The sequence below is a fragment of the Halichoeres trimaculatus genome, unplaced genomic scaffold (assembly GCF_033239565.1).
Source record: "Halichoeres trimaculatus isolate MK-OKI-2021-1 unplaced genomic scaffold, fHalTri1.1 fHalTri1_scaffold_6, whole genome shotgun sequence".
Taxonomy (NCBI): Eukaryota; Metazoa; Chordata; class Actinopteri; order Labriformes; family Labridae; genus Halichoeres; species Halichoeres trimaculatus.
In genome coordinates, this window is record NW_027437184.1 from 39,307,181 (window position 1) to 39,437,248 (window position 130,068).

General features: G+C 42.9%; 5 protein-coding genes and 1 long non-coding RNA gene across 6 annotated transcripts in view; 1 reads left to right on the plus strand and 5 right to left on the minus strand.

Annotated features, from left to right (window-relative positions):
• The window catches only part of esama (endothelial cell adhesion molecule a), a 119,281-nt gene extending 65,120 nt beyond the window's left edge, over positions 1–54,161 (plus strand). Inside the window, exons 2-7 of the mRNA XM_074672738.1 lie at positions 43,309–43,460; positions 44,189–44,402; positions 44,491–44,646; positions 44,860–44,982; positions 46,128–46,260; positions 48,079–54,161. Of these exons, the coding sequence (XP_074528839.1) occupies positions 43,309–43,460; positions 44,189–44,402; positions 44,491–44,646; positions 44,860–44,982; positions 46,128–46,260; positions 48,079–48,616 (1,316 nt within the window). The 3' untranslated portion in view covers positions 48,617–54,161. The remainder of the gene's footprint in view (positions 1–43,308; positions 43,461–44,188; positions 44,403–44,490; positions 44,647–44,859; positions 44,983–46,127; positions 46,261–48,078) is intronic.
• A 4,397-nt stretch (positions 54,162–58,558) lies between these two features.
• On the minus strand, positions 58,559–121,590 carry fez1 (fasciculation and elongation protein zeta 1 (zygin I)). Its single transcript, XM_074671647.1, has 10 exons — positions 121,330–121,590; positions 111,870–112,236; positions 105,731–105,818; positions 98,878–98,964; positions 76,261–76,426; positions 72,886–73,184; positions 70,924–71,004; positions 63,731–63,806; positions 63,583–63,648; positions 58,559–59,557 (listed from the first exon to the last, which is right to left on the minus strand). Exons 2-10 carry the CDS (start codon positions 112,205–112,207, stop codon positions 59,541–59,543), a joined length of 1,218 nt encoding a protein of 405 aa, XP_074527748.1. The 5' UTR covers positions 112,208–112,236; positions 121,330–121,590; the 3' UTR covers positions 58,559–59,540.
• On the minus strand, positions 77,738–82,882 carry LOC141791314 (uncharacterized). Its single transcript, XM_074671646.1, has 3 exons — positions 81,058–82,882; positions 80,542–80,697; positions 77,738–78,179 (listed from the first exon to the last, which is right to left on the minus strand). The coding sequence occupies exons 1-3, from the start codon at positions 82,814–82,816 to the stop codon at positions 77,935–77,937; spliced, it is 2,160 nt and encodes a 719-aa protein (XP_074527747.1). The 5' UTR covers positions 82,817–82,882; the 3' UTR covers positions 77,738–77,934.
• Positions 82,878–91,754, minus strand: LOC141791697 (uncharacterized). Its single transcript, XM_074672333.1, has 13 exons — positions 91,635–91,754; positions 91,152–91,208; positions 90,517–90,573; positions 89,882–89,938; positions 89,246–89,302; positions 88,610–88,666; positions 86,058–86,153; positions 85,798–85,950; positions 84,565–84,621; positions 84,314–84,403; positions 83,849–83,956; positions 82,937–83,092; positions 82,878–82,889 (listed from the first exon to the last, which is right to left on the minus strand). The coding sequence occupies exons 1-13, from the start codon at positions 91,752–91,754 to the stop codon at positions 82,878–82,880; spliced, it is 1,077 nt and encodes a 358-aa protein (XP_074528434.1).
• On the minus strand, positions 91,776–94,350 carry LOC141791316 (uncharacterized). Its single transcript, XR_012598314.1, has 4 exons — positions 94,314–94,350; positions 93,433–93,576; positions 92,705–92,864; positions 91,776–91,827 (listed from the first exon to the last, which is right to left on the minus strand). It is a non-coding gene; the product is annotated as an uncharacterized LOC141791316 (long non-coding RNA).
• On the minus strand, positions 100,881–102,508 carry LOC141791698 (uncharacterized). The gene has a single exon (XM_074672334.1). It carries the CDS (start codon positions 102,396–102,398, stop codon positions 100,881–100,883), a length of 1,518 nt encoding a protein of 505 aa, XP_074528435.1. The 5' UTR covers positions 102,399–102,508.
• Positions 121,591–130,068: the final 8,478 nt, after the last annotated feature.

The following is a 130,068-nucleotide window of genomic DNA, read 5'->3' on the forward strand; positions in this document are numbered from 1 at the left end:
GAGAATCTCCCGTTCCACTACGTCCCAAAGGTGCTCTATTGGACTGAGATCTGGGGACTGTGGAGGACATTTGAGTACAGGGAGCTCATTGTCATGTTGAAGAAAGCAGTCTGAGATGATTCCAGCTTTATGACATGGAGCGTTATCCTGCTGGAAGTATCCATCAGAAGATGGGTACACTGTGCTCATAAAGGGATGGTCATGGTCAGCAACAATACTCAGGTAGGCTGTGGACTTTAAACCATGCTCAGTTGGTACTAAGGGGCCCAAAGTGAGCCAAGAAAATATCCCCCACACCATTACACCAGCAGCAGCAGCAGCAGCAGCAGAAGCAGCAGAAGCAGCAGCAGCAGCAGCAGCAGAAGCAGCAGCAGCAGCAGCAGCAGCAGCAGCTGAAGCAGCAGCAGCAGCAGCAGATGAAGATTTGAGCTCCACCATCTGAATGTGGAGCAGAAATCCAGACTCATCAGACCAGGCAACGTTTCTCCAATCTTCTATTGTCCAGTTTTGGTGTTGCTGTGTGAATTGTAGCCTCAGTTTCCTGTTCTTAGCTGACAGGAGGGTCACCCGCTGTGGTCTTCTGCTGCTGTAGCCCATCTGCCTCCCACAGAACTGCTGCTCTCTGGATATTTCCTCTTTTTGGGACCATTCTCTATAAACCCTAGAGATGGGTGTGGGTTAGAATCCCAGTAGATCAGCATTTTGTCAAATATTCAGACCAACAGCCATGTCACGTTCAAAGTCACTGAAAGGACATCTGAACTTGACTCCTGAAATGGAGCAGAAGTCAAATGAGGAGCTTGTGATCTCACTTTCCACCAGGAGCTGCAGTGTACAGCTCCATCAGCGGCAGCAAGCCCCTCAGTCTGATATTGGTAAGACCTTGGGGATGATAATGCAGAATTTGTCCCATAGAGTGATTTATTCTGTTGTGAAGCTGCTGCTGATAAAGACACAGGAAAATAGAAAGAGACAGAGAGAGAATCGAAAAACAGGAAAGTGAGATAAAGAGAATGAACTGAAATCACCGCCACAGGATATAGAGGAGAGGTGTGTATCTGGTGTTGTGCTGGAGAGGTTTTGCATGTGTGTGTGTGTGTGTGTGTGTGTGTGTGTGTGTGTGTGTGTGTGTGTGTGTGTGTGTATAACTGTGTATAACTGTGTTTGAGCGTCACATCCAAGCTACTTCCTCTTTCCCCTCTTGACATTCCACTTCCCGTCACAGCAGCCTGGTGTTCCCAGATAAGACCTTCCAGCACATTCCTCCTTCCTGTGTTCGCTCTCCCCTCCACACTGCACCAGTTCCAGCACGCAGAGATCAGGTCCGCCGATAACAGCCAACGGCTAACAGCTAACGGCTAGCAGCTAGCAGCTAGCTAACAGAACAGACCAATGTTCCCTCTTTTTTACACATTCATATACAAAACCCACCCTGCTCACTAACAGCCTCCATTGGAGATAGACGGATGAAAAAAATCCACTTTCCTCTTGGACTTGGAGAGAAGTGAGGCGCTCAGCGCTGACTGTGGAGTCTGCTGCAGCTGCCACTGATCAATATTTGTAACCTTTGCTGTTGGAGGCTGGCTGTGTTATGGTGCAGGAAAGTGAATGAGTCCTCACTGAGCAGGGATTGTTAATCCAGCCTGTGTGACCACGCCCATTCTTCCTTCCCCCCAACAGAAGGGCTCTGTGTGTGTGTGTGTGTGTGTGTGTGTGTGTGTGTGTGTGTGTGTGTGTGTGTGTGTGTGTGTGTGTGTGTGTGTGTGTGTAAGAGAGAGTCTGTGTGTGTGTGTTTGTGTGTGTGTGTCTGTGTGTTTGTGTGTGTGTGTCTGTGTGTGTTTGTGTGTGTGTGAGAGTCTCTGTGTGTTTGTGTGTGTGTGTGTGTGTGTGAGAGTCTCTGTGTGTGTGTGTGTGTGAGTCTGTGTGTGTGTGTGTGTGTGTGTGTGTGTGTGTGTGTGTGTGTGTGTGTGTGTGTGTGTGTGTGTGTGTGTGTGTAAGAGAGAGTCTGTGTGTGTGTGTCTGTGTGTGTGAGCCTGTGTGTGTGTGTGTGTGTGTGTGTGTGTGTGTGTGTGTGAGAGTCTCTGTTGTGTTTGTGTGAGAGTCTGTGTGTGTGTGTGTGTGTGTGTGTGTGTGTGAGAGTCTCTGTGTGTGTGTGTGTGTGAGTCTGTGTGTGTGTGTGTGTGTGTGTGTGTGTGTGTGTGTGTGTGTGTGTGTGTGTGTGTGTGTGTGTGTCTGTGTCTGTGTGTGTGTGTGTCTGTGTGTGTGTGTGTCTGTGTGCGTGTGTGTGTCTGTTTGTGTGTGTGAGTCTCCTGTTTCTGCTCATGTGCAGCAGCATACAGGTGCCCTGTAACAGGAGTAGGACCACATTGTGTGCTGTTCAGAGGGATTGTGGGTCGTGGGTTTGTTGCACACAAAGGCTTGATTTATACAAAGCTGAGACGTGTTGAAGGTTTTCCTGTGCTCGGCCTCTGGATCAGGTGCTGGGTCTTTAAGGAGAGGTGTAGAGAGGGAGTGTAGCTGTGCTGGAGAAGAGAGGGGGTCAGTATCTGACAGAGCCGTGAAATGGATACAGAGGTGTTCATTACCTGTGTGTGTGTGTGTGTGTGTGTGTGTGTGTGTGTGTGTGTGTGTGTGTGTGTGTGTGTGTGTGTTTGTGTGTGTGTGTGTGTGTTTGTGTGTGGGGTGCTAATGTTGTTACATGTAGCTCCACAGTTAGCCTGTTAGCATGAAGGCTATCCACCCAGTGCCTGTTTTGATTGTCATTCATTTTGCTGTAAATGGATTTATTGATACTTGGAAGAAGTTGAGCGTGAGTGACAGAGCTGTGGCCCAGAGAGGCCGGTCCAAAAATATCACACACAGTATGTTTACATGCAGCTTCAGAAATTGGACTATGAGCTCAATCAGCATGGGATTGGACAGAGCATAGCTTGATCAATGCACGTGAATAATGCAATCACCAAAAGCAGGTCTCAGCATGGTCCCGGCATGTCTCAGCATTAAGCACATATTACCCAGAGGATGATCCACATGCTGCTTCGTTTATCAAAAAAAACACAGCTCCACCTGAAGAAGCAAAGTGAGGCGTTCTTGGCCAGATATCTGAATTGCTTTCCTGCATGTATACGCAGACAAGACCAGATCCCCTGCTGTGACTTCATGGTCATGCAAAGACCTCAGTTGGGGTGCTGCGTGCCTGTATAAGTACTGGGTGAAACACTAGACTGCTCTTTCTATCAAAGCATGACAACGGCAAATCGACCTGTATTTCAACTTTAAAATCAATCTTTCATAGACAACTTTCAGCAGGGTTCATCCTTCCTGAACAGCTACCTGAGGAAGTACAGAACCATGAAGAAACATTACTAGGAGTGGGATCTCCCACACAGACGAGTCACTTCACTGACTGTGACTGGTTCTGCATAAAATGACACAATTGTTAAAACTGAACTAGGATGCCTTATCCAAGTCTCTGAACAGCTGCTGTAACCTGGATCTCCACTGACACGTTGAGTTGAAGGTCTCCAGTTTACAGGGTCACTCTTTAAACTGGAACACCGGGAGCTGACAGAGACACATTCACACCAGATGTGTCTGCAGTCCCTCTCCACTCTGTCATAGCAACAGATCAGATAAGTTTCCACTCAAGTCTATCTGTGACTGCAGACGTATCTGGTGTATTTGAGGCTCAAAGAGGACTATTGTTTAGGAGTTATTAAACCAAGTCCATCACAGCTGGGGGTCATCTTAGTGTGGATGAAGGGAGGTGGCTGCTCCACCAAGGTAGGGCTTTTTTCAGCAGTGAATTTACCCCCCCACAACTACATTTCTACCCTTGTTCCAGTGGTTGAGGTCTGGATTTTTACATGTGTGAACCCTCAGTTTATACGTGGCGTTTCCATCTCCAGGTTAAGTACTTTGTGCATAATAAAGATGAATATGCTGCTGACAGGCTGACAGCTTCTTGATGATTGATAACACTTTAAAACTCAGAGAAACTTTAACTTAAACTTAACTTTTGGCTTTAAAGTGCAGCAGCAGCTGATAATATTCCTCTCTGTGAGTTTGATTTCCATCAGTGACATGCTTACTGTCACTTTTATTTACAGCAGGTACATGTTAGCGTGTTAGCAGGTGGATGTGGCTGCACAGCTCGATGTGTCTGTGTGTAATGCCGCGGCCACACCAAACGCGAACACGCGAATTTACTCGCGCGAATGGCCTGTCACGCGCCGCGTGAACGCCCGAGTCTCGCCGCTGGACTTTTTTGACAAGCTGAGGCGCGAACACGCGAATGCGCGGTACTGCGCATGCGGAGTAGAGAGCTCGTTCATTTAAAGACCGAAAGTCCAAAAGAGCATCTGAAAAACAATGAGCTGTGGTTTCATCATGACAGGAGAGTGTGTGAAAGCTTTGGAGATCACAATCAATGCCTGCTGCCTCTCCCTGGTAATCCACCAGCCCTGCTTGGCTGTTCCCTGCGATCTCATCCCCGATCCCCCGAACCTCCGACCCCCCGTACCCCCGACCACCCGAACCCCCGACCCATGTTCCCGGAGGTCTCCCTGGGGATAATGAAGGGGTGGAGGAAAGAGAGGAGCACAGAGAACTTCCATCTTTTCCCTCACTCTGCCCCTGCCCCGCACTTTTCTCCTCTCTATCAGGCTCAAAACTCCACTGAGGAAAACACAGTCGGACTCAGTGATAGCCCGTGCAGGCAGATCCAGCTGGGAACGAATGTTTTCAGAACTTACATTCAAAACCTGTCTCCTCAGAGACTTTCAACCAAGCCTGCTCCTGTTTTTCCGGTCTCTGTAGAGTACACACGTCGTATCGTATAACTCTGGATGATGACACACCACACAGATTGTTTTCTCCTCCATCCTCCGGCGGAGTTGGAGCCGGAGCAGGCGGCAGTTGCCCCCCAACGTTGTCAAAACAATGACGTCGTGGGGGAATATTTTGAACTCGAGCGAATTTGCGTCTACCGCCCAAACGCGTGAACGCTCCAAACGCGCGAATCGCGCCGCCCGAGGAGAATCGGCGGCTAAACGCGTCTTTGCATTGACTTTGTATGTAATCGCGCCGCAAATTCGCGTTTGGTGTGGCCGCACCATAAGAGCACCGCTCTGTCTGCCATCCACAGCCCCTGACCTCTGTCCACCAGCCACTCCAGCCTCCATCCTATATCATCCATCCTCTATCTACCAGCCTCCATCCTCTATCATCCATCCTCCATCCTCTATCCACCAGGCTCCATCCTCTATCATCCATCCTCCATCCTCTATCCACCAGCCTCCATCCTCTATCATCCATCCTCCATCCTCTATCCTCCATCCTCTATCCTCTATCCTCTATCATCCATCCTCTATCGTCCATCCACCATCCTCCATCCTCTATCATCCATCCACCAGCCTCTATCCTCTATCATCCATCTTCCATCCTGTATCCACCAGCCTCCATCCTCTATCATCCATCCTCCATCCTCTATCCTCTATCATCCATCCTCTATCGTCCATCCACCATCCTCCATCCTCTATCGTCCATCCACCAGCCTCGATCCTTTATCATCCATCCTCCAGCGTCTATCCTCCAGCCTCCATCCTCCATCCTCCATCCCTCAGTCTCCAGCAGATGTGCTTGTCTCTTTGGGGATTCTTACCTTTATTGCTGCCTTTGAACACTGATAGGATTAGCAGAGAGGAGGCTTAGCACACACTTCTCGCTGCTTCGCCATCCAACCCAATCAGCTGTGAGTGCAGCTGAGATGAGGGAGAGCTACCATGCCAACACCTCAGTCCACACGCTTTTAAGTTCCACACACACACACACGCACGCACGCACGCACGCACGCACACGCACACACAGTATGGCATGCTCTGCTCTGAACAGAGTCAGATGTCATGTTCCTGCTCCATCAGGCTGTGTTAATGACTGTTACAGTCAGTTGTTATTTGGATCCAGTTTGTCTGAGCGCGTAGAGTCCGTCCTGTGTCAGGTTCGCCTCCTCATCATTTTGCTGTTTGTGTTTCAGCGCCATCTTCTTTTAATCTTTGTTACCTGTCTGTCTTTACCCTTAGAGCTGCTGTGAAGGTTGACTTAAATTACACTAAGAACATCAAACACAGGTGCATGGAAAAAATGAGATTATGAGTTGATGAAAAGTTCACTTATTTCAGTAGTTCCACTCCAAAAATGAAACTCATGAATCACAGAGACCAAGCTGCTTGAACCCAGAGTAAAGTCCACAGTCAGTGAGGTCCTCTGCTGCTGCTGGTCCACTGTGTTTTCTGAAGCTTAGTCAACACAGGCTTAACCAGGACATTTCAGGGCTCTTCATCCTTCATTCCACTGACAAGCTTTATGGAGAGGCTGATTTAAGTTTCCAGAAGGACTTGGCTCCTGCCCACAGCGCCAAAAAACAAAACAAAAGCTGGTTAAAGACCATGCTGGATGCTGGGCTTGATTGGACAGCAAAGAGAGAATCAGTGTGGTCTTGTCCAGAGGAAGAGGACAGACACCAGACCCGGTAACACACCAGCTGAACAGTGTCGCCTCAAGAAGTTTTTCAAAGGGGTGGCCAGATGGGCCCACTGAATATCTTGGGGTGGCACACCAAAACCTAAAACTATAACTGAACTTCAGGAGTTCTGTTATGCAGTTTTGGTTTGTTGGCAGGTCTGGAACTGGGATATGAGAATCACCTGCCAATATACTCTGGTTTCTTATTTCACAGTGAATGTTTCTGAGTTTCTGATAAGCATGGGGGGCTCAGTTCAGGGCTAGGTGGCACTGTGACTTCATTTGACTCAACACAGGGAACCTCACCTGGTCCAGACATGGAAAGGATCGACAGTGGTATGCTTCTCCTCTGTCCTGGGTCACGGGTAACCTGAGAGAGGCAGGGTACACCTTGGACTGGTCACTACCATGGACTGTAGAAAATAATGGACGTGTTCTCCCTGACGTCACCCGTCTGTTCCTGAAATGGATTTTTGAAGCAAACCAACTATCACAGCCATATTGGAAGTGACGGGGCTCCACGGACAGCTGTATGGCGCCCCTCAGTCACATGAGCTGAGCTGTGCCTCTGATTGGGCAAGCACGTAACCTTAATATCCTCTAAACTGCCAAGTTAAAAAAAATTCAAGCCCGTACAGTGTGTGCCCATTGTGAAATCAGCCCCTCAGACAGAAGATGTTTTTTGAACCAGGCTGTTAATTTCTGATGTGAAAACTTCTTTTTTTTGGCTTGGTGTGTTTGTGTCTTTCTGTACTTTCAGAGAGTTCACTCAATTGTTTTTTGTTTTTTGTTTTTTTGGTTGTATTTTTAATTTAATGTGAAGTTTCCTTGAGTGTTTAGAAAGGTGCTTTTAAATAAGATTTTTTATTATTATTATTATTATTATTATTATTATTATTATTATTATTATTATTATTATTTAAGGGGACACTCAAAAAAAGCAGATTTGAGCTCTTCCACTTTGTCTCAGACTCTGAGACCGGAGGTTGCTGCTTGGTCACCAGTCGGCCACAGGGCTGACACATGGAGGCAACCCTTCACTCACTCACACCTACGGTAAATTTACAATCACCAATTAATCAGTTTACTTTAGCTCCATTTCCACTTGTAAAGTGGATGATGTGGTTCACTGAAGAATTATTTACAAACAATAAGTCAAAATTGCAAGAACAACAGATTGGGCAATCTGTGCAGTCACATCAGTGTTAAATCAATCTGCAGAAAGACGTTCAGTGTTCATTTTGTTGATGGAGATCCTGTTGATTCATGTGTGTTTACGCTCTTTTTGTCAGCAGAGAGTTTTCAACCTGCAGACAGTCACAGATGGTCACACTTTTCTCTAATGTAATTCCTGTGCATGGGATGCACTGTGCTGACGTGCTCAGCCGTGGAGGTAGAATCACCTTCAAGCCAGATGCTGTTTTGTAACATAAACTACATTTCCATCTTTGATATCATATGTATTGGTAAAATGGAGCCAAACGTGAGTCTGCTGTGGAAGATCTGCAGTCATCACAAGAAACAAACCCTGAACTCTTCTGGGTGTAGTTAAACTCCTGTTGGCTGAAAATTCTGTTTTATTTGGAGATTTGCCGAGCACCAGTGGTTTGAATGACGTGGCTCAGTGTGAGAGAATATGTAGTGTGTTTCTCAAAAATGTTTAAGTGGGTGCTCGGCAGAAAACGGTCTTGGTCTTTTTTTGTTCAGCTAAGCTGTGACATCAGCATCAGAGTTCCTGTGGCTCACAGACGATGTTGGTGAACAGAAACAAACCCGCTGTCGTCACGCTCATGAAACCATCCAGTACAGAGACAGTGGCGTGATGACTCACTGCTGTGTACGCTGCCATCAGTGTGTCCACGTCTGGCTTTCTGCCTGTAATAAGAGCTGTAGCAGAGTAATTGCAGCATCTCACAGAACAACAATGATTACAGCAGAGTATAGGTCCTCTCCTCGGGGGGTGACCCGTGACCCCACCCCCCCGCTGAGCCACACCAACAGCATACACCCTCCTCATTATGTGGCACAGCGTCTGTTATTATACCATAACACACAGACTGAATGAGACAGTGAGGAGGATGTATGGGCCACACTCTGCTCCTGAACCCTGTCCCTGGAAGAGATTCAGCGTTTGGCCCTTTGCTTCAAACACGTTACAGTGGAGCTTTATGTGTGCCACCAAAATTATTTGTGACAGCCACAAAACCCAGCGGACTGAGCGATAGCATCATTGAGCTGAGAGCTGAGCCCGAGAGCAGCAGAGCTCGGGTTCAGAGGCTGATTTATTGTTTCTGAAACACGCCGAGCAGATTGAAGAGGGGGCATCATGCCTCCTCAAATTGTTAACATGATATGAAATAAAGATGCTGCTTGTTCAGACTGAACGTGTGCAGGTTTTCAAACCTCTATTTCATATGTAATTCTTTTTAAACATTAGAGTAGGCTTTAACATAAAAACATAGACATGTTCATGCCACAATAGCTTTGTCTTTAACATATAAAGAAACAAATAAAGAAAAACAGCAATGAAGAAATGATGTTGTACTGCTTCTTACAGCCCAAATACACCAGATGGGTCTCATGTCCAGCTCCTCTCCATCACATCATCTGATTTGATTGGTTTTCTATTCAAGTCAATGTGTTAGCTTCCACAGGTCTCAGCATACAGCCACAGTCCTATTTTTGCTGAACGCTGAGCTGTGACGCATCAATTGACCAAAAAACTTGTGCAAGGAAACCCCATAGAAATACCCACTGACTTTCAAAATAAAACAAACCGTGTCCAAACTAAACCAGTTGGTATTTACCTTTCCTACAACAACAAACCCACATAATGAGAGGAGCCAGACCAGGGGGGTGTTCCACCAAGCTGGCTGAAATAGGCCAGGCTATCACTGGTAAGCGTGGCTTGAATAAGAAGCCACTTTAATCTTAGCTGTAACTCGTTCCACTAATGAGGCTCAGCTGATTTTCAGAGACGCTTATTCAAGCCAGGCTGATCTAAGCTGCGGCTAAGCGGGCGTCCTCGGTAGATAAAAAGCCCCGACGTGTCGATTGTCGAAATGACCAAATCATGTCAAAACCGAGAGCGGAGACGTTTCCCTCAGCGGAAAAAAAAAACTTCTCATGGAGTTGTATGATGACTTCTACACCTGGATACACTGGGATGATTTTACGTGTGAACACCCATCATTTTTAATGCTTCATCACATTAACTTCAGCTACAACATGCTCCCCTGCTGTCTAACACATCCTCACACTAAAAGGTGGCAATGTGAAGAGAGGATCAGTGATATTTACTTCACCTGTGGGCTCGATTGGAGCACACAGAGGATTGTCCATCAACTTACAAAAAGCTGTAAGGAAGATGTTGAATGTGAATACTCAGTCTGTGGGGGTTTGCAGCACCTTTCAGCGTTTGGTGGCATTTTCTGATTTCACAGAGCTGGTTTGACTGAGTGTGTTTTTGAAGTTGGTTTTGGTGCCCCTGTTTTTGGATGAAAGGCTCCTCCTCCAGCTCAGACCTGTCTCATCCAGAGCTGCTTTGACTCTAAAATGCATTTACAGCACTTCTATCCTGGTGTGGAGCCTTTTATGAGACTAGGAAAGGATGTGATTCAGAAAACAGAGAGCAGCATCATGTTCTGCTTAAACGACATCCACGACATTACAGCTGCCCTCCTTTGTTTCCTCGTCTCCCTGACGACCAAACAGATAAACCCACTTTAACTTGTTTTCAAGCTGCAGTACAAAGAGCAGGATCTGAACAGCTCTCTTAAAGTGAGATTTCCATAATAAAGACTTTGTGACGTTTCTATTTTTGGTTTAAGTCATCACTTCTGGTCCTCTACGGGTTTCTCCGTAAACAGTTCAGAGATTTGGTTTTATCGGAGACGGATGTCCCTCTGAATAATCCGTCCACCAGCAGCTCTTTGATATCTTGTCATGAACACTCAGGGGACTGTTCCTGCTGTTTCTTCGTCTCCTCTTCAGGCTAAGACTCTGCAAATACCCCGCCACACTGATTTAAACGCTGAATCTGAAGGTGATTTTTGTTCTTTCTAACTTTATCTGTGGACAGAAAAAGAGGACACTGTCCATGGCAGCCAGGCCGCGGAGGATATCAGAGAGCAAACAGCAAAACAAACACTTCCTCTGGGGATGATGAACTTTGCTGTCACTTCCCGCCTCAGAAAGCTCTTTTGTTTGTTTTTGATGCCCCCTCCCCCAGGCCCTCTGTGGGACTGTAAGCACATTAATTAGGGTGTGAAGCCTCTGCTGTGAGGGGGAAAGACGGGATGTTATCAGAGGACGCCCTAATACAGTATACATGATCCTATAGATGAAACAGCTGATTGGACGTCAGCCTGTTTGTTTGTTTGTCTGTCAGAGCTACACAGATCAAAGCCGGGCCCACGCTGACACGTCTTCACAGACGTTAAATAATGAAGCTGAGCCCTCACATGACGACACCTACTGATGGATTTACACTCTCCAAACGGGAAATCTAACAACAGCCTCACATTCAGAAGAGACTTTACAGGAAACTAACATGACGGACGGCGGGATGTCGCCAAGCTCAACATAGCTAGCTGGTGAGTGTGGCTGATTTTAAGTTTAAAAAGGCATTTTCTACTTAAAATAAGACAAAAAAACACCTAACAGATTTCAGTTTTTGCAGTGTGAAATCCCTCTGACTGTACCTCACAGCGCAGGTAAATCTGTCAACACCATCCTGAGACTTATCAAAGAGTCAGGACTGATTTCTGTCTTCAGAGGAGAATCTACCTCAGTCTGAGCTCTGACTGCTACTGAACCTTAAAGCAGTGCCCTGATTTTAGAGAGGGGTACTGTGCCTTTTTTATCGTCTTTAAGTCTATCTCTTTGATGTCTTTACATGAGTTAGTTCCCATACAAATCCTGTTTTCCCTCTCACCGGTGTTTTGGAAAACAGCTTTCAGCCTATGACTAAAGCTCTTTGTTTTGGCCACTGTCTCTTTAAGAGCGCAGTCGAACTGGCCATCCAAACCGTGCTGTGCTTAAGCAGGATTGCCCCCCCACAGCCGACTTTAGCAGGACTCTCAAACGCACATGGCCCGCCTACGTCATCATGAAGCGTCTGTTTACATGAAGCGTGATCTCATCAGAGTCAGCACAATGAGACACAGAGAGCACTGCTGCATCTTTAGGACTTATGGACTTATGGTGAGTCGTTAACGCCTGACACAGCCCTCTAACACCCCCAAATGATTGTCGGGACGTGCACTCGCGGCGCTCATACGTAATGGATCACACGCGCTGTCCGCGTGCTTGTGCTCGTGCATGAGTAAACCGCGCTGAAGCCCACCCCTCTGAAGCGTGCCAAAGCACGGAAGCGAATCGTGCTTGAGCACGCATGGTTGTGGTCACACTGGCCGTTCCAAACGTGCTTTAGGGCTGAAGCGTGCTTAGGCACGGCATGATTGGCCAGTGTGACCACGTCCTAAGGCTCCCCACTCCTCCAACCCCTTTGCCTCTGATTGGCCAGCCCTCTGGAAGCCTGTTTAGGGGCAGTGCTTTAGGGCAGACCTCGGTGATTGAGGCTGACATCATCTTTTCAGCAGGTCTAGTGAGGCTCTGGAGCTATTTTAAGATCGGAGTGTTTTGGTCAGTTCACATGTCAATGTGTAGACATTCAAATATCTGCACACATCCAAAACGCTTGAAAAGCTCTCTTTACTGTTTGGTCTGAATTAGCTTCAGTCTAAGTTCATAGTGTATACTTATATAAGAGTGACCTCCACCATAAACACTCCACAGTTCATCTGTAAAGACCCATCAGAAACCGCTGCAAGTCTCTCAGCAGAGGTCAAGAAAAGTGGTCAAGAAAAGGCTCCACCTCTCTGTAAAGGTCATGCTTTGTGTGTGTGTGTGTGTGTGTGTGTGTGTGTGTGTGTGTGTGTGTGTGTGTGTGTGTGTGTGTGTGTGTGTGTGTGTGTGTGTGTGTGTGTCATTTTGATTTCTAAGAATATGAGCACAGGGTTGTGATCTGTGGGGTCATGCAGGCCTGTCTAACTCTCTGTCATGGCGGTTTTATTTTCAACCACAGTCATTATTTTGGAATCATTATCGGTTTTTAAACTTGTGTATACATTTGGTTTGGCAGTGTTGGTGTCATCTATCACTTATACTCCACCCTGTGTTCCTGTACTCCGGCTCTTTTTTCTGTGGTTCAGGGTCATCTCCTGACACAGTCTGACCAACAGGGTCAGGGTCTGTGGATTTTATTTGGAGCCCTACAGTAAATATTCTCACTTCAGTCAAAGAAATGGGTCCCATGGTATACTCCTGTGGTTTTCGTATCTCAAAGCCAGCTCTCTAACTTCTTCTTGGAGGCCTTACCAGGGACAGGAGTAGCAAACAGCAGCTGCTTGTCCTGGTTTCTGAAGTAGTGTTTCATGGTTTTGTCCCTGAAAAATAAACCAGTAACACCTGTGATAAACTGCTCATCCTCACAGCAGAAATGAGCGCGCTCTGCAGGGTATGCAGCTCATGAGGTGGTTTCTAACAAGGCCCTGTCAAGATAATATGAAGGCTGAGAGATGAGAGAAGCCTGCTGGACTTCAGCTCTTCAAAGTCAAGTTGAGTCAGCATTTATAATACAGTATCGTCCCTCTGCAGGCTTCAGATCACCTCTTTGGATCAGTTTTAATTTAGTTAACAGAAATGATGACGATGGATGATCTGTAACCCCCTGTTTCCTCCAGGAATTAGCTGAGACCAGCTAATAAACTCAGAGTCTTACTGGTCAGACTATCAGTTTTTTTTTCTTTTTTTTTTTTTATCAGGATCAGATATTTTCTGGTGTCCTGTGTGGTGATACCTCATCTAAACTCAGAGACAAACAGGAATCTCTGATGGGACTGAGACTGTTGAAGACAGCTGAAATAAACCAGATGAGTCTGCAGTCCATCTCTGTCTCTGTCTCTGTCTCCGTCTCCGTCTCCGTCTCCGTCTCTGCTCCGCCACGGCCCCGGATCAGAAAGGTTCCCATTCAAGTCAAGCTGTCAACTTACACTGGGTCCTCCCCACTGTGGTCTGGCGAGGTGGCTGGTCCAGCAGGTCACAGGTGATACACTGACATCTTGTTTTTACTGGATGCCAGAGCTGTGACACATCAACTCACTTTAGGAAAGATGGAGCAGGACAGGAAGCAGTGCAGAGATATGACCTAAAAACACCCAGCAACTTTCAAAATAAAACAAACTGTCAAACCCGTTCGTATTAATATTGACTATGACAACAAACAGACATAGTGAGCTGAGCAGACCAGGAGTCAACAGGTTTGAGGATTTAAAGCACAACATGAATGAAGAGAGACTGATCAATGGAGGGAAGAGAGGAACTCCTCAGACTGTGACTCCAGCTGTCTGTCAGTCAGGAAGCTTGTTGGACTGAACACACAGCTGGTGTGAGTCGACAAACGCAGTCAAAACACAACGGAGTGGAGTCAGACTGCAGACGTATCTGGTGTAATTAAAGCTGTTGCTACAGTTGCAACTTTTCAGACCCCTTCATCGACTCTTTTTCAAAATAACAACTAGTGAGACCTCTAGAGACTTTTTCTGGAGTTTTGAAACTGACATGAAAGCATGTGTCAAATCCTTGTCTTCTCATTGACCAGCGGGTGCTGCCATGGGCCCCAACCCTATCCAAATCACTCAGAGGTGGACAAGTCGTCCTCGCTCGCAGCAGTCCCCCCAGCAGTCCCCCCAGCTGTCCCCCCAGCTGTCAGGTAAAAGAGGAGGGTGGATATTTTGACATACAAAAAGGGAAAAACAAGAATCAACATTTGAAAGTTCATTTGTAGTCCTAAACATTTTTACAGTGGTTCTCACCTAAGATGTTATTCCTCTGTCCTACAGCATCCCCGACAGTTACATGCAAGTGGACAGTTATGCAAATTCGGTGATGACATAATTTAGCAGCTTCAAGGACAGCCAATGACAGCCAAGGACAAGCAACTTTCTTTACTGAGGAGACAAAACGCTGACTGCTCTGAAAGGGTGACGTTTACCTTGGCACAGGCCTTTGGGAGACCAGGAGGACCAGATTTTCAGAACTCACTGTGCGTTACTTTTCTTTTCATTTTTCATCTCCGAACAGGACAAGCAGTTAAGAAATTGAATGAATGAATGAAACTGAGTGAGTGTGTATCCCTGGTGTGTTGGAAACAACATCCTGTTCAAATAATAGCTAGGCATTTCACTTCAGATGTTACAAACACAAAAAAGACGTGATTTGCTTGTAGTCAGCAAAAAAATCTTGAAAGCGTCACAAAAAAAGTGAATGTTCATAAAGCTGAGCTTGAATCAGAGCTCTGATGTCACCTTCAGGCCACGCTGATAAAGTTTCCACCATAGTCTGTCTTTAGTGGCACTTCAGGTCAAATTAGCATGTCAAGCTGTTCGACATCTTCAATTAGCATCGCTACACGGAAGATAACCTCACCCACGTCTCTCCCCCACTCCCACACATCCCTATACATTATCAGTCTGTGTGTCAAAACAAGACGAATGCCTCTCCTCCTCCTTATCTCTGGTTTCAGGCTCCGTCTGCTGCGCTCCGTCCTCTCTTTCAAGGTTGAGCCAGGCTGGGCTCTTAATTATGGAGAAACCCACTTTTAACAGCAAAGCGTTCAATCTCCACACATATGTAAGACCTGAGGAGGCACTAAAATGAGGCTGAAGCAGTAGATCATCGTGAAGAGGCTTAAAGAAGAGCTGGGTCCTTTGAATCCAGACGCTTAGACGCAGGTTTAATGAGGAGCGTCTCTTCACTGCACATCACACGTCTGTGCTCCAACAAGGCAGGAGGAGAGGTGTTACACACACACTGAGCTAACCATGCAAACATCAACATCTGCTCTTCTAGTTCAGAGAGAAAAAGGCGGGCCTGGATGCAGGGTGTGCATTGCACCATGGGAGGACCAAATGGCGTCATTACGGACCTTGCCCGCTCTGTCTGTGCTTCACAGACCGCTTTCATCTCCCCTAAAAAGACTCCTTTTCTCTGCTTTAAAGTGATGCTTCATGTCCCTGAGGGTCGCTCCAAATCCTGAGCTTCCTCAGCTTTCTGCAGCGCACGCCGTTTGTGTCAGAGAATTGGCCGAATGAGAATGAGACTTTCACCTCAGCAGATCAGTTTGTCCTCTCAGAGCACAGCCTCCAGCAGGACTGAGGGGGTCTGGATCATATGTGAGGCTGAAAAACTCCATAAACAAAGAGTCAGACAACATGTGCCCCGTGCAATGTTGGATTTATTAGGAGGATCGCTTTCCTCGCCGTCCTGACTGAGGCTGAGGACGCGTGCTGTAACACGCGCTGATCTCACTGCGCTCTGCAGAATCTCATCTCTGCTGGTTTTTACTTAAGCTCCTGTCAACTTCCAACCACGCCGCCACATCCCTGCAATGGCATCCACACACACACACACGCACACACAGCATGGGTCACTGGAGACCACACACCACCCTCCACCTTCCCCTGACACAACAGAGTCATAACATTATGTTTCCCATCCTTTGATTAAAGTGGAGAAATGATGCCCTGACTCCCAGATTGAAGGCTGCAGGGGTTCAGTGTGTGTGTGCGCGTGTGTCGTAAACACACACATCCATGTAAGGTCACACTCCTTCAGCAGGAGAAGAGGATTGTGTGTGAGTGTGTGTGAGTGTGTGTGAGTGTGTGTGAGTGTGTGTGAGTGTGTGTGAGTGTGTGTGATTGTGTGTGTGGAGTAACCCTGGGCTGGATTCACTGTGATCCTGTCCGTGTCACCTGTCACCGTCCACACCAGCAGATTGATCACCACAGCTGTCGTCAAATCAAGTCTCTGTACCTGTGTGTTTGTGTGTGTGTGTGTGTGTGTGTGTGTGTGTGTGTGTGTGTGTGTGTGTGTGTGTGTGTGTGTGTGTGTGTGCGCGTGTGTGCGTGTGTGTGTGTGTGTGTGTGTGTGTGTGTGTGTGTGTGTGTGTGTGTGTGTGAGCGTGCGTGCGTGCGTGCGTGCGTGCGTGTGTGTGTGTGTGTGTGACACAACACATCGGTTTGTTATTCCAGACTGGTTTCCAGTTTGGGTTCCTCAGAGTCCGGTCTGTGCTGTTTGACGTGGTTTTTGTTGGTGTCTTCAGACTGGGACCCCCATCAGGCATCGAGTGTGGACCCCCTCGAGGCCTGGGTGGGGAGTGAGTCTTTGCTCCTGGTTAGAAATGGAAATTGAGAACTGGTTCTTGTTGAGAGCTGTTTCCAAATGGTTCAAGCCATGGACATTGTTAACATTTTATTTTAACGGTTGCCTTTTGAAAAGGTCTCAGCCCAGAGCCAGCTTACGCAAAGGAGAGCAGAGACCGTAGGGGGTAAAAACCACAGTGGACGGTATGAGAAGCAGGCAGGAAGGATCCAAAGCCTGGCTGCATTTGTGTAAGAAAGAAGACAACAGCGCCACGTGCAACAGTGGAACAGTGAGGGTGAAATGGATGGAGAGGTGGATGGGTGCTGTGGGATCACACTGGACTGTCATGGAGCAGAGGGGGCGGAGCCTGAAGGCAAAGCTCTCTGTTTGTCAGACAGTGGATGTTCCAGTCCAGGAAGAGGTGCAGAGACTTAGTAAGACACCTCCCTTTGAAGTTAATGGGGACGTCGGTCCAGAGCTCATTAGTCATCCCACATGGTCCGTTAACGCATCAGGATCCCCAGGGAGGAGCTGGGAAGTGTTGCTGTGGACAGGGAAGTCTGGGTCCATTAGGTTGGACTGCTGCCTCCATGACCTGACCCCACACTGTAAAAAAAAATAAAATTAAAAAACTGTAAAAATTGTAAAAGCACTGGCAGCAAAGTTTCCAGACAGATACAGTAAAATTACCGTCAAACATGGTAACACACAAACTACATGAAGCAACTGTAAAAATACAGGACTGGATTTGACAATCAAAATGAATTAAAACACTGTGTTTCATAGTTTATCAATGCCAGTTATACTGTTAAATGAAATATAAATTCAGTCAAAACACATTCAAATCAGATTCCTTTCAGGTTAATCTCTGTAATTTCATGGTATTATTTATTTTAGGAAACAGTCGAATCAATCAACAGTCATTTTTTTCCTCTTAAAGTTCTGTTTTTTCCCACGTACAATAACAAAACTATGAAGTATAAAAACAAACTCGGTACATAAAACCAAGGATAAATGTCTGCAGATGTACAGTATGGATGTGTAATTTTAGAGAATAGCTGAAAGTTCTGGTTAAGAACACTGGCTTATTAGTGTGGACATAAACCCTTACAGAACAAGCTACAAATATAGCTACAGATATTTGTTGTCATTGTACATCAGTCTGACTATGATTAAGAGGGCAGAAAGATTAATTATTCCATCAGAAATGAAAATAAAGATTGTATGTCATAATTGGCATAAAACTTAAAAAAGAAAAAAAACAAAACATCCAGGATGGTATTACACAAGTCATCTCTGTAATTTTACAGTTTTGTGTTCTACTGTTGTAAAAACAGGAAGAACCCTCTGAAAATTCAGGGTTATTAATAAGGGATTCTTTCACAGTGTAAAAATCACTGATAATTTCTGTTAATCTACTGGAATTTGGTCATTTTAGAAGAAAACAGGAAAAATCTGTTGAAAATTACAAAACATTCCCAGCAAGATAAGATTTCTTTTTCAGTGCAGAGTAAGACAATAGAGGGATAGATGTGACCATTGTAGTTTTTCAGATGATATACAGTGTGACCCGTGTTTATTCAGTGATTTTCAGTTTGTAAGACTCTGTGATTTATGTAATAAGTCATTTTTAAAGTGGTGTGTAGTTTTTTGCAGCCGAGCCTCAAAGCAGCAGTTTAATAACACCTTCATTCCAGATAACGACCAGCTGGTTCACGGAAAGCACAAAGCACTGCTAATATTATTGTTTCCTGGCAGGTACCATACATTTTTTAAATAATTCTTGTGTTGAAAAAGGTCTTTTTGATGTATGTAAGCCACCGTTAAGCCCCTTACACAGAGTGTACATTCACAGCAGAGATCAGCAGTGTGTGTGTGTGTGTGTGTGTGTGTGTGTGTGTGTGTGTGTGTGTGTGTGTGTGTGTGTGTGTGTGTGTGTGTGTGTGTGTGTGTGTGACCTGCAGCTCAGATCTAAACAAAGCAGGAAACGTGGCCTCATGTTTCTGTGTTTAATCAGTCTCACTGATTGACCTCCAGAGGCTCCTCACTTACACGTCAAACCGCAGAGACCTGCTTGTCCCTGATTGGTCCAGATTGGTCCAGATGGGGCCTTTTTCACAGGGTGACATTGACCCCTGTGCTGCCCTGTGGACCATGAACTCTGTATGGATTTGTGAAAATCACTCACAGAGATGTGCTGCTGCTGTATTCACCTTCATGTTGAAGGGTTTTTATTTTTTTATGACGTCACTTTTTAAAATCACACGTAATGACTGGGGTAGAGAAGTATCCCAGTATGCATTTCATGCAGACAGGTGCTAATGGCATAAAAAAGGAAAACCTGATGTAGAGTTTGAGGACACCAATGATGCGCACCTCAGTCAGTCAACTGAAAGGTGTCTGAATTCTTCTAACGAGGCCACTTCTGATTTCGCTCAATGGCTGAGGCAACATATAGATGCTGTTTGTGAATTTTTCCTTTTAGTGATTGCTGTAGAAATCAGTCTCTCAGTGAGCTCAGACCTCCTTGTTCTAACATCACACACTGATGAAGCCAAAGCTCACCTGTCCCTGAGGTGTGTCTGATCCCAGATGATCAGTGGTCAGATTTCTGCAGTGTTACGTGCTGTGTGAACATCAGCAAACTCTGCTTCTGACCAAGGAGTGTGTTCTCCATTAGGGGGCGATGCAGGGGAAATATGTCAGGATGGTTTTATGACAGGATCGGGATCTGGATTTGATCAGGACTGTTTGTCATATTCAGATATTTTTGACCTGATAACAACATTTAAGACCCAAATATTTCTAATCAAGCATTCTGAAATACTTCTATGGACCTTTCTTTTGTCTTTTCTGCTCTTTTTCATCACTTTAATCTGGTCTTATGTTCTCTGATGTGTTTTTGAACCCTCACATTTTCACATCCTGATAAATCTGTTTATTCAAAGACACAAGCTGAAGAGTTGTTGAGTTTCTGCAGGATGAACAGAGCTTTAGCTTTAAACCAGCAGCCTATGGACAGTCCACATGGAGTTCAGTGAGACGTCAGAGACTGACTTTGGGTTGGTTTGTGGTCTTGGCAGAAAATGTTAATGTACACATGATTTAGAACAGGATTCATTACAGTGAAATAATTTTGAAAAAATAAAAATGTAAGATGAAAGCTGGGTGCTGTATGATAACTGAGCTCAGGCCATGATTGTCTTTGGACATGCCTGAGCTAAGGGTTCAGCGTCTTGTTCATGGGCACTTTTGTCATGTTCAGGAGGTACAATGCAGGTCAGTGGTCCTACCTGAAGTTCTGCTCTGCTTTAGAGTCCTTTTTAAAAAGTCCAAGAAGAAAAATGACACACTGTAATCATTTCACTGTCTTTAGGCATAAATGTTGTTATTTCAGTCATGCCTTTCACATAATATCATATAAATTAAATATTAGCATAAAAGTGGTCACATTTTGGGTGATACATTTTCCAGATTAGTTGAGGAGTAGGGCTCATTTTAAGACCCAAAGGACATTTTTGTGAGAAATATAATTCGCTGCATCGGCTAGTGTTGCTGCCTCAAAGCAAGAAGGTGTGAGCGTGTGTGTGAAAGGTTGTGTTGTTGGCCGGTCCATTTTTGGCCATGTCATGTAAGACAGCTGGGATAGGCTCCAGCCACCCACAGTCCCCGGTATAGAAGCTGAATGAATAACTTTTTTTTTTCTTTTTAGTGAAAGTAGTTTTTCATTCAGGGGCTCACATCATGACCCTTTGGTTCCTGACTCTCTGCAGACTGAGTTACTGTTGCTGCAGTAGCTCAGGAGGCTAAAGCCTGAAGCCTGCTGCCAGCTTCAGTGAATCAACCTAAAAATCAGAACAGCCTCATCTCCAAGTATTTAAACCCTTCCCTGCTGCATGCGTTATTTGACATTTAGCTTTTGTAGTGTGTGCACACAGAAAAATGGGCTCAGAGAACCGTCTGTCATTGCAGCTTGTTAGAAAGAGTTCAGCAGCTTGAAACACCAAATAACACAGCAGCAGATTTTTAACGAGCACGAGCCAACAAAACCCAGTCAGTGGAGAATGTAAAAGTGTGTATAGCCTGAGGACAGCGTATAGCCTGAGGACAGCGTGCAGGTTAGTTTGAATAAGCCGTTAACACCCTGCTGTTGCATGCTAGCGTCCAGTGAATGAACAATGACCCAGGTCTCAGTCTTTGTACCGTACGGCCCGGACTGAAGGTCAGAGAGTTTGGGCCTGAGAGTGGGTGTAGCTGTCCAGTTTTTACAGAATAAGAGTGGGTTGGTGTCTCGGTGGGGGCTACTTCCTGTCTGACCAGCCTCTGGACTTCATTTTAAGGCGACCTACAAACACAAACAGGCTAATCCTGGAATAGCGCTCCATCATAGCGCTATCAGGACGTCCAGCTTTTTCCTGCCTGTCGTCAAACGCACAATGCAGAGGAAGTTTGTGTGTGTGTGTGTGTGTGTGTGTGTGTCGGCTGTGTGAACTTTTCAAACTACTTTTTCAGCCTCGCCCACTCCTGTTCAAACTGCTGGGTTCAAAGTTTGGCTGAGAAGCTGATGAGCACAGCGCCTTTCTGGGTTTGAAGCTGGATGTGGAATGGAGGTGCCATTGTCTCTGTCAGCTGATAACACTGATCATGTTGGATGGAGGAGGTTGGCTAGTTATCAGCTCTGTGTTCAATAAAAGCCTCGAGCTCTGCCCGCTCACAGATACTCAGAGATTCCTCCTGAGCTGAAGTTCCCATGGCGTCTACATCAGATGGAATCCAGCTCCAATTAACCAAAGCTGAAGGCTTAGCATTTATCAGGAGCCCACATCACTCTGACGCATGAACACTGCTGCACAGGAGCAGAGAGCACAGACATCTGAATGAGAGGAGGCCGCGGATGTGCTGGGTCTCTTTTCTCTGTGGTTGAGGAGCTGAGGTGAGCTGAGGATGCAGGCAGAGCAGAGGTGTTGATGTGTGTTCTAAAAGTTTCCTGTGGAGGTTTGTGGCCAGCCTTTTGACAATGTGCACTCAAAACACGGACAGTTTGAAACACGCCTCACGAACCCTTTCAGGCTAGTGTGAGGTGAAGGTTTGGGGCCTCTTTACCAAGAGGCAACATCCGGTTTAGAAAAATGAAGCCAACATGGGAGTGCTAGAAATTTCTGTTCATCAAGAATCCACTTGAGGCTGACTGCATGACGACCAGAAAACACATACACACCATGCAAAAAAAACAAAACAAACAAACAAAGACTTTTTGGTTTTAAAAACACATCTACTGCCTGGTTCAAAAACAGCTGGGGTCTAAAACTCTGATTTTTATAAGCACACTTCTCGGAGGGCGAAGTGTTTTTCTAAGGCTGTAATCTTTTTACTTTGTCTGTAAATTTAAATTTTTCTGGCTTGGTGTGTAAGTGGTTTGTGGTGTTTCTACAGCCAGCCTCTAGTGGTAACTTGAAGAACTGCAGTTTTTAACACTTTCACTTTTCATCATCTGCTCCTATGGATCCATCCCGCCATGACATGTTGGTGTGTGTGTGTGTATTTGGACGCAGTCACACTGGCCAATCGTGCCATGCCTAAGCATGCTTCAGCCCTAAAGCACGTTTGGAATGGCCAGTGTGACCACAACTGTGCCGTGCTCAAGCACGATTCCCTTCCGTGCTTTGGCACGCTTCAGAGAGGTGGGCTTCAGCACGGTTTACTTCATGCACGAGCACAAGCACGCGTACAGCGCGTGTGATCCATTACGTATGAGCGCCGTGAGTGCATCTCTTGACAATCATTTTAAACAAGGCGGGGGTGTTAGAGGGCTGTTTCCGGCTAAAACGACTCACCATAAGTCCTAAAGATGTAGCAGTGCTCTCTGTGTCTCATTGTGCTGACTGATGAGATCACACTTCATGTAAACAGACGCTTCATGCTGACATAGGCCGGCCCTGCGCGTGTGTGATACCGGCTAAAGTCTGGTTCATATAGGGTTAGTGTGACCGCTGGCCATACTCTCCAGCTGGGGAACAGCGCTGCGGGGGGGGCAATTGTGCTTAGGCACGGCACGGTTTGGATGGCCAGTGTGACCGCGCTCTTCATCACAGTACGATCTGGCAGCACACAGCTGGAGTTTCACACACACTCTCACACACTCATGCACACATGCAGGCTCTCCTGGCTCACAGTGATCCTGCCTGGCTCTGCCTCCCCGACACAGCAGAGGTAGGGTTTAGTCCCACCAGCACAGCTCTGTGACGCTCAGAGGTCTGGATATCCCACAGTCGGCCTCCCCAACCCCACACATTATTTCTCTGCACCCCACGGGGACACATGAGCTCATGATATGAACAACCATGGAAACCTACCAGGTTACCAGATATATCAAGACTCAGTGAGTGTATTTTGATGGTTTGTTGGATCTGTATAGTAGGGTGTGAATTAAACAGTGGTAAAAGAATGAAGTGCCTGTAAATGTCATGCTGAAGTTGAGCTTTCTGTCATTGATTTTTAATTCATGGGGTCTACTTTATACCACCTCTATAAAAGCCATAATCCAAACCTTTGTTCACATACACTCAAAACTAGCTGTGGCCAAATTCAGGTCCTGATTAGTCGCCTCCTTTGATCGGGGGGCACGGCCTGATTCAGGACTTGTAACTAATATTTTGTCCAAATAATTCTTGAGTGTGTGGATTTAACAGGACTACTTTACAGCTCCTGACTGCATCGGAGCCCTCCTGATCTGGAGTCATGGTACATGTTTAATATTAATGATTGGTGGTCAGACTCCATCTGACTGAATGTCTGTGCTAACCAATGAGAAGAGCCGGCTGGGAGTTATCAGCAGGTTGTTACAGCTCATTTCTCTAAGGCAGAGAAAGGAGAAACTGAAGAAGGAGATGAAGGAGAGCAGCTTGTGGGGCTATTTACCCAGATTCTTTTCCTCCTTTTTGTTGTTTGTTGCTAAACAACAAGACAGGCGGATGATGTTGATTATACTGTATAAATCATATATATTCACAGAGTCAGGAGAAATGTTTGGGAGGAAAACTGAAGAGCTTTGTCTACAGACGCTTGGTGCTCTGGCTCCTTGTTCTTTGAGCTGAAATTCAAACTGATTTACAGTTTTCCCCTTTCAGTCACTGTAACAGTGAGAGATGTGCCAGGTACATGCTACAGAGACACACACACACACACACACACACACACACACACACACACACACACACCACTGACCTCGTGGCATTATCCTTTCTCTAGTCTCCCAAGTGAGCAGACACACCTCCTCCTCCTCTTCTCCTCCCCTCCTCCTCCTCTCCTCCTCTCCTCCTCCTCTCCTTCTCTCCTCCTCCTCCTCTCCTCCTATCCTCCTCTCCTCCTTCTCCTCCTTCTCCTCTCCTCCTCTCCTCCTCCTCTCTTAGTGTATCCAGCTGATGATGAGGGTCTGGTGGTTTTACACTCGAGGACAGAGACGACTCATTCTTCTCTTCCTTTAATTTTAGTGGAAGAACGATGAAGCGCTCAGTTATCAGATGATGAGCTCCGCCTGGCTCTGTCGCCTCGAGCCTCGATCTGAGAGAAACTGGGTGTCTAACTGCTCCATGTGTTTCTATCTTTGCGAGGACCACATTATGAGAACACTGAATGCTATAAAAACATGAAGTGAGCACTTTTTGAGCCGCTCTGTGCTTGAACTTCAGATGGGACTGATTCATGTGTTGTCACATGTGCAGGTCTAAGGTAAACTACTCAGAAAACAGAGGGGCTGGATCCTTCAGAGCCTGGTATGTTTATTCAACATAAATAAAACTAATGAATAGAACAGGAGCATGATAGTGTGCACCAGTTTGATCTGCGTCTTACTTTGCTGTTCTTAGCTTCTTGGACCATCATCCAGAAACCTGAGACCAGAATCCCAGTGGTCTAGCTAGTAATTAGTTTTCAAGGACATTGGCTAACATGCGCAGGCAAGGTAACCCATTGGTTAATCTTACTGAGCAAGTTATTAGCTTCAGAGGCGCTAACAAGCTAACAATCATGCTGATGCCAGACACTCACGGTTTTAAGAAACTGGCTTGGCTAACTAGCATACATACATAGGACAACAGCTAATTGGTTCTGGTACTGGTACAGGTAGGGGTTAGCTTTTGAGGGCTGAGTTGCCTGAATTTGTAACTGGACGGTCCAGACAGAACGCTCTGATACCTAGCATGCTAAGGGTACCAAGCAATTAGTCTGTCATAGGTTTAGCTAGCAATTCCCCCCTGGGGCTGTGACTAGCATGGCGAGGCTAACAACCAGCTAGATCACATTACATCAAGGCAGCTGATGATGGCTTTGCTATGTATTCTGAGCACATGACCTACTGTTAATGCATTAAGGTGCTTTTCCACCACAAGGACTAGGGTCAAAATTTTGTTCTGGGGTAACAAATTTACTCTACTTTTCAAAGGTCCGTGGGCTTTGGGGGGCCGTTTCTGATTGGTGGAGCAGCATCAGTGTTTTTATTTCCCCAGCTGTGATGGTCTTGGTTTAGTCCCTCCTGAACTATGGTCTTCTCTGAGCCTGATGGTGTGAATGTGTCTCTGTCAGCTCCCGGTGTTCCACTTTAAAGAGTGACCCTGTAAACTGGAGACCTTCAGCTCAAGGTGTCAGTGGAGATCCAGGTTACAGCAGCTATTCTAACACCGCTGTGACGTTTTCTAATTAAAGTTTTCATACATGTTAAAATGTTTTCATCAGATAAGAATTTAATGTGAAGCTGTTTGAGGAGGATCCATCATCGGTCAACTGGTTTGTTAAAACATTGGTCTGTCTCTGCTGTCTTCATGCTTTAGACGGTTGTCTGGTGTTTCAAACTTTTTGACCAGAGAAGGCTTTGCCATCAGAGCTCGTCTACTTTCAAGGGTCACCAACCCTGTCTTCTTCTTTGGTGTCATTTTTGCTGTGGACCTCCATCTTTGTCTTTATCTTACTGCCCTCTAACCGAGACAAATAATGGGATAAAGGAACTATTTAATTCCTGGGAATGTTTTACCAGGAACATTCTTCAGTAGTTCCTGATTTTTAACTTTGGAAAAAAATATATATATATGTTTTTGCAATACACTTATTATGTACAACAACGTCTGGGGACCCAAAAGTGAGACTTCAGTCAAGAGCAGTTGCTGCAACATTTCACTGGGACATTGTATGAAGTAAGTCAGTATTTTGGTGCAATAAACAAATAAGCTTGAACTCCTCTACCTAGCCTAATTCAACCTGATAGGTCAGTTTCCTGGTTAGTTTCATCATCTGTGAGTGACATGGTGCCAGAAAGGTCAAAATAAATATGACATCATTCAATTGTATCAAAATGTTAAGGTATGATATTCAATGTTTCAAAAAAACAGTCGGTGTTGTCGTTTGAATCTTCACTGTCTCATTTTACATTTTTGAACCCTTCTATCGACTGTACTTCAATATTCAGACACATAAAGTCAAACAGGGTGAAGACCTGTAAGAGTCAGAAAGAATCATGAAACTTTTCACACCATGGGATCAGAAAACATGGTCTCTGTGAAATAAAAACAGAACATGTCTACCATCCTGTGTTTTTATCCTGCATTGATCATACTGGATCAATTGAATTTGCTTCTACTGATGAACCCAGACGCCCAAAAACAGAAAAGCAACAGGTCTTTAATCATTTCAGCTTAAAGAAATGAACATTTACCGTTTAAGCTGAGAGTGTGCCCTTCCTGTTGGGTTAATCCAACCTTGTTTTGTGTTCCATCATGGTTTTGTCAGCAGTAGTCTTTCTAAAATAAATGAAACATTAAACAGAGAGTGTTACACTCGTCTGAACTTCAGGAAAACTCCTCTCTGACTGACTTTGAGGCCCAGGATTTAATGCTGTTTTAATCACATGTAGATTGTGGCGCTTCCTTTTGTCCTCCTGTCTCTTTCCTATTATCAATTATTCATGGTTTTATGCTTTTGTTCTGTCTGTGTGTAACTGTGCTGCTAATGTGGCTCATGACAGAAAAGAGCCTGAATCACAGCAGAACTCTTCTCCACTGCCGGCTGGAAATCTCACCTTTTCTCTCTCACTGATCGAGGATGATAATGACGCAGGTTAAAGTGAGAACTTTCAGGTTTACGTTGATGAAAAATTAAACATATTCAGACTGGTGCAAACCTGAGCAGCAACATTTGATCAGCAGTTTTTGAAGCCTCTCTGTTTGTGTGTTCAGTGAACCCTGGTCAGTGAACTTAATGTGTGCCGTTGAATACTTCAGCACAGTGAACCCATGTTTTCATGCAGTAGGTATAGGCCTGAAACTGGAATTACTTCCTGCTATTTTATGAAGACATTTTAAAATCATTCTCAAGCATTAAAACACAATTTTATATCCATATTGTTATCAATCTTAGGTATTTTCAGGGACACTTCTGATGTCAAGTATCAGGTTGGAGCTGATTTTGGCATTTTCTGATCAATGGTTGAACGGCCTCATAAATGTGATGGTAAAATGATGAAATAAAATGTCTTAGATTGATCTGGAACAGCAGCTACGCTCAGTTTGTCACATAAAACATGAGCAAAAACAGACTCATTGCAACAATAACATCTGCTTTACACCATCATATGGTAACTGTCCTGGGACATACCGTTCAAGATGATACAAATGTAGAAGCATGGGGCACTCTGTTAGCTCAGAATTAGCAACTCAATGCCTTCAACGTCATCAGTGAGGGATTACTGCTGGAACATGAAAACAGTTCAACAGCCTCATGTGAATATGTGCAGTCTGTTTCAAGGTTGGAATGCTAAAGGTGCATTCAGTGCTATCACTTTGATACAACTTTCAAAAGCCAACACTCAATGAAGACCCTCCACTTTCAAATTCAAAGGTCAAGACTCTGTTGACATTTTAGTCTGGTTTGTGGGAAAATGAAAAAGCAGTGTTGCCAACTCCTCAGTAAGAAAAGTAGCTATTGGCTGTACCGGAAGTCTCTAAATGGTGTCATCCCTTTGTTTGCACAGTTGACCTTTTGCCTGTAATTGGATTGAGCATTGTAGGAGAGAGGAATAACATCATATGGGAGACAACAAGTGAGTAAAATAGCAACATAATTATGCAAAGAACTACTCTTGGTTCATGTTTTTGTTTTTCGTTACCATTATTATTTTTCTTTATTTTTATTTATGCCAAAACATCAACTCCCGCTTTATCCGGGCTCGGTACCTGTAACAGTGACCGTAACAGAGACAGATGCACGAGCGATTCATTTGCATCATAGATTGTTTGATAATCGGAGGCAGTCTCTGTGATGTCACCCTTCTGTTTCTGAAACCACGGCTGTGTCCAAAATCACTCCCTATCCACATTCTGTAGTGCTGTCTGAAATCTGAGTGAGCATGGTCATTCACTATATAGTCCACTCAATGTATCCCACAATGCATTTTGAAAAGCAATGCTCACTACATGAGCAATATATACCATCATGCATTGCAGTTCAAACAGAAGGAATGGCTGATTACATGATTGCTAATTACTGATAAAATAAAACAAAATTAAAAACTGTCAGAGCATAACAGTAAGCTCTCTGTTTAGCTTTTGGACAACCGTGTCACACAACTTCGAGCAGAGAAACAAACAACACGGACGTTAACCACTAAACCATCAATTGTACCATCAACTCAAACACAGCATAACTTGCTGTGCAAATACATGGTTTATCTATTCAAAAAATAATGTGTAATAAATGATTCTGTTATATTTGGCTGTTGCAGAAAAGACGCTCAGTATGACATTAGTTATCACTGAAATAAAAACCGTTTTGCAGTGTTTGAGAAAACTGTAAATCCCCAGCCTCCAGCGACGGGAGAGTAATTACGTCACTGTCAGCGGCTGGCGAGAGTGAGTAGTGTCTGAAATGTTGTTTTAATTTAGCTGATTGAGTGGACCGTGTGGTCCACTACATCTAATTCACTATAGTGAGTAGTGAGCAGGGAATCAGTGGGTGATTTCAGACACAACCTGAGTTTTGAAGCAAATTCTCGACAAGGGCTATGTTGGGATTAAGGCGGGCTTTGAGCCTCCACACAAACAAACAGCTATAGGGTGCCCGCCTGTCAATCAGCTGAGCCCCACCTCTGATTGGCTGAACTCGATATCTTAGTATTGTCTAAAGTGCTAAGTTGGAAAAACATTGCTCACCCTGCACATTGTGCACTGTTAGACAAATAAGCATTTCAGATGGGGACAGTTTTTGTATCAGGATGTAAATATGTTTATTTATGCTGTGAAAAAAAAGGGGGGGGGGGGGGGTTGGTGTGTTTGTGGTTTCTATTACTTCTGGAGTCAGCCTCAAGCGGTTCGAGAGTCTCCAAAACTCCAGAAAAAACCCTGAAATGTATTGCTATTATCTTTTTTTTAAATCAAAATAAAACAGTCACTGAAACTTGCTCGATATGGCGTTAAGGTTGCTAAGCTAGCAACTCTTTGCAAGAGTTGCATTCAGAGCAGCCTCACATATTTGAGTGCTGTATTGCATGCGCATGAGTTTATGGGTCTCATTCAGGAGAGGATATGAAATTATTGATTTTCACAGCAAAAGTAGATAAACTAAGCTCAGGTAAATAATCTAGAGAAATTTACATTTGTTGTTTTTTCTTTGTAAGAAACAAAACTAAGAAGCATGCTGCTCAGCTCTCTGACCTCTTGTACAATTATTATTGAGGCAAAGCCAAGTATCAGATCGGGACTCAGTATCCGCACATATTCAATAAAACGGGATCTGGATCAGGGGCCAGCAATGCTGATTGGGAAATCCCTCCTTCTCAATATTCAAAGTATTTCCAGCCCCGGCCCCAGAGCCCCCACAGGTCCTGCTGACCATGTTCTTCTAACACTGGGTCCGTGTGTTCAATGGTTTTCCTCTGATTATCATTATAACCTGAAATTCAAAGCTGATCTGGACTCGTCAAGTGAATGTGGCCTACATGAAGTCTAGATTTTAAAAACAAGTCAGACACATGCTCCTGATAAGATTTGAGTTTGTGATGTGTAAATATGAAGACCTTCAGAAGACTTACATACTTTATCCCACGGACGATCCACCAATCAGAGGTGAGATCTGCTGAGGCCAGGATAAAGTGTCCCAGGAGTCCTACTCTACAGTATCATGTCCCCGCCCTGTCTCCAGAGAGAGGACTCAGAAAGGGACATCTTTGAAACCCTCCTCTCTGCTGACGGTCCAGATTAGATCATCGTTCCTCTCCCCTTCCCCTTTCATCACTCCGGCTCCCATCCTGTCGTCCCCCCGGCTCTTTACTCCCATTCTTTAATGGGACCGATGCAGAGCTAGATTTTCCTCCAGCCCCCTCCTTCACCATGAAAAGTGTTTGTGGAGCATTCACACTCGCCCCAGGAGTTTTCTTGAAGAATCTGAGATAGTAGGGAGGAAGTGGCCAACCCACTCCACCCATCTGTTCAGCATGAAAGATGTTTGTTCAGGTCACACCCTTCAAAGGTCGCTTGTCTTCTACTTCATCTGCAGAGAGCCCTGCAGAAGTAAACAGGCTGCATCTGAAGTGCTTCCTGTAATTAGGAGACAGACACACACACACACACACACACACACACACTACAAACTGTTTTCATCAAGGGGAAGAACTGTCTCTGTTGTGCCTCCATGGTGCTCAGACGAACGCCAACCAACTCATGTGTACTAAACACACTCTTGGCTCAGAGGTTCGATGCTCAGCCGAGGACTCACGTGTCACTTTCATCTGTGTTTTTTTTCAGCACTGATGTAATGGTTTCTGTCCCAGCCCAAAACTGGACTCTAATCCAACAGTACAGTTTCAATAAGCAGTGAGTTCTTGTTTTCCAAGCCACCAGGCTTCTTTGATGAAAGCAGACATTTAGCGTGCAGATCATCAGTCCTCTGCTGCTCCACTCAGTTGGAAGAGATTTCCGTATCTGGTGATAAAACTGAGTGAAAAATATCGATGCCTCTCTGTGACTGGAGAAAACATACAAGAGAGTCATCATGAAGACTTCCTCTGTGTCCAGGGGTGGGTGTCAGACTGAGGATTGAGCTTATTGCTGCTCCAAAGGATCCCTAATGACCCTCCGTTTGTCTGCTCGGAAAGAGCAGGACGAGAAACTGTACTATGGAATAAATCAGGGAGGTCAACAGGGGGCGCCACACCTGACGATAGCTAAGAGCTGACTTTATTCAAACAATAACTTGACTGCTACGTGATTACTGTGTTTTGGTCAGCTGAAGAATATTTGAACCCAGGATCTTTTTGAAAACGCCAGTCCTGTCCAGATCAACTGGTGATAGGTAGAGAAAGGTTTTCCCTTGTTCCAAACAACATTCCCATTACAGTTGGGCTGATCTCATCTTAGCAAGGCCTATATCCTCTGTTTGAACACCATAGCCTATAGTTGGACTTTCAGCAGCTTACACTGACTTTACAGAGAGGGGGTACTGTTTTTTTATAGCCTTCAATCTGTCCCTCTGGGGCCTCTGTGTGAAATACTTAGTTTAGCTGCTGTCTCTTTAAGACTTTATGTGCCGCAAACCCCCTTCTCTCTGATTGGCCAGCCTTCTGGAGGCCTGTCACAGCTTAGGACAGACCTTGGTGTTCTAGGTCCACCCCTCTATGGTGTCATGAACCAGTTAAGCTCGATTTCCATCAAGTGGTTCAGTTCTGTTCATGTCAGTACAGCTAACATTTTGTAGTGTTTCCTTTGGCTGTAACCAGGGCACATCCCCAAATCACCAACCTGTACTATCCCCACTTTTTGGTACCCTTCTGTTGGGGTGGGAGACAAACCAATCAGACCCCAGAGGGTGGAGCTACAACACTGCAGTCTGTTGGTTGGTGGAAAGATTTGTCACTTCCCATCCCACAGCAGCTGTTGTATTCCTTAACTGAAACAAAGCTTGATTGTTCTTTGTAACAAAGAGCCACATGCCAATCACCAAGAAGACAAATTGCTGGATGTCTTCATCGTTGCTTTTTGTTTACTGTGTTGCTTTTTTCTCCTGTGATGGATTTATTAGCAGAGTATGCTGTGTTGTGCTGCTATGGATCATGGTTAACTGATCCAACCCGTACCAGACCGTACGGATCCCTAACCCTAACCCATCCTAGAGGTGAGAAAAAATATCATTATGGCAACATATTGCGATACTGTGACCTGTGATGAAATATATATATATATATATATTTTAACTCTTAATCTCAATATTTTTGTTAAAATTAAAAGTTCATATTTTAGGTGATGGCGCTGAAGAGCTACTCTGCTGTATGTTGGCCATAAACTGTATAGTAAATATAATCTCAAAGTATATCCAAAATATTTTTTCCTAAACTTGATGATGTGGATTTTGATGCAGTAGACAGTAATGTTTTCTCTATTCTTGGGTCAGTCAGTTTAAAATCAAAAGAAGTTAATTTTACAGTGTAGTAGACTGATAAAATAATAATCATAGTCATGGTTTGTGCAATATTACATTTTTATGAATAGCATTGGTTACACCAAGTGATATTTATCAGTTTCACCAACTGACCAGAACTTTCACCCAATGTTTTTTTCTAACTTAAGTTTAATGTCACAGTAGTTTAAGTGACAAACTTGATGCTCTTTATGTTTTCAAGTGTTAGTATGAAACACTGGATCTGACTTTATTTCAAACTTAATAAAATAGAAAAGTTGTTCCTAATCAAATAGTTAACTTTATAAAATATCCCAACATATCACAATATTATGATATCATGGTATTTTCTTAACGTAACCCAAGTCATCATGGTGTCGTTAGGTTCTTGCTAATACTCAGCCCTAATCTATACCGGTCCACTTGGTGGAAACGGGGCTTAAGGAGACCTTTATGTGATGACCTCATCATTTCTGGTCTGAAGATCTCCTGCTATTTTTTTTTTACAACATATGAATATGAATGTGTAGAGGACTGAAAATCTGTACAGGTTTAGTATAAACATCAATCATTTTACTTTAAATCCATGTTTGAATATCAGAAAGCAGAAAGGCCGCTCTCTATTCTCTAAGCCCACTCTTTGAGTCCTTCACACAGACGATCACAGCGACATGTGCAGCCTTACACACAGACTGGGAGGAATGTGAATAAAAGGTCGTCCATGAAACACCTTGTTAAATCAGACTTAGTGAAATGGCTCCATTATCCCCAGTGGGAGCCATCCAGACCTCATTACTCTGTCGTTCCTCTGCACACTGAGCGCTCCTGCTGCATCTGCCCCTCCATCAGTCACCACCGAGTATTTAAAGACAATCTCCATGAAGCCCAGAGCTGATCTCAGACCTGCCACAGAGAGAAGATTAAGCACCCAGCGCCAAATTAAGAGTGAAGAGCCCGCGTGTCCTTACTCATTCCTCTATTCATCCCTCCATTTTCCATCTCTCTATTCATTCATTCATTCGTCCTTTCCCGGTGCTGTGCGTTGTCCTCTGAGTCAGGAGGATTTCTGTCAGGAAATCTTTTTGAGCAGCACTTGGCAACATTTTTGTGGAGCAGAAACGTGGCAGGCTGATCAGCCACACTAATGAGGGGATGAAGATTTGGCCCATTTTCCAAAATGTCTGTCTGGAGTCCTGTTTGCACATCACAGGACAAAAACTGCTGCTGAAGACAAAACACTGGATTTCCTGCAACGATACATGTGCACAGTTTTCCTGCAGAGCTCATAAGGACTGCTTTGTTTTTTGGGACCCCACATTTATTTCTAATTTAAAAACTGAGAGCTGTTTGACGTTTTCCAGAGCATTTCCTCCCAAGACTGAGATGGATCCACACAATCCATCCAGCAGTGTCTGACACAGCCCCATGACTGAGATCTGAACTTTCCCTTTGAGCAGCACAGTTTGATGGGTGTCATGTGACATGTCTTCTTTGAATTCAGTACATCAACCCATATATCCATCTATCCACCCAGTCATCTATCCATTCATCCATCCATTTGTTCATTAACCATCCATCCATCCATCCATCCATCCATCAATCCATCCATCCATCCATCCATCCATCTATTCATCTTTTCACCATCTATTCATCATTCCATCCATCCATCCATCCATCCATCAGTTCATCCATCCATCAGTTCATCCATCCATCCATCCATCCATCCATCCATCCATCCATCCATCAATCCATCCATCAGTTCATCCATCCATCCATCCATCCATCCATCCATCCATCTATTCACCATCCATCAATCTATTCATCATCCATCCATCCATCCATCCATCCATCCATCCATCCATCCATCTATTCATCAACCATCCATCCATGCATCATCCATCCATCCATACATACATCCATCCATCTATTCATCTTTTCACCATCAATCCATCCATCCATCCATCCATCCATCCATCCATCCATCCATCCATCCATCCATCCATCCATCTTTTCATCATTCATCCATCCATCCATCCATCTATTCACCATCCATCCATCCATCCATCCATCCATCCATCCATCCATCCATCTATTCACCATCCATCAATCTATTCATCATCCATCCATCCATCCATCCATCCATCCATCCATCCATCCATCCATCCATCTATTCATCATCCATCCATCCATCCATCCATCTATCCATCCATCCATCCATCCATCCGTCCATCCATCCATCCATCCATCCATCCATCCATCCATCCATCCATCCATTCATCCATCCATCCATCCATCCATCTATTCATCATCCATCAATCCATCCATCCATCCATCCATCCATCCATCCATCCATCCATCTATTCATTATCCATCCATCCATCCATCCATCCATCCATCCATCCATCCATCCATCCATCCATCCATTCATCCATCCATCCATCCATCCATCTATTCATCATCCATCCATCCATCCATCCATCCATCCATCCATCCATCCATCCATTCATCCATCCATCCATCTATTCATCATCCATCCATCCATCCATCCATCCATCCATCCATCCATCCATCCATCCATCTATTCATCATCCATCCATCCATCCATCCATCCAGAGAGCTGCTTCTCAGTGACTAATTAGCTTGATGCTTCTTTCACCTTCTCAGGGAAAACTGCTCCATAGATGGGAGGTCTTCTTATCACCGACACAGTATCTCGTCCTCTCACAGTTCCCTCTATGCCATCATTTATCCAGCAGTGTGAGTGGATTTAGACCCCTTTTCTGTCATAGTGTTACTGATCCTAAAGCTCTGGTTTTAAACTGTGAGCGGCATAAAGGTGTCTGCTTGTTCTTATGTAAAGATAATAGGGGTGTATCGGGGTGTATCTGTGCCGAACTGCTCCATAAGGCCGTTAGATTTGGTACAGTGCTTTATTCAAACGAGTACAGCAAGTTTACGTTAGCCGCTGCACATGGCTCTTTGATATTCATGATTGGCTGAGCAGCGAAGGCGTTTTAATATTCATGAGGAAAGTGGTCTGTGAATTGTGCTTTGCGATCATGTGCATATCATGTGGACGTGACGTCTCACGGTGAGCCAATCAGAAGATGAATATCAAAGAGCTTCTGTAGCCACAGGAGCTTTTGTCTGAATTGTGCATCATGGCTACTGCTAACGACCAACCGGAGCTTGAAGAGCCTCCCCCCTCGCTGTATAATGGCAAGTTTTTGGGTTAGTAAACATGCTAAACAAGCAAATGGTTTTACGTTGTTCCATACTGTTCTAAAAATTTGCCGAACTGTGACCCTAAAACCAAGGTACGTACCGAACTGTGATTTTTGTGTACTGTTACACCCCTCAAAGATAAATATTCTAAATCCAGTTTTTACTTTGATAAGTCGGTGAAAAAGTTGGTTTGGAGTTGGGGTTATGATCAAATGATCAAATGTAAGACTCAATGTGGAGAAGAAAATATCCAGTGAATTTTTAAATGATGATTAAAAGAAACAATTTCATTTTCTGTCAAACTACAGTTTATTATCCAGCTGTCAACAATGATTATAAATCCTAAAATATAAGATTATTATTATTATTATGAATTTCCTGAAATTTCCTCAACACAAGTGACTGTCAGTCCTCTAAATATCTGTTCAACCTCAAATCCCAAAGCACACAAACATGTCCTTGAAAGTTTTCTAATTTATTCTTTTCTCAAAGTCAAAGGAGCATTTCCTGGCTGAGCAAAAAGACTTTTATTTCTGGTTTATCCATGGGTAGAGTCGTGTGACGATCATTAAGAAGTTTAAGTGCGACACTTCTGATAAAAACTGAGGAGCAGTTCCCAGCAGCTCTGGGTTTCAGACGCTGAAACTTTCCCCCTAAGTGAGGGTGGCCGGTAGCTCTGTGTTTGTCAAAGACAAGCTTTTACTCTCAGTCTTATTTCCAGAGACAAAAGACGACTTTCCCCAGAGTGTAGAAGATCTCATTTTAACACCTGCAGAAAGCGCAGAGACACCTCTGTTTCTGTCAGCATGAGCAAAGGCCCAACCATCCTGTTGTGTTCAGTCCTGATTGTAAAGAAATAAATGTGTGATTGCTCTCCTTTCACAGTTTATTTAACGTTTTCCTGAGTCTCAGTCTCTACCTTGACATCTCCCCCAGTTCTGCATATTTATTTTGTAACTCATGCTCCCATTTATAGATGATAAAGCAGGGTGATTCATGAGAATGAGCTCTTTGCTCTGAACACAGTGATGTCTGACCCTATTTTTAAAACAAACACAGACAAAAACTCTAAACTTGGAGCTTAAAGTCGTCAGACCAGTCAGTGGAAGTCCTTCTGATGAGTCCACCTGCTGAAAGTGACGCGTTTATTCCTCTCCCATCACAAACGCCATTACTGTGTTGGTGGCGCAGTTGAAGAATGCGCTTGGTCGATGATTGGAAGGTTGCAGGTTCAAGCCCAGCTCTGGGTGACACATGGCGATGTGTCCTTGGGCAGGACACTTAACACCAAGTTGCTCCCACTGCTGTGTCAGTGGTGTGTGAATGGGTATGAAAGGGCATGAATGTGTTAGACATACTGATGGATAGCTAACATAGTAAAAATTGGATCCATCAGTGTGTGAATGTGAGAGCGAATGGGTGTGGATGGGTAAGTGTGACCTGTGGTGTAAAGCCGCTTTGAGTGGTCTATGACTAGAAAAGTGCTATATAAGCTCAAGTCCATTTACCATTACCATTTAAATGCTATGGAAGACTTCACAGATCAGTCCATGCAGGGTGCCATTTGTCAAATACAAACAGAGGGAGGGGAGTTTTTTCAGTTTTTTCCTTAAATCATGTCAAACGGGAAATCAGAAGGCCTCCTTCTTTTAAGTTAACAGAAGGCCTTATGAAATTACAAACACTGTAACATTCATCTTTAACACAAACTAAAAAGACATGAAACATTTCATTTTCGGCGATGCTGCATTCCAGGCGACCTGTAACTGACCTGAAACTAGTGACGGTGCACTGGGATGGCGGACAAACTCGTAACTTCCTGCCCATAAACTCGTACCAGATCAATGTACTCCAGGTGACGCCACATCACTGCCTGAACGATAGATTAGATTAGATTAGATTAGATAGGAACTTTATTAATCCTTTGGGAGGGTACCCTCAGGAAATTCAGATTCCAGCAGCAAGTAACACCGTAGTACAAAAAAGATGTGCAGAATAGATAAGAGTAGAAAGAAGATAAAGAAAAACACAGGTTCTATACAGCAATAATAATAATAAAAATAATGACAATAATAATACAAATAATAATAATAATAATAATAATAATAAAATTAATAATAATAGTAATAATAATACCAATAATAATAATAATAATAGTAATAATAATGATAATAATAATGATAATAATAATAAAATCAACAACAATAATAACAATTATAATAATAATAATAACAATAATAATAATAATAATAATAATAATAATAATAATAATAATAATAATAATAATAATAATATTGATAATAATAATGATAGCAATGGGGATTTCCAGTGTAAACCACAAGTAAAAGTTAAAATGTTTGTAAAAATATAAAAATGAGATAATTAACATAAGCACTAACCAGGTGGAATAATTGCTATAAATAAACTACTAAACACTCAACACTGAAGCATCAGTTAAAGTGACAACAGCAGTTAAAGTGACAACAGCAGATAAAGTGACAACAGCAGTTAAAGTGACGATAAGAAAGTAAAATACAGCAATAAACTCAGGGTTGTTATTGCAGTCAGTTGGGATTTGTTGTGGTCCATACAGATCTATTTCACTCCTCCCCTGTCCTCCCACCCCCCTCCTACACCCTCCAAGTGCAGAGTTGTACAGTTTGATGGCGCGAGGGACAAAGGAGTTTTTAAGACTGTTTGTGCTGCATCTAGGGAGCAGCAGCCTGGCACTGAACAGGCTTCTCTGTTTGCTGAGGACAGTGTGCAGAGGGTGGCTGATGTTGTCCAGAATGGCCAGCAGTTTGTCCATAGTCCTCCTCTCTGCCACCGTCACCAGGCTGTCCAGCTTCATACCGACCACAGAGCCGGCCCGTCTGATCAGCTTGTCCAGTCTGGAGGAGTCCCTCTTTGATGTGCTTCCACCACAGAGTAGAAAAGGACGATGGCGACCACAGACTGGTAGAACATCCACAGGAGTTTCCTGCAGATGTTAAAGGAACGCAGCCTCCTCAGAAAGTGCATCCTGCTTTGTCCTTTGTCCAGAGGGGGTGCTGGGCTGTCTGGAGGGGGACAGGTAGGAGGTGGGAGGTGGGAGATCAGCAGTGGTGAGGGGAAGGGAGGATGCCATGGTGCCCTGAGTGGGGGGGGGTCAAACCTGTTGAAGAAGGTGTTAAACTCATTTGCCTTTTCCACTGCCCCCCCCCCCCCCCCCCCCCCCCCCCCCCCCGTAGTCTTCCTGGCTTTGTGTCCGGTGATGGTTTTCACATGCCGCTGCACATGACACACAGCGAGAAATAGACAATAATGTGAAGTCATGTTCGCATGCTGCAGTCATAATGTTACACACACAACTCTGTACTAGTGTGAACTGCCGGTCCACTGTTCACTTACTGAACATCGGCAGACTGGATCTGACTCATGAGCCGGTGGCCTTCAGATGCCATACATGCCTCAGATGGCTGCTCTTGTCGCTCTAACGTTGGAAAAAGTTGATATTGCTCTAACGATGTTCATCTGCTAATGTGGAGACATCATGGGCAGCTGCTCTGCAGTTAGCTAGTTTTCAGTGCATTGACCAATACAAAATATGTTTCAATAAAACAACAATAAAATATAAAGTATGAACTTCTGTTACCTTAGGCGTCGTTTCCCCTCCTCTGTTTCACTCAAATGAGCAAGTTTCAGGCTGCTTTGGTGATTGAAATGGTTAAGAATTATGCTTCTAATGTCCGCCATGTTGGTTTGCTTTACATCCCATAATTCCTCACGCTTAAGCTGAAGTTGTAAATTGTCTGGAATGCTTTCAGTCAGAACTCAAAGATTTCAACTGGAACATTTCCGAGTTGTGGGTTGCCCGCATCACAGCAGGAGTTTTAGGACCATGGGTAAGGGTCGATCATGCCAATATGTCAGGGATTTAAGGTGAATGGACGACTCAATCAGCCTGAAACATGACAGAAAACCTCAACCATCGGGAATTCACTTCAGCTCAAAAATAACTCAGCTCAGTCAACATGTTGCTCTGGTGTCAGACTTCATGTGGCCTCTATGACTTTCCTGTTGGAGCATCATCTGCAGCGTTTCGTTTTTCTTTTTTTGACATCTCAGCCAACGTCTGAGCAGGGAACAAATGCACAACTGGCCCTTTAACAGCAATGGAGAGAAGACAGTTCAGACACATGCATTCTGTGGCGCTCAACAGTCAAGACGTGATCCATGACACTAAATCCACGTCTGCACTCTGTGCACAGGAACATTTGAGAAAATGAAGACGGCAAACCGTTCAGGCCTGGTGAAAGTTAGTGCCAGCAATGTGAGAAAACTCTGTTACAAGCTGACGGTTACTTCAAATCGTATTTGGTCATCAGTAGGATCTCCTAACATCAGACATTTTTCTGGACTTGGCAGGTGAATGTGGCTCACATTTAGTCGAAGAAGACCTTTTTACCGAAAACAAGACAAAAACACTGGATACGAGGTTTTTTTGCAGTGTATAAAATCAGATTATCTGTGCTCGCACTCTGCTGTTTCCTAATGAATCAGTTTCTACTGATGTTATCCTGGTTTAGTTATCTCAGGGATATTTGATAAAAAATGTAACAAAAATTCTAACACTTCCTGTTTGCATACTTTTAGATCAATTTTTACTTCTATTTGTGTTTCTATTTTTACAAAAATCAATAATCTTATCTTTTTGAAGGACATTAGCAACCCGCCTTTCGGTGTTTCACAGGTCTCCAGACAGACCCTCACTTTGGGAATCAGTGGTTGAGCTCAGTGTAGTGGGTAACATGCTTTCCTGATCTGTTTTTACCTGATCTGATCCTGTTAATCAGTTTGACCCTTAACCCTTTACAGGTGAGGTTTATAAAGTGACGTCCCTCTAAAACACATTTTCATTGCGAATTTAAAGCAGCATGTTTTACGAGATGCTGGCGCTGAAAGCCTGAGGCAGCTGTTTAAAGTCTGAGGACTTCAATACGCAAAAGTCACGCTCCGTGACATCAGAGGACCCAGTTTGTCCTTTGTAGTGAGGAGCTGGAGAGAAGTGAAGAGGTTTCACCGAATTAGACCGGACAGAAAACTCTGTCACACTTCCAGATTGGGCTGTGCACTTACATGTGATTGCATCACTTCCTGTGCACGAAGACTTTTCTTGTTGGTGACACTTGTGACACCAGAACAGCGCGACTAATTAGAGGAAACGTTTCATTTTCCCTGCTGCAGGAGAAGTCAGTGAATATAGCATGCTGGGTGCATTTGTGTGTGTGTGTGTGTGTGTGTGTGTGTGTGTGTGTGTGTGTGTGTGTGTGTGTGTGTGTGTGTGTGTGATATATGTGTGGCTGCAGAGCGATGAATCAGGAGTGTATTTGTGTGTGGACTCTCATCTTTTCACATTTACATTGCCACAAAGTTAGTTACACACACACACACACACACACACACACACACACACACACACACACACACACACACACACACACACACAGAAACCTTATTAAAGTTTTACTTTGTGCCACACACCTGCCACATTTCCACATGGCGTGCTATCTGACAAACACGAACACACACATCAACTAAGTGCTGGCAGCGCTGTGACACTGATTTAAATGGACCCAGCTGCACCTTCTCCAATCTTTGAGCTGCTGAAGGGAGAGAAATCCTGTCCACAGGAAGTTTGGAGAATTGAAAACGGAGGGGCATGAGGGAAGCCGAGTGGCATGAGAGTATGAATGCACAAAGAAAAAGGCCCAGTGTTTGATGAGATTCAGCAAAAACATCTGGAATCATACCGTGGTTGAAAATAACACGCTTTTTGACGCGTGACAGCTTTTATAATTCAGATACTTTTACAATTCAGAGGCTTTTATAATTCAGAGACTTTTTGCAGTAAGATCATCTGAATGAGCTGTCACCTGACAGACAGGAAGGAGGAAGCACCTCATGCCCGGACAATAAAACCCAAATTTGCTTCAAGCGTTACCGTATGGATCAGTACAGTTTGGCCCAGGTCAGTAAGGCCTTAACCTGTTTGTGTTTCCATCAGCTCACCTTACCTATTGATCAGTGGTCAGTTTTCTACACACTGCAAAAATTTATCCCAGCTGTCATTGGGCGAGAGGCAGGGTACACATTGGTCACCAGCCAATCACAGGGGTGACACAGAAACAGGCAACCATTCACACACACACACACACTCACACCTATGGGCAATTTAGAGTGACCAGTTAGCCTGGTGAGCATGTTTTAGGACTGTGGGAGGAAATAGGAGAACCCGGAGAGAACCCATGCATGCACGGGGAGAACATGCAAACTCCACACAGAAAGGCCCACCGGCCGAGCTGGGAATCAAACCAGTGACCTTCTTGCTGTGAGGCTGTAGCGCTAACTGTTAAGAATATGGTCTTTATACAAGAAACTTTTCTCTTGTTGCATTGGCAGAATTTTTTAACTTGTTACAGACAATTCAGAGCTCATTTTTGTCTTTGAATAAGATAAAATCGGACATTTTTTCTGGACTGGTCAGGTAAATGTGGCTCAGATTTTCTACTGAAAATGAGACAAAAGCACTCGATAAGGTTTCAGATTTCTGTAGTGTTTCTTGCTGTGTGAACATCAGCAAACTTGGCTTCTGAGTGAGGACTATGTTCTCCATTAGGGGGCGATACAGGGAAACATGCCAGGATGGGTTTATGACAGGATCAGGATCTGGATTTGATCAGGGGTCTTTTTCAAATTCAGACTGTTTTGATATGATAACATTTTTAGCCCCGAATATTTCTGATTCAGCATTCTGTATGAAATGTATGCCTTATTTTGTTTTGTCTTTTCTGCTCCTTTTCATCACTTTAATCTGGTCTTATGTTCACTGATGTGTTTTTGAACCCTCACATTTTCACATCCTGATAAATCTGTTTATTTAAAGACATAAGCTGAAGAGTTGTTGAGTTTCTGCAGGATGAACAGAGCTTTAGCTTTAAACCAGCAGCCTATGGACAGTCCACATGAGAAAACAAGAGAGCGCCACTCTGTTTATGGATCAAACCAGGTGCATGTTTTTCATGTCGTTCTTGTTGAGAGGAGTGTGTCCCAGAGAAGTCCTGTCTAGTAAGAGAGGCAAAGGTTAATGAAGAGATGAGAAGAGGAGAGTCTGTGAAAGAGGATAAGCAGATCACATATGAGACAGACAGTCATCGTGCTCCTCCTGTTTTCATCATGTCACTCCTTTCATTCCTCTCAGATCATGTGTTCAGTAGAGGACAGACATGTACAAACTCACTCATGACTCAACAGACAGTACTTTCCCACCAAATGACGGAGTCGACTTGTTGTTTACTGTAAACACCAGCAGCGTCACACACGCTGAGCACAAACACACACTGCTCTGTCACCTCACACAGCGCCGCTCTGACTGACTGCTGACACTTCACCTTATCCTGCAGGAAACACACAAAACACTTACTACACTGGAAAAAAACCCAGGCAGGATGAACCTCCTCTCTGCTACTGTGAGCTGCAGCTGTGCACCAGCTCTCTGCTGCCCCTCTCTGGTCAAACAGACACAGTACACTTAACTCTGACTGAGTTTGTTTAACTCCAGGAGTCCTGCCTCCTTGAAGACCTGGGGGTGACTTCTTTTTGCACACACTCTAATTGCATGTTTATGTAGTTTCTGGGCTGCTCAAACAAGTCCCACTGAACAACAAACATACCATTAACGAACTGGTCATGGTAAAGAAACCACAGGACACAGTGAGTGAAGGCAGCAGGCATCGAGAGGTGACAGCAGGCAGATGAAAGTCTACCAGGCAGAAGTGTTAACCAGGACCAGACTCCATCTGGGCAGCTGTCTGCTGCTGTGTCTCAGTATGGATGATCCCAGGGGGCTGATACCTGTCCTCTCTTCTGTCTTCCTCTGTGCAGGTGTATGGGCTCAGATCGAGCTGCCTGAAAAGATCAAGGACGTCATCAAAGGCGACAAGGTGGTGCTGAGAGCGACGTACACTCCCGCTCCAGGTGGAGACCTGGGCGCCAACACGATCCTCTGGAACTTTGTCTCTGACAATGCACAGCAGGTAAGAGACGGGAGCACAGCTCTCAGAGCGAAGAAGACACTCTGCTTCTAATCATGTTCAGCCAACAGTGTCTGCAGTTGAGCCATGGCCTCTGCACCGCGCCGTCTGTGGCTATAATATCAGGGATTACAAAACAACAAAGGGTGTTTGTTCTTAAACTGTTAATCTGACAAAGCTATACCTTTGTAAACCCTCCTAATATAATCCAAAGGGCTTAGAGCCTCTGTACAAGCTCAGCATTATTTCCTCTCGGTAACCACATGACTGCAGATCATCAACACAGTGATGGTTGGATGCTCAGTGTTTATCCTCTTTAATGTGGGTCTTCTTTTATACCCCTCTTCCTCTCTGCTTCACATCAGGGTTCCTGCTCACCCTGCTCACCTGTTCACCATACATCTCGCTTGCCTGTGCTGCTGTAATCATCAACATTGAAGGGGCCTAGTTTAGCTTAGCAGTTTATGTACAGAGGCTAAAGTCCATGGTGGTCTCTGGAAGCTAAGGAGAGCCACAGATGCTCAGAAAGGGGCTCGTTCAGAGAGTTTATCAGCTGGGTGGGAGTAATGTTGCAGGTTGTTCGATGTAGTGTGTCAAGCACTCAACCAAACATCCAATAAAAGCCAAACAATACTTTTCAACATGCCATAGATGTAAGGAAAGACCCCTCTGACTCTCTGACTTGTGGCACCGCTCACTTCTGATCTGTTAAACCTCTGACGGTCCCCCAGGTCCCCTCCCAGATCATCTCCTTCACCAAAGGCTCCACCAGCTTTAGCAGCCCTCAGTTCACAGGCCGTGTTGGTTTCACAGCCACCATGCCGTCACTTGACATGTCGCTGTACATCAACAACACCCAGGAGTCTGATTCAGGACGCTACCTCTGCCAGGTCATCATCCCCAACAATCCTGGTCACACCAACACTCTGCTGCTGAACGTAAAGGGTGAGACGGGCACATCCTGTTTGTTTCCTGGGTTTGTCTCTGAATATTGACAATCTCGTTTAATATCACCTGATCTTTCTTGTCCCAGTGCCTCCTAGCATTCCCAAGTGCTCTCTATCAGGGAAACCCATCCTGAAGGGGAACGTGACTCTGACCTGTAAGTCCAGCTCTGGGACACCCATCCCTGTGTACAAGTGGAAGAGAAGCAGTCCCACCTCAGAGGTCTTCTTCTCGCCCATGCTCAGTGAGTGGAGTCTGCACACTAACCTGTCCTCAATCCCCCCTCTGAGGTCTCCTTTCGAAGACTCCTGGACTCACATGTGTGTGTGTGTGTGTGTGTGTGTGTGTGTGTGTGTGTGTGTGTGTGTGTGTGTGTGTGTGTGTGTGTGTGTGTGTGTGTGTGTGTGTGTGTGTGTGTGTGTGTGACCGATGACCTATGGTGTCTGACCTGTTTCAGACGAGAAGGCGGGGACCCTGAGGCTGAGCAACCTGAGCAGCAACATGTCGGGGAAATACGTGTGCTCGGCCACCAACACTGCCGGTTCTGAGACCTGCTTCATCAACCTGGACATCATCTCCTGTACAGAGACACGGCAACTCAAGAAACATTGAAAGCACAGACATGAAATAACTAGTGCTGTGAAAGTTAACTCGTTATTTTCGCGTTAACCCGTCAATCTACTAATGCCGTTGAATATTTTATTGCACATTAGAGCATGTTGCTCACATGCTTTTATTTTGTAAATGTCTGTTGCCGACCACGGTGGAACCGGAAGTGAAATTGGCTGAAAAACACAATGAGTAACCAAAATAAGCATGGAGAACAGGGGCAACGCCACGGAACTTAAAGGCCCTCGCCGCTTAGTGTATCAGTCCGTGCGCACGGCGTGCCAGATATAAACAGATGCAGGTAGTCTGCCGGGACGAAGAGACACAATGAGAACTAGAGCCTTATTTAGCGGTGTTTTTGTGTGAAAGCAACGCGCCGAATATTCTCTAAATAAAGCCTGAATGCAGACAGATATCAGATTTTTTTCGGTGGGAGTCCGTTTATTTGTGTTTTTGGTCAAGTAAAATATGGCCCTGTCTGAGTGCAGAGGAAACCAGCAGAGGAGCAGGGAGGGGGTGTTTGGTGCGAGCGCTCTGGGCTTCTGCTGCACAAAAACACTGCTGTAGGGGTAATTTCTGCCCTAAACCTTGTGATAGAACCCAACTTGTTCCATCCTGGAGTATCACTTTAATGCTCTGACAGTGGCAATAAGATTTAATTTTGTATTTACATTTTGTAAATTTGATTTGAACTATCAATCAATCAATCTTTATTTATATAGCGCCAAATCATAACAAATTTTATTTCAAGACACTTTACAAAAACATTTACAGGTCTAGACTCGTAAATGTTAATAAAATTTTATTAGCAGAAACCCAACATCAAGACAAGATAAGGAGTCTTATCTTATCATAATCCACCATGAGTACAGGACTTTGCAGCATATGTGATTTAACTATTACTGTATAACAAGTACTGATTTAGTGTTTGCATGACAGATGTTATGGCACTTTCACAATGCGATTAATTATGATTAATCAGGGAAATCATGCGATTAATTATGATTAAACGTTTTAATCATTGCCCAGCCCTAGAAATAACGTGATGATATCATGTTGTTGCTTTAGATGTTGAGCTGAAGTGATGACATGATTTGTCTTTTGTTTTCCTCTCAGCCAACCATGTGGGGATGATCGTCGGTGCTGTCGTAGGCTCAGTGCTTGGCGCTCTCTTCCTCATCGTCATCTGCTTCTTCTTCCTGATGAGGAGGAGGAGAGAAAACGAGGACGACATGGCAAATGACATCAAGTGAGTTCATGTATCTGCTGCTCCTATGCACACGTCTACCTTGTCACTTCAGAAAGGTTAAATAGTGCGAAAAGAAAAGAAAAGAAAAAAGTAACTCGTGAGAAAAAAAAGTCACAGCTTTACAAGAATAAAGTCATGACTTTACCTCTACAGCTGTAGGCTATCAGGAGAGTGCCTCTTCAGGACCGTGGAGCATCTTGTGAAGTTAGACTGCAGTTTAGCTTTCTTACATAGGAATTATTTCATTTTTTGGCACATCAGCATAAATAGGATAAGTATAATTATAATTATGGTGATGTTATATTGTTGTTGTGCGCTACACAAGGACGCTGAAAAGGTAGCAAAGAAACTTTTTTTTTTTTTTTAACCTTTATTTATCCAGGTTGTTCCTGTTGAGCTTAAAAACCTCCTTTTCAAGGGAGACCTGGCAAAGGCAGGCAGCTTTTCTGCATGATGAAAACATAAAAGTAGGGAAGCAGACCGAGAACGGCCTTGATGAAAGTGTACCAGGATGTGAGCCTCTAGGTGGCCAAAGCTGGCCATCCTACCCCAGAGTACAAGGTTGGCTCAGAGTTTTACAGTTAGTTATGAACCTCAAGGAGGGACTGGAGGCAGGATCCACCTTATGGAGAGTCTGTGCAGAGACGTGTACAACAGATCTCCAGAATCTAAAACAGGAGAACAGGCTGGAGCAATAAGACGCTCTTTCAGATTAAAAGAATAACACAACCTGTTTCTGAAATAAAAACCCAGTCTTAGCCGCAGCTGTTTCAAAAAACATAGCACATGTGGTTTAGAACTCAAGGAGTCATCAACCAGCATGCCCAGGTATTTGTAACAGTGTACAAGCCCAATCTCCTTTCCATCAGCAGTCGACAGCACAGGAACATTCTGAGACCTGGTCTCAGATCAGATTAAAAACATCAGCTTGGTCTTATCTGCGTCTGCGTCTAAGACAAGTTTCAGTTCATGCAGCATGTTTTGATGGACCACCAAAGGCACACAGCAAATTTTAACAGCTTGTACAAGAGATGCAGCACAGCAGTACACGGTGGCGTCATCACCATAAAAATGCATGAATCTATTCAGCAGGAATCTGTGGAAGGTAATCACAGATTCATCTTTCCCTGATCAATCACTCACCAGTGGAAGATTGCTTTTACAAATCGACACCTCTCTGCCATCACACTAAGGTAGTCTGCCAGCTACAAACAGAGCTTAAACTACAAAATGTTTTTTTTCCTCAAAACTATCTGTTCTCTGTGCAAGGGAACTTACTTTGGCCTCTGTGCAGAGCGGGCGCTTGTTTGAATGAAGCGTCTGCAAGTTGCAGCATGGATAAAATATAACACAGAAATATGAAACAACTTCACCCAGGAGAGGTGAGGTGTCAGCAAAATCATTTACACGTGATCTCGTGTTTTTCATACTCCACTCCTAAGATCTTCTGATGGCCTACAGCTACTGACCAAGATAAGGAGTTTATTCTTGAAAATGTACTGTACATTTCTGACTTGTTTTCTTTTGTATTAATGAGACCAGTCTTGTTAACTATTATTATTATTATTATTACTTTTTTTTAACATAGCCCTAATCCTGTCGTTAAGAACCCAGAAGTTTATCCGTACATGAAGTTATATCCATACGCTGTTGGTACATTGATAGTGTTGCATTACAGAAATGAACATACAATAGTCCAAAAGAGAAATGTTCTTTATTTTGTATTAAATGTGACCACCAGTCAAAATGCAACAACCAACAGGAAGTCAGACAGAAGGCGTTTGTCTGTTCTGGTTTTACTTCCTGTGTCTCCTGCAGGGAGGACGCTCAGGCTCCAAAGCGTGTGTCCTGGGCTAAGAGCGGCATGGGTTCTGACATCATCTCCAAGAATGGCACCCTGTCCTCCATCGCCTCCAGCCCCCACCACAAAGAGCCCGCCCACCACCACCACAACAACCACCACCACCTGCAGCAGTACCCACAGCGCCCCCCCTCTGACACCGCCTCCATCATCACCGCCACAGGCAGCACGGCGGGTTACAGACCATCTCGCCACCACGGCGCCTCCACCCCCACCCACTACAGCTACAACAACAACACCACCCTGCCCCGAGACCAGCCTATCCCTTCTGAGCCCAGCACCAACGGGAGCTCCCTGCCCAGACCGGAGCGCTACACCCAGCTGCCTCAGGCCCAGGCTCTGCCCGGGAGCTACAGCCAGCCTCAGATACAGCTCCAGAACACGCCCGTGCCCCCGCTGCTGCCCACCTCCACTGTCACCGCCTCCAACATCGCCCGCATGGGAGGGGTGCCCATCATGGTGCCTGCACAGAACCAAGCCGGTTCTCTGGTTTAAGGGGAGAACTCTCCCCCCGCCTGCCCGCCGCCGTCAGAAAGGGTGTGCTGAATTTATTTTTCAAGGGAACTTCTCAAAAACTACAATTAGGAAGTGTTCACTTTCCTGAAGCTTTGCTGACGACAGACACAGACTGTCTATCCACTTTAAGTATACTCTTTTATAATCTGCACTGTTAACGTAACTATGGATATCATTTTCATACATTTTCCCTCTTTTTCTACTTTATCCAAGCATTTCTAATGTTTTTTATGACATGTCTTTTAAATGTTTATTTCCTGTCATTGGTTTTCAGATGGGTCATCGTTTGGGGGTTTAAACCTGTGTAAGATACAGATCTGTCAAAAGTTGGTCATCCATCATTTTTCTTAACACAGAGAGGACGTGAAGCTCACCATGGCAGTCTGTTCAGAGCAGAGACGTGGACTGTTAGGAGTGAGTTCAACCCAATGAATGAGTGTTTTTCTGCAGCAGGCTTCAGGCTTATGCAGAGAAAGATAAGACAACAATATACATATGATGGAGTATCCTAATCCCTTTCTTGGCTTTACTTCTATCAGCGGTTCAGCTTATAAAATGCTCTCAGACTCAATTCTTTAAACACAGATTAACTAAAGCTTCTTAGTTGAGCACCATTCAGAGCAGCTGTTTGGTGACTTCATTAAGTACTCACTTTCACTTCTTTTCAGTTCAAGTGTGCTGAAGAATTAAAATGTATATATGGTATTTATTTTCATTAAGGTTTTTTTCTTCACAGCCTGTATGGATCATATTATCAACATGTTTGATCAGTATGTCTGCCTGAACACTGGATACTGAACCAAAGATATACAGTTTGTTGGCTTTATTATTTGGATATTTGTAGCTGTCGTTTTTTTTTCCAGCTGAGATCATTTCTTGTCAAAATGTCCTCTGACGGTTGAGAAAAGTCCCAGTCATGTGACATGAGCAGGAATAAATCTCAGTCGGGGTCCAAAAGGGTGAGGTAAAGTGATCAGGTTTCTTGTAGTGAAATGATTTGGTGGGTACTCTAAGCAGTTTTGAATTAATAAGGGATACTGTTTTTATCACCGCCACCAGTATCATAATTGACGGTGATAAAAACAGTATGAAATGAATTTTGCAATATCGTTATTACTGCGGTAAAGCATTGTTACACACAATTTAGTCCAATTAGTGGTTGATCTATGGGGGAGATTTATTTCTCCTGACGTGAGAAGACACTTTTCTGTCACAGCCGTTCTGAAAATACACCTTTAAGTCAAGTAGCACAGAGTCAGTGACGTGACAAAGTTACCGCGTGCAGAAAGCGAAACAGCGAAACAACACAACAGTGTGCATGATGACGGCTACCCTGTTTTGGACACAGGCTGTACATCGCCATAGGTAATAGTCAATGGTCAAACCTCAAAACTTAAAATGTGACATAACCCTTTTTTTAACAAAAGTAGTGGCATCAAAATAAACATTTTGAAGCAAACTGAAACCGTAGTTTTTGGACTATGAGCCGCTACATTTTTCACATGCTTTGAGCCCTGCGGCTTAAACAATAGTGCAGCTAGAGAATGGATTTTTAGTGTCTGACGAGCTTCAGAGACTCATAGCATCAAAACTATTACATTTTTCCGACTTTTATCATTATCATTAAAATACGTGCCAACGAAAAATATGAGTTTTGCCAAGCTTTGACAGAGTTTAGGCATAAGTAGCCAGCCTGCTCCGGTGCTTCCGGCTGGATCAACCGCTGCCATGTCAGCAGGTGTTTCTGCTGATGGGAAAGGACAACAAGTGTTGTGCTGGTTAGCTATAAGTTCATTTTCACTTTTTTGTGTACAAAATATGTGGCTACAACATGCCTTTGATAGACTCTTATTCTGAGGATGAAGCCTGAGCGCTGTCCAGCACCACATCGTGTTGTTCTGTTGGGACAGGTTGTTGTCTGTATAACAGCAGCAGTGTTCAGAGGAATAAAAGCTCAAAAATCTTTAGTGCTTCATTAGACAACCTTACAGGCTTCAGAAAACACACAGAACATAAATTTAGGAAAAGTCATGGAACGAAAAACTAGCGATCTAAATTTTAACAAATTTATTGGCAGCAAAAATGTTATTAGTTAATTGCTCAACCTTTTAAAATGAAATACAAAAAAATATTTTTTTACTGAGAGTATTCTTCATTCCTTAGACCCAGTTTGCTCACCAGTACAGTGCACTTCAAGCTTGAAATGGGATAAGCTTCTCTACCAAATGCACATTATAGGCAAAAGTCTTTTTCCAACTCAGTATGAGACATTTTCCACCTGCTAGGTAGGATGTGTACACTTATAACACAGAACAGAGACAGAATCATGTTTTAAAAAGACTTCCTTTTTTTACATGTTGGAAAACCGTGATATAATACCGTTATAGCAAAATGAAGGAAAACACAGTAATATAAATTTTGGGCCATATTGCCCACCCTTAATTGTTATATTTGTTTTATTTTCGCAGAAGAAATGTCCATAAATTGTACATGTCTGTCCTAACAAAGGCGTCCTTTGGTGCAAGCAGTCATTGAACGGGACATTCTCAGGACGTGGAAGTCATAGTTTGTAGGAGTCATTGTAGCCACGCTCTGAGATAGAAAACTTTTACCATTTAGCATTAAGGATGAACATAATTTGTGGTTCGAAAACCAAATTAAAGGATAGGTTTGTTAGACTTTCCTACAGGGTTCATGAGGTCAGACACTCCTTCTAACTATTGCTGTGATTTCTCCTCTTGCCTCCACGTGTGAGAAACGTCTTCTTCGGAGAGACACAGGGTGTTGTTGTGACTTATCATCAGATAATTTATGGAGGATTGGTCTTCTCACAAAAAGTACTTAAACTGAAACAGGGTGAGTGTTTAGCCGCGTTTCCACCAAGCAGACCGGTTCGGTTTGTCTCGGTACGGTGCGCTTTTGGCGGCGTTTCCACTGACTCATCCAGGGACGGATCCCTAAAAACCGAGACGAGCCGTCCCACTTTTTTGGGACCCTTTCGTATGGGTGCCAGACTGAACCGATCCGCTCTCGGGAGGTGGAGCAACACACTGCAGACGGTTGATTGGTCAAAAGAATCGTCACTTACCCCGACAGCGGCTGCATTTCTCCTGCTGGCTCACAGACTTCTCTGAAACGAAGCTTGATTGTACTTTGTAACAGAGAGTTACATGAAAATCACAGAGAGGACGAAATGCTGCATGTCTTCCATCCGTGCTCTTTGTTTACTGTGTCACGTTTTCTTCTTTGTTGGATTTAATAGCGGGGTAAGCTGCTACAGCGTAGTGCTTTTGTTTACCAGCTGCAGCTTTCTGCATCCGGCTTACACGCCGCCCACCACGAGAGGGCACAGTTTGCTGTGGAAACGCAAACGGGATCAGACTAAACTGTACCAAACCGTCCCAAACCGTACTGAACCGACCCGGACTGCTTGGTGGAAACGCAGCTTTTGGCACACCAAAAAATGAACACAGAAAAGAAAGTGAGAAAGAAACGTCTGGAGCACGCACGTGACCAAATAGGGGTGGGTGGAGATAAGAGTTTATTTATACCAATGCCATCAATGCCATCATCCATCCCCCTTTTATTCCCTCCTGTACATTTTCTGTGTACAAAAAGTGGCTTTATGGGTTTTCTGTGTCAGCAACATAGTAATGAGTTTAAAAATAAATAAATGTGAAAGTAGTCACTGGACCTGGAGATCTCTGGATGTTATTAAAGAAAAGAGTAAAACTCTTTGCACACAGTCACTGGATCCAAGGTCTCTGGACAAACTTAGATGAAAATAATCCTTGTACACTATCAGCGTCCTTTTTGGTAACGTGAAGCTAAGCTTTGGATTGTTTTTCTGCTATTCTGCTGCTGAATAACGAGTGTAATTGATGTGGGACTCATTTAGCAGAAAGGCTGATGATGCCAATGGATTGAAAAACTTTAATCAACTCTTGAACAACAGGGGGTGTGATCATCCTGCAGCTTCAGTTAGGACAAAAAAACCTCAAGATCAGCTGACAAGAAGTCACAACAGCATCATGTGACTCTGAGGAAGTTTGTGGACCAAACACGTCAAAGTGCCCTTACGAAAGAAAAATACGTACCAATAAATTTTTTGGAAATGTATTGTAATATATTATTGATGATATACATGGAATAATATATTGAGGGCACATATACAATATATGATATATTCATTAAATATATTGCCTTATATTGCAAAATATACAAATGATAGCTGCTTTTCATCTATTGCGATATATTGGAAAATATAAATACTAAATCTCATATATGGGAATACATTACCAAATATATGACATGATATTTTCCAATATGCTGCAATATATTTTTCTTTCGTAAGGGGGGGAGGAGAAATCACGCTGGTCCAGTTTAATAACGGTCTCACGGTAAAGTTTGCCCTGAAGAGTTAAAGCTCAGTCAAGTCGTACTTTTACTCTGAGGCTCTGGTACAGTCTGTCAGGGCCCATCACCAAAAGTCACCAGGTTTTTCATGCTCTTCTTCTGAAGCCCAAGCAGCTCACACTTCACCTGGTGTAAAGTCTGTCAGCTGTTCAATGCCCCCTACTGGCAGTCGCCTGCACTGCACCACGATGGAGCCCCTGATCATCATTTGTAATCCGTCTCATGAATTTAGACTTTTTGCTCTTAAAGTGACAGTAAATCAGGATTTCAGATCATAAAAAGTAAATCTCCTGTTTCCACCGATGTCGCCCCCTGTTGGCTGTAACAGATAACAGGGTCACGAGAACATCAGGGGGGCCGGTCCACTTCCTGTATACAGTCTGTGAGAGATAAACAAACTTTTTGCATTTATAGTCAAACATAATTCTTATCACGAGTTTTAGTGTTTCATGAGTTTGAGCATCAGCAGCTTGATCAAAACATTTCAAAAAAGGGAAATCCTGATTGGGTAATTCAGCATCTTCAGATTTTTGGTGGCTTTGCGTTCTCACACGTCTGTTATATTTAATCTGAATATAACTTAAAGGTATAAATATATGGTCAAAGTGATTATAGTATGTATCCTGCTGTTTTGTCGTTACACTGGAGCACATGTTTAAAGTTATTATGTTTAATGTGCACAGGAAGTCTGAAGAGCCTCGGTTTCAGAGCAGCCATCTGCAGCAGAAGCTGTTTCATCCTGAATCTGTATCAATGTGTCTGACTGACTCTGGAGTCTGTCCTGCTCCAGTTCATTGACCCTCTGTTGGAGCTTGTGAATGCATCACATGGAAAGTGTACATTAGAAACCTTCAAATATATCCAGGACAAGCCTTTATTTTTCTACAGTGTTGTATCAGAGCACATGAGCCGCTGACTAAGGTAGTAAATGTTTCCTGCTGGCTGTCAGTGAGTTTTAAACCACCATGGATTGTAGAATTGGAGGCAAACTCCTGCTCATGTAAGATTTAACTGTGGACATTAATGTGCGGTGTGCACTCGTATCCTTCATATTTGTGTTACAGGAAAATGCTTTGTATGAATATTTTTAAATAAAAGAGAAATGATATGCTGTGTCTGTGTAGTTCTCTCCACAAAGTGTCAGATGTGACCTAGCAGCAGGGAGCAGCGTTTATCTGAAGCTCTTTCCAGAAAGTAAAGTGTTTGTTCAAAGTCAGAAAAGTCAGTTATGTTACTTTCTTATGCTTGATATACAGCAGGTTTAGGTATGCTCAGCTCCATTACACATTATGCTGACAGAGTTTTTTGCACAAGTTGAAAAATACTGTTCAAAATCCCTCATTCACTGAACAGTAACAACATGTACAGTGCTAACAAATGTATTAGACCACCACCCAGTGTGAGTCAGTGTAATGTGTTAACTTCTGCCCTAATCAGCAGTTTCCTGCTGATTTCCCAAACATTTCTTATGTTTGTGTTATGGTTTGTCCACCACTTTGCTCAAGCTCTTTGATCAAAATAATAACTAAATGCAAAAATACATTGCCCCCCCCCCAAAAAAATAAATAAATAAATAAATAAATAAATAAATAAATAAATAAATAAATAAATAAATAAATAAATAAATAAAATAAAATAAAATAAAATAAAAAGGTCACAGTCAAATATTTTGTCTGACTGCCTAAAGCTTTAATTACGGCACACATTCACTGTGGCATTGTTCAATAAGCTTCTGCACTGTCACAGGTTTATTTTCATCCAGTGTTGCATTAATTTTTCACCAAGATCTTCATTGATGATGGTCGAGTCTGACCACTGAGCAAAGCCTTCTCCCAAAGATTCTTAGATAAGGTCTGGACTCTGTGGGGGCCAATCCATGTGTGAAAATGATGTCTCATGCTCCCTGAACCACCCTTTCACAGTTTGAGCCCCATGAGTCTTGGCGTTGTCATCTTGGATTATGGCCATGCCATCAGGGAAGAAAAACCCATTGATGGAATAACCTGGTCATTCAGTATACCCAGGTGGTCAGCTGACCTCATTCTTTGAGCACAGACTGTTGCTGCACCTAGACCTGACCGACTGCAGCAACCCCAGATCATAGACTGCCCCCACAGGCTTGGACAGTGGGCACTAGGCATGATGGGTGATCACTTCATCTGCCTCTCTTCTTACCCTGATAGCCCACCACTCTGGAACACGGTCAATCTGGACTCATGAGACCACATGACCTTCTTCCATTGCTCCAGAGTCCAGTCTTTCTGCTCCCATGCAAACTGAAGCCTTATTTTGCAGTTAGCCTCACCGATTAGTGGTTTTCTGAAAGCTACCCCGCTGTTCAGTTCAATCCCTTGAGTCCTTCTCAGTGGCCCTCATTTATCAATCTTGCTTCGGAACTGGCGCAGATCTGGGTGTGAAAATCTGTTTACGGCAACGTTCACATGTGATTTATGAAACGTGCATACCAGGGCCAATCACGGCATACGCCTGATCAGCTGTTTATAAATGTAGCGGATGAAAACAATCGTCATTTACACAACACGCCCCTAAATATTCAAGGTTCAGCTGGCCGAACCCACGGACTTTACGACATGGAGGGACGCATTACGGAAAAAGGGAACTTCTCCACGCTGGTAATCAACAAAGCCTCAGCAACAGAGGTAGAGAGGAAATGATGCCACGTTGTTTGGCAGCCGGAAAAGTGGAGCGAATCAGAAAAAACTCAGGTGCAAGGAAATCACTGCAGTGATTCAGCAGCGTGGATGTGACAAAGTAAAATACAGCAGAGTTTTAAAAATTTAATTTACACAGCCTTCGTTCACACCTTGATTAATTAATCTGTGATGTCTGATCATAGAAGCCACAGTATTATTAATTGTTTTTGTTCAGGTCCAGAAATGTGGAAAGTTGGTTTTTAAAAATGTGTGTGAGCTCTGAAAGGAGCTGCAGACTCCAGCCTGTACCTGAACCTGAACCTGAACCTGAACCTGTCACAGACTGAGGAGGGAGTGGAGCTGAAGTGATCGTGCACAATTACACACAGGTAGACCGGAGTTTATGATTATTCGTACCACGAGATGAGGTTGTGATCTCATGTCCTTTGTTATGAAATAGTCACCTTTTCACACACACTTCACGTTTATATGATAATATTATGAGGAGTGAAATAATCATCTTCACAGTAAATCTGTAATCAAAGAGCTCCCAAAAATCAGGCCAAAAGTTCGATCCAGCGTCTTCTGAATGTTCTCTGCGGAGACTTTATCATGGACATGGGAGTGCATTAAAAACTGATAACCGCCTCTCTGTTTACAAATGTTTTAGGTAAACCAATAGAGGAAACACATTTTTAGGGGGAGAAATCAGCTGGCGGCTCGGGCTGCTCTTTCATATCAAAGTATTTTACAGATTGGCGGAATAAGAGTGAAATGTTAGAAACAATCTTGGTGTCATATCTAACTCAAGGATCTAAATATTAATTTAAGAACATTAGTTAGTGCTTGATGCATGCCGATGATTTGACCCTTCTCAAACAGACTAACATCTTTTCCACGACCACGGGATGTGTCTTTCCACATGGTTGTTTAAGAAATGAGAAGCAACTCATTGCACCAGTTTGGGTTAAATAACTTGTTGCCAGCTGAAAGATAATGGCCCATGCAATAACTATCCAATAGAAGGCTCAGACCTATTTGCTAAGTTAAATCCAGGTGGGACTTTTTTTTGGCGAGGCGGTGTAATATTATCGTTATTCATGAATTCTCTAACGGGGTGTTTTATCAGGGAGCAGATTCAGTTGTGAAGCACATTCTCTATTGATTTCCAGTTTCAATTCTTTTTTCATGTTTTACTGGTTGTTTGTTGCTTTTGATACAATTTTTACTTTTCAGAGAATTTTACTGTGTTTCAGCCCCCCCAGAGCAAACCCATGGTTAGTTAGTTGGATAGTTAGTTTGATAGTTATAGAGTTTGTTTGATAGTAAGTTAGTTAGTTAGTTATAGTTAGTTAGTTAGATAGTTATAGTTAGTTAGTTAGTTAGTTAGTTAGTCAGTCAGTTAGTTAGTTAGTTAGTTAGTTAGTTAGTTAGTTAGTTAGTTAGTTAGGTAGTTAGTTAGTTGTGTAGGCATGCAGGTAGATCCAACAAAGTGTGACTGGAGACTGTTCTCCTTCCCTCTGTTGGTGCTGTGTGTACTTTTTCTGTGCAGGGCTCTTCAATCCACCCCCCGATACACTTTGCACCATGCGCTCTCAAACATGCATTGACCCCGACCCTAACCACTTAGAGTCTCTCCACAGTCACATCAAAGCCACGCAAACGTCTCCATGGATTGAGTGAGCTGCTGCTTTCTTTATCAAATGAGATCACAAATGTTTTCCTTCTATTCTTGATATGAACAGTGCAAAATAGTGTATCATGCTGGCATTAGGTCCTGGAAGTAAAAAAAAAAAAACGTGAACTGAATCTGCTGATCCTGTGTATTCTTCAGGTCAGCCACCAGGGGGCAGTACATTCACAAAGTTTGGGACCTCTAGCTCCCTCTCTCACTGTGAACAGACTGAGGCTACCACCTGCTTCGTACACCCTGCAGAAAATGATGGATTACACTCAATCTTAAACTGAATTTTCTGTCTAAACGTGTCTCAATTTGTGCTGCTGGTGCATTTGTGCATTTTAAATAATTTATTTTGTTAACATAAAAAATCACATGCCCTTCTAATTCAAAATGCATATTTAGTAAAGATGAAGTGTGGTGCAGCATCAGCGCAGAGCAGATGAGCCTGTAGCTGCAGTTAGTCAGCACGAGGTTGTGATCTGCTGTCAGAGAATGTTATAAACTTTAGATCATGACACATGTGATCTTCAACAGGTTATTGGTTTATCAATGAGTTTTCACTGTGAAAGACGGACTAAAGACCCACTTCACCAACTCACAGAGACCAGCTGTTGGTCATCCCAGCTCTCACTACGCTGAACACAGACACACTCACAGGTAAAAACATCATGACTGAACACAAAGACACACTCACAGGTAAAAACATCATGACTGAACACAAAGACACACTCACAGATAAAAACATCATGACTGAACACAAAGACACACTCACAGGTAAAAACATCATGACTGAACACAAAGACACACTCACAGATAAAAACATCATGACTGAACACAAAGACACACTCACAGGTAAAAACATCATGACTGAACACAAAGACACACTCACAGGTAAAAACATCATGACTGAACACAAAGACACACTCACAGGTAAAAATGTCATGACTGAACACAAAGACAGGAGCCTCCTGATGCTGCATGAAGACAGAGTGTAAAGAAACATGTTACTTTGTGCAGGATGAGCTAACCATCTTAATCCACCGACACTTTCTCACTGAATTTACAGCTCAGTTCAAGGATCTTTAGAGGAGCTTGCTCTGGCATGAATTGTTTCTGATGGTTGAGGGATTCAGGTGGTGTATGAAAGCAAACACACAACATCAGGTTTGAATGTTTCTTGAATGTTTATTAGAATTTGCGAGTAGCGATGGAACATTCACCTACATGACGCAAAGGAACCATAAATATGTTAATACGCACGCCTTAATTGAAATGAGCTCATGTCACTGGGGGGGGGGGGGGGGGATGATATATCTGAAGACTCGGTGAAACACCTCCACGTGGCTGAACGGGGTGGACTGCACACAGACCTGTTGCTCTGATTACACAGAAAATCAAGGTAGAAAATCAGCAACTTAGCTTATACCAAATATTCAGATACAAATAAAAAAAACTGTTCAAAGTATCCAAAAGAGCACTGGCGTTTTGGACAGTGACAAAACCAAGAGGAAGAAGGTAACAAGCTTTGTAAAGCACTGCACTGCACCCGTAATACTCGTGTGTCTCCGCTCAGTCTCATGGAGCTACAGTACTAAGTTGGCAGAAAAGGTGCATGGCTTTTGTATTCAGATGAAACAGAGACATGAGCATGTGTGGACCCAGAATGGCATTTCATTGATTTAACAGTGTAGTCATTAACAAAAAACAGACAACAGAACCCAGAGGTAAAGATTTTCAGTTCAGAGACTTGTGAGGAAACTTGGCAACATTGAGATCAGATCAGAAAACAACGTAAAGGAAACAAAAGCAAGAGGACAGAGTTTCCCTGTACCAGAGTAGTGCAGTGAGATTTAGTAACATGTCATGCTCCATTAGTGAAGTCCTTTAAAAACAGGATCGGCCAGCCCGCCTGGTAACAATTCATACGGCGGCCATTTTGCATCTGGCCTGAGCTTAATGTGCAGGAAGGGAAACAGGTGAGCTCAGCGAAAGGCAGTAGTCATAGTCGAGGTGAGTACGATAATGTCGATGGTGAGGATCCATGGTTCAGGATGGTAAAAGAAGGGAGGTCATGCAGCTAGGGCCCGAGGCGGGGAGGGATGGTGGGAGAACTCTCCGGCACACTGTGGCCCCCGGCCAGACGGACGGAGCTTTAGGTGGGACACAAGACTGGAGGAGAGAAAGTGAAGTTAATGAAGTCGCTCAGGGAAACACATCCAAGTCCAACGCAGACAGGTGAAGCTCTGTGAGGCTGTGACAGCGCCACATCAGAAAACTTCAAAAGAAATGAGATGGGCTTCATTATCACAAGACGCATTGATTTGTTGTGTTCAATGTTTTTTCCACTGTAATAAAATGGTTGAGGTGGGGCCCAGAATAGGGATCAGCATTGATACCATTTTATCACTACCAGTGTTTATAAGCAACACTAAATATTCAGAGGCTGGAGGCTGTGTGGGTGGAGGTCTGCTTCGTCCTGTGTGTACACCTTTCTGTGGTGGGACTGGATTCATTTTGGGATGCAGAGACTCTAGTCTTATTTTTAAGAGCTCAGGTAAGGTCAGTTTGGTCAGCGGTTTCTATCACCTGTAGCCTGATCACGCCCAACAATGTGTGTTCAGTGTGTTGTACAGCCCCTACTGTACCCCTACTGAAAAGATCAAACTCGGTGCTTTGCTGCGGCTCAGCTTCAGTTTCATCAATGCCTGATGCCGCACAGAAGAAGTCAAACACATGAGGAAGAGATTTGGAAATGCTGTCCTGAAGCTGAAACACAAACTTTGTTCCACTTTCACTCTGGCTCATCTCAATCAGCTGATCCACACTGAGCCGAGTGTCAGTCCTCGGAAGAGGTTCAGAGCTTATTGCAATGTTGAGGTGAGACGGTCCAACCACATGTTGCTCTGCATGAAGTAAAACAACAACATTTACAGAGTGGCTGTTAAGAAGAGGAGGCTGTTTCCAAGTTTTTCAGCCCACTGGGATAAACTACACTCCAGCTGAAGGATCAGGGGTTAACTATTAATATCAAGAACAATCATCATATTAAAGCTGTTGATGTGGTTTTTGATCTTGGTTACTGTTGGAATTTTGGTCCAGAGTTGGTTTTGGACCTGGAAGCTTAAAGCAAACACTCAGTGCCAGAGGGTCAGTGAGGCTCTATGAAACTACACGAAGAAAAGAACAGTCTGGAGTGGATTAAAATGGGAAGAATTTAACTCACAAATTTGTGAATTCTATCTCGGTTGATTACTCTGTGCCTTATAGACTTTTTTAGGCCTTGCATAATGGCAACAGGGTTAAAATCTCAGAGGCCGCAGGACTAAGTGAGTTAACAGGGTCACTAGCTGTGCAGCTAACTTAGGACTGAAATATACTGGAACGTTTGTGAACCTTGAAGCAGTAAATTCAGCCCTGCTTGCTGTCTATCCCTTAAAATCTGCAACAAAAGTCCCGTAAGTTCTTATAAATGATGTTGTTTAGAGTTTTTTCTCTGAAATCTGAGGCCGGTTCTTCACAGACAGCTGAGGCCGGTCCCCCTACAGGCCGGCTGTTGTCATTACACCCATTGTGTTTGTCCTTCTCGTGTGTATTCTGTGTTCTCTTTTTTCTAACTTGTGGCTCTTTTTGAAGTTTCCCATGTTTGATAGTCGTGCCTCCTTTCAGAGTTTACAGCATGTTTGCCCTCAAGGACCATCCTTGTTCAGTGAGCTGCATTACGTCCTGTTTTTATCATCCTTGGCCTGTTGAGGTTTCACCTCATCTTCTTTCCTATGTTGGAGATTTGAAGAACAAATGTGAAGAAAAAAATAGAGATCTGCCTCTAATCTGTTTGGTCCAGACACTCAGCTGTGTATGGTGAGCTACACCAGGGGCTAAGGGCTAATTTACCAGAGATCTGCATTCAGGTTTTACAGGACACGACTTAAGGCCAGTCCCCATCGTACCCCTTGGCCTTCCCCCTTTTGTCTTCCCTCTTCGTCCACCTCTTTTTTTAGGGTCTGAAGGGGAAGGGGTAAGAACACATCTCTAAGAACAAGACGCCACTTGATTCCTGCAACATCATCCCTCCTAGCAGCTGGCTTGGCAGACGTCAGGCAGGCAGAGGGCGTCTTCCACAATGTTTCCCTTTGCCTGGGCCCTTTTGATTTTCTTTAATACTTACGTGGAGTAGCAAAGGATGAAATATCTGATAAAAACCTGAGTGTCATTACTTTAACCTTCCTCCTGTGTTAGCTTTCTGTTACCATCCCCGGTGTTAACGGGTTGGTTTCGACCTGTGTTTTAAATCAGCTTTAAAATACACCAAAAACAAAAACTTATAATCCCATTTTTTCTCATCTCTTGGTTACCTTGTTAGGCTTCCATATCCATAAAATGTTGGGTTTAATATTTTTGTTGTGGGTCTCTGGGCCCTTTCTTATAAGTATACCTTCTGATTTCAATTAAAAAAAAAGAAAAATGAATCTCAAGAGAATCATATAAATGAATGAAAGGATGTTGTGTTCCCTGAATATTACTCAGGGGTATAGAAAACATCTCTGAAATTAATTTGCTTGATTTATTATTTAATTTTAAAATTATTAACTATCACAACATCTGTGGTGTTACGGGTCATTTTCCACCCATATATTTATTTCAAGAAAATGCAAAAAAAGAAAAAAAATTGTCAGCAATAGGACTTTGATATGAACATATTGAAATACAGAACAGGTCATAACACAAAATATTAATTTAGAAGTTGAAACAAATAAGAACCAATCAAGCCATTTGAAATCAATTATTACTTTTGAAACTATTAGAATGATAAATCAGAGTTTTTAAAAAAAGTATCCGTGTGCAAGAGCTTGTCTTTGTGTGTGTGTGTGTGTGTGTGTGTGTGAGTGTGTGTGTGTGTGTGTGTGTGTGTGTGTGTGTGTGTGTGTGTATTTAGATACATGTGTGGCAAAAATATCTCAAAACATGTTTTTTTATGTCAGTGATTCTGGCACAATAAAAAATGAGATACCAGGGGTCATTTTGATGACATTTTCAGCAGCTACCCTGACTCTGTTTGCCCTGCATGTTGAAGTACTAAACTCCAAAAGATCCTACAATTTTTTTTTTACTTGAATCCTTCAACGGGAGCAGGTCACAAGTGACCTCCTCATCAGACTCAGATGTGTCTGTGTCTTCAGGCTGGTACTCTATACTGTCCTCTTCCTCAGAAACTTGCTCCTCTGCATCGCTATGCTGATCTGTGTCTTCCTCATTTCCTCCAAAAATGTAATCTAGAGTTTTGCTCACCGTAAATCTTCTTTTCATTTTTGTATGCTGCAAATTGGGGATGTGTCCTCTGCAAGTCAAATAAGTAAAGTGACCTGACATTGTGGACATGCCATCTTTGTTTGTTTGCTTTTTTTTTTTTGCAGCAATACTGGACAAATGAGCATTCCCTCAAGTGTGTTGGCTTACAGTACACTTGTGATTTCTATTTTGGCTCTAAAATTTGCTTTATAATCTTATTTCTATGACCGGGTCAAAACCGACCCTAACACTACAAAGTATATAATTTCAACCATAACATTTTATAATGTCGTGAAAAAAAAAAGTTTTTGTTGAATTTTGTTGAAATGAAGGTTCCCGAGAAAGTCAAAAAGCCCTGATGCAATAAACAGATTTTAAGTAATTCTTGTATGCATTTAAAAACTAAAACAGGTCGGTGGCGACCTTCACACAAGAGGAAGGTCAAAAGTCAATAATTATGCTTCCTTTGGTCTCCACTCTGCCATTTTGTCAGCAAGCCCAGTGTATTATGGGAAAATTCTCAGACCCCTTCCTTTAAAGCGAGGTCCCGGTTTGTCCTCTTTTCAACAGCTGTACAGCCCTTCACCTTAACCTAACCGAGAACTGGGGTACCCCTTCACTAGACATGAAAACCAAGAGCTAAAGGCAAATTTCAGCCCTAAGGTGGAGCTTTATCTTAAGTGAACTTTGGCGCCCCCAGTGGTGGCAGCAGTGCCTCATGTTTCACAGCTCATGTCCTGTAGAACTGTCTCCAGCTCTCTTCAACAGCCAGTCACATCACGTCCCGTGAATCTTTGTAAACAGTGTTGTTGTTTTTTCTGTAATAACTGTAAAAGCTGAGAAAGAGGAGCACTCTGCTCACATCTGCAGGCGCATGCTGGAGACAGATTCTCTGGTGTTGTTTTTACCTTTCAGTATGTAGTCAGTTAGCAGCGTAGGCACCTTCTCACTGTCCTCCTTCATGGCAAAAAGAACTGGAAGAAATAAAGAAAAGAGTGTGAGCTTTATGTGTCGTGTTTTCGTGCGTTTGAGGGAGAATTCTTGTTGGAAACGTACTTTTTGTGAGCATCTGCAGGTCCTCAACAGACGGAGGGGTGCCTTTCTTCTCGTAAGGAATCACTGTGTTTAGATACTGAAAACAGAGACAGCATTCAGGGGGTTGTTGGGTTAATTTCTACCCATAAAACTTTGACCAAAAGAGGAGACTCAACTAGATCTTGAGTATTTTCTTCAGTGTTCAGGACTCTGCCAACAATCAAACCCCCCAACCCAAACCTTTTCCATGTTCATCTTTTAACTCTGACCCGTCTTGTCGAACATCTTTTGTGGTTTTGAGAGCAGATTCTGACTGTCGTTATAAAGGCTGTAGAAAACCACAGTCAGTCGAGCTGCAGAGAAACCCACACCACTGCTCTGCTACCGAGTCACATCTATGCTGCCTGCCCGGAGGATTTTGGATTAGAGCAGCCTAACATGTTTACTTACTGCTTAATGTCTGGCAATTTACTCATGTGGCATTTTGCCTTCACTACATTTTCTCCTGGCACATTGAATAAAAGGAAAATATGTGTTGGAGCTCAGCCACAGGACAGGAATCTGCTTCAATCCAAAACACTGAGGGACGGATTCTTTAATGCAGCATTAACACGCAGTTTAAACAACACCAGGATGATGGTCATGCTTCATTCACATCAGTAACCTGTGCAGAAACTGGACAGATTTCAGTTTTTAACCACATCAGTAACCTCTGCAGAAACTGGACAGATTTCAGTTTTTAACCACATCAGTAACCTCTGCAGAAACTGGACAGATTTCAGTTTTTAACCACATCAGTAACCTGTGCAGAAACTGGACAGATTTCAGTTTTTAACCACATCAGTAACCTGTGCAGAAACTGGACAGATTTCATTATTTAACCACATCAGTAACCTGTGCAGAAACTGGACAGATTTCAGTTTTTAACCACATCAGTAACCTCTGCAGAAACTGGACAGATTTCATTATTTAACCACATCAGTAACCTGTGCAGAACCTGGACAGATTTCAGTTTTTAAGCATAAATGAAGAACTCATTCAGATGGCTCTGACAGACCAGTTTAAATTTTCAAGGGCAGATGACTGTTATTGCTTTTTAATACTCGTTGATTTTTCTGCTTGTGTAATAATCAACAGAGAATATCAGGTAAAACAGAGAAAATACAATTTGGCAAACATCACATTTTTATTGAAATGTTAATTGTGCTTAAATGTAATTTCAGTTTAGAAATCATCTTCCTGGAGATGGCCTGGCAGTCTAGGTCATGCTTTATGAGGCTGTTTTGGTGCGGGAGGTTTGAATCCAAACTGTGGCCTCCATCCCACATGTCACTTCCTGCTCTTGCCTGTTTCCTCCTCTATGCACTGTCCTCTTCTCTCTGATTAAAGGCATAAAAGCCCCTCTAAAAATTAGTCTCTCAATCTCCAAATGTCGTGTGAATGTGTAGTTTTTAACCATTTCTCTGCAGAACCGATGCAATCTGTAGTCCTTTTTCTGTCTTGATTTATCATAAACAGTGACCCATGTCTCTGAAGCAGAGTGTGTTAGTGTTTAGTTGTTGTCATATGTTTTTCATCTGCACTGATGCTGCAGCCTTTGGATGAAGGTACTTGGTCCTTTAATTGCAGCTCCGCCCCCTTCTTGGCTAAGCAGCTCATCTGGGGCTGACCACACACACCAGATGACTTTAGGTCTTAACCAGTTTTCAAACTCTGGGAGACCACATGTGAGGACAGTTCAACCACTACACCTCTCGTATTTAATGTGTGTGGGTGACAATATCACAGACACAAGATCTGACAGAAGCTAGCGCGATTGAACGTGACCTCTAGGGGAAAAGCTGTGGAGGGAAATAAGAAAACAGAGAAGAGTCTGGAATAAAAAAGCTGTTTGTCTAAATGTTTGTAAGCTTTTTAGTGAGCTGTGAAGGTGTTCAACTTGTGTTTGATGACACTACCCAGACTGCTCCTCTCATTGTTTATTCCTGGAGGGAATCTGACAAAATCTAAACGATGTACTGATCCAACACATTTGAGGACCATAAGGACAAAAAACTGGTTACAACGAGCTCTGTATTAGGTCACTCCCCCAAATCACTGGTTGACAATTCAAGAATTTTTGGAATAGGTTCTTTAAAGAGGGAGTATTCTGTCTCTCTGGTGTCTCTGTGGTAGATTTACATGATTTATAGCCAATTTATATCAGTGTTTAAAAATACCTTATTTTGGCCTCTGTCTTCATTTTATCTGCTGACTTTTCAAGGCTCTTACTTCACAAACGCCCTTCCTTCTGATTGGCCAGCCCTCTGGAGGCCTGTCAGGGACAGAGCTATGGGCAGACCTTGGTGTTTGAGGCCTGACCCTCCAATGTGTCAAGGACCAGTAAGGAGATCTTTTCAGCAGGTCCCATGAATCTCTGTTAGTCTGTTTGTTATTTTCTTTGTTTGATTGTTTGCTTTCATCGAGAATCCGCTTGAGTCTGGCCGTAGAAAGACTGGAAGTCCAAGATGGCTGCGCACACGTCTTATAGCCTGTCTTTACCGGTCACTGGTTTGTTATATACTTATATCTAGTTTTATTTTCACTTTTCTTTCAACCATCACCTCTGAGACGGTTATAACTTAAATGTAGTGTCATTCAGCCGCTCCGACACTTCATTTCATATACTGTATTGTGACATTAGTTACTGTGGGACTTCACTGTCATGGTATTGATGCCATGTACTGGACTTTAAACCCTGTGATCCTGCTGATGTGCGCGTCACCGGCTGATGGAATATCCAACTGTGGCGATGCAAATAGGATAGACCCCGTGTCCGAAAGCAGGCCCATTGGTTGTTAGCCATTAGCTGACTGCGACTTGGTGATCATCGCCGCCGGAACTGTCCTGCTGTGTTGTGTCCTGTGGCTCTCGGCTGGGCCGTCAGATCAAGGAGACCAGGAGTGAACCTCACTCTAGGAAAGACACATCACCCCCGGGCGTCTCCTAGCAGTTGGCCACTGGCTTTCGGCTGTTGCTGTGTCTGGTGGATCATCGCCGCTGGATCATCGCTGCTGGAACTGTCCTGCCGTGTTGTATCCTGTGGCTCCTGGCTGGCAACCGCTGGCTGATAGTGGCATAGCCGAACTGTGCCAACTGGTGTTCGTGCCGGGGATCTCCGAGCTGGACCGTAGCCCCGGGTGGCTCTTGGCGGTTGGCCGCTGGCTTTCGACCGTGGCTGTGTGGCTGGTGGTTCCTGCTGGGTCGTCCTGCTGTGGAGGGCGCAGGTTGCCGGCGGGTTGAGGATTGCGTTGGTGGCTGCTGGCTGCTGGTGCCGGAGGTTTCCTCAAGAGGCTAGCGGCTAACTATTAGCTGCCTCATCCGGTGGCTAACGGGGGCTGACGCCTGCAAGGTGCTGGATCTGCCAAGGGGTTAACCAGCCCCGTCCATGTTTCCTCCCCTCATTATTCTCCATCACGTTTAATCAGATAAACATTCTCCTTTGGTCAGTGATGATGAAATATCTGCCCGTACTGTTCATGGTTTTCTCCTGCTGGACCCTGGACATGTGTGTGAAAACTCCAGTGGCGGGGTACACAGTAATGTGCCCCGCCCCCTTTGGGGTCTTTCCAGTACATTGACCTACACATTGACCTATACCCAGCCCAGCATTGACCTGTCAGTCAAAACACAGCCATCCCACTATCAGTCTGTTTTAAATGATGCTATTCTGCCAAGAATTATGTGTTTTATCTGTTTTGAAAAATTGTTTAATTTATAGCGACTCTCATCACCTTTATTTAAATCAGTCATCAGACACCGAGGTCAAGCCCAAATCCACATTGAAGCAAAAAACCCTCAATTTGCTTTTACTCTTGTTATCTGGCAATGTTCAGCCTAACCCAGGACCCCCTTTAGATCATATAGGCACCCCTGATAAATTTAGAACGAGGTCAGGTCTTGGAATTACTCATATAAATGTTCGAAGCTTGTTACCCAAGATGGATTTAATTAAGATTTGGATCAAATCAAACAGTACAGATATCTTGGTATTATCAGAAACCATGGCTGAACAAATCAGTTTCTGACAAGGATATCTTTATTTCTGGTCATAATATTTTCCGCTGTGATCGTCTGAATAAGGGGGGAGGTGTGGCCATCTACGTTAAATCTAGATTTTGTACCATCCTCCTGTCCTCCTTGTCTATTCAAAAACAATTTGAACTCCTTGCCCTGTCCCTTGAACTTTCAAAGGTCCAGTCCCTAACAATCTTATGCTGTTACAGACCTCCCTCCGCCTGCAGCGAGGCCCTTACCTCACTATACACCCATTTAACACAACTAACTACAAAATGAATTTGTCTTATTGGGTGACCTAAATTTGGATTGGTTGACAGGGTTATCAGATAACTTAAAGTCTGTCCGTGATACCCTGAACCTTACATAACTTATTGACAGTCCAACCCGGCCAAATACTAAATTCCCCTCAAGGTCATCTCTGATTGATCTTATACTGACAAATCCTCTGCATAAGTACACCCAAATAGGCATTTTCCCAAATGATCTCAGTGACCATTGTGCCATCGCTGTGGTAAGGAACATCAAATTATTTAAAACAAAACCTCGCATTTTGGTGAAAAGGGATACAAAACACCTGAACCAACATGCTTTTATATGTGACTTGTCACATATCGAGTGGTGTAAGGTTTACCTGCTTGAAAGTGTGGAGTCAGCGTGGCAGCTCTTCTATGATGAATTTCTTAAATTAATAGATAAACATGCACCTTTGCGCAAATTCAGGGTAAAGGGACAAAATAGTCCCTGGTTTCCCCATGAGATAAAAGACCTCATTAGAGAAAGGGATGCTGCCTGGGCAACAGCCAGACAAAATAAAACTGAAACGGATTGGCTCCGCTTTCGTCAACTGCGAAATAAATGTACCTCATTGATTAGGAAAACAAAATCAGAATTCTATCTGTCTGCCACAACAAAAAATCTAAATGATCCAAAAAAGTTTTGGAAGACTGTGAATTCAACATCAGGGTCTGTGCCTACAGCTGGACTGCCTAAGTTTTTAAATAAAAAAGGGGAAAAGCTCACAGATAAATGGTCTATGTTGAGCTTTTTTAATAAACATTCTATATCAGCAGGGTTTTTATTTGAGTCTTTTAATCCAGTTTTAACTATGCCTGTTTTTAATCCTGAAGCCTGTGGAAAGGGTAGTTGCTGCAGTTCTCAGCTTTTCAATTTCACTCCTGTGTCTAAAGCTGATGTTCGCGGTGCTTTGAAAAAAATAGACACAAATAAGTCAGCTGGTCCTGATAACTTGGACCCCTTTTTTATCAAATTGGCAGCTGACCACATCACGGAGCCACTGGCCTACATTTTTAACCTAAGTTTTAAAACCAGTGAAGTGCCCACAGTTTGAAAATCGGCAATTGTACTTCCACTTTTAAAGTGTGGTGATCCCTCAGAGGTCAACAATTACAGACCAATTTCTAAGCTCTGTGTACTGGCAAAAATTTTTGAAAAAATTGTGAGCGAACAATTAAAACTATTTTTAGATACTAATGGTGTGTTAACACATTTTCAATCTGGTTTTAGAAAACAGCACAGTACAGCCACTGCAGCTCTAAAAGTTTTAAATGATTTTATTCAGATTTGAGATTCTAGAAAATATTGTGTTGCACTTTTTATCGATTTATCCAAGGCATTTGACACCGTTGACCATAAACTTTTAATTGATACGCTGCTCAGGACTGGAATCTCAAGCCAAGCTTCCACTTGGTTTGCAGATTACCTGTGTAATAGAACACAGTGTGTCCAAATGTCTGACTCCTCCTCTGGTTTCCTAAACATCTCAAAAGGAGTACCTCAAGGGTCAGTCCTGGGACCAATTTTATTTACTATTTATATAAATGATCTTTGCACCAACCTGTCAAATGCATTTTATCATTTTTATGCTGACGATACAGTCATTTATACCTGCTCTTCCTCACTTTCACAGGCTTTAGAATTTTTACAGATTGCTTTTAATACAGTTAAGGCTCGTCTTCAATCTCTGAAACTGGTTGTAAATGCAGAGAAAACTAAAGTCATGGTATTTTCTCACAAACATGAATTAACTGAGCCTGTAAATGCCATCACAACACTAAACGGCAAGCAGATAGAGCTGGTCTCTTCCTATAAGTATCTTGGGTTTCTGCTTGACCAAGAGCTCTCATTTCAGGCTCATATTGTTAATCTGGTCCATAAACTGAAGGCAAAACTTGGGTTTTTCTACCGAAACAAATCCTATTTATGCTCACTGCTGCAGAAGTCGAAAAGCACCTATGCCGTACGCTCTTGTGCAGTCTATCATTTACACGTCCCCAGAGTCTGAACTGACTTTGGAAAAAGAGCTTTTTCTTATGCGGCCCCAACAGCCTGGAACACGATACAGACTGAACTGAAAATGGCTGAACTGGTGTTACTCAAAGATTTTCGTTCCATCCTGCTCATCAGACAGCGAGAAACCCATGAACAATTCCTGTGTTTCTAATTGTAGCTGTCCTGGAAAAATTACTGCTCACCCATTGCCACTTTGTTGTTTCTGGATGTCATTTATTGCCTCAATGTACTTTATTCTATTTCTTCATTTTTTATTGTTATCTGGCGTGTGCTGCTGACCTCTTGGCCAGGTTGCCCTTGAAAATGAGATCCTGATCTCAATGGGATTTATCTGGTTAAATAAAGGTTAAATTCAGAGATTTCTACAACATGAATATGTAGAGGTTTAAAATCTGCACACCTTTAGTCTGATCATCCAGTATTGTTAAGTTAAACCCATGTTCAAAATGTAAGACTGAAGAATACCCTCTCTTTAAAGGGAAAAGCCATGTAAATTGGCAGTTAGGCAGATAAAGATGGTGGTCAGTCAGAAACGTGTGAACTAAAAATTCCCTGACCAGCCAAAAACTGAAATCAATCAGAAACTAAAGTAAAAACATAACAGTCTGCCTCCTGGAAGAGCAAAAACAGCCCCATCTTACGGTCAAAGACAAAAGACTCTGGGGCTTAGAACATGGGACCTGTTATGGGTCATCACTCACAAATTGAATGTGGTGATTTATATAACAACTAGTAACAAAAAGAGAACCCCACCAATCAGATTATCAGGTCAGGCTGTCATAGGATTTTTTTTTTTAATTATTTCTTTTCAAATTGAATATTTAAAAAGAGTATTTATTTATTACCTGTTTGTTATTCCCTGTGCCTCCAAACGTCTGTCTGATGCCTGTCTGCAGGATGTTGGACAGTCCCTCCATGCTGAAACGCTGCAGGTCAAACACACACACACACACACACACACACACACACACACACACACACACACACACACACACACACACACACACACACACACACACACACACACACACACAGAGGTATGATAAGGGTTTGAGCAGAAATAAATAAAAGAAGTGAATCTAATTTACAGTCAAATCAAACAAGATCAAAGTTTCACCACAGCTCAGACTAACATGACATCATCTCTCCTACAGTCACCTCCACGTTCAGCCTTAGGTAGCCTCCAGTCAGCAGATAAACACACTGCTGCTGCTCCTGTTGCACTGCATGCTGGGAAAATCCATTAGTGTGTTTGTCAGTTCTGGAGGGGAGCAGACTGGATTGTTACTGTATGAAGATGATGGGTCACTTCCACTTTAAGATCTTTCCTGGAAGAGACTTTAGAGACTAATGGACCTGAGTTCCATTTAAGCTGGCAGATGGAGGAGGAGGAGGAGGAGGAGGAGAAGGAGGAGGAGGAGGAGGAGAGGCTGTCAGGGCTGAGGTTTCAGCTTCCTATCATTTACACTGGAACATCAACACACACACTGTTTGTACGCATCAGAGCCAAAGAGTCGTATTCCTGTTCATTGCAAGAGGAAGATGAAACCATGAACAGGCCCGGCAGTACCTCAGCTTCTCCTCAGAAGACCAGAGATTTACCATTTTCTGTTTGTGACAAATTCCTTTTTCTCAACTGTTAATGAATCTCAAATACTTCTACTTTAAACACTCCTGTGCCCAAATGGGCAACTGCTGTCATCTACAAACCAAAATACAGGTTAAATCAATGAATAAAGACATTTAAAGCAGTGAGAAGTCAGTGTACTCTCCATCAGACATGAACAGTCAGGCTGTTTATCAAGTCAGGCTGTTAATCAAGTCAGGCTGTTTTATCAAGTCAGGCTGTTTATCAGGTCAGGCTGTTAATCAAGTCAGGCTGTTTTATCAAGTCAGGCTGTTTTATCAAGTCAGGCTGTTTTGACAGGTCAGGCTGTTTTAACAAGTCAGGCTGTTTTATCAAGTCAAACTATTTTAACAAGTCAGGCTGTTTAACAAGTCAGGCTGTTTTAACAGGTCAGGCTGTTTTAACAAGTCAGGCTGTTTAACAAGTCAGGCTGTTTTAACAGGTCAGGCTGTTTTAACAAGTCAGGCTGTTTTATCAAGTCAGGCTGTTTTAACAAGTCAGGCTGTTTTAACAAGTCAGGCTGTTTTAACAAGTCACGCTGTTTATCAAGTCAGGCTGTTTTAACAAGTTAGGCTGTTTATCAAGTCAGGCTGTTTTAACAAGTTAGGCTGTTTATCAAGTCAGGCTGTTTTAACAAGTCAGGCTGTTTAACAAGTCAGGCTGTTTAACGGGCCAGGCTGTTTAACAAGTCAGGCTGTATTAACAAGCTGTGCTGCGGCGCCTGCTGGGAAATCTCTAAGAGCTCCTTGAGAATCAGTGCTGAGAAAGAGTCTTATAAAACTGAGATGAGCGTTTGGGTCAGAGTCTCTAAATGATCTAAATCATGTGTTAGACTCCATCTCAGGCCGTGTCTGCAGAGAACTGTAGCCTAGCTTATGTGTTGTTTCCAAAACCTTTTACGTCTTATAGGGACCAAGTTGACCCTGATCTGTGGCTCCATAAACCAGTGACATGTCATTCACACAACCACACTTCAAAAACAGTGAAATGACCCTTTAACAAGCAGTTGGACACACTGAACACACAGACAGCAAACTGACACGTCCCTGTAAACCTCGACTAACCTGATGAACGTACTGACACCTGGAGGAGAGTGATTTATTTTATTTCTCCACAGACACACCGACTCACACAGCGTTCGTCACTGTTACAGGTGTGGGGAGCATTTCTTCCCTCTCACCTTTGCAGGCATGCTTCCCGTCTGTCCAGGGGTTGTTCCCGTGTTCATAGACACCATCCCTCCTCCCTGCAGACTCAGGGCTTTGTCGCGGCGCCGGCGTTTGCTGCTGTCCCGCTGCTCTCTCTGCCTGTTCTGCACCTCCATCAGGGCCGTGATGAACGTGTTCTTTACCTCCTTCTCAAACTCCAGCTCCTCACGCCGGGCCAGCTGGTTGACGAGCTCCTCTGAGAACTCACGGATGGCGGCCTCCACCCTGTGCAGCAACTCCACCAGCGCTGAGCTGGGCATCAGACTCAGACCTGCAGGACAGAGGGAGAACTTCCTGTCAGAGGTCGTTCCCACAGAGGTCAGGGCAAGTCAGTGCGTGTCAGACGGAGGAACCACGTGGATCTACGATAAGTCCAGACACAGGATGTTCTCTGGTTGAAGACACCCTGTCTTCAAGGTCCTGGACTGGACCTGCTGGAACATCCTGACCACATGGACAACCCGACGAAAACCTGAACACATCCATCTGAAATCTCCTCTCAGAAACAGGTGGAAACACAGGCCTTGTCCCTGACCACATGGTCCAGACACACATCATGGGCATCCTCTACAAACAGGGTAAACAATGTATTTATGTGCAGCCAAAGCAGGGACACACTTCAGGTGGTCTCACCTGGTCTGCTGTGTTTGATGGATGTGCTCCAACATGCTTTAAGGAGAAATATTCAATCTAGCCTTGAGGTCAGAGACATTAGAAAGACTGATAACCCCAGAAAGCTGGCAAACCAGGCTCCTTGGTTCAACAAACCACCTTCATATGATCATCGACCAGAAAGCAGCAGCAATTTGAGGATCAGGATCAGGAAGATTGTGACGGGGGGCGCTTAATAAAAGTTGGGATTTAACCTTAAATCACTCCGTCACTGGACAACAACCAGATGCAAAATAATTTTACATCCCTTAATATGTCAGGCAATAAAAGGTGGAACATGCTGCTTTTGAAAGTCTTTGTATTTTTACAGGTTTGATTTATATTCCTTGAAGTGTTTTGTTGTTTTTGTTGTTTCAAATACATTAAGTTTTCTCGTTTGGTTAAAATAGATATCGCTATGTCCCATCATACTTCCACTGAATTGGTGCTGAGAATATAAAGTTTACCAAATACCTGGTGAATCCAGGGCTCCTGTTGGACACATGTTCCTGTCACGTTTATTCAGCGCTGCTTGGACGGACTCAGAAAGGTCAAAGAACAGCCATGCAAGAGACATCACAGTTTGTTCATTCATTGGGCGGCGTCGGTGGCGCAGTTGGAGAATGCGCTTGGTCGGTGATCGGAAGGTTGCAGGTTCAAGCAAGCGACACTTGCGGATGTGTCCTTGGGCAGGACACTTAACCCCTAGTTGCTCCCACTGCTGCGTCAGTGGTGTGTGAATGGGTATGAAAGGGTGTGACTGTGTTAGACATACTGATGGATAGCTAACATAGTAAAAAGTGGATCCATCAGTGGGTGAATGTGAGAGCGAATGGGTGTGGATGGGTAAGTGTGACCTGTGGTGTAAAGCAGCTTTGAGTGGTCCATGACTAGAAAAGCGCTATATAAGCTCAAGTCCATTTACCATTACCATTTACCATTCAGCTCAGCAAAGAGAAAGAGGGACAAGAACAGCCCAGTTTGTTTTCTGGAAGTGTTCATCAGGGCCCGTATACACGTCCAGCTGTCCGGCTGGGAGGAAAACAGACCATTTGTGCTAATGGTGTAACATTACAGGCACTAACACTGGATTACTGCACCTGTTGGGCTGTTTTACAGATGGCCCATGCTGTGCTTATCTATCTACATAGAAGACAGAATATATAAAGAGAATGGACATCCGGGGATCCAACAAGTCCTTTGGAAAGTATGACTGTGTCATTATATATATATATATATATATATATATATATATATATATATATATATATATATATATATATATATATATATATATATATAATTTAGATTTAGGAGACACAACATGTTCATGTTTATTTTTGTTAATGCTGAGTATGCATGTGGAATTTGAGTTTGTTGGATCCAAAGGTTCCCTTGGACATTCTCCGCCTGTCTCACTCTAATGGTGCAATTAGTTAATTCCACCATGCAAAATACAGGGGTCCAGGGGGTCTGAGATTTCTTAATTGAAAACAGCATGGTCATATGTGTGACGCGTACAGGAGGGAAGCACAAATACATCTGTGGTCCTGCAACTGTCTGCAGCTTTGTTGATAATGATGTTAGACTGTGTTATGAAAATACACCAGATGCATCTCCAGTCCGTCTCCGCTCACAGCAACAGATCAGACGTGCTTCCTTTCAAATCAAAGAGCCAACTCACACTGGATCCTTTCTGTTTCAGTCCATTTGCGTGGCTGCTCCATCATGTCACAGGTAATACACAGCCATGCTATTTTAGACAGATGTGGAGCTGTGATGCATAAATTCAGTGTGCGGAAGCTTGAGCGGGACAAGAAGTCGTGACTGGAAATGACCTAAAAAAACCAAGAGACTTTCAAAATAAAACAAACTGTGTCAAAATCAGTTCATATTTATTTTGACTACAATGACTTACGGACACAATGAGTGGAGCCAGACCAGGAGTCAACAGGTTTGAGGATTTACAGCCCAACATGAATGAAGAGAGACTGATCAACGGAGAGGAAGAGAGGAACTCCTGGGTCTGTGACTCCAGCTGTCTGTCTGTCAGGAGGCTTGTTGGACTGAACACACAGCTGGTGTGACTTGACAAACTCAGTCAACACAAAACAGGGCGGAGTCAGATTGCAGAAATATCTGGTGTACTTGAGGCGTGACACAGGAGCACTAGTTAGCGTGGATTGGTTGATAGTAAGCAGTTATTTCATACATTGGTTAATTGACCATTTTTGTGCATGCAGCTAAAGGTGTGGCCCAACGGGCCTTTGTATCATGGTATAATGGTCGCGTTTGTGTAACCAGATACTTCTTGTTATGGAGTTGCTGTCACATCTCAGTCATGTGCTTTATATTTTGGTCCAAAACAGGATCAGGTTGCTGGTTTTAGGTACTCAAACTCTGCGCTAGCTTTTGTGTTTTGCCTGACTTACAGTTTTGAGTTCTTTCAACTTAGACTGTAAAATGAGACAAACCTTGCTCACAAAACCCATAACCTGAGTGAGATGATTACTTAACCAGAGGTTATGAAACCATTTTATTATTCAATGTTTGGATTTTTTGCTGAAAAATACTCAGAACTTTAGTGTTGTAAAGAACCTTTGGCTCTGTTAGGTCATGTTACTCACACAGTCAGCAAGTAGCACTGAGAAAAACGAAACAAAGGCGCCCTTACTCCAGCCATACTCCAGCCTTACCCTCGTAGGAGCAGTTATTGTTGGAGGCCAGAGACAGCTGCCTGATCTCCTCCAGCAGGGAGGGGTTGGTTCTGGAGGAACAGCGGCTGCTCTCCTCCTCATCCTCTTCTTCAGTTTCACCAGGATCCGGTGAGTTCTCCATCATCTCAACTATCTCCTCAATGACCTGGAAGAGACAAAGACCGAGAGAGATTCAAGGATGCCCTGAGACAATCAAGCTGATGGACAGGAAGAGGAGGATCCAGGTCTAAGTGCAAACACATTCAGCATCCATTTGTCAGGAGAGTGGAGCCTCTCAGGTTTCATCACTGGAATGAGTGATGTTCACTCAGGCCACAGCGGGGAGCAAAGGAGGCTTTCCATGGAGACAGTAAGTAACACTTTGAAAGACAAAGACTTCCAGGAATCTATTACAGCATGGGTAATCCAGATTTGGTAATGCACGAAACCATATCCAGTTTAACTTCAGAGTTTACTGTTCTGCCCCAGCTGTACTCTAAGGCCAGCAGACCAACAGACTTTAGAGCTCTTTGGGCTTGAGGCTGATTTCATTGAATTCAAATAAATCATATTTTTCCAACACATTGTCATTTGTTGAGAAACACCTTTACACACACACACACACACACACACACACACACAAACACAAACACGCACACACACACACACCCACACACACACAAACACACACAAACACACACACACACACACACACACACACACACACACACACACATACTGCCTTATGTCCTCTTTGGGGGCGCACATGAAAACACCCTACTTTTGGGAACACCACTTTCTGAATGGTTTAGAGAGATGCCAGCAAGTGGGATGTATCACCAGAAAAATCTAGATTATGAAAATCACCTCAGATTTTCATTTAAAATAACTTTTGTCCAATTAGAATTTTTACCTTGAGATTGAGGACAAATAATTTTAATGTCAATTTTGGGGACTTTAACTGTACACAGATACACAAACTCATAAAAGTCACTTTCAGGTGCCTCAAAGTCCTTTGGGGACAGAAGTCTATGCAAGTAATTTTAGCATTTATTTGTTGCTATGTTTGAGTTATGAGAATATAAAACCTTCAAAATCAGTCTCAACACTGCTCCTGAGTAGCTCTTGACATATCTTAAGAAACTTATTCTTACTTAACTTTTTCAACAGAAACCAAAACAACTGAAGGATGATGGCTTAACTAATGACCAATCCTTGCCATACTTACACGTTTTATGTTGGTAAGACTATCAACAACAGTTGGGATTCAATAAAATTCTACTGGAAACAATTTGTTCTAAATAAGATTAGACTCAATATGTTAGCCACATTTTCACCAGAATCAAATTTGCATGAAAATGAACATCACACAACAAACTAAGTTTTGCTGTCAAAACATGTTTTACTAACATGGTTAGACACATACAAATGGCTCCATAAGTTGCTGTTTAGGTAACAGGAGGGGCCAGCCTCAAAAGTGCTACTATTTTGTAAACAGAAACAGCTTGAGATGACAAGAACACTTCAACTATCAGTGTACACCAACAAGTATACTTTACTAGGGTACATTTTAACAAGAGTTCAAGATTTTGTCCATTAGTCCAAGTAACAAACTGAGTCCATTTCTTCCAAAAGAGAAATATAAAATGAACAATGCTTTGTAAAGAACAAAAACTATTGTTTAGCACAAACCCTTCTCTTCAAGGCAGTGATTCGATTTCTGACGTAATTTTTTACACCAGTCCAGCTGCGATCTCTCAGTGCGACGGGCTCTGCATTGATACACCGCAGACAGTCAATCTTTTGCGGTACCTTGCAAGTGCGTATGAAGTCCATCATGTGTCTTTCCACAGCACGTACCTCACGGTCATCCCACTTACGTTTAGAGTTGTCTCTGTTTGGAAGTGTCTGTGAAATGTCTATAAAGAAAAGAAAAAAAGGTGATGTCAAGTTACCTTTCTGTCAGTACCAATGTTAAATGTGCAAGGTCAACAGTGGTCAAGTGACAAATAATGGAAGACCATGAATAGGTTTTACTACACTAGTTTTCAATTTTAAAACACTCCTAAAAAAGGGGCATAGTTTGTGATTTTAAATTACATGTAAATTAATTTGAACTTATATAAATAAATTATGGATGAGGCATGTTAAAGGGCATATTGCAGGTTAAAGACAACCATTTAGAAATGTATAGTAAAAAACCTTAAAAACAATATTCTGAAAGAAACTCTGAAACCACAGAGTCTCCTGAAGACGTTGTAGTATAATTTTTCTTACTTTTGCATTAAAAACCAGCATTTGAATGCAACTTCACTCAGGGGGGTCACTCTGAGTCTGCCTCTGTTTAACATTAATAAACATGGATCAGACTGTTACTCCTGTCAATAAAGAAGAAGAAAATCTGCATTCTTATGGTCCTCAGACTTATTATTATGAGTTTGTTTGGCAAGATAAATAGGATGGAATAACAGCCTTAGGAGCAGCGGAGGAGAAGCGAGGAGAAGCAGAGGGGAACTGAGCAGCTGTACCGGTAAGTGCCCGCTGTTTGCTTGTGATATGTAGCCGAATGCTGTGTTCACATCAACAGTTTTAAATAAGATCAGCTGACTTAAAAAATAAGCAGCTGTTATAATGTGTCACATAGAGAAAGACAGAGGTTTATCAGCGCTCTATCAACTAATCTAGAGTCAGAAAACAAGACAATGCTCAGCTCACGTTTCTGTCGGGCTGAATCTCTGACAACTTTGTCTTTACGTCATCTGCCACTGGGAGCTGGGCTCGGGCTGCTGCTGCTGCTGCTGCCGCCAGCGAAGCGATTTGCATTGATGGGACTGCACCCATGTCTGACACCTGGACCTGGCTCTGGTATCCCATCCTAAACTCCATAATATCGCCAGGCACAAAATCCTCACGAAAATGAGCACCACAGAGAACCGTGTTGTGGTGACCGATGCAGAAATAAAGTCTTGTCTTCTCACCTGCCCAAAGTGAATCCGAGCACAAAGCTAACTCCATTCATCTTCCTATTGGGGAAAAAAGAGGACTCCATGTCCTGTTAAGCTAATTTATCTGTATCCATCACAAATGCAGTTAAAGGAAACGCCTTAATGAATGGCCAAATTCAATCATAAAACAATAAAATCGACCCCTAAAGTCCACTCTCACTCACTACCACCTGTTTTTCATATTGGCTCACAGCGGAGTGAAGTGACGCGAGTCCCTTTGGTGATGTTAAATGACACCATGTTGAAAAAAAGAGTGTTTTGAACAGCTATGCCGAAAACAGCCACTTCTTCCTCTAATTGTCGCCCTTTATCGATGTATAACACATAAAATCAATGATTGACTTATTCTACAGTCATTATTTGACAATGGTAAGTGTTAATTTACAAAAAATTGAACCTTCAATATGCTCTTTAACTACTTTTACTATTTATCCACAAAGGTGGCAAAAGTACTTACACTCTGTACTAACAAGTACAGATACTTGTGTAAAAGTCACTGGTAAAAGTTGGAAAAAAAAAGTTATTCAACTCCTTAATTAAGGGTAAAAGTAAAAAAAAAAACACACTGAAATTTACTTAAGTACAAAAGTAAAAATGATTACTATGTTAATTATACACAATACTTGCTTGATAACTTGGCAAAATGAAAAATAAACTAAAAGTGCTGTCAATCAATTGAAAACTTTAATCTGCTTAATCATATTTTTAGGCTGACATCCCATGCAGCTGCAGGAGCAGCAAGAGGTGACAGAGCTTTTTTATCCCACAGACAGTGAAGGTAACATGACTCTACTGGAGATAGAAATTACTGAACAGACTGAAGCTGCTGAAGACTGACCGGACCACAGCTTTCTGTCTGATGCTGTCAGTCACTGTGGAGCTGTGATGTGATATCAGGTGACAAGTCAGTACAACTCTGCTTCTGTCGTTTTTAAGCTGCGTTGTCATGTCCGTGGAAGTTGAATAAAAGTAACAGGTTATTTTTAACTATGCAAGGAGTGGAAAGTACAGGTTTTTGTGTTCAAATGTAGGGAGTAAAAGTAAAAAGTTGTCAAAAATTAATCAATCAAGTACAGATACTTGAAAAATCTACTTAAGTACAGTGACAAAGTATTTGTACTTTGTTACTTCCCACCTGGTTCTCCAAAACAACAACCTGCTATAGGATGGCTACAGCAGCTGACTACTGTGTATATTCTGTCATACCCAACTTTGGGGTTTTACTGGATACATTACTGTCACTTAGTACAAAAAATGATTCCTATTTCATTTTTACCTTGATCTAGAGAGGCATCAGAAGAAGTGGAGAGAGGTGGAGATGTGACCTCTGCCTCATGGTCGTCCTCAGCTGTGGTCTCTATGGCTGAGCTGACATTGGCAAGCTCATCCTCATCACTTGATACATCTGGTTCTTGTGAACAGTCAACTTTTTCTGAAGTGACAATGTCAGAAAAGTACAAAAAGGACACTTTAGGAAAAGTAGCCTTGAGACAAAAACTCTCAATGGACTTCCTGCATTACTTAAGTTATACATTTACACAAAATAATTTTGTAAATAACATGATCATACACAATGCCTATGAGGAAAAATATGTAAAAATAACTGATGGACTAAATTTGCATCCCTCCAGTGTGAAACAGACTATTACAATTCTTCATCATTAAACTTAAATAACCAAATACAGTACAAAGAGTATAGTACAGGTAAAGAGCAGTGATGATGCATTTCTCATGGGATAATAACCATGGCGTTTATCTAACCTTAGTTGTACTAATATACACACATCCATACCTTCAGGGTTAATCTCAATGTCATCAAGAGCTTGACCTTTATACTGTGAGAGGGTCCCCTTCTCCACTGCCAAAAGCACTTTGCTCATTTTGGCGAGCTGTAGCGTTCCCTGTGGCAGGCGGTAATACTGCCTGTGCACACGAATGTCATGACCGAGAAAGTCTGCAAGCTGATCTGATTCATTTTCTTGAAGATTGAGTACCTGAGACATGGTAGCTATGTGCTTTCGCAGCTTTGTTGATGTTAAGGCCTCCGGATTTTTAGCACCACTCTCCCTTGCAAACTTTTGGATGCATTCTCCCCCTCTATAAGCAGACAAGGCACCTGGTCTAGCGAACATGTATATGTTCTCTTTGAGGACTCCGCACATCTCACGAGTTTCAGCAAGGAGCTCCATGGCTGACAGCATTGATGGCTTTAGCAGCACTGGGACTCCTCTTCCTCGTTTTCCCCTGATTTCTACTCTAGTGAAGAAATCACACATCTTCTTCTCAAGAGGGGTGAGACAGGCTTCCATGTCCGCATTGAGTTCTGACTTTTTCCTTGCCATGAAAGTGGCCAGCTCCATTCTTGACACCTCTCCTTCTCTTCTTCTGTTGAAAATAATGACCTGTGCCAGCGTTACTTTGGCAAGCGTTGCATAACTGTGTGCAGAGGGAGACAGTTTCAGCATTCTTTCAGCAACATCTTTAACCTTCTCTAAGTGAGAGTCCAAACATTTGACATCTTCAGTGAAAGGTAAAATTGGTGGCGCATTCCACTTCAACTCTTTCATAGTGGTTGTTGCACCTCTGGTTATCAGTGCCTTCCATCTGAATTTTTTAATGGTCTTGAATTCGCGAGCATATTCCACCAGGCCGTCATCCCTGTCAACTGTGGACAGATTCTCAGTCTCCACCAGCTCACAAAGTACACCCAGACTGTGGCCAACTTTTAGGGCTAAGGAAGGTGTCTGAAATGTGTTGTTCTCTGTGTTGTATCCAGCCAACTCTTTCACTGCAGATATCACTCTGTTGAAGTTGGATGGATAGATGAGTTCCTCTGCTTTCCGTATAGGAGTTTTCTTCTGAGCAACTACTAATAGTCGCCCAAGTTCTCGAAGTCTTTGTCTAATCAAGTCATGTCGGTTCTTTCTGGACCCATTTAGATCAAAGAGGTGTTGACCAAACTGCAACAGAAGTTTGTCATTTTGGATGGTCTGAGTGACCTCATCATAGCTCATGCAGGAAATCACACTCTTCAAGCCCTCACTAATCTCTTGGACAACAGCAGTTTTAAGGGCACATTTGGATCGAACTCGCTGCTTCCCAGTCCTGGATTCATCATCGGTTTCTTCTCGTGCTGGACAGATTTTCATGTGCTTCCACAAAGTCCTCTTGGCATAGAGTCCTTGACAATGAAAACAATGAATAAACTCAACAGCAGATCTGGCTTTTCGAGGTCTGTAGCAGGCCTGGAGCTCTCCTGCTCCCTTACTCACAACCTGAGCATTATAGGCAAAGTTTCCACGTCGTCTCAGAATATTTAATGCATTACGTCTCTCTTTTGAGTTCTTTGGAAATAGAACTGCTCTGGCAACCTCTTTTACATTTCCATGCACAGCTTCCAGGTGTCGTGCAATTTTTGAAGAAGGCTTGAGGCAATAGAGACAGTAGTTTCTTTTGTTATACACTCGACGACTTCCAGACTTTGAAGGAGGACATACTTTGATTGAGTCAGAAAGATGTTGGACTCTGCTTTTCTTTGGAGTGCTTGACATTATCTTCTCTAAATGAGGAGATGAGCTCTTTCTCTTCCTTGGAGTGTTGGAGTTCCTTTTCTCAGGGTTGTCTCTGGTTGGGTTTTTCAGAGGAGTTCCAGAATCAGTGGCTTGACTTGCTGAAGACAAAAGGGGATATTGCAGAGATAGCGGAAGGTTTTTTGCAGCTGGATGGATTTCTGTGTCCTCATCAGACACAGAGTCTGGAACGTAGTCTGAATCATTATAGTCTGTGTGATCAGATTCATCTAGGGAATCTTCCTTATATGCAGGGGCCTTGAGGAAAAAAAATGCAAAGGTTACTGCGCTGTGTTGATCGATTGCACTCTTATTACATAAACTTTCTCTCTTTTAGCTGTATATGAGAAAAACAGGGTAGATATACCAAATTCTATTTAAATAAGAGATAATTTACACATCAAATTGTACACTACTGTTACGACTCAGGATGCAACAGTACAGGTGTTTATCCTGTACCAAGTGAATATAGACATTGTGGTCTGGTTTACAAATTCCTATGACGAATACACTTGGCTGTAAAATGGCAAGAGAATTTGTGAGATCGTTACCATTCTAATCCATGCTCACTGCTTAATGCATACCCAAACAAGGTGAAGCAGCTTTTTGTTTCGAAGCTCTCCACCTGCAAAACAATCTTTTTGAAGACTTTAGGTTTGCTAAATTCAAACCAATAACCATAAGTTGATAGTTAAAGTAGGGCTTAAATCATTTCTGTTCTCCGTGGCTTTAGTATCAGCCTCTATAATCTGTATTTATTTGCTTGGTCTCGTTATTGTATTTAAAAGGCAATCAATTGAATGAAACATTTAAAAAAAAAAGTCCTTTGTTTTATTGTCTTTTTTACACCAAATTAAAAAAATCTCATATTTAAGTAGGTCAAAAACACTAACTGCACTACTGCCAGTTAAACATTAATGACCCAAACTCATTGTAAATCCATGTGTTAAGGTACACACCAAACTGGGACTTCTGTATACTGTTACAACTTGACTTATTATTGCAGGAGAATACCTTTCTTTGTCTTAATGACCTCCATTTAGAGTCATCTGCTGAAAAATCCTCAGAATTCGGACAAGCTGACAATGATGATGATGACGAACACATAGCAGGAGCTCTTGTCTGACAAACAAAAAGATAAAAGCATTCCAGTATGAATAAATCTTGTATAAAACAATAGGCAATACAGACCTTTTAAAGTAAGAGTTAGTGATAGTGGTGTTTTGGCGGAATGATTTATGACCATTTCCATTCACTACCATGATAATAAATCACACTTCTATCCTCATCCCAGATAATACAATTATGGAAATAAAGAAGAAGGTTTATTTCTGAACAGCATTATAAAATCGACAAAATAGTGATAAATAGAATTATGTATTTATTTATGATGCCAAATGATAACACTGATGTCATCCATCTTGTGGAAAACAGCTGAAAACCAAATAACAAGCTAAAGTTAAAATGGAGTAGTGTCACCTTTGACATTGCTGCTGGCTCTCCACTGTCCACTGGATCACTGGCCATTGATGATTCATCCGCCAATGAAGCGTCTGATGAGGCTAGTGGCTAAAAAGACAAACCAAACTTTCTATTTGAAATATTCAAATTCAGTTTGTATTTAGAAAAAGGAAGATGCATAGCAACCCTTTCACTTCTATTATAATGCTTGATTAATTAAGAACATGTGAGTAATTGTAAAAATTGGCCCCAGTCAAGTTTGTACATACTTGAATATCATCACACTCGTCCTCAATGGCATTATCCAGGGGAGATTGTGAAGTCAGCTGAAGAAAAGAGAGAAAATCAACTAAAGCAAATATGAAATTCCATCCAACTACAATGACAAAACTTTCAGTAATATTAAACCAACTGTTATCAAAATCAAAATGTTGATAATGCCTTGCTCTTAAGTCAGCTAGTCATAAAAGAAGGCACAGTATCCTGTCTCTAGAAGCTATTAACATGTACTGCATGAAGTGAGGAAGCTGCATTGCATTTATAGCCTTGGTTTGCACTAGAAACAAATAGATTAAGTAACATAAAATATTCATCCAAACATTCCACAAATCTTGTGCTGGGAATTTCTTTACATAGTTGTCCCAATTTAAATATTTTGTGCCAGAGGTATTTCACCAATTTGGAATTGGGGCCTGAAAATAAACATGTCCCCAGTTCAGAGACCAAAGACTTTTAATTCCATTTTTTTTTTAAATCAGTGTGTATGCATGTTCAGAGTTGCAATTCTTGAGTACAATTTGGAGCTGTCAAGGCTGCTTTAAGTGATATACTTTTATCAAAGTGTTGAATAGTTCTAATAGTCATCAGTATTATAGAGTGTTTGGTCAGTAAACCATATCTGTCCCTCTCTCTTACTGTTCAGGCAGAAAAAAGGAGAAACATGTTCTGGAATCCCATTGCATCCCATTGGGCTGGTTCTGTCCTCTCTCTATGTTACAGTTTGACAGCTGTCAGTTTCTACAGTCATGATTCCATGACTAAAGAGTTGCAGTGACAAGATAGACAAGACAATTGTGAACTGTATAAACCCCATAAGTTGTACACAGTATATATAACTGAGTTGGCATATAAAAATAAGGTAGTAGAGTGGGCAAGACTTTAAGCAAGACTACAGAATTGTGCCTACACAGAGAGTTAATTACATCAGCACCTAAGTAGCAAGTTTTTTTTTTAATTAATTCAGCCTTATTCCCCACATTTGCAGCTGTCATCAGCTACTCACTGTACAGAGTGACACATCTGATTAGGAGGTTGAGTAGACTGAACTGAATAAGTACCTTAACCTTCAAATTTACTTTTAATTTGATCATTAAACATTTACTTGCAAATATTTCAGCAGAATTTTGGAATAATCACTTCAAGTTCAGTTCCCTTGCAGTGAATCTCCTGGTAATACACATGATGAAAAGAGTTTGGCAGATAGCAGTGTTCACACTACTCACAAGAGCATCCAGTTCTGCCAGTTCTTGAGCCAGCCGTGCACGTTTTAACAAAATCGCGGTATGTTGTCTCTCTTTAGCATTTCGCTGTTCCTCTGCAATTTTGTGTTGATTGAAGCATTCCTCGTGGTGCTTTCTCAGTTTGGCCATTCGAGACTATGAGGACAGAAATAAATTAGATAAGACCTTGTTGAGCAAAACAAAAATTACCTGAATCAAGACACTTAACAGTCAAAAATGTGCAATGGTGTAATATTGATTACATTGAAAGATGAAAAGTGGCTGTTATTTGCCCCTGGATTGCTGCTGAAGTTGATCTTATCTTTCATTACTGATGTATCCACAGGACCAGATAAAAGCTAAAAGACAAAAAACATATATATATATGCATGAACACCCTTTGACCAACATGAAAATGTATCAAACTTGGACCCTATGCACCATGTGAAGGAAAAAAAACTGGTGGTTTCAGGTTGACAACTTAAGTTGCACTGCATTGCTGATTATGAATTGCAATGTTTTGATATCCTGCAATCTGCACATTCACACTTCTACTGTAGCTCATTAAGTTAAGTTCATCCTGTTCTCTGGCAACCCTGACCCCAGGTGGAGAACCACTTTTGTAGAGATCACAGGAAGTGTACAAAACTTCTATATAAAGTATAGAAAATATTTGTTGATTTCAAAATAAAAAAAATCATAGGCACAAGGGCTGTCATTTTATTTTCAAGTTTCGAACATTTGTTGGGACACGATGTGAAAAGTTCATGTTTGAGCTGTAATTACCTGTTTGAAATGTCAGCTGCAGTCTCTATTAGTGCATCTGACAGTGTGATATAGTTTGACTTGTGATCCAAACTAGGGCGCACTAAGAATTCACTATAATTGCATGCCCTACTGACCTATCACTAAATGAGGGACAATAATTAAGGACAAGAGCAAGCAAAGCCGTCCTGAGCAGACAGTCACAACACCAAAACATCTGAGAAGCAGCTTGTGGAAGTATTTTGGGTTCTACACTGTGGATGGCAAAGTTATGGACAAAGATAAAGCTGTTTGTCAACTTTGTAAAAAGCAGCTAATTGGCATGGCTGCACTCGAGCTGAGAGGTGTTATCTCTCTAGCGACACCTCTTGGCTGGCCTGGGAACGTCTCAGGATCCCCCAGGAAGAGCTGGACGAAGTAGCTGGGGTGAGGGAGGTCTGGGCTTTCCTGCTTCGGCTGCTGCCCCCGCGACCCGACCCCGGATAAGCGGAAGAAAATGGATGGATGGATGGCACTCGAGCTGATATGCAGCCAGTCATGCAGTTAGTGTTTACACCAGAAGCGCCGCAGCACGTTTTAGCTTTGCCCCAGAAGTGGCTTAGGTCTCTGCGGACAATACGCAGCAAGCCTGTTTTTACAATTACCAAAGAGCAGATTGAATGGGTATGAAGTCAGACAAAGAAAAGGGAAGTAGAATCTGGTTATTTTTCTAAATAAAACACCCTGACTCACGATCATAAAAACACAGAAAATAAACGATTTTACTATGTAGCCTGCTCATCCATAGCAGACGCACATAAACAAGGGAGGAGGACCTAATCAAAAAACATCTAAGCAAGTAAACATGATCAGGCAGGGAAAACGCTCGACTGCTGAAATACTTTTGAAAAGCTGCTGATGAGAACTCGATAGTGCACACAAAGGAACAAAAACGTTGAGCAGCCGCTAATACAAACTTGTGGGCTCACGTATTCAAAAGATTTTACAAGGTCCTTTAAAACTTGACCTTTTTGAAGAACTGACAGTCCAATAAGGAACATATGTAGTGGAATAATCAGAAGTGTGTAAAAGCCCAGTTAAAAATTCATTAAAAAATGGATCTATTTAAATTCTATTAAAAGCTATTTGGTGGGCTTTATGTCAAGTCTATTAACAGACTTTCAATCAAGTTAACCCTAAGTAGTTTGTCAATCAGCCACACTTTTGGGGATGTTCAAAAAGCACACACTTGCTATCCAAACTTAATTGGGGACGTCCCGTTAGATGAAGCTGTCAGACACCAGTTTACCACACTACATGCCGAACTTGTAGTGTGGTAACTAACAAACAGAATCTGTCCCAATAACTGACAAGAGAAGAACTTACAGACTCAGGCTACTTGGTCTGCTCTAAGAGTGTGCAGAGGGCTCATTCATACTCACTGATCCACTATATACAACACACATTACCAATAATGTCTAATCCCTGATAGACTGAGTGGTCACAAAAACACAATTTTAGAAACCAACAAGAGTTGAAGTTTGAATTTTAGTGTGTGAGGATGAAGGTGACTCCATTCGATGTCAAGCCTGGGAATATTTTAACTACTCAGGGTTAACAGACAAACAACCATGATGAACTTAGTTAAGTTGGACAGTCATACCAAACTTTTGGGGTCATTCAATACACACACACTTGCAAAAAAAAACCTAATTGGGGACGTCCAGCAAGATGAAGCTGTCAGGCACCAGTTTGTTAGTAAAGCCAAACTTTTGGGGACGTTTGAACACACACACACTTGCTAAAAAAAACCCTGTTTGGGGACGTCCCGTTGGATGAAACTGTCAGACACCATTTTCTCAGTACAATCCAACTTGTTGTGTGGTAACTAACAAACAGAATCTGTCCCAATAACTGACAAGAGAAGAACTTACATACTCAGGCTACTTGGTCTGCTCTAAGAGTGTGCAGAGGGCTCATTTATACTCACTGATCCACCATATACAACACACATTACCAATAATATCTAATCTCTGAGAGACTGAGTAGTGTGTTATGATCTGGCTCCTACCTGAGGTCTGTCACTGTCATCCACAGTCGGCTCCAAAACATCAGGTGTTGATTGCTGCTGGAAATAGAAAAAAACACACAATTTTAGAAACCAACAAGAGTTAAAGTTTGAATTTTAGTGTGTGAGGATGAGGGTGACTCCATTCATGTCAAGTCTGGGAATATTTTAACTACTCAGGGTTAACAGACAAACAACCATGATGAACTTAGTTAAGTTGGACAGTCATACCAAACTTTTGGGGTCATTCAATACACACACACTTGCAAAAAAAAACCTAATTGGGGACGTCCGGTAAGATGAAGCTGTCAGACACCAGTTTGTTAGTCAAGCCGAACTTTTGGGGACGTTTGAATACACACACACTTGCTAAAAAAACCCCTGATTGGGGACGTCCCGGTAGATGAAACTGTCAGACACCATTTTCTCAGTACAAACCAACTTGTTGTGTGGTAACTAACAAACAGAATCTGTCCCAATAACTGACAAGAGAAGTACTTACAGACTCAGGCTACTTGGTCTGCTCTAAGAGTGTGCAGAGGGCTCATTTATACTCACTGATCCACCATATACAACAAACATTACCAATAATATCTAATCTCTGAGAGACTGAGTAGTGTGTTATGATCTGGCTCCTACCTGAGGTCTGTCACTGTCATCCACAGTCGGCTCCAAAACATCAGGTGTTGATTGCTGCTGGAAATAGAAAAAAACACACAATTTTAGAAACCAACAAGAGTTAAAGTTTGAATTTTAGTGTGTGAGGATGAAGGTGACTCCATTCATGTCAAGTCTGGGAATATTTTAACTACTCAGGGTTAACAGAAAAACAACCATGATGAACTTAGTTAAGTTGGACAGTCATACCAAACTTTCGGGGTCATTCAATACACACACACTTGCTAAAAAAAACCTAATTGGGGACGTCCGGTAAGATGAAGCTGTCAGGCACCAGTTTGTAAGTCAAGCCAAACTTTTGGGGACGTTTGAACACACACACACTTGCTAAAAAAAACCCTGTTTGGGGACGTCCCGTTGGATGAAAACGTCAGACACCATTTTCTCAGTACAAACCAACTTGTTGTGTGGTAACTAACAAACAGAATCTGTCCCAATAACTGACAAGAGAAGAACTTACAGACTCAGGCTACTTGGTCTGCTCTAAGAGTGTGCAGAGGGCTCATTTATACTCACTGATCCACCATATACAACAAACATTACCAATAATATCTAATCTCTGAGAGACTGAGTAGTGTGTTATGATCTGGCTCCTACCTGAGGTCTGTCACTGTCATCCACAGTCGGCTCCAAAACATCAGGTGTTGATTGCTGCTGGAAATAGAAGAAACACACAATTTTAGAAACCAACAAGAGTTAAAGTTTGAATTTTAGTGTGTGAGGATGAAGGTGACTCCATTCATGTCAAGCCTGGGAATATTTTAACTACTCAGGGTTAACAGAAAAACAACCATGATGAACTTAGTTAAGTTGGACAGTCATACCAAACTTTTGGGGTCATTCAATACACACACACTTGCAAAAAAAAACCTAATTGGGGACGTCCGGTAAGATGAAGCTGTCAGGCACCAGTTTGTTAGTCAAGCCAAACTTTTGGGGACGTTTGAACACACACACACTTGCTAAAAAAAACCCTGTTTGGGGACGTCCCGTTGGATGAAACTGTCAGACACCATTTTCTCAGTACAATCCAACTTGTTGTGTGGTAACTAACAAACAGAATCTGTCCCAATAACTGACAAGAGAAGAACTTACAGACTCAGGCTACTTGGTCTGCTCTAAGAGTGTGCAGAGGGCTCATTTATACTCACTGATCCACCATATACAACACACATTACCAATAATATCTAATCTCTGAGAGACTGAGTAGTGTGTTATGATCTGGCTCCTACCTGAGGTCTGTCACTGTCATCCACAGTCGGCTCCAAAACATCAGGTGTTGATTGCTGCTGGAAATAGAAGAAACACACAATTTTAGAAACCAACAAGAGTTAAAGTTTGAATTTTAGTGTGTGAGGATGAAGGTGACTCCATTCATGTCAAGTCTGGGAATATTTTAACTACTCAGGGTTAACAGACAAACAACCATGATGAACTTAGTTAAGTTGGACAGTCATACCAAACTTTTGGGGTCATTCAATACACACACACTTGCAAAAAAAAACCTAATTGGGGACGTCCAGCAAGATGAAGCTGTCAGGCACCAGTTTGTTAGTCAAGCCAAACTTTTGGGGACGTTTGAACACACACACACTTGCTAAAAAAAACCCTGTTTGGGGACGTCCCGTTAGATGAAACTGTCAGACACCATTTTCTCAGTACAATCCAACTTGTTGTGTGGTAACTAACAAACAGAATCTGTCCCAATAACTGACAAGAGAAGTACTTACAGAGTAAGGCTACTTGGTCTGCTCCAAGAGTGTGCAGAGGGCTCATTCATACTCACTGATCCACTATATACAACACAGATAGCCAATACTTTCTTATCTCTGAGAGACTGAGTAGTGTGTTATAATCTGGCTCCTACCTGAGGTCTGTCACTGTCATCCACAGTCTGCTCCAAAACATCAGGTGTTGATTGCTGCTGGAAAAAGAAGAAACACACAATTTTAGAAACCAACAAGAGTTTAAGTTTGAATTTAAGTGTGTGAGGATGAAGGTGACTCCATTCATGTCAAGTCTGGGAATATTTTAACTACTCAGGGTTAACAGACAAACAACCATGATGAACTTAGTTAAGTTGGACAGTCATACCAAACTTTTGGGGTCATTCAATACACACACACTTGCTAAAAAAATGTTAACCAAGTTAAATTCATTTAAGGCCTAAATGCATCCAAAGCATGATACCACCCAACTCCAGGGCACATCATGGAAAAGCATGTTACATTAGTTCTCAGTCAACCAAAACAAATGTTATCACAATTCATTTTGTAATAATTCCATCAATTGAAAACAAAATTCAAACATTTCTTTAATTTGTTCAAATATCCATGACTTGCTGGTGTACCTGCTTGCGCCAAGGCCAGTCTGCATTTCCATAGTTGTAGGTAACTTCTTCACCTGGGGTTATGTCTTTTATTGCAAACAAGCATAGATGTGGCATCCCACCAATATCAATCGTTTTCATCTTGCAGTTTGGCTTTTTGTTGTCATCGTTCACAAGCCTTCCCAGCGACTCATCTTCAACTGATGCATCAAGACTAAAGAAAAAGAACAAAGTCCAGTTGAAGTTGCCTACATGGTTTGTATGCAGTGGTTAGCATAGTAAGAAAGTTGAAAATATCATGTAAAATTTGGAAAAAGAATGATTGGAGAGAAGGGAATGTTTGATTTCACAGCTGAGCAAGCCATTGAAGTATGATATAAATCTAAAGCTGGGCAAAAACAAAGAGAAAATCTATACAATTACAAGACCTATATGAATAATCTTGGTATCAAAACAAAGGTTACTCTTGTGGAATTATTGTAGAGGTGAAAGCATCACATCTACTAGGGCTGATAAAATGAAGATTTATACTATATTTCAATTTTCGTCTGAAAAACTGTACTTTATTTAGAGTGAATATCCCTTTTACATGAGGCTAGTGAAGACATAGAACTCTAATTCAAAGTGCTTGTGAAGCAGCTCAGTGCGGAGTTTCACAGAGATCAGGTGAACAGGAAGGAGTTTTAGGAGTTTAAGCATAAAAATGGCCATTTAAACATATTTAACCATCAAATGTCTCATTTAAGTTTTCTCGTATATAAAACTGTACAAATTATGGCTGGGCGACATGGCCTAAAAATGTAGTCATGCTAATTTCTGACTATATCACGGTACACAATATCTCAATAATTTAAAAACTCCTCAAGAGTACTTCAAGAATGTGTCATTCTCACCTTTTGATGCATCAAATGACACCAGTATAATAGTTTAAGTCATCTCTGCAAGACTTCTCTACATTAAATGGTCCTGTTTGTAATATAGTAGTCAGTGGTTCGGATTTTTCTTTTCATTTGCATGGAAAAAAGGGGGAAACTACCCATGTCATGCATTGATTACACATGCAAGGAAGGGGCATATTCACTTTTACTTACCAATAACTTTTCCCTTTCCACTCAAAATCAAACAGGAACACTGCTTCTGTGTCATCATAGTGCCTAAAATGAAGGGGCCTGTCCTGTTTGAGAAGGTTGCCACGGTATTCAACCACAAAATCTCCTTTTCTGAAAGCCTCAGTCGCAAAAACCCCTCGACCTTTAAAAAAAGGAAAAAAGCAAACACTTTATCAATATTTCTCATCTACTACAGCAGCCTGCCATATTTTTAATCAGAAGCTATTGTTCTGGAAGCTACAGCAAAGCTGTGCAACGATATTGTGTAAGAGCAGTGGTTTCCAAATGCTGGGCCATCAGAAAAGTCCTGGTGTGCCTTGGAAGTATTCAAAACCGGAGTATTACTAAATTCACAATTATACAACAAGTAATGAACAGAAGTGTGGACATCTTTTGATTACAAGATGCATCATAATGCCGACATAAAGGCTTTGCATTGATATTGAGACAGGGCATGATCTTGCAGCAGGGAAAAAAATCAGGGTGTGCAGCAGCATAGGGTGGAGTTATTCTCGGAGCATCTGATTCATTAATAATGTATGTACAGAAATTTTAACAAAATATTACCAAAATGACTCAAAAACACGATATAATCCAGCTCTCCCAATCCACATAGCGTGACAAAGTTACCATTAAAAATGAGATATGCATCAGATGCAGTGCTGACTTAATTAAAAAACATTCGATAAATCAAAAATCTAAAAACTAACCTTTGTGCAGATTGATAAAACGCTCTTTGAGTCCAGCCTTATCAATTTTCGAGTGAATGTGTTGCTCTGCATCTTGTTGTGGAGTGACTCGTTTTCTCTTCCTCTCTCTCTCCATTGTACCTCCAATGTGAGCCATCTCACCTACTGGAGAGAGAACTTTAATCTATTAGTATCACCAAGATTAGTTAACAGATTCTCAGTTAACTAACATGTACCATTCAATAGTTTTGTAAATGCTTAATTTAAACAAACAAATAATTTAAACAATGTGTTGTCATTACAATACACTTAACACAATGTCTTATATTAAAGTTCATGCCATAACTGATTGAAAATCTCAGTGCAAGACCCTCCAAGGTATAACGTTAAATAGCAGTTCATTCTTATCAATGCAATCAGCAAAATCTACTCGAAATTCAAAGAGTCATCCCCTCCTCCAAATACTGTATCATTAGTTATAATCATAAACTGTAAGGTCATTCACAAAAAGGTTCACTAAGACCAGAGCTAATCTGAGCAGCGGCTCCCTCAACTCATCTGTTCCAAACTAACTAGTGTACCTGTGCGTCATCCATTCCGCTAGCTTACCTTAACGTTAGCCTGCAAAGCGCCGCTATGGTAATGCTACATTAGCGTCGCTAGCGTCGTTAGCGTCGTTAGCGTCATTAGCGTCGTTAGCGTCATTAGCGTCGTTAGCTAGCGTCATTGGCGTCATTAGCGTTGTTAGCGTCATTAGCATCGGGGCTAAAGCACCCAGATATCTGCACCAATGCAACAGAAACTCGGAAGCGGCACATTTTAACTGATGTCTCAGTCATTACACGGCTGGATGTTGGCACACTGCACAAAACCCTGCTATTCCAGCACAATGTTTTGCTTACCTTAGAGGGTAGCTCCTTCCTTGCATCCTGCTGTCACTCCAAACAACATTGACCGTAGCACATGCGCAGGGCTGCCGGGTAGACACGCTTCCTGTCGGGGGATGGGCTATGACGCGCGATTTCGCAAAATTTTGCTTTGCCCATTGGAGTTGTCCTTTGTAATTGTGTGTGGAATGAATTGTGCATTATGAGTGTTTTACACTTCAGTCAACCGTGACTATCATTTATTGTGCAAGTCACCAGAGTGCAGGCCTTGTATTTATTTATTCATATAATAATATATTAGTAATAATAAGAATACAATACATAATTAGTAATATAATAATAATATAAGTAGTAAGTTCAACTACATTCACAAATACTGCTCACCTCATAAGCAGTATTAATTACAATTCTCATAATACTGAAACCCATCCAGCAGTGCTTTATCCTTCCCTGTATGGCATGTTGATAATTAGGGCCTGTTTTATCAGAAGATTATTGGAACAGTTATCAAAGCAGTTGGCTAGATTTGTGATATAGAAGTCAAAATGTGTCCCACTTCCATTCAGCTTCGGTTAGATCAAGGTTGGATTAGTCTGCTTGAGAAAGACAAAAACAAAGGATGCATGGTATAAAAACTTATTACCTCTATCCCAGAACGTTTGGATTCATTTGACTCTGAGTAATAGAGAAATATATCCTGAAATCAGTTTTGTGTAGAAGCTTATTATGATTAATTCCAAACCTAAGTGATCTGTTACACATCAACCACAGCTAACAAATTCTTCATGTTTGGATTTAAAATCATCTAATTCTGTACTCTGCATCTAGATTGAGTTTCTTGAGTTTCAAGGCTTTATTGTTGTCAGTCATTGAACAGTATGTGTCTTTAATGTTTTTGTTCCTTCAAATTATATACTACATATCCTGCTTCAAAAATGAAAGGAAAAGAAGAAGAAAAAGAATTAGTGGTATATGAACTATAATAACTAATAAAATCCCTTCATTTTAGTAAGTATGTAACAATGATAAATTAATTCCAAATCAACCAAAATCTACACATAACAATGTTTATTTTCATAAAGCAGGAAGGTGGGTGTAAAATGGTTGTTGGTGGGCATGTAGGTCTAGAGAAGATCTATGTAGGCTAACCAGCGATAGCAAGCTATCAACATGGTTTGCTCTATCGATGGTTCATACAGACAGGGACAAGTTAATTTCAGTAACTTGCAGAAAAAAAATCAGCAAGTCATAAATGGAGCTATGGATCTAAGATCATAAGATCACTCTCTAAAATTGACAGCTTCTCCCTCTCCATTGACAGCTCCTCAAGTCTCCTCCTTCCCTCAGGTTAAGAGTCTGGGTGTCATCTTAAACAGCACACTCTCCTTTCAGTCACACATTATTAATATCACCGGGTCTGCTTATCACCACCGAAATATGAACCATCTCTGCCCCTCCCTCACTTCTCACAGTGCCTCCATCCTAGTCCACAGCCCGCTCCCTCACACCCTCCTCCTCCATCCACCTCAGCTTGCCGTCTGCCCGCTTCAGTACCATGGGGAGCAGGGCCCTCAGTCACTCTGTGCCCCATCTCTGGAACTCTCTCTCCCCAGACCTCCATAACTTGAACTCTCTTTCTCTCTTCAAATCCAGACTCAGAACACACCTTTTCAGAATCGCTTGTTTACTTTAACTTCATTTTGCCACTTTCATCTACTTCATCAATGTCTGTTGTGCACTGCTGTTTTTTATAGTTGTATTTTTTATTGTTGTATTGTTTTTTTATTTTATTGATGTTATTTTATTGTACAATGTCCTTCAGTGTTCAGTGATCTATCATCTATCATTATTATTCGCAAAAACAGTTCAAGCTCAGAGTAGATGGAGAGCATTTGTGAACAGCAGTTTTCAGATTTTGCCACGGATTATTGATTGGATTTAGGACTGGACTTTGATTTGGCCATTCTAACACATAAATATGTTTTGTATTACCGTGGCCCTGGCTTTATGTTTAGGGTCAGTGTCCTGCTTGAATGTGAACCTCTGCCCCAGTCTCAAGTTTTTTGCAGAATCTAACAGGTTATCTTCCAAGATTGCCCTGTATTTTGCTCCATCCATCTTCCCATCAACTCTGACCATCTCCCCTGTCCCTGCTAAAGAGAAGCTCCCCAAGAGCATGAAGCTGTCACCACCATGACAGTGGGGATGTTCCGTTCAAAGTCGTTTGCAGAGTTAATTTTTTTCCACACATAGCATTTTGTATCGGACACAAAAGTTCGATTTTGGTCTCATTTGACCAGAGCACCTTCTTCCACATGTTGGCTGTGTCTCCTACAAAGCTTCTGGCAAACTGCATACAGGACTTCTTATGGTTTTCTTTTAACAATGGCTTTCTTCTTGCCACTCCCTAAAGGCCAGATTTGTGCAGTGCACTACTAATAGTTGTCCTGTGGGCAGATTCCCCTACCTGAACTGTGGATCTCTGCAGTTCATCCTGAGTCTCCATGTGCCTCTTGGCTGCATCTCCTTTCAGCCTGTAAGTTTAGGTAGACGGCCGTGTCATGGTAGGTTTGTAGTTGTGCCATACAATTTCCATCTCCAGATGATGCATTGAACAGTGCTCTGTGAGATGTTCAAAGGTTGGGAAATCTTTTTTATAGCCTGACCCTGCTTTAAACTTCTCCACAACTTTATCCCTGACCTATTTGGTGTGTTCCTTGGACTTCATGATGCTGTTTGCTCCTCAATTTTCTTTTAACGAACCCCTGAGGCCATTACAGAACAGCGGAATTTGTTGTGGGATTAGATAACCCCAGACTCTATTTAGTCATTAGGTCAGCATGCGATAATTCAGCAATCATCAGGCAACTTTTGAAGGCAATCAGCTGCACTTAGAGGAAACAGGACTGAATGCTTTTGCACACTGCACTTCTATCACTGTCAAACATAACAAAAATAACTCTACTTGCATGGACAAAATTTCCTGGACAGATTCATATCTAAATGCATTACTATTATTTTACTAAAGCGAGGTAAACCAGCTGGATACACATTCAGGAATGATACACGTCAGAGAACTGCATTCAGCGTTGTTCCTACTATCAAAAATATGTCTTTATTCCTTTGATCTGTAATCATTTTCTCCCTTGTGGTATCAAAACTGATATCAAGTATCATATCTTTTTAAGTATCTGTATTGAATTTGAACACTAATGCATGCCAGTCTGTGATTGCTTGGTTTAGCTAAATTATCATACTGTTTGACTGCCATGAGCCACCGTACTGTGTACTCTCATCCAATCAGAATGCAGTCTAGTTCACTTTCCCTTGGGTTCTGTACTGCAATTGCCAGTTACTCCAGACATAAATGCAGTCACGTACATTTGGTGCGATCATTGACAGCAGTCAACTTCTGCAGAAAGGCTTTAAGACGCAGGCTTAGTAACAGTATCTATGTGCTTTCAATAGTTTGCATTACATAGGAGCGCACCTTCACTTAGCTCAGTGGTTCTCAAACTGGGGAGGACCCTCAGGGGGGCCCAGAGTTATCACAAGGGGGGCTCAGCAAAGCTACCAAACAAAGTAAAAACAAAAACAATGAAATATAATGAAGTCTTTGGCTAATGAAGACAGATCATGATGTGCTGTGTCTCAAAAGTCAAAATATTAGATTCTGACAGTCTGAAGTAGAACAAGTAAAGACATCTGAGACACAAAAGGGATCCTGTTGATATTTCAGAGAAAAAAAATCTGTTGTGCACAAGTTAATTTACAGTTTACACAGACATTTGTTCTTATTCTTTTTTAGTTGAGATGTCACACTGAAGTTGCAGTTCTGTATTGGTCTTATAGATGTATGCAATAAGATGCATAAATGTATTTGCATGGTTGATGGGGCTTGAAAATATTTTTAATTATAAAAGGAGGGCCCCATGAAAAAATTTTCAGGAAACACTCACTTAGCTAATCTTGCCAACTTGATCTTCAAGTTAGTGCAACTTGAAAGTTTGTAAAAAGAATTAAGTTTCTCAAATTTAAAAAGCATGACTCACAACTGTACTTAACTTTAAGCAAGTTGGGTTTGTTTAAAGTTAAGCAAACCCTAGACAAATACACATGACTTGAGCAGATGACACCGGTACATGTGCTACTGTAGTGCCAGCTACATTTCTAGCTATGGATAGCACTGAATAAATACGTGATATCTTCACAGTCAGACTTTATTTTTGCTGAGTTATCATTTACTGTGTATCCTTCCAATTACCCTGCCTTTGGGGTCGTGCAGTTCCACACACATCCACTAGGGGAAATGTAGAGTTATACACAGATTGGGGGCAGAGGACCACACACACACACAAAATCTCTGAAAAATATCATTTTTGGGGACAATGGAGATTTTAACATAGAAACCCATATTAGAGCATGCTGAATGCAACTGCAATGAAATCTAATTGGGGACCGTGGTTTTGGCCCCCAAAGGCAATGGTGCCCCCAATCAACTGGTGTGTGAGCTGATGACATTCCCCAATTTGGACATAAGTAAGAACACACACACACACACACACACACACACACACACCTGATCAGCTGTGATGAGAGGCTCTTCGTTCAGACAGCTGGCGTTGTCGTTCTTCTCATTCATCTCCTCTTCCTCTTTTTCATGGATCTGCAGAAAAACGAGTCAGGATTTAGAGCACTTTTCTCACCTGCTGAAAAAAAGTCAATTTCTCGTCTGCTCTGGAAAAACGATTCACCGCACCTCCGTTTTTTCATGAACGATTCATCATCGTCGAGGAAGTCAGGGCGGCTTTGTGCTCACTTTAAAGTCTTTCAATTTTTAGCCTCCATTAGAAATCCAACAACCTTTCTGTTTATACCACAGATATGATTTAGCTTGTGCTGCATTTGATAATGATTAATCTCACTGCAGAGGGATTTGTTGACACTTGAAAGGAGACAAACCCCAAAGGCAAAGCTGTTTCAAAAGAAAAGAGTAAGAAAACAGTTGGTATCTTCCATCTACAGCATGAAGCAGAGATCAACCTGTGTGAAGACTTGGTGAGCAGCTCTGTTGATCCGTCTCAGACAGCTTTAGATCATTATTGTACTAATGTAAAGAGGAGATTTTGACACATATATCAAACCAGTGGTGTATAAAGAACTTGAAGCCATACTTGAGTAAAAGAAATGATGTCTCACTGGAAATCTGTTCCTGTAAAAGTAAAAGACACCCACAAAAAAATCACTTTGGTAAAAGTCTTAAAATAACGCAAATGAAAAGTACTTAAGTCTCAAAAGTAAAAGGACAACAAAACAAAACAGGTAGAAAAAAGTGTTTCTCTGAAAAATGTAATGTTCATAAAGCTGTGAGCTTCATGAAGATTATCTTTCCCTCCCTCACTCAACTCCCTTTGCCTTTGAATCATCCTTCTCTCCTTCCTTCCTTTCCCCATTCCTCACCTGCTCTCCCTCCTTCTTTCTTTAAGCATACTCAACCACAACACACACACCTTAATACAAAATAATTAGATTAATTAAAAGATCAACAATACTGTGTGGCCCCTTAATGATTATTTTGTTTGTATTTTGTTGAAAGACATAAAAAAATCAGTTGCAAAAAAAGTTTTTTTTCACTCATTTATTGATGAGTCAGGCGTTAAAGGGTTAACAGCACTTTTTGACCCTGTAATGTAAGAAGACTTTGAATGCAGAATTGTATTTCTTTTTTGCACATTTATTCATTTATGTATTTATTTATGTATTGCTTCTTATTTAGTTATTTATTATTTTATTTTTTTATTTATCTGTTCCTTGCTGTTTTTTTTTTATTTTTGGTTTGTTTGGAGGGGTTTTGGTGGAGGGGAGTCTGGAGGTTCACCACTGAGAGGGGGGGTCTGAGGGGCTGGATGCTGTGGAGCCAGGAGCTCACTGGTCTTCATTTTGGGGTCTTGATCTTTTAAAATGACCCAGGAACCGTTTCCACCTGGACTTCTTTGGTGTGTCCTGAGCTACCTCTGCGATCTGCTCATCCAGGGTCATCAGAGTGTCCATCATGGTGGGTGCTGCTGTTGTTCCCTCCTCCTCCTCCTCCTCCTCCTCCTCCTCCTCCTCCTCCCTCACAGGAGTCTCCTGGTTTTCCCTGATTGAGTCCAGGAGAGAGGCCTTCTCCTGCTGCCACTGGGCCTGCTGTCTTTCCAGATCTCCTTGGACTTGTTTCAGTGAGTCCTTCAGCCTGCAGGTTTCTGTCTGCCCTGTGAGGAGCTGTGACCTCTCTACCTCCCTCTGGTTCCTCTGGATCCTCAGCTCATCCTGGGCCTGTCTGAGCTGGACTGTCATCCTGTGGGTGTCTTCACGCTGTTTCTCCAGGAGTTCAGATCTTTCCTGTTCCCACTGGTTTTGGTGGTGCTCCAGGTCCTCTCTGGCCCGGCACAGGGCGCTGTCCCTCCTGACAGCTTCCTCCTCTAGCAGGGACTGCAGGTGGGCCTTTTCTCGAGCCCACAGGTCTCGGAGTCTGTCCATGTCCTCCTGCATCTGGTTCTGAGCAGTCTGAAACATGTCCCTCTCTTTGAGCTGTTTTTCCAGCTAGAGGAACCGCTCTTTCTCCCACTGGCTCTTCACGTTGTGGGTGTCTTGCTGGGCTTGTCTCAGAGCAGCCTCCATGGTGCAGGTCGTCTCCTCGTGCTGAACCAGGAGACCAGATCTTTCCCCCTCCCACTGCTGCCTCTGAGTCTTCAGGTCCTCTTGGGCCTGGTTCAGGGCAGCCTTCAGTTTGGAGGTCTGCTCTTGGTCTGACAGGCGGTGGGATCTTTCCTCCTCCAGCTGCTGTTGGTGGTCCTTCAGGTCTTTCTGGGCCTGGTTCAGGGCAGCCTTCAGGTTGGAGGTCTGCTCTTGGTCTGACAGGCGGTGGGATCTTTCCTCCTCCAGCTGCTGTTGGTGGTCCTTCAGGTCTTTCTGGGCCTGGTTCAGGGCAGCCTTCAGTTTGGTGATTTCTTCCAGCTCTGACAGGAGGTTTGGATTTTCTTTCTCCAGCTGGGGGCTGCTGTTTTCTGGATTCTCTGGGGCCTGGTTCTGGGCAGGCTCTGTGGTGCAGGTCTCGGTCTGCACCTCTTTGGAGAGATGAGACCTGGACTCTGCTGACTGTGCCTGCTGCAGAGCAGTGTGTAATTTATGGATTTCTCCATAAAGGAGATACTTCTCCTGTCCCCACATGTGGCCCTGGTGCTGAAAGTCCCCAACAATGTGGTGCACATAGGCTTGAAGCCTGGTGGTCTCCTGCCTTTGCTGGACCAGGCTCTCTTCTGTCTCCTTGTGCCTCCTCCTCTCAGTTTCCAGGTCTTGTCTGAGCTCCTCCGTCTGGCTGATGGCCTCTCTTGCTGTGGCCTGCTTGTCTGTGAGCTCAGCAAGGAGAAGTGTTGTTTTGGAGGCAGCTTTGGCTTCCTGAGTTTGGAGCTGTTCCTTTAACTTCTCAACCTCACCAAGCAAAGTGGCCTTTTCCTCCTCCAGTCTTGAGACCAGTTCCTTCTGGCTGACAAGGCTGTGAAAATCCAGCTCTGAGATCTGGATCAGAGATGGTTTGGTCTCCTGAGGCTTGGTGTCCTGATGTTTGGTCAGAGCTTTCTTTTGGCTGACCTGCTGTTTCCCAGAAACCACTGCACTGTATGATATTTTAAAGGCAGGAACAGGCTTTTCCTCAGGTTCTGCTGGCTGTGGTTCTGGTGACTGAGCAGGTTTTGGTCCAGGCTGGGGTCCAGGTTGTCCCTCGGGCAGTGGGTCTGATGCCTCTGCAGGCCGTGGTGTTGGAGGCTCTGCAGAGTACGCTGTGACTTTGCGGCACCCCTCAGCTGCCAGTTCCTCCTCAGTATAATCTCTGACCAGCAGAGGAAAGGACGATGCCAGGTTGACCTCTGTCTGGACTTTGTTCCTTCTCTTCTTTGAGACGTTCCTGTTAAAGAAGTAGTCGTCTAACTCCTCCTCTACCACCTCGACAGGTCTTGCCTCAGTGAGAGGTGCCTGAGTGGTGGGGTAGGAGACCACGTTTCTCTGGGTCTTGTTTCTGCCCTTTTTGGCAGTCCTCTTCCTTCCTTGAACGCTTGTTTCCATCGTTGAATTGTTTTTTTCTGGCTGAGATTCACCAATGTGTGTCTCTGTGTCTGGCTCTAGTGCTGAACTGAAGATTCTGCTCCAGGTCTGGTGATTAGAAGTTCCACAGGTCTCTATGACATCACAATGGGGCATATCCTGTGTGTTGTTTTTTAAATTAACACAACAACAATCATTCTACAAATTAAAAAAAAAAAAAAAAAAAAACTCTTAATGGGAGCTGTCGTTTGTTAATATATTTGGACTCTGAAGGCCAACAACCCTTCAGTGTCTGCTCTGGCCTTGACCAGTCCTGGCATGGCTCAGACTGCTAAGTGGCTGCTGTCCGGTCGAATGTGACAGCCAATTACAGGAGAGAGGAAGACAGGGGCTCTGCTGAACAGCTCAACAGTCAAGGCTGGCCGAGCACATCTTCAAGTGTCAGCTTGAGACAGAGTTTCTGAGAGAGTGGAGCAGTCAGACACTCAGTCTGGCCCTTCACTGTAAAATAGTGCTTGAGAGTGCTTCTGTTTTCATTATAGATCAGAACTGAACTGTTTGTATGCAGTAGGAAGATAACTACTCCACATAACCCACATCTCCATCACACAATTAGACTCTGATGTGGAGAGTGTGTGAGTCATTTCCTGGGGTTTTGAGCTTGTTTTCTGGGTCAAACTGCTCAGTAGTGCTGCTAAAACTGAGCTCATTGAGCATGAAATCAGAAAATAAACGTTACTGTGGACTGCTGAATCCTTTTTTCATTTATGGTTCACACTTTGTTGGAACAGCTCAACCCTGTCAACTAGAAATGTGGTTAATGAACGCCTCAGCGTACATACTGAGTTTTGTGCCAGTAGTTCAGACCAAAGAGGGATTATAAAATAATTTTTAGTCTCAGTAACAGCTGGATTATTCCTCTTCATAAAGAAAAAAACAGGAACACGTCAGAAATGCTAGCTGATCTGACACACGTCCTGTTGTTCATAATTATTCTTTGACTTAATGCTTTCTTACTGATATTTCAGTGGTGTAAGATACTTGATTCTGATTGGTCGAAAAGCCTTGGTGAAAGACAACCCTTGGTGACTCTCACTGAGGTGAGTAAAGCCAGAATCAAAGCAATCGCACATTGTGTAAAATCAAAGCACATAGTAAAGAGCTCTGACAGTTTAGCTCCAACTTGTTGACACTGCAGACCATGAAGTCTGGTAAAACTGTTTGCTCCTGCTGGAACAGCACTGTACTTGACTCTTGCTAGGCGCTGCCCAAGTAGCTGCCTGTTGCAGCAGCTCTCTCTTCTTTGTCTGTTTCATGTCATTTTTTTTTGTCTCTTTTTCGTCATCTTTGTATTTGGAGTGGATCATCACTTTGTATGATTCATTGTTGGTCACGGACACCAAACTTTTAGTGGCTTCAGTGATATTTTTACTACTTTTCTCCTGTGTTTGTCTGGAGAGCCTACATGTAACCATGGCTGCATTGTTTACATGTGAAATCAGCTGTTAGCAGCCTGTAGCATGTCAATGCTAACTAGTGTTGGGCTTTATGATTTCCCTCAAGGTGAGGAGGAGGAGGTGAGGACGACGTGCTGGTTCTCGGATGTGAGCTGGGAGGTGACGACGTGGACCTGTCCTTCCATCCATCGTTGTTGGGAACGTGGGATCTATCTCCGGTGGGATGGATGAGCTAGCCATGCTAGCCCAGCGGCATCTTGCTGTTCACGGACGTGGCTGACGGAGCTGACATAGGACGCTGGCGCCACTTTGGAGGAGCTTCACCTGCTGTGAGCAGACAGGATCCAGGAGACAGAGACTGAACAGACTGCTGGGGAGGCTCAGTCCTGGACCCTGTGGAGGTGGAGACTGGCTGGGCTGGAGAGTGGTGGACGGGATGTCGTCATCTAACTTCTTATGGACCTTTTTGCGCTTTCTTTCCACTTTTTTACTTTTGTTTTCTTGATTGCTGCTGTGACTCCTGAATTTCCCTCAGGGATAAATAAAGTATTTTCTATTCTATTCTATTCTGTAAGGTTGTGTTTGCACTGTTTTAGTGAACAATGCTGCAATTATATTCAGGTCAGCGCTACATTGGGAAAAGAAGTGGCTAAACTGTTAGCTGTCATTAGCATCATACTGGCAAACAAATTGGCAAAAAGTTAGCTTTTATTCACATAATGTTGGTTACTTATGTGCCAAAACTATCACCTGCTGTTAGCATCTCATTTTTAAGTAATGCTAAAAATTTTAGCATTTGTTAGCATTATATTTAAAGCAATAAAGCTGTAATATCAGCGTCCATTAGCATTAATAGTAAATACTGCAAGTATAAATTCCATTAGCATCATATTGATAAACAATGTAACAATACTATAAGCATCTATTAGCATTGCTCTGGTTAAAAATCCTGCAATTATTTTCATTTTGGTTAGTAGTATATTGGGAAATGCTGTGGCTAAACTGATAGCTTTCATTAACAATGTTTTGGCAAACAGCTTGGCTAAAATACTAGCTTTTGTTCATAGATGTATGAGTTATTTATGTGCCTGAAGTATAAACTGCTGTTGGCTCTGTCAGCATCATATTGGTTGTCAATGTTGGGTAACGGTCTTTACCAACAAAAAAACCCTGAGCAGTGGTGATGGCAGTAGCAGAGTTTAAGTTGTGATGTTGCTTTTTTGTTTTTTTCTGAGGTGAATCATCCACAGAGCTCAGAGAAGACACAGGGCTGCATGAGGATCACCACCACAATAAGCAGAGTAAAATCCATCACCATAGAAAGCTTACTGAGACTATTTATGAAAAGGGTGATCATAAATCATTTCAATCTATAAAACAATCTATTTATCAATGTTCCTGTCCAACACGATTGTATCTTTGACACAGCAAACCCAAAAGGTCAAACTAAAAATATGATGAGGAGAAACAAAAGCAAACCTTCCTAAAGAGGACTTATTGTTAGAAAATGTGTTTTTATAGAATTATTCTAACTAAATAAATGCATAACTGTCACTGTGGCTTTGGAGTCACTCTATCTGCTGTTTTCAGATCACTGTATGAGTGACAAACTGAATATTAAATCTCTTTAAGTCTGATAATGGATAGTGTTGTAGACATTGGTCCTTTCTCAATCTTTTCTGCGAGTAGTTTTTTTATTACTGTTGTTGAACGTCGTATTTTCCTGCTTATACAAGCAAATCTCCGATGGGAATCAGAAAGAATAAGGAAAGAAATGGAGACCTAAAACCATCTGTCTCCTTTTGAAACAGGCAGCAGAGGTTTTCACATCTTTCTCCAGAATCCAACTGAAAGCTACAACTATTGAGGTCTTTGAAAGCTGTGAAGACACCGTACCTCCTGCTCAGACGGGTTGCCGTTGAGTACCTCTTGGTCGGGGTTGTCCCAGGTGGGGATGTAGTTGTCGGTCAGAGCATCCCACACACTGCAAAACAATGAACACACACAAGCATGCACCTCTGTAAGAAAAAGCAGCTTTCACACAAGAAAGTCAAACATCAAACCTGTTTCTGTCCCTCTCTGCTCAGGCTGCACGCTATTTTTAATCTGCTGTATCCACACACGGTGTAGTTAGACAGTTATATAACAGCATTAGGCTGCAGATGGACGTGATGTCTTATCCCCTGGTTAGTGTGAGGTCCACTCACTCCTGTCCTCAGCTGCCCACCACTCAGTCAATATTACAAAAAGACACCGAAAGTCGATACACAGAGGAGGGGGCGGCTGCAGACGACCAATGCTGAACAGGAAAAAAAAAACAGCTTACTACAGAGTAGACGTATCCTCCCAGAGATCTAGATAAAGCAGCTCACATCATTGTGCCGTCTGTGTTTGACCGACCCCTCAGCAGCGTCTGTCTGAGCAGGACTGACATCAAACCCAGAGCAACAGCCTCCTTTGTGCTCTTTCCTCCTGCGCTCAGAAGGTTGTCCCCAGCCGGCTGCCCGGCTCGCAGTGGCACAGCCCATGCCCGGCACACAGAGGACACATTCAGCCAGCAGCTTACCTCACCGGCAGCCGGGGGCTGCGGCAGCAGATAAACAGGGTCAGAGGATCAGAATGGTCAGCCTTGTGATGAAAGCCAAGCTACAAAAAAAAAATACTTTCTGTCTCTTTAATGAAATGTATGAGGAGTTTGAAATCAATTTGCTTTTTCAACTGTTTATTTTTCTGTAGGTGTTTGCATACAACAGATTTTCAGCACTTTAGTTCACGTAATCCCAAACAGAGTCAATATATCTAGAGACAAATTCTCCTACTGTGTCCTAACCAAGCAACAACCTACGGCCTTAATATATGAACCCCATGGAGAAGTGTTAAAAACTGGAGTTCACTGAGTGTCCACTTGAAGCTGGCTGCAGAGACCACAGCTGCACACCCATTCAAAAAAGGCCAATCTCTACAGCAGAAATAAACATGTTCACAGCCACAGATGTCTGCCAGGCCCGAGGCTGGTTGTGCTCCAGGTTTCTGTCTTTTAAAGGGACTTTTCAAAACACTCATCTGAACATTTACTTCTTTGTGTCAAATGTACACAGAGTCAGCCCACTGGAGAATATCTGCTGTTATCAGGCTCCTGTCTTTAGACGATGAGAGGCAGAACCAACTCTGTGAGCCCTTTGTGTGTGCTGCCATCTTGACGCCTTAAACTCAGCATTGTAGAGATTTTATGTCCTGGGCAATTGTTACGACAGTCTGGTAACATTTTACAGAAGGAGACCTGATCACGTATCTCTTAATTCATGATACTGACCACTGAAGAGCAGGTGAAGGCTGTATCCCGTCTCACTGGTGACCCCGTGATGGCAGCTGAAAACAATCTCTGTGTTTTTACTCTGGTGCTGAGCCCCGTTTCCACCAAGTGGTCCAGAGTGACTCAGTACAGTCTGGTGGGGGTTGGATCAGTAAAGCCTGATCCTGTTTGTATTTCCACAGCCAACTATCCCCTTCTTGGTAGATGAAATGTAAGCTGGATGTCAACAGACGCATCAGCTACGTACTAGCATGATGCCATAGCAGTGCGACACAGTGCACCCCCATAATAAATTCAATGAAGAAAAAGTCGACACAGTAAGCAAAGAGCAACGATGAAGACATGTAGCAATTTCTCTTCTTTGTGGCTGGGATGTGGCTCTTTGTTACAAAGGACAAACTTTGTTCCAGAGAAGGCTGTGAGCTGCTAGGTAACTAACAGAGTGTGGCCAACACTGTGTAACATTGTACCTGTCTCTTCTTTCATTCATGCACACTATAGCATGTGGACTGAAGGATTCTGGGGATTGAACCACCAAGCTTCAGGGTGGAGCTCGCCCGTTGAACCACAGCTGGTGATTTCTGATGCAGACTGTGTATTTTATCAAAGATTATGCCAGCATCTGCTCTTTGGTGGTTTAGTTTAGCAATAATCAGTGGACTAATTCCAGGATTTAGAGAATATCAGTGCATACATTTCCAGAGATTACCAGTGTGCAGTCCCGTTATAACAATTATTAACCTATACTGGAAAATCATTTTCATTATTCATCATCAATTCATGATTCCTCTTTGGTTAAGTCTCTGTGCAGTTGTGTAAGAAATGACATGTCCTCCTTACAAACAGTCTGATGAGTCCCCCCCTCGCTGCACAGTCTGCTTGCACTGCACAGACTCCATGTTTGCTTATCTGGACAGCTTGTCTGTGAGCTGTCCTGCTGTGTTTGCTGGCCTGCAGCCGCAGAAAAGAAACATGTCATATCCTGCCTCCCCATCAGCAGACTGATATCTGAGTTTAAAACGGGCGACAGCAGAAACAAGACGGAAAGACGGAAACAGACGAATCTCTGCTCAACACAACGATTAGTGTTGTGGATTCAGAGAATGTCACAGACTTCTGTCAGCTTAAATCACCGTTAAATCTACACAAACACCACCACTGAGCTGTAAGTAGGTGAAGTTAAGGTGAATAAAACCCTCGCCGAGAGAAAAACGTGATTTGGAATTGCAGCTCGCGTGGTTGGTGGAGGAGCTGGCATGGGGAGAGGAGGAACAATGAGAGCCTGTCTCTGTGGCAGGACTCAGGAGGAGGTGGGGAACAGTTTGTATATCTGAAAGCACAATATCTCCACTGTGTTTCTGCCTCAACGTGTCAGACTTTTAGCCACCATTGTAGTCATAACATGCAGATTAATGTGGTTGATTCTTTATTTCACTGAAACAGACTGAAAAAATCCCCCTCCAACCCTCTCTGTTCACACCTACAGACTATTTTTAGCTGGAGGAGTGTGTGTTTTTGCCTCAGAAGCTGTGAGGAGGAGGAGGAGGAGGAGGAGGAGGAGGAGGAGGAGGAGGATACAGACCAGAGCACAGTGAGGCGTACGATGCTGCACGTTGAATAATTCAGTGTGCAGACTGCTGGCTGAGGGCTGTGGGGCTGAGGGCTGTGGGGTGATGATGCTGGGGGGCTCCTTGTTCAGGAAGTGCTGGACATTATGTGTGGTTATACAGTTTAATGGTCTGCAGAGTCTTGGTGCTCAGCGTAGCTGCAGCAGAATGACTTACAGTGTTCCATTCGTATGGGCTGGGTTTAATCTGTGGTATTTTACACACTCACTATACTTGTAGTCATTTTGATCAATGCAGTATGCTCTGTCTTGTGTTAGGTGCATCACAACACCTTAGTGCAACCAAAATGAAATTTCTGTATCTAAAAAATAAATCAAATACAAATTCTGTAACATGTGAACAAACCCTGAACTGTTGTCTTCTTAAGGTGTTACAATATTTGCTCCCTGCATGAGGAATGACACTGACAAAGTACCTACTGACGGGCTACTGTGCATTTTTAAGCTGCTGTGTCATGAACCTGCCTCTTCCGTGTTCACTTGTGTCCAGGTTCTTGCCAACCCAGTGAAGATCTATTATAATAACTATTGAAACCTTTACTACAGGCTACTTTTGATGTAAAAATAAAATGACTGTCTCTTTTTGTTCCTCCACCTCCTGTTGAACTGATACATTACCGTCTCTGCATCCACTGTCTTCTTTAGTTCAGGGTCATGTTAATACAGCTTGGCAAAAAAAATAATTATTACTTAAAAGCTCAAGATGCAGCTGTTATGAACCTGGGGCAAGGCAATGTAGGTTAAAGAGGGGTATTCTGCTATACTGTGAGCAGGGACACAAACTCACAATGCTGACAGTTCAAACTAACCATGTAAACACACTACTCTGCAATGATCTCCACGAGAGTCTGCCCTTGGCTCCACCCCCATCAGGCCCCCTGTTGACACAACAATGTTTCCCCAGAGAACGCTGGAAACGCAGTGAAAAAAATCTGCGTTTTAGCTAGTATTGCAACGACAAATCGATAAAAATCAATAAGTAAAAGCTTCAACAGCATATGTTCCATAATTGCTGCACTGTGCTGTGTCATTACTGTATCAGTTTGTCTTCAGTTTATTTGTCTTCTTCTTTTTGTCTGATTATTTAGCGGTTGGCAGTTAGCTGAAGGTGTGTTACCGCCACCTACTGGACTGGAGTGTAGATTGCCTGGGCTGTGGGGCTGTATATGTCACATGTAAACAGGTCAGCGTGGCAGGGGAGAAGCCAGCAGGTGAGGGAAACACGTGAATAACGGCAGAGCTGGAGAAGCTGTTCATCCATAAAACACCAGAGTTTGGGAGAATTCACTGAGTAAAGCACACAGCGTGTCAAAAATGACCTCTAGTATGGCAGCACGACTGCAATGATCCAGCACTTAAAACTCAAACATGTTGGGCTCATCGATGACAAGCTGGGAGCTCAACAGCGAGGAGAGGATCCATAAAACCCCACATACACTCCTTTAATATGTGGTGAAATGCCTGGTTTGTCTTTTAGGACGTGTTTAGTCGTTTTATTAAATCATCAATGTTTGAAAACCACGAGGAGTCCATTAAACCAACGTTAGCATTAGCGTTAGCTGCTACAGATAGTGGTAGGGCAGAGGGGGTGAACTGTTTGACCTGCAGGTGGAAAGACTGAGGACACATTTTTATTTATTAGCCTTTTTGGCCCAGTAAGTTCTTCATCTGATGACATAATACATTTTCTGTTAATTTGCCCAAACTGTTGATTCTTTAAGTGACGATACATTCACATCATTCATGTTCTTTTTTTCCACGATTCATCAATCAACTGTAAATATAATCGTCAGAGTAATCAATTAGGGCTGCACGGTGGCGCATTGCCTCATAGCAAGGTCACGGGTTTGATTCCCAGCTTGGCTGATGGGCCTTTCTCTGTGGAGTTTGCATGTTGTCCCTGTGCATGAGTGGGTTTTCTCCAGGTTCTCCAGCTTCCTCAAACAGTCCAAAAACATGCTCATCAGGTTAATTGATCACTCTAAATTGTCTGTAGGTGTGAGTGTGTGGGTGAATGGTTGTCTGTCTCTGTGTCAGCCCTGTGATTGGCTGGCGACCAGTCCAGAGTGTACTCTGCCTCTCACCCAATGACAGCTGGGATAGGCTCCAGCCACCCGAGACCCTGAGCAGGGTAAGCGGTTTAGAAAATGAATGAATGAATGAATGAGTAATCAATTTCTAAAATAATCGTTACTTGCAGCCCTAGTTTTAGCGATGATGCTGAGGGATTGGAAGTGCTGTGGTATGAATGCCCTGGAGTTGGTGACATAACCATAGAGATGCACCCCTCCACAGACCAGAGGAAGTCCAGCTGATTGCTAGGAGATAGGAGAAGTGTAGAAGTGGAGCAACAGATGCACATTTTGAGGAAAGGCAGTCAGATGGTTTGGCAGCACCAACACAGCACACTCGTCTCACATTGTTCCTGTTGCTGTTGTCTGCTTCCTGCATGGCAATTTAAGCCACCACAATGAGAGTTAGTTTTATGCACAAAGTGGCCTCCACTCTGGAGGCTGGTTACAAAAGTTTCTGTTTTCGGCTAAATGTTTTTTCTTTGTAAGCGAGAGGATGAAATGAAACAGTAATTTTGAGTTCCATCTGAAAAACTTAGTTGTGTCAACGGCTCCTTAGAGAGAAGGGCATGTGTGGTGGGAGAGCCTTAAAGAGAGAGCGGCTAAAATGAAGTTTGTCAGACAGACACAACTAAAGGAGCTCTAAAGTTTGTTTCTTTAAGGTTAGCTGGTATCCAAGTCTTTAGGTTTAATCCTAAACTTTACCAACCACAACCTCACAGGTTTAATATTTGATAATTGAGAATCAAAACAGAGGTGAGTTTGATTTGTGGAACTTACTGACCTGAGGATCTCAACATTAACCAGCATGTGCTGAGTTTTAGGTCATTTAGCCCTGAACCGATAGGAGCTGGATGCTGGGGTTTGTCGCTCAGAACAAAGACACTTTAAGGCTCAAACATGTGAATGAATAGCCCAACAAACACAAAAACATGAGTGTTAAAGCCTCAGTAAACCAGTCAGACCTCCAAACTGGCCCTGTGCTGTTGAAGTTTGAGGTGAATCACACGAAGAGATACTCACTCTTCGTCCTGCAACCTCTCCTCGTCCTCCTGGCTGTGTGTCTGGTTGCGTATGGGTGCCAGGCCCTCCGTCTTGGTGTTGTAGTTGTGAAAGCAGACGTTGAGCTTCTCATCAAACTCGTTGACCAGGTCCTCCATGGACTTGAAGCTCATCATCTCTGAGAAGTTTTCCAGCTCAGAGAAGTCCTCCCTGGTGATGGAGGCCAGGGGAACGGTGGTGGTGTTGTTGGTGGTGTTGGAGTGAGAGGAGTGGTTCAGGGAAGGATGGTCAAAGTCATCCATGCGGCAGGGCCGGAGGTCCTCGAACTCCTCATCCAGACACACAAGGGGGGCTTCCATGGTGTCCCCTGTCTAATGGTCTCTGACTGCTGCATAGACACAGGAGGGGTGGGGAGATGGGTGAGTTCACTGGAAAACAGCTTTGCAGTTTTAATAAGGAAAGGTGACAACTCAGATTGAGACCATTACATGCACCCATGGACTATAACAAATGGACACATTTTACCCAACATCACCTGTCTGTTTCTGAAACTTATTTCTGAAGCAGGTTGGCTGGCAAGGCCAGTTTGGAAGTGGGGCAGGCCTGGAGTCTCCACACTAACAGCTATAGGACGATCGCCAGTCATGTGAGCTGAGCTAGGCCTCTGATTGGGCCAGCTCCAGCCTCAAGATGGACTCAAAAAACAGCAGAATTTAGCACTTTGCAATTGGCTCATGTTTTAAGACTGGAGGTTGCTTCTATAATGCACCAGAGTCTAAGATTAAATTATTGATTCACAAGCCTATAATAATTTAAGTAAGGTTTCCTATATCACATGGAATGTTAAAGGGCTAAATAATGTAATTATTTAAAATCATTAAGACCAGATATCATATATCTGCAAGAGACCCATTTGGATCTAAGAGGTCAGACTAAGCTGAAAGTCAATTGGATCGGCCAGATTTTCCAGTCCAGGTTTAATTATAAAAGCAGGGGGACAGCTATTTTGATCAAAAAGGTATTTCTTTTGAAACTATCCATGTAGAGTCAGATATAAATGGGCGGTACAAAATTGTCACCGGTAAACTGTACAGTAAAAGGGTGATTCTTGCCAAAATATACGGTCCCAATTGGGACAACCCTTTGTTCTTCTCAAAATTTATTGCAAAACTTCCTGATCTCAACTCGAATATGCTGGTATTAGGTGGTGATTTTAACTGTGTTCTCCATGAAGATTTGGACCGATCTAGACCAAAGTCCAACTCATGCCTTTCAAAATCTGTTAAAGTACTCAAATCATTCTTAAATATGTATAAAATATCAGATCCATGGTGGAAAACAACCCCAAATTGTAAGCAATACTCATATTTTTCCCAAGTGCATCATACCTATTCTAGAATAGATTATGTTATAATTGATGACAGACTGTTGTCTAATATTTGTAAAACCCATTATCATACTGTAGCTATATCCGACCACGGTCCTGTAGAGATTGAGCTAGCAATGTCCAATCAGGTTTCCAGGTGCAAAAGCTGGCTTAAGATAAAGCGCTGCTTCTAGAGTCAGACTTTGTGTCTTTTGTAAATAAACAAATTGATATTTTTTGGGAAATTAATAATACTAATGGTACATCACTAAACATAATAACCTCTCTATTCAAGAATCTCAAAGGCTACTACTGCAATCCAAACAAACACTATATGAACATGGAGAAAAAGCAGGAAAATTACAAGCATATCAACTAAAACGCCAATCTGCTAGCTATGTTATCATTGAATTACAAACCGGTCCAGGTATCACAGCATGTGAATCACAGTTAATCAATGATCATTTTAAAAACTGTTATAATGATTTGTACCCGTCAGAAGATGGGGCAGATGTTCCACAGATAAAACAATTCTTCAAGTCGTTAGATATCCTTAAATTAAGAAAGGAAAAAAGCTTTTCGTATAGTCCTATCTCTGAAACTGAAATTATAAATGCAATTCAATCCATGCAAGGAGGAAAGGCCCCAGGCCCAGATGGGCTACCCACAGAATTCTATAAAGTGTTCTCTTCAAAGCTTGTTCCTATTTTGAACAAGTTTTTGACAAAGCTCTCTCTGTGAGACACCTGCCCAATTCTTTTTCAGAGGCATATATATATGCCATACGGTTATATTAAAAAAAGACAAAAATCCTTTAGAATGCAGTTCATATAGACCAATAAGCCTTCTCTGCTGTGATTATAAGATACTGACTAAAATTCTCTCAGCTCGATTACAGAAAGTGATCTCCTCAATTATCCATCATGATCTGTCAGGATTTATTTCTGGAAGGCAATAATTTTTTAACATGAGGCGACTATTATTTATTCCCCAAACTCTGATGTTGAAGCTGAGATTGTACTATCACTAGACGCAGAGAAGGCTTACAATAGGATTGACTAGAAATACCTTTTTTGTGCTCTTGAAAGTTTTGGTTTTGGACAGACATTCTTGAGGTGGATTAAAATTTCATATTCAAATCCGAAAGCTGTTGTGCGAACAAACAATATAATTTCCAAGTATTTCTGGTCATATCGTGGGACCCGCCAAGGATGTTGTCTGTTCCCTTTTCTTTTTAACATTGCTTGGAACCACTTGCCATTTTCATTCATTCCCATCAGGAGATTCAGGGAATAAGACCTAAATTAGACCTTCTTAAATTATTTGAGAAGCTATCAGGATATAAATTAAACTATTCCACAAGTCTGTTATTTCCTATTAATATAGTAGCAAGACAAGGTGTATATAACCAATTTCCATTTAAAGTAGAATATGATAGCTTTTTGTATCTTGGAATAAGGGTATCATCATCTTTTAAAGCTTTATACAAAAATAATTTTAAATACTTTTGGACAATGTAAAGGGAGATCTGTCCCGGTGGTCTGGCCTACCCTTTACAATAGCAGGCCGGATTAATTGTAGAAAAATGACATTCTACCTAAGTTCCTCTATGTAATGCAGATGGTTCCAATATATCTTCCAAACTGTTTCTCTAAAAAACTGAATGAAGTTATTTTAACATTTTTGTTGAACAAATCTCCCTCACGAATCAAAAAGTCAAGCCTTGAATTATCCAAGTCTGAAGGCGGGTTAGGTCTGCCCAACTTTCAATGCTACTACTGATCGGTAAATATAGTAAAATTAACATACTGGATGACTGCATTCTGCGAGGGAAAAGGCCCCGTGTGGGCACTCATGGAAACCAAATCAAGTCTTCCAGTCTCTCCTATTGCTCCACTGTCAGCACCATTGCCAGTTAAACTGCATAACTACAATTTAAACCCAGTGGTATTTCACTCAGTAAAGATATGGGATGAATTTAGACAACATTCACATTTTGTGCAAATGTTACCCTTCACCCCCTTAACTTTTAACCCTTTGACATCATGTCTTCTAGATTGCAGCAAAGTTAAGCCAGGTGTATGCCCTCAATATCCAATTTATTTATGGATTTATTTTGACCGTTGTGCGTGGGTATGTGTGTGAGTGTGGATGAGTTTGTTTGTTGCTATCTTTATTGTAATTTTTGTGGGAAGTTAGTTGAATTTATTCTGGAATGGGAACCCGAATGGGAATGGGGGATGGGGGGATGTTGGCTGGGGGTTGTTTGTGTGTGTGTGTGTGTGTGTGTGTGTGTGTGTGGGGGGGGGGGGGGGGGGGGGGGGGGGTTAGACTGACTGTCCAACCCTGTGCTTTGAATGTTATTTATGGAAATTTATAATAAAGGTAATTTGTTCAACGCACCAGAGACTGTGCATCATTTCTCCCAATCATCTGCTCCATCTCAAGGTGTGATTCACAAAGCAACAGCCCTGATGATATGAAAGCACAAAAACACGCTCAAAGTTCTGCTGCCCTGTGTAGTTAGCTCCAGTTTTGCACCTGACAGTGACTACGATGAGCTTCCTGATCTTGACCAGCAGGAAGTGACATGTCAGATTACTTTTTTTTTTTTCTTTTTTTAGCTAAGTCATATGAAGCTTATGCAAGAACGCCAAAAACTGCAGTTCCTCAAGTGTCCACTTGAGGCTGGCTGCAGAAGCACCAGAAACCACATACACTTCAGATTTTGGGTTTGTACCGCTGATTCAATCATTGAAGCTGATTGGTTGACTGACCAAAACAAAGATGGCAGCCTTCCATTAGCACCATCAGCTAACAGGAATTATCGTACTTCGCTGAAATGTTGTATCCATGAATCATCTCAGATTGTCTTTATTTATTTATTAATTTTGGGGGGAAATACTAGATATTGGTAGTCTTCGAAATTGAAGTAAAGAAACTCTTTATCTTGTACTGTTCTAGTTTTGGAACGACTTTGTAAACAAAGCCTGTTCCTGTCGAAAAGGACAGCCCAACCTTTGTTAAGGCCCTGAGAAAACCAAGATGGCACCCATCAAACCACCAGACACTGGGCTTCAAATTTGTCAAAGCCTGTGATGTCCGCCTACACCTCTCCCTCTCTGTCTATGATTAAAAGGACCCCATCTGTTCAACGGGATCATTTCCTGGAAGGATGTACATATTTGGCGTTTACCATTAACGCCTCACCTCATGTGGAGTGACTCCATGATGTCTAGACAAAGAGGACCTGGATGTAAATGTGCCAGAAGGGGACCAGGTCCCAAAGGTACCCAAACCAGTTGGCTTTACTGGCAGACCCCAGTTAATTACCTTTGTCTACTGGGATTTAAATGATGAGGTCTTCACCATTCTGAGACACAAGATTATAGGAACATTTTTCACAGGCTGCTTTCTCTGCCGTCCTGTTTGTATGGATTCTGATGATCTATGTGTGGGTGGAAAAAACAGATTGCTTCATGTAATTGTGTCGTTAATAGTGTCATTTAATTATAATATAGATTTAGATGGATGGACTCATCCTCCTGCCTCAACACAGACAATACTGTACATCAGCTCTAATCAATGGGAGCTTTCTAAAAGTCAATTTTAAAGCAGTGATCGTTCATCTGGAGAAGATTCAGGGAAGTAGCCCATATATTAATAACAGGCATGTTGCCAGGATCTGTTGAGCACAAAGTGAAGACAGCAGAAGACATCATGTGGAAAACTTGTGGGGAACAGTAAACGTTTATGACAGTGTGTGGGGAAAAGGGGCCCAGAGCTGAGAAGCTTCATGACGCTGTCGTCACAGATGTTTATATCGTGATCTTGAGCTGTTTGCACACATGTTAAAAACTCCTGGACAGTCTGAAACGTCCTGCTCCTACGAACTTAAACAGATAAAGTCTTCACCTTTTAACTCACCTCATCTGACAGTCACGGATGTTTGTGTTCAGGGGTTAAATCTTTTATGTTTCCGTTATGGTGCCAACATGCAGCTCTAAAGGTCCTGTGAGTACTTGACAAGCCATTCTAAACTAGTCCCACTTTTCTAAGTGCCTGTTCATTATTCATAATTTAAAAATCATGTTATCAATTCTTTCTAAATGATGTTTCTCAGTATCTGTGGTCAGGTCAGATTTTACTGAGAAATTACTGCTTGGTTCAGATCTCACAGTCAAACCTAAGTGAAGTGAGGTGGAAGATGGAAACACATTTAATGACTCACAGCTGCAGGTGTCACCAGTGTTCCACCGTAAAGTGTGTTAATTATGTCTGTTAATTAATTAGCGTCAGCTGAGTGAGCCTCTCTAAAATATCTTTAGTTTGTCATTAAAGATGGGTTTATTTGTACTTTATAAAAAAAAGACAAACTTGCCAGGACTCTTTTTGTCAATCAGTCAGTGCATTTACACGGAGCTACTAAGGTCATGGCTGGGTCGTTAAGTCACAGCTGGGGGTCTACATGCAGAAAAGGGAATCAGACATTTGAATGGGAAGGTTTCACTCAGCTTCAATAGGTGGCGCTGTGTCCTTCTTTGATTGCTGAAGCTGCATGTACTTTTGGTTCACCCCAAAGAGGAAGCCACATTCTGATGACTATCGAGATGGATGCAGACGTAGCTCTTTATGTTTCTTACACACTATGTGTGATAATTACATTGCATTACATGGTGTTTGGTTGGTGTGTTGGAGCGCAGGCTGAGGCGTACTGAAACCTGCTGAGTCCAGGCACACTGGGACAGCAAACACATTATCTGGGTGTGTCAATGGAGCGATGCTCAGCCTGTTGTCAGTCTGACTGGGCTCATGGTCCGGTTTTTAAGCCGCATGTTCTGAGTTGGGGTGGGTGTATCGATCTAATTATTGATAGTATCGATACCAAGATGAGTATGGTATCAAATCGATTACAGCTCCCTTGATGTCCCCCAGGGCTTGCTGCTTGGTCCCCTCCTTTTCATTCTCTACATCCTCCCCATTGGTAAAATAATCCATCATCATGGTCTCCGCTTCCACTGCTACGCTGATGACATCCAACTTTACATCTCCACCAATTCCAACCCTTTCCACCTTGACCAACTGTCTAACAGAAATAAAATCCTGGATGCAAGCCAACTACCTTCATCTCAGTTATGATAGATCCGACCTCTTAATCATTGGCCCCCAAATCCCTCACCAAACCCAGCTGGGGCGGCTGTGACTCAGTGGTAGAGTAGTCGCCTCTCAATCGGAAGGTTGGGGGTTCGACTCCAGCTCCTGCAGTCGCATGCCAAAGTGTCCTTGAGCAAGACACTGAACCCCGAGTTGCTCCCACTGTTTGTCAGTGGTGTGTGAATGGGTATGAATGTGTTAGTTAAAAACTGATGCTATCCAGTAGAAATCCACCATCAGTGTGTGAATGTGGTGTGTATGGGTGAATGAGAGACTAGCAGTGTAAAGCGCTTTGAGTGGTCTGAGAGACTAGATAAGCGCTATATAATTACTGGTCCATTTACCATTTACCTACCAACAATTTCAACCCCTCAATCGGCAATGCTTCCCTCACCCTACCCTCTCATGTCCATAACTTCGGCATCATTTTTGACTCTCATCTCACTCTGGAACATCAAATCAATCAACTCACAAAAACAGCCTTCTGCCATCTGAAAAATATCGCCCGTCTACGTCCATCCCTCTCCTTTTCCACCGCTGTGATTGTCAAACATGCATTTATCACTTCCAGACTCGATTACTGCAATAGCATTTTCTACGGCCTTCCTTCAAAACAACTCAACAAACTGCAATATATCCAAAACTCTGCCGCCCACCTGCTCACGCACACCCGCTCCCGAGACCATGTCTTCCCTGTCCACCAAAACCTTCATTGGCTCCCCATTAAATTTCGGATCTATTTCAAAATCCTCCTCCTGACCTACAAAGCCCTCCATAACCAGGCTCCTTCCTACATCACCGACCTGCTCCACCACCACACGCCCCCCTGTAACCTCCGATCCGCTGAAGCCCATCTCCTCTCCCTTTATTTTAGCTGCTGTCTCCATTGGCCAGCCCTCTGGAGGTCTTTCAGGGTGGAGCTATTGGTACTTTGGTGTTTGAGGCCTACCCAACCAACATGTCCTGAACCAGGTAGGAGATCCTTATATGATGACATCATTATTCAGCAAGTCTCATTAAGATTTTTTGTTTGGATGAGTTTAAAGTTAGATTCAGAGACTTCCACAACATATAAACATGTAGAGGTTAAAAGTCTGCACACCCCTAGTCAGAACATTCCGCATTATTACTTTGTATCCTCCCATTATACCCCCTCTTTAAATTTATAAAATGAAAAATATAAAAATACATTTCAGATAAATCTGGTTTCTCTTATATGTAGCCATGATTAAAATTGATTAAACCCTTACATTTAAAGAAAAAGAACCTGGTGATGTATATGACAGGCAACATTTGTTTTATCTCATTGAAGTTTGAAACAAGATATTTGGAGAAATATTTGATTAAGTTGTGGTGAAAATGAGATTTAAATTGTAAAAGACAGCTTTCAACACATGTATGCAGACTGCTGCATCCGTGTGTGCATCCATGGGCTCCAACACGCCATAAGGTCACCAGAACCAAACCCTGCTCTGCCTCCACCCAGGTCTGATCACACGGTCCTGGTGTGACCCCTATGATCTGACCGTCCATCTGGGATGTTTGTGGCATGGAGCGGGAACATTGAGCTGTCTCGTTTCAGCTGACAGGATAAATCCCACATTAGATGTTTATATTTCCCTTTCTTCTGAACTGACCGCTCCCATTTTGGAATAAAATAATGAGATTACTACAGAGTGGAAGAAGATGAGGCTGACGTCCTTTTCATTCCACTTCAGAGATAAACAAATGTCATGCAGCGTTTCAGATGAGCTGAGGTGAGACAGGCAGTGTTTCCTGGGCTGTGGGATTTAATGCTGTAGTCAGACTTCAGGGAAGCTGTGCCTCGGTCAGGTCGCCTGACGCAGTGTAATTACAGGAGTGAGGCCTGCATTTCATCCTGTGAGCTCTGCTGGACCGTGGCCTGAGCTGACTGACTGACTGAGTATGGAGGAGTCCATTTAAACCAGAGAAGCTCCAGCAGGCGTCCTCCTCCTCCTCCTCCTCCTCCTCCTCTCAGCACTCTGCAAAGAGATGCTTCCTTAGCTCTATTTTTACTGGATCTCATCCTCCCTCTCTCTGACATTATCTTTCTTTTATTTTTAGGCTAATTTCTACTTTCCCAGTGTAAAACTAATCCATGCCGTGGAGAAATTAATCCTCCCTCCTGATGAGACGCTGAGTGACGGCAGCATCTGTCAGAGGATCTGGTTAATATCATTTGTCCTACTTTGAAAAGGAACACAAGCAGCAGACTCTAACCTTGCCTCTGGGACTCTGCAGCTCAGCTCAAATTTGTCAGGGTGAGAAATCACTACATTTCATTTCCTGCCACACGTCGCTTCACGCTGTGGCTTTGGGTTGTAAACTCTGGAGTGTTTTTCTCGTACATAAAGAGGCGAAGGTGATCTGAGGGGATTAATTCATACTGATGAGGAGGACCAAATGTCTGCAGACTGAGATTCAGGATGTGTGTCATCTGTTTGTGTGTGTGTGTGTGTGTGTGTGTGTGTGTGTGCGTGTGTGTGTGTGTGTGACCTTCACACTGTGCAGGTGCTAGTGGTCTTAGGTGCTCCTTCAGCATGCAGGTATGAAAAGGACCAATCAGGAGAGCTCATCAGAGGCCATTTAATGCAATAGAGACACTTGATTTTCAGTGGGAGGGACGAACACGACTACAGCACCCAGTGACTGTTGTTTTTCAGAGCATGTCTCCTTCCATTCTGAGACTCACAGACAGAATCTGAGCCCACAATGATTTAAAATGGATTCCAGCTCAGTTATTGCTCAGAAATCAAGCAGGTCCGTGTCATCAGCTCATCACAGAGAGGGAAGGAGCAGTGTGGGGGAGGGAGGAAGGAGAGATGGAGGAAACCATGGTTACAAGCCAGAGGATGGAGGAGGATGATGCACAGGGAGGATGATGAGGAGCAGGGAGCAGGATGGTGATGATGATGATGATGGAGACGGAGAACACATTACCTTCAGTAGATTAGAGGTGGATGAGGCTCAGCTGGTTCAGGATCTGATCAGACCTGAAGAATCTGCTCCCTCAGACGACAAAACGGGTGGTGAGCAGAGGCTGCTACATTCATCCCAGTTATGGAGGGAAGGAATAAAAAGAGCAGGAAGGTAAAGATGGCAGCGTGGTCCGAGCTCTGGTGTGTATCCCTTCCCTCACCCAGCGCTAGCCCACAGCCTCCCTGATCCGTCCTCCCACAGCCCCTTGTTTTCCAATCAATAGTCAGCAGCACGGCGCTCACGGAGTCTGCGCGCGGTGACGATAGCTGCCCCCCTCCTTCCTCTCCCCCTCCCTTTCTTTCTTTCTGCTCCCCCTCACTATCCTTGCTTTCTCCCTTTGTCCCTGCCTCCTCCGTCTCCTTCCCCTCCCCCTGTGAGCAGTCATTTCCCAATATTAATGAGGAAAAAGGGGAGGAGGAGGAGGAGGATGGGGAAGCAGATGATTCTAGGAAGCACATATTTTATTTGTCAACCTTTTTCATTCAGTCCTTTCACCAGCTTCCATCCTTTGGCACAAAAGGTTTGACATCTGTGAATGCAAACGGAAGAAATGAATGAATATCACACTTACAGTTTAAAATACTGATGTGATGATACAAAATAAGATTACACCTCTGAAAAATGAGCCATTTTCTGCTCCTGTTGAGTCATCTCTACCATTTTGTGCCACTCTAGTACAAAAAAGCACTAAAGGTCAGAGAAAAACACAGAAACAAACACCACTGAATGGATAAAATGTGGAATCCTGTAGCCCAAACCATCAAATTTATTAAAAGGAGAGGAATAATCTGCCTGCTCCACTGAGACTACCCATCAAGGTCAGGGTTTGTTCTTGTTTTGCTTCTGTATGAACATCAGAAAAGATCAAACTGCTCGTGTTGTAGAGGTTTGAAAAGTTTCCACTAGTCTGGTCTGGAAGTACGAGCGCAGCTCTTCTTCAGTGCGCTGGTTACAGTGAGTGAATGATGTATTTTACCACAACCACAGCTGCCAGTTTTGACACATGAAGTCCATACAGAAGTGTGAAAAGAGGAGCGGTGCCCTGACTGACAGTCAAGTCAATGTACTTGATGTACAATGTTTAAATGTCTGCTACAGTCTAGTGAAGAGAAAAAAACAAAACAAAAAACAGTGGGTAGCTGCTTGGTTTGCTGACTGTGCAGCAGAGCACTTAATCTCTGTGCCTCCCCTGAACCAGCTCTGCATCCTTCTAGCTCCTGCTCAGCTCTGACTGTCCAGAGACTCTTACCGATGAGACTCCGGGCGGATGCTGAAACAAGGAGGATCAGTTCAGCAAGTCAGAGCAACATTTCTTCATAAAACACAGAAACCAGATTATACTATACTTAACAACACAACCTAGGGTTGTCCAAACTGTCTACAAAGAGGACCACATTTGATTTTGTCAAAATGACAAAGTATTCCTGACATATTTATTAACCCTGAAAGAAAGGGGGAGGGGACTGAGTCCAGGTTCTTTTAAAGGACCTGGACGTGCTCGGTCCTTCCCCCAAGTCCCCCCGAAATCGCAGTACCAGTTGGACTGGCGAGGCCGTTGATGGGGTCTTCCACCCCGGACCAGCATCCAGTCATCCTGCCAATGACCCATCTGGGCCTAATGAAATAATCCAGTTAGGCTTTGTTATATATGTCATAATTTTCTTTTAAATTTGCTATTTATTATAAAGATATATAATAATGAGGTTTTATATTTATTTATTTATATATTTACATGAAAATAAAATGAAATGAAATGAAAAGAAATGTAAATAAATGAAAAGTTTTTTTTAAGTAAAAAAGGTAAATAAACTGTATTTAAAGCTTCAAAATGGAAGAATGTGTGCCCTCACGCGACATTTCGACCCAGACCAGTAGGGTCTTCCTCAGGCTTGGAACACGTGAAAACGTAGGAAAGCTTGCTACCGGACTAGGGGCGATGTTTCCTCTTCATGTTAGGGTTAGGGTTAGGGTTAATTGATGTGTGTGTCATTGGTGACAAACAGGAATAACTGGCAGAGGGAAGTTGTTACTGACTTGAAACTTGGCTACCCACCATTTGTGGCCAGGGGCTTTCCAACGGTACCACCTACGCCTCCATAAGAGATTTGGCTGCAAAGATACAGTCTTTTTAAGTTTCCCAAATTAAGTCAATGGGCAGCTGACTTGTGTGAAATATGACTAAGTGTCCAAGGCCATAAGTGTCCCACAGAAAGTGATTAGGAGCACATTTCCAGCCATTTGGAGTGTGTTGAAGCTGCTTTTCATCTGTGTTTTTTTTGGAAGACCTTACACAATTTGGCCGTAAGGTCAATCCTTTTACTATGAGAATCATACACCCATTTTGTTTAAAAAACATGAAAATCTATTTTTCCAGTATCTATTTTCTGAGTGGGACTGTAGCTGTGACCAGGGAGTGACCTTTGCCCTGACTAAGCAATCTTCAAGGTTTTCATTCTTCCTAAAGGCTGCGATTATTCGTCTTGTTTGTTTTTTCCCTGTATTTCATTTATGCCTGACATTGTGTTTCAATTTTCCTCATGTTTTTTTCAATAATTTGGAAGGCGAAAAAGTGGTGCCAAAAGGGAGAGAGCAGTAGAGACAGGCAGGGAGAGGTCTGCTCTGGAGGGATGGTTGGAAGTGGCTGTGAAGAAAGGTCCTGGTCCACCCTCTTGTGGACAAAGAGGAAAACAGCACCTTGCAGCCTTGCTTAAAATCCTCCGTTAGAGTGCGGTGATGGTTTAGGTTAGAGGGTTAGGGTTTAGGTCAGAGTAGGTATAGAAATAGGTTAGGGGGAGAGGAGTGGGTCCGGATCCTGTGTAAGGACCTGGACATGCACAGGCACATACTCCAGGGCTGAGCCCGACAGCCGTACGGGTGATTTGTTTATTTATATAACTTTTTTGTTTTAATTTTGGTCCATCTCTGGATGGGCCGTAAAAATTGTCCAGCAACTCAAAGTGTTTCCTTTCTGCAGTCTTTCCCTTTTTCTTCCTTTGCTTTGCTTTTGACTTTTCCTTTCTGACCTTCTCTTTCTATCGCGTTCCCCGTTTGTTCTCTCCTTTGCTTTGCTCAGCTTTCTTTCTTTGGCTTCAAGATTTTGTTGCAACGTTTCGACTTTATTTGTGTCTTCCTCAGGCGTATCTTGAGCCGTTTTATTATCAAGGTTAGCATCTTTAGCTGCTCTTCTTCTGTATTCTTTCATTTATTCATCTCTTTGTCTTTGGCACCCCCTTGGTCTTTACTCTCTTCTTCTTTGTCTTTTCTTTACTTATCTGCTTTCTTATCTGTTCCTCTAGCTTTTCTGTCCTTGAAATTCTCTCTTCTGACTTCACTTTGTCTCCGCAGTTGTTTTTATAGTGGGTGGGCGGAGTTAAAATATACAATTTGGTTTGGGATTTGGTCCATGAATTAGGTTTAGAGTAATAATATTTATATAAATTTAGGGTTAGAAAAAAAGCTAGGATAAGACTTAGAAGAGAGAGATAAGGGTTAGAGTTAGTAATAAGGTTAGGTTTAGGCTTAGAATAGAGAGATAGGGTTAAGGTTAGAAATTAGGTTAGGGTTAGGGTTAGGGTTAGGGTTAGGGTTAGTTAGGGTTAGGGTTAGGGTTAGGGTTAGGGTTAGTTAGGGTTAGGGTTAGGGTTAGGGTTAGGGGTTAGGGTTAGGGTTAGGGTTAGGGTTAGGGTTAGGGGTTAGGGTTAGGGTTAGGGTTAGGGTTAGGTTAGGGTTAGGGTTAGGGTTAGGGTTAGGTTAGGGAAATTTACAGTGACACCCCCCGGTTCATCAATCGACTGGCCGGTTGAATGGGAATGTCAAGGGCTTGCACGGGCCGGCGCGTATTGTCTATCCATGGTTCCTTGTCAATAACCTTGACCCTCTTTGGAAATGGAGCAGTTAGAGGTGAGAGGGAGGGAGATGAAGGAGCGTGTGTGGAGAGATGTGTGTGTCTTTGTGTGTACATGTATGTGGTGCTGGTGTTGGGGGTGGGGGGGGTTTGGGGGGGCGGGGGCAGATGGTGGGATATGGTTTTCATGTTTTGGGTTCATATTTTTAAGTGCAAAAGGCTTCAAGTTCAAATGGTTGAGTTTAGGGTCAAGGGCTGGATTATGGTTCAATTTTCATAAAGATCCCAAATTTGGTTAAGCTTAGGGGTAAGTTTAGGGTTAAGGTTTTTCAGATACAGATTATGAACTTGGTGTGACTGGTATGGTTTGGGCCTCAAGATAAAATGGTTAAGTTCGGGGTCTGGGACTATGTAATGGTTGTATATTCCTAAAAAAAGGTTATTTTAGGGTTAGATTATAAACTAGGTGTGACTGGTTCAGTTTAGGCCTCAAGTTCAAATGGTTGAGTTTAGGGTCAAGGGCTGGGTTATGGTTAAATTTTCATAAAGGTCCCAAATTTGGTTAAGCTTAGGGGTTAGTTTTGGGTTAAGGTTTTTCCGGCATTGATTATGAACTTGGTGCGACCTGTTCGGTTTAGGCCTTGAGTGCAAATGGTTAATTTTAGGGTCTGGGACTAGGTAAGGGTTGTATACTCATAAAAATGGGTTATTTTAGGGTTAGGTTATAAACTTGGTGTGACTGGTTCGGTTTAGGCCTCAAGTTCAAATGATTCAGTTTAGGGTGTAGGGAGGAGTTAGGGTTATGTTTTCATAAAAATGGGTTAGGGTAAGGGTTAGGGTTAGGGTCAGGGTTATGGTTAGGTTTAGGGATAGTTGGGTTAGGGTTAGGGTTGGGTTAGGGTTAGGGTTAAGGTTTGGTTAGGGTTAGGGTTAGGTTAGTTAGGGTTAGGGTTAGGGTCAGGGTTAGGTTTAGGGTTAGGGTCAGGATAAGGGTCAGGATAAGGGTTAGGGTTAGGTTCAGGGTCAGGGTTAGGCTAAGCGTTAGGGTTAGGTTTAGGGTTAGGGTCAGGATAAGGGTTAGGGTTAGGGTTAGGGTAAGGGTCAGGGTCAGGGTTATGGTTAGGTTTAGGGATAGTTGGGTTAGGGTTAGGTCTGGGGTTAGGGTTAGGGTGAGGGTTGGGGTCAGGGTCAGGGTTATGGTTATGGTTAGGGTTAGGGTAAAGGTTAGGTTTAGGGTTAGGGTCAGGGTCAAGTTTAGGGTTAGGGCGGAGGGGGGGCTTAAGTATGGGCTCGCGGGGGCCCAGTGGAGGGCAAGGCACAGGTATGAGTGTCAGGTCCCAGGGGCTTGGTGGAGAGCAAGGCACCGACAGGAGGATCGGGTCCCTAGGGCCTAGTGGAGAGCAAAGTACTGACAGGGGGGTGGGGTCCCCAGGGCCCGGTGGAGATTAGGTATTAGACTTAAGGGTCTAGGGCTTGAGATGTAAATTAAAATTGATATAAATAAATACATGTGAAGGTGTCAAAATAAGTAAGTGATAAAGGAGAATAAGTGGAGTAAAGCTTAAAAATGTTTTTGGTAAGATAGTAAAATTGTCTGAACAGAATATTTTATAGTAAGGAATATATTAATTTATGATTTATGTTTTTACATTGGTCCAGCGCTGGATTGTTTTTAGGACTAAATTTCAGAACACGTCCTCAGTAGTGCACCTTGAGGTCATCGGATGTTTCGGCCCTTTATCACTAGACACCCTCTCTCAAGGAAGGCCCCACGGGTTTGATCAGGACCCGTGTGTGTTCTGTAGCCAATTTGGTAATTTTTTGTGAAGTCTTTTTGAAAAATATTTTTAAGAGTTTGTAGAAAATTTTAGAGTTGAGGAAAACATTTTTCCATAAAATTGGGTTAGGGTTAGGGTTAGGGTTATTTAGGGTAAGTCTTAAATAAATGTCTATAATCGTTAAATGACAGAAAAAATGTTCTGAATTAAAAAAAATTTTTGGGGAGGGGGTGTTTGGAGGAAAATCTCTGATGTGCTGAGTAAAAAACTGTAAATACTGTTTTTTGTAGAGGCTCCCTAGGGTCCTGTTGCATCCACGGCCTGATCCCTCGCCTGGATCAGGGGATGTGATGTTTTGGAGGAAGGTGGCAATTTGAAGGAGTCCAATTTTTGTTGAGTGGATTTTCAAATTGAAGCGTGTGTGGTGCAGTATGGACTGGTGTGTGGGTGAGGCTATTCCTCATAGAAGACTGGGTTACGTTTAAGGCCCTGAAACCCTGGGCCACCCTTCCTGCAGTGCTGTCCTAGAATCGGAACACAGGAGGGCCGCTTACGTACCGCCTGACCCACATTGACCAATCGTTAGCACCGCAAGGTATCCATGGTCAAGTCGATCAGGACTGAAGGCTCTGGGTCCTGCCCGTCTCGTTGGGAGACTTGTCAGGATACGCTCTGTGCTCCATACACCGCACAGCCCCAGAGCGCTCTGAGCAAGTTCCTGTCCAAACTTCATGGGTCCATACACCGCTCACCTCATGAAGATGGAAATGTGTATTTTGAGTGTAGTGGTGTGGTTTACCTGTCTTCTGAAAAGCCTCCACTGGTGTGATGTCCTGGGATTGATGTTTTGGGTTGAATTTTGCTCCCTGGGTCTGTGCCTGTGCTGTCTCCCTGACTCATGGTTGCTCTCTTTGGGTGTGGTGGGTGTGTCGGGTTCCAGCCCTCTGATTGGCTGGAGATCTCCAGTCAAGTAATTTTGGAGTTATGTCCATTTTTTGTGTTTTTAGGGTGTTTGTAAGGTTTGTCTGAGTTTTGATCTTGGTCAGTTTGTGTTTTTCTCTTTTCTTTATTCATCTTTTATATGTTTTTAAGTTCAATCTAGTCAGGAGGATCGGTTGATTCTCTATGGTTCTCATGTTTTGGCAGCTGTCAAGGAAGAGGGATCTGTCCTGTTGTTGTTCTGTGGGGACCTTCTTGGTTTTTGTGGTGGCCGTTGGGGATGTTTTTCCTGGGTTTTATTTTAGATTTGTTTTTCAGGGTGTTACATTTACATCTTTTTGGTTGTGTTTTGAGTGGCTGAGAAGTGTTAATGGATGATTTATATAGTAGGGAGGGTCCCCTTTGTGTTTATCTTTCTAATCTTGAAACAAAAAAAAGGATTTTTACTAAAAAATTGATTGAGTTATTTTTCAACAATGAGCAAGGCTCATTTAGTATTTGTTTTAAACAGAGGGAGCTCAACAGGATGACCCTGGAGCTGGAGTGATCTGCTGTGACTGGGTCTTGGCTCCCAGCCCACTGGTGTGGCTGCTCCCCTGACTCCTGGTGTGTGGGTCGTTTGTGAGGGACAGGAGGGAAAGTGTTTTGATTGGTCTAGAGTTTCATGTTTACTGTTTTATGTGTTTTTCACTTCTTTGTGTGTTTAAAGTGTTGTTATTTAGTACGGGAGTTAACAGCTGTTTTTTCCTTTTCTTGTTTTGGGTATCTTAATGTCCTAAGTTAAGAATCCTCTGTTGAGGGGAGTCTTGTCGGCCATCTTGTCGGCCATCTTGGATCTGATGACTGTCAGTCTGTCGGTTGATTCCATGAGGTTCTCATGTTTTGACAGCTGTCAAGGGGTGGGATGATCATGTCGTTTACAGTTGTGGATGGTTAGTTGGGGTGTGGGTATTTTGTCTTTGATTCAAAGATGTTTTTATGTGTGTGGATAGATTGGAGATCAGTCAGAGAGAGAGAGAGAGAGGGAGAGAGAGAGAGAGAGAGAGAGAGAGAGAGAAAAGTACAGTGAGAAGGAGTGAGAGAGCAAGGGAGGTGAGGAAAGTTATCCCAGGAAAAGAACTGGAGGGTTAGGGTTAGGGTTAGGGTTAGGGTTAGGGTTAGGGTTAGGTTAGGGTTAGGGTTAGGGTTAGGGTTAGGTTAGGGTTAGGGTTAGGGTTAGGGTTAGGGTTAGGGGTTAGGGTTAGGGTTAGGGTTAGGGTTAGGTTAGGGTTAGGGTTAGGGTTAGGGTTAGGGTAAGGTTAGGTTAGGGTTAGGGTTAGGGTTAGGGTTAGGTTAGGGTTAGGGTTAGGGTTAGGGTTAGGGTTAGGGGTTAGGGTTAGGGTTAGGGTTAGGGTTAGGTTAGGGTTAGGGTTAGGGTTAGGGTTAGGGTTAGGGTTAGTTGGGTTAGGGTTAGGGTTAGGGTTAGGGTTAGGGTTAGGTTAGGGTTAGGTTAGGGGAAATTTACAGTGACACCCCCCGGTTCATCAATCGACTGGCCGGTTGAATGGGAATGTCAAGGGCTTGCACGGGCCGGCGCGTATTGTCTATCCATGGTTCCTTGTCAATAACCTTGACCCTCTTTGGAAATGGAGCAGTTAGAGGTGAGAGGGAGGGAGATGAAGGAGCGTGTGTGGAGAGATGTGTGTGTCTTTGTGTGTACATGTATGTGGTGCTGGTGTTGGGGGTGGGGGGGGGGGGGGTTTGGGGGGGGGGCAGATGGTGGGATATGGTTTTCATGTTTTGGGTTCATATTTTTAAGTGCAAAAGGCTTCAAGTTCAAATGGTTGAGTTTAGGGTCAAGGGCTGGATTATGGTTCAATTTTCATAAAGATCCCAAATTTGGTTAAGCTTAGGGGTAAGTTTAGGGTTAAGGTTTTTCAGATACAGATTATGAGCTTGGTGTGACTGGTATGGTTTGGGCCTCAAGATAAAATGGTTAAGTTTGGGGTCTGGGACTAGGTAATGGGTGTATATTCATAAAAAAAGGTTATTTTAGGGTTAGATTATAAACTAGGTGTGACTGGTTCGGTTTAGGCCTCAAGTTCAAATGGTTCAGTTTAGGGTCAAGGGCTGGGTTATGGTTAAATTTTCATAAAGATC

Bases quoted from the DNA above. Each gene is read 5' to 3' on its own strand.
- fez1 (XM_074671647.1), bottom strand. From the start codon at position 112,207: ATGGAAGCCCCCCTTGTGTGTCTGGATGAGGAGTTCGAGGACCTCCGG. The intron at 105,819-111,869 runs GTGAGTATCTCT...ATTGTTTTGCAG, and splicing joins GAGAGGTTGCAGGACGAAGA to TGTGTGGGATGCTCTGACCG. The intron at 73,185-76,260 runs GTAAGGCTGGAG...TCTGTCCTGCAG, and splicing joins CAATAACTGCTCCTACGAGG to GTCTGAGTCTGATGCCCAGC.
- LOC141791314 (XM_074671646.1), bottom strand. From the start codon at position 82,816: ATGTCAAGCACTCCAAAGAAAAGCAGAGTCCAACATCTTTCTGACTCA. The intron at 80,698-81,057 runs GTATGGATGTGT...TTGTCACTTCAG, and splicing joins CATTGAGATTAACCCTGAAG to AAAAAGTTGACTGTTCACAA. The intron at 78,180-80,541 runs GTAAAAATGAAA...TTTTCTTTATAG, and splicing joins TGATGCCTCTCTAGATCAAG to ACATTTCACAGACACTTCCA.
- LOC141791697 (XM_074672333.1), bottom strand. From the start codon at position 91,754: ATGAAAACGATTGATATTGGTGGGATGCCACATCTATGCTTGTTTGCA. The intron at 91,209-91,634 runs GTACACCAGCAA...TTCTTTTTCCAG, and splicing joins ACTGGCCTTGGCGCAAGCAG to CAGCAATCAACACCTGATGT. The intron at 84,404-84,564 runs GTATGTACAAAC...TTGTCTTTTTAG, and splicing joins ACGAGTGTGATGATATTCAA to CCACTAGCCTCATCAGACGC.
- LOC141791698 (XM_074672334.1), bottom strand. From the start codon at position 102,398: ATGGAAACAAGCGTTCAAGGAAGGAAGAGGACTGCCAAAAAGGGCAGA.